The sequence below is a fragment of the Malania oleifera genome, chromosome 4, assembly GCF_029873635.1.
Source record: "Malania oleifera isolate guangnan ecotype guangnan chromosome 4, ASM2987363v1, whole genome shotgun sequence".
NCBI lineage: Eukaryota > Viridiplantae > Streptophyta > Magnoliopsida > Santalales > Ximeniaceae > Malania > Malania oleifera.
Genome location: NC_080420.1, coordinates 52,897,204 through 53,041,382, shown reverse-complemented (window position 1 = coordinate 53,041,382; position 144,179 = coordinate 52,897,204). Strand labels below are relative to the sequence as shown.

At 36.3% G+C, this 144,179-nt stretch overlaps 1 protein-coding gene across 2 annotated transcripts; it reads right to left on the bottom strand.

Moving 5' to 3' along the window:
- Positions 1–56,703: 56,703 nt before the first annotated feature.
- On the bottom strand, positions 56,704–106,613 carry LOC131152666 (putative clathrin assembly protein At2g01600). Of its 2 annotated transcripts, none has more exons than XM_058104454.1 (15): positions 106,250–106,613; positions 106,087–106,156; positions 105,864–105,961; positions 98,285–98,423; positions 98,037–98,164; positions 81,127–81,222; positions 80,937–80,987; positions 80,503–80,568; positions 80,346–80,411; positions 79,670–79,750; positions 79,469–79,549; positions 79,108–79,287; positions 78,903–78,978; positions 78,674–78,795; positions 56,704–57,414 (listed from the first exon to the last, which is right to left on the bottom strand). In XM_058104454.1, exons 1-15 carry the CDS (start codon positions 106,337–106,339, stop codon positions 57,058–57,060), a joined length of 1,701 nt encoding a protein of 566 aa, XP_057960437.1. In that variant the 5' UTR covers positions 106,340–106,613; the 3' UTR covers positions 56,704–57,057. The 2 variants fall into 2 exon arrangements, with proteins under 2 accessions (XP_057960437.1, XP_057960438.1); XM_058104455.1 differs by having other exon boundaries at positions 81,127–81,219.
- Positions 106,614–144,179: the final 37,566 nt, after the last annotated feature.

The following is a 144,179-nucleotide window of genomic DNA, read 5'->3' as shown; positions in this document are numbered from 1 at the left end:
AAATCGTCAACGGTTACCCCAAATCGTCGATGATTTGCCCTCATGGCTGTCATCTTGTATCTCTCTCTTGGTCCCTTGCTTCACGTTACTTTCCCCGGTACATACATTCCACTCAGAATATGAGTCACATCCCTAACAATCTCCACCTTGGCGAATATTCACCACCTAGGAGAAACCCGAAAGCAAAATCCCGTTGCTCATCTCGAGCCATTAGTGGGGACCCACTTCCTATCAAACACTTGGAGACTTAAACCAAGTCCAAGTCACGCATAAACTTGACTTTGGTAACAGGAACACCACCTAGCTGAACACCTAGCTTGTTGAACGACCCTCTAAAGCACAAAGCCACCTTGGCAGCTTTTGCCTCTGCCAAGAACTCTGATCCAGTTGTAATTAGCGCACCTCAAGACTGTGCTATAGACTTCCAACAATTAGGCCTTCCCACAACATACCCCGTTGCATGCCTCCTGTTATCCAAGTCCCATGTGTAGTCTTTATATGTGAACCTCACAATTGATTGATCCCTCTGTTGCCCACCGTAGTACCCAATTGCACTTGCATAGGAAACTTTTGACACGACCCAAATGTCACCATCCATCCTCAAGTACTGAGCGGTAGACTGTTTACTTAGATTCGCCAATGGTGTATCAGTGACTGGTTTAACATTAACCATGTTAAACCTCTCCAACACCTAATTCATAAAACTACCCTGAGATAACCACAATCTCTATGTAGTTTTGTCCACATAGCCACCCTAAGATAACACCAATCTCCCTACAGCTATGACCACAAAGTCACCTTGATATAATCCTAATCTCTTTATAACTTTATCCTTACAAATCTACAACCCAAGAATACTCTTGGTAGCACCCAACATCTTCATGTCAACTTCCTTTCTCAAAAGAGTCGTTGATTGATTTACCTCAATCAGAACCTTCCCAGCAATATGCATGCCACTCACATAAAACAACATTATGCTTACCCACTTGCAGCCTATCTCCCTCTCCCCCTTTAGGAGCTCCACCAACCCCCTGTTTGATTCTTACATGGTACCTCCATCTCCTCCACCATGGAACCTATCCACATATCTTTCTTTTGGTTGTGCATGGCCTCCTAAAAGGTTGTAGGATTCTTCGTGGTAGTCATGGTTGCATAAGACATCATATCATACCTGGGTGGTGGCCTAATAGTGCCTCTAAGCCTATTGTGATCCTATTGGTCTCTCAATCTTGAACCCCTTGCATTTTGACCAATGTCATCTTTACCCTGAGTCTGAAACTCCACCTACATCACAATCTCCATTTTGCTCTAGTTTATCTAGTGATACCACAAGTCTCTTAAGTTAGAACACCCTGCATTTCTGTCCTAAGTCTCCAACTCCACCTGCACAACATGCTCATTGGTGCTACTGTAGCTTTCTGGCACCCGTTTCTTTTCATCTACCTGAGTACGCTATCTTATTATTTTAACACCTAAAACAATGTCTCCACTAATTGCCACCTTGTTTGCCATTGGATCACCCAACTTGAACCCATATTTCTTATATACCATAAAGATGCACTGTTTGGACATCACACCAAGCCTAGATCCCACCTCACTAGAAATGTGCATGGTTGGACCTCCAAACTCTCTCGAACCAGAGAAGTCTACCGTATAGCTTGTCCAAGTCTCTCCTACAACTCTCCCATCTAGTGATACCTTTGACGATCGATTAATCGAGAAACATGTCATACTCGCTAACTTCACCAAGAATTCCTTTGCAAGCCTTGTATACACCATGCCCTGCTCCCAAAACTTCTTAAACACTAGCGTACTCAGTACCAATGTCTAACTTGAAAAACTCTTTCCTGGTCTGGTACTCCACCTCAACCACAAGTTACACCTGGAAAACATCTCCAACTCGTGCTGCATGAGATACCCCTAGACCTTTTATGATAACCTCATGAAGTACCCATGTCCAACTCGTGATGCTGCCCTCACCGGTCCCCAAACATCTAAATTAACGTAGTTGAGAATACCTTCCATTTTTTGTGTGGTTTTATTACACAAAACAACATTATCTGACTCAAAACTATCCGCCACAGCCCCACCTACATTTGTGTTACCCTGCAGTGTCTAAAGATTACCTGCTTTCCTTCATTCCTTCATCACCATCAATATCCCATCACACACCATCATTGTCCCACCTTTAAACTTGCAACTATACCTGTTACAATCCAAAGCACCCAATGATATCACGTTCTTCCATAGATCATATACATGTCTTACCCATACAACGTCTTTACCACACTATCATACATCTTAATCTTGATATTCACTATTCCAAAAACTTTGCAGACCACATTGTTTCCCATTAGAATGGAACCAGGACTCATTAATCTATAAATGGTGAACCATGCTTTGTTGGATGTCATGTGAAAAGAACATCTTGAGTCCAAGATCCAAGAACCCATGAGGCGTTCTGAACCTGATGCAATAGAAAGCATCTCACAATCACTACTCCCTAAGACCCCTTCCTCAACTACATTTACAGATTTTGAAGAATGTCTTGAGCTTTTGCCTTCCCCTTATCCCACTCTGGATATTCCAGTTTTATGTTCCCTAGTTTCCTACACTTAAAACAACGAATTCCCTTCCTCCTCTTGGACTGAGTTTTATTACCACTCGATCCACTCTAGGACTTGCCTCTCCCACGATCCTGATTATGCTTCACCAAGAACCCTTCACCATATGAACCCTTATCGTTGGCTATTCTCTAATGGAACCCCAGAAATGCACTCATGATGTCTTCCAACTCCATAGTTTCCTTCCCCCAAGTCAGCGTCATAACCAGATTCTTATATGTAGGTGACGTAGGTAGGGAATTCAGCAGCATCAACGCTTTTTCCTCGTCCTTGAACTTCTCATCGACTCGTCTTAGATCACTAATGATTTGATTAAATGTGTGGATGTGCTGATTCAAGTCCGAACCCTCTGCCATCTGGAGCCAATACAACTTTTTCTTAACATACAACTTGTTCGTCAATGACTTGGACATGTACCAGCGCTCTAGTTTCAGCCAAACCGCTGCCGACAAGTCCTCATCCATGACGTGATACAACATGTCATCGGTTAGACATAGCCTAATAATGGACACAATCTTTGCTTCTAGCTCCTTCCAACTTGCGCCGTCCATGCTTTTCGGCTTCTTTCCGTATGGATCCTTTACCATCCCTTGCTGCACTAGCAAGTGCTTCACCCTTCTCTGCCACAACCCAAAGTTGCCCATTCCATCGAACTTACCAACCTCAAACCTCGTAGAAGAAATACCAGCCATTGAGCACAAGTAGCTCTGATACCAATTGTAACGACCTCAAAATTATATCATTTTATATATATATATATATACATTCATACCTATGCAATGGAAACATAAGTCATACAACCACATATATTATACAATACCAAAACTCAAAATATTCAAAGCATTGTCATATTAAACAACTCCCTCCAGTATCACCTACCCCAAAAATACAAAACTCTGTCACAAACTCACACAACAATCAAGGTAACCAAGTAACCTCTCTATCCGCGAGCTTGATCTGCTCTCCTAGCTGGCTTACCTAAAAAATGGTAAAGTAATGGGGTGAGACGATGCTCAGTAAGTGGGAAATATGCTATTACTAGTGTGTCGCGACTAAGTTATATACATATACTTTAAATAACATATGAGCTGTAATAAAATGATATGTCTGTAAAGCACATCTTACATTTTTTCGCAGTTTAAAACATAACTGTATCATATGAATTTTTCTACTTTTCATACTACTAGTATCATAGTATATTTATCAAATACTGTAAAACTGTATACATATACATAACTGTGCTTTTATTCCTGGAACTCTGTGTGTCATGATTTGACCCCTCATGACAAGGTTGTGTGGCACGTAGGTGGGACTTAACCTGGTCAGCCCTCTAGGAAAGTCACTATAGTCTACTCTATCGCAGCCCAGCCAAACTGTATACTCTCCTAGGCGCGGGACTGGCTGCTACCTTGTCAAACTAGCCCCCTCAACCCAGCGAACTAGGGAGTTGCATACTCTCCGAGCACAGTTGACGATACCCACATACTATCTGAGATATGTGGTTGCACTCTATCTGTATTAGCAACGGTACTGTGCTCTGTATTATGTATTTGTATCTGTCTGTAATTTTTTCACAGGAATCTGATACTATATATTTACATATATACTCTCTTACTGTTTTCATCATGTTTCCAAAATAACCATAACACTATAATTCTGTACTGTAAATACTGTAATATCTGTAGCATCATGATGCTATAACTGTATAATCTGTCTGTATCTTCTATCTATATAATCTGTCTGTATACTCTGAGTGTTATGGCATTTAGGAAAAACATAACATTCTGTAAATATTATATATACTGATCTGAACAAACATCTGTATACTGTCATATATATATATATATATATATATATGTGTGTGTGTGTGTGTGTGTGTGTGTGTGTGTGTGTGTGTGTGTGTGTGTGTGTGTGTAATCATTTGAATAAAAACTGTATATGTAGACACATTCTGTCTGTATAAAATCCATAAATATCTAACTATATCTGTACAACTTGATATACTAATAAATTGTATAAAACGCCATATCAAATAATATCTACTCAGGCCACACATACTTTAAAAATTCGTATTTTGTATAATAAATGGTATACATGCATATATATATATATATATATATATATAAAATTTCTAATAACGTAAGTAAATCTCCTCATATAGCATATTTCCCTTACCTATTTTCTGAAAAGCCTTCACTGAACTCTGGTCTTACATCTACAGGGTTCTCCACTTAACACCCTAAAAATGACATCCCCTAGAACAAAACATCAGTATTTTCCTGCATACAACATTTCTTATAACTACAGGGAAAGCATATTCTAAATAAAATACCTTACCTTGAGTTTGGGATGAATTCCAAACTAACTCCACCAACGATCAGCTCCAGCAGACTTGTGGAGAACTTCGTCAGGAGCGTTGTGGTGGCCTCAGATCTTCAATCCGGCTAGCAATGGACCCAGAATCGAAGAGAGGAGGAGTGGGAGACGTTTTAGAGATAGAGAAAGGAAGTTTTTACACAAATTTTTTGTTGAAAAATCTGGGTTTCCACTATTTATAGCCCCGGATTCGTCGACGAGACACGTCATCTCGTCGGCGAGTCTTTAAAGAATTTCATCGACGAACTTCCTCCCTCGTCGACGAATTTCATATTACCCCAAAAACCTCTCTCGGTATTTTCTCATCGACGAAACCTGTCCTCGTTGACGAGCTCCTCTTATATCCTCGGGTTATTACACCAATTGTTGTTCACCACACCAATAATCACTCAGGTCTGATACCAATTATTGTTCTCAACAATCATCCTTTGGAAACCAATTATCAATGCCAAATATGCATAGTGGAAGACCTCACACAGACTTTCACGAAACAATCAATGGAACAAGCAAGCAAGCACTTGATGATGAACTATACAAATCTAGTAATCACTCAACAAAGAGAATCAATAAAAGCAACAATCAAAATACAAGAATTTACGTGGTTCAATAATTTTCCTACATCCACGAGAGTAGCTGTTGTTTTCACTAGAACAATGAATCTTACCAGCTCAATCCCCTCTAGGGTTACATAATATTGTTTATATATCAATCTAATGCATGCATAAGACCTATAGTTTATCTAATCACTTCTGTAGTGATCCACCCAAATGAAATTCCTCCAAAAAACTTTCAATATTTTGATCTCAGATTTAAAAATTTGTGACGTCTGTGAATGAAATCATCGACGGTTTAGGCTAAACATCGATGGCTTGAGACTGAAAAGAAACACCTCTGTAGCACTGCCTAAAACCATTGACAGTTTGCCCTCATGGCTGCCATCTTACATCTCTCTCTTGGTCCCTCGCTTCACGATGCTTTCCTCGGTACATGCGTTCCACTCCGAATATGTGCCACATCCCCAACATACCTAAACATAAAGCATTAATTATTGCAATTGACAAAACTCTCATGCCATAGCTTTCATACATGACCATGCTTCATGCTTGTTTGCTATGTCGTTCAATGATTGCACAACCTTTGTCATCTAATGACTCAAAACCTCTATCACTTGCTAATTGGGTGACCTATGTCTTTAGATACTAGGTGACCTTTGTGGCCCAATGACTGGGTGACCTTTATGTCATTGGGCATGTATGTTTTCATGGGATACACTCATGACCTTTTAGTTGGGCAAGGCCCTATCCCAATGTAATGTGTATGTATGATTATTTGAACTTTGCATTATATTTTTAGGGAATGCACAAAAATTCAAAAGTAGAGGCACATTAAAAACATTTGCTTACAATTGAGAAAAGAGTTCTAAAGTGGGACAAAGAAGAAGGTTAAGGTATAGTATTATTATTTGAAGGATCAAAGTATAGAAAAAGGAAACAAGCATCAGGTACATGACCATCACCCCATAAAAAACATTGGTAAATAAGATAAACATTGCTTGATAATCTAAGAGGATGAATAGGTATATTCAATACATAATTCCTATTCCTTTTAAATAATTATTACATTATTTTGAATAATTGACTACTAAATTTGAAAAGATTGGATTCTCTAATCTATCCTTAGAAAAGAACTTAAAATCTTTGGAAACTAAAAAATGACTAATTTTCAAAAATAAGTTGATGTTATGAGAGTGAAAATGATGACTTGAAGAAATAAATAGGTGGCTTGAAAAAATCTATGGTATGTTCATATAACATGCTACAAAACTCAATATTTTTGTGAAAATATTTAAGGTATAAACCCAATAGGATCGAGAAATACTATAAAAAACTATTTTTGCGATAGCTAGTCAAAATAATATCTCATTCATTACTTGCCATTATTGTAGTAGGAAAGCTAATAATCAATTCAATAATCTGCTAAGTTCAACAATCTTCTCCTAGCTATCTTATAATCAATTTGAAAAATGAAATTAGCTTGAGTATGTTATGGAGATGGCCTTCCAAAGCCTAATTTAGACTTTAATAAAGGAAAAGTTTGCAACAGTAGTTTGTGGAATTTCTTGTGCAAACCTATATATAAGGGAATTCTGTTGCTTTATTTTTTTTTACCCCATGTTTATTTGATTCCTAATTTAGAAAAAAAAAAAAAAAAAGCATTGATAGTGGAGTTTGTTGTTTGAATTACTTAACTATTCGACTGGTGTGAAAAGATTTACTTGATTACAATAACAAACACATTTATTGCATTTGAGATGAAGGAGAACCAACAGTGTCCAACTAGAATTTCTTCAAATAGATTATCCACTTATATTGAGTACATTAACATATTTCTTTTTTTAACTCAAGTTTTCCTTGGCTTACTATGTCTTATATGGCAGGATTTGTTTTATTGACTACTTTTACATTGTGAATAAAAATTCAATTTTATGCTGATTCATTGTTTTATACCATTCTCATTACCAAAGTAATTGGCCATATTAGATTTTAAGAAGGTAGGAAATTAATGGAAAACGCGTTTTCAGTCGAACTAGCCATCATTGGCATTTATCACACCTTCGATGTTTCTGGACACTCAATGCGTGTTGCATATGCATTATTTTCTTGGTTGGTTGCTCTACTCGAGGAGTTGAAAACCTTTTGTACATATTCAACCTTTTTTTCTTTTTTCTTTTTATGACTTGAAACTCGTACCTAAGTTCTGTTGAATGCTTCATATATAAACGACCTTTAGGTGTATTTTTCACTTTTTCTATAAAGCTCCTTTAATGCCACGAAGCACCTCAATAATTCTATTATTATTTAGTTTTCTTTAATATTTTTTAACCTTATTCTTTCAATTTGCTTCATCCTTGAGCACTTTCTTAAATTCAAGGCTGATCATAAGATGTTAATTATATCTTATGATTCTAAAGAATTTGAGTATGCTTCTTAATTATCTTTTCTTGACACCTTGTTTTTTATTTAAGATACATGGTCTCATTTTGTCCAAGACATAGGAATTGACAAAACAATAATAATAATAATAAATAGAAAGAGAGAAAAGTGATGAATAAATTTAAATAAATTAAGGGATATGAACCAAAAATAATAAAAATCTATAAAAAAAAAAACTAAAAAGGTAAAATAAATTTAAAGTAGAAAGTAGAATCAAGTCTAGAGGGGGGGGTGAATAGACTCTTTTGCGTATTATTTCTTTTCTCTACAAAATTTAAAACTTGAAAAGTGCAAGCAATTATATCACAATATAAGTAATATAAATCAAGCACAAGATATAAATGAAAGAGTATAGGGAAGAGAAACTTGACAAAAGATATTAACGTGGTTCAGCTCCTTGTCTACGTGCCTTTAGATACACCCAAGGATTCTCAATCCACTATCACGAACTCCTTCACCGGCTGAGAAGCTTTTACACCACAAGGGAACAAATCCCCTAATGCTCACCAAGAGCCTTTGTTGGCCTAATAAGGCTTAAGAATCTTATTTTAATGATAACAAATCAAAGAAACTTAATATATTTGGTTAAGTGATGATGTTTCAGGATTCAAGTGGTTTTAATGCAAGGTTTAAGATCTCAAGTGCCTGATGAAGTTCATTAAAAGTATGGACTCAAAGATAAAAGATCTAATGAAGCTTAAAGTGTATTGAAGAATGAAGACAAGATAGACTCAAAGAATGGAAGCAAAAAGCATGATGATTTAGTGTTTTAGAAAGTTAAGAATATTAAGAAGTCTTATGTAAGTACTTCACAAATCTCAATATAAATGTTTGAAACTCTTAGGAATCATTATGGACTTAGAGACCTGTTTTTGAAAACATCGAAAAATATTTTAAAGATTCAATTAAGTTTTCAAAGATTAAAGATTAAAGATTAAAGATTTAAAACCAAAGTTTTTGGAAATTGCTGAAAGTTGTAAGATCGGGTGACTGATAGTTTTTCATCAGTTCACTGACATTTTTATATTGAAAAATTTGAGCAAACAGAATAGAATTAGGCGACTGAAGTCTTAGGCTCAAGCGAGTGCCTCAGTACTGACTTTTGAAATTATTGAACTATAAAAGTTTAGGCAACTGACCATTTAGGATTAGGCAACTGACACTGCACTGACTTTCAAAATTTGTTGTTCTATAAAAGATCAAGCAACTGATCCCAATAGTCTCAGTCGACTAACCTTCGCAACTTTCAAATTAAAACAACGAGGGAAAGTTTCCAAATTGGATTGCTTGGTCCCCAAACCTTGTGAAAACTTTAGAAACACTCTAAGTAACTCGGGGAATACGAAACTTAACTTTTTTTCAATCTATAATTACATGGTAAACCTAAAGATAAAATATACCTACAAGCAGCAATCAATCTAAATTCTTTCTACTCTTCAAAGCTCTCATGCTCAAATATTTTCTGAAGTCTCGCTGTGTTTGTGCTGATATAACTCGCGGTTTATGATTGTTCTCTATTGAGATTTTCAAATCAAATCAGAACTCCGGTGATAATAATATAAGCTCAATTAAAAATATCGGGATTCGATTTAAAACATTGGGACTCAACTAAGAACATTGGGACTCAATTTAAAACACCGGGACTCAATCTGAAACATCGAAACTCATGGAAAACAAAACGAGACTCGGTAAACATGTCAGGACCCAACTGAAACCCCAAGACTCAAGGAAGACATAACAGGAATCAGTAAAAATACTAGGACTCGATAAAAAATAACCAGACTCAATCAAAAATATTGGGACTCAATAAAAAATCGAGACTCAAAAAATACTAGGATTCAAATAAAAATACTAGGACTCTGTTAAAAACATCGGGACTCGATTAAACACATCAGGATTCATATAAAAATACCAAGACTCGATTAAAAATACTGGACTCGATTTAAAACACCATGGCTCAATTAAAAATAACGGGACTCAATTTAAAACAACGAGACTTAATTTAGAAGATCGGGCTTTTCAAAAAGGGTCCTCTAATTTTTGGGATTCAAAGTCAACTTTAATTACACCGGGTCTTCTTAAAATGGTTTGTGTTCTGCATTGTTGATGTTCACTTGGGCGAGATTTCTTTATGTCCAGACGATAATCATCATGTGCCTCGCCTAAGTGATCTCCATCTATTTTCTTGGATGGTTCTCTTGGTAAAACTCTTAACACCCTATTCCAAAGGATTCACAAAGACTGCACTTACAAATTGGAGAGTTCTTTGGGCCAAAAAGTTGTAGTTAAAACTGCACTCAAGATTCAAAATCCTTGTCTTCAAATTGCCTCAACATGGTTACTTCCAATACTTATAATTAGAAAACATTTTTCATTTTGAACTCACTAGATTTTCTAATGCAAGAAAAAAGGAACACAATATTCATTAGTTTTAGTAAAAAAATGCTCACAAGTAAATCTAAATTCACCATTGACAATGACCATTCAGGACCATATCTCGATCTATTTTGTAAATTATATGAATTCGTTCCATTTCTCGCTCTAAATCCTGTCAAAGGATTGAGCCCCATGATTTTTAATTTCTAATACATACAAGAAGCTTCAAATAAAAATACACAAATCAAGTTTCAATGGGCCTTATTAGTATAAATTTGTACCTTCACCCATTGCTTCAAAAAAAAAAAAAATTTCAACAGCCCACGAGTAAAATTTTGAAATTTTGGGGTTATACTTGGAGTAATCAGATCAAATGAAAGCAAAGTCAAACAAATATTTTGATGCCATCACTTTTGTTGCTAGAATTTTGAAATGAATTGGCGGAAGCTTTACAGGACATTTGAAGAACAAAGTTTACGAAAGTGAGAAATAGTCTTTTGACTGGAAATGAACTGTAGTCATACCCTAAGCCTTAAACAGGAGAGAGATTTCAATACGTGCTCATGGGAATCATGGAAACTAGGCCATACCATAATTGCTGGCCGGGGAAAACTTGAATCTCATGGCATGCAAAAGTGAAAAAAAATTGAACCGCCAGGACAAAAGATGCAACCTTGTTTATGCTTTATTGGAACATAGATTTAAAGTTTAGCCAAAACCCTCTTTAGAAAGTTAATAACAAATTAATCATATGGCACTCTTTTAAGCTTTATTTTATGTCCTCTTTTAAGGCTTTCTTAGTTATTTTTTACTGGAGGGCACTACTTACTCTATGCACCAACAAAAGGCACTAGTCCATAATAACGTGAAGAAAGAAAAAGAGCTAGCACAAGAATCAAAGGCATTGTTTGGGTTATTTAAATCATCAATTTGATTTTTATAATAAATTCAATGGCCCATGGTCTCTTGAATGGGGAAAAACTATGTGTCCTACGACTTTAAATCCCTACATTAATTATGTGTCCGACTGCTGCCAATTCTAGGATGGAATATATATACACAAATTTAATATTTACCAAATCTCTAACATTACGAAGGAGATTCTAAAACTTACTCTAATTATTTTTTAATATTCATGTTGGAGTGTCAAGCTTGAAGGAATCCGGGCTGTCCATTCTATTGAAGATCCAGCGGCTGTTTTTACACTTTTGTTATGGGGGCATTGATGTAATTTGCTCCTTTTCTTCAGTTGTAAATTAAAAAGAGCAGGGGCGGGGGTTTAATTCCTATGGTTTTCAAAACAGATTTCAGCCGGCAGCTGAGACTTCTTGCTTGGAGAACCCGAGAGCCTTCACCTGTGCAAGAGAGCACGTGCGGCCCGAGTTCCTTCAACCGCACGAGAGAGTGAGGGGTTTTCTTCAAGAGCCGCGAAAGAGAGGGTTTCTTCATCAGGAGGAGTTCCTTATGGCCAGCACTGGTTCGCACCTGGGTAAGCTGAAATAGGGAGCACAAATCTAGGTCTTAGGAGGGTTTCTTTTAGGGAAATTAGGGAGGAGGATAGAAAAAAGCCTAGGATTCTTTGTAGGTGCGAAGAGGAGTTTTCTTGAGTCGTTTCTTGAGCTGATTTTCAGAGGCGATCGGTATCTCAAGAGAGGTAAATTTGTTACTTGTATTTATTTCCGCCATCTTTAATATAGAGTCTTTGAAGGTGAGTTCCTGCCGTGGATGTAGGCCAATTTTTGTGCCGAACCATGTAAATGCGTTCTTGTGGTTTGTGATTGTGCATGTTTATGTTTTGTTGAATTTATTGTGGCTTTACTAAATATTGGTTGGTGAATAAAGATGTTTCTTGATCAGACTTGGCACACACGCACATGTTGAAACAAGCAGGTTTTAATTTAGGTGTGGTTGTGGTTGTTGCTTAGATAAAATCAGATTCTTATTGCGGTTTGTTTATAATTGATTAAAATCTGAAAATTAGAATAAGCAATCAGGTTATTCACACAACAAGTGGTATCAGAGCCTGGCTATGTGATGGGGACCGCTAAGTTAGAAATAGAAAAATTCACCGAAAAAAATAACTTTTGTTTATGAAGGATTAAGATGCGTGCCATCTTGGTACAGCAGGGGCTTGAGGAGGCTCTTCTTGGAGAAAAGAAGGGGGCTCCCACTTCACAAAAGGGGAAACCAAGTTTACTCTCCATCAACAAAGTGAAACTTGAAATCCTCGAAAAGGCACATAGTGCCATTATCTTGTCCCTAGGAGACAAAGTGCTTATGGAAGTTGCCAATGAGGATACGACAGTTGGAGTTTGATCAAAACTAGAAAGTTTGTACATGAAAAAATATCTAGCAAATAGACTCCATAAGAAAAATAGACTCTATACCTTTAGAATGACCCCCGAAACATCTATTAATGAACATTTAGATGAATTTAATAAAATTCTTTTGAATCTTACTAATATTGATATTAGTATAGATGAAGAAGACTAGACAATTCTTTTTTTGAGTTCTCTTGATTCCACATATTAAAATCTTAAAGAAACTATGATGTATGGGAGAGAGAGGCTGACTTTAGAAGATGTGCAAGCAGTTTTGCACTCTAAGGAATTACACACTAAGTTTGAGTCTAAAATAGGGTCTAGGGAAGGGTTAAATATGAGAGGTAGGTCAGAAAAGAGGAACAAAAAAGGAAAAGACAAGAGGTCTAGATCAAAGTCTAAAAGTAAAACACTAAAGTGTTTTTCCTGTCACAAGGAAGGGCATTTTTAGAGGGACTGCCCTGAAAGGAAAAAGCTTGTCAATGCCACCACTTCTAAATCAAAAGGTAAGGCAGCTGTAGTTTTAGATGGGTAAGATAGCGCAGAAATGTTGAACGTCTCTCAGAAAGATTTGGGAAAATAATGGATATTAGATTCAGGATGTTCCTTCCACATGTGTCCATTAAAAAACTGGTTTGAGTTCTTTACATGCTTAGAAGGAGGTGATGTTGTCCTAGGAAACATTAAGTCATGTAAAATACAGGGTATTGGGACAATGAGGCTTCTAATGCATAATGGGATTGAAAGAGTGCTAAGAGATGTGAGGTACATACCTGAGCTGAAGAGAAACTTGATTTCTCTTGGTAGCTTAGATAAGACAGGGTACACGTTTAAGTCTGAAGCCTGAGAGTATGTAGAGGTTCACTGGTAGTGATGAAAGGGATGCTAAAGAATGGGCTGTACACCTTGGTAGGAAAGACAATGATTGGTGAGGCTTCACCTATCAATCACGGGGTAGAAAATCATATTTCCATGTGGCATAAGAGGCTAGGACATGTTAGCCAATAGGGCCTAAAGGAGCTAGAGAAACAGGGGCTGCTTGGGGATAGGAAACTTGAGGAATTGTCATTCTATGAGGAGTGTGTCTTGGGTAAGTCTATTAAAGTTAGCTTTAAGAAGTCCACTCACACCACAAAACAGACTCTTGATTACATACATTCAGACTTGTGGGGGCCTGCTACGGTTAGTTCTCATGGTGGTTCTAGGTATTTTCTGTTAATTATAGATGAATTTTCTAGGAAAATATAGGTTTATATTCTAAAACATAAAAGTGATATTTTTGAAAAGTTTAAAGAATGGAAAACCTTAGTTGAAACTCAAGTTGGTAGAAAAGTTAAAACACTAAGAATAGACAATGGATTAGAATACTTGTCAAATGAATTTTTTGAATTTTGTAAAGCTAAGGGCATTGCTAGACATAGGATTGTTGGGGATACTCCCCAACAGAATGGATTAACTGAAATGACAAATAGGACTATTCTGGAAAGGGTAAGATGCATGTTAGCCACTTCAAGTCTACCCAAGACCTTTTGGGCAGAGGCGGTGACCACTGCTGTATACCTTATTAATAGGTGTCCTTCCTCAACTCTAAATTTCAAAACCCCTCAAGAAATCTGGTTGGGTAAGCCAAGGTTTAAAAGTTTTTGGGTGCGTAGCCTATGCCCACATTAGAACTGATAAATTAGAGCCTAAGGCTATTAAATGCATACTTGTGGGATACCTAGAGGGGGTTAAAGGCTATAAGCTCTGGGTTATAGAACCTGGAAAATAAAAATGTATTATTAGCAGGGATGTAGTTTTTAATGAAAGTAAAATGGACGGAAAACCAAAAAATTCAGATGAAATTGTTAGGCACTCTGATTCTAGTGACCTACAGCTTGAGGTGGAGCAACTCTCCACTTCTCATAGCCATTTAGAAACAGATGCTGCAGATTTTGAGGAGCAAAACTCAGAACCAGAAACCTCTGAATTAAGTAAAACCTACCTTCTAGCATGGGATAGGGAGAGGAGGGTCATTAGACCTCCTCAAAGGTATGGGGAAGCTGATATGACAATTTTTGCTCTTTCTGTTGCTAAAACAGAAATTGAGGTGGAGCCTAAGACTTTTAGAAAGACCATGGATAGTAAAGAGGCTGAAAAATGGATTCTTGCAATGCAAGAAAAAATGGAGTCTCTAAATAAGAATAAGACATCGGTGATGGTACCTAGACCGGAAAAACAGAAACTCATAGGATCCAAGTGAATTTTTAAGAGGGGAGAGGGAATCCCTGGAGTTGAACCACCTAGGTATAAAGCTAGGTTAGTGGCTAAGGGATTTACACAAAGGGAAGGGGTAGATTATAATGAAATATTTTCCCCTGTTGTGATGCATAGTTCAATTAGAATTCTATTATCTTTTGTTGTTGTAAATGACTTGCATTTGGAACAACTTGATCTTAAAACTACTTTCTTACATGGTACTTTAGAAGAAACAATTTATATGCAACCTCCTGAGGGTTTTGATACAAGAATGAATAAAAATCATGTATGTTTATTAAAGAAATCTTTATATGGGCTGAAACAATCACCTAGACAATGGTATAAACGATTTGATTCTTACATGATTCAAAATGATTTCTGTAGAAGCAATTATGATGGCTGTGTTTATTATAAATCATATGATAAATGTTATATATATTTGCTATTATATGTTGATGACATGTTGGTTGCTTGTGGAGACTTGGATATGTTAAATCAAGTTAAGTGCATGCTTAAATCTAAATTTGAAATGAAATATTTAGGATCTGTTAAAAGAATACTTGGTATAAAAATAACTAGAGAAAGGAATAAAAAGTTTCTCTACTTGTCTCAAAAGTCTTATATTTCAGAGGTGTTAAAAAGATTTGGAATGAGTCATGTTAAATCTACTTCTGTTTCTATTACACAACATGTTAAATTGTCTAGAAAATAGTGTCCTGAAACTGAAAATGAGTCACTATTTATGAATAGAATACCTTATGCTAGTATGGTTGGTAGTGTAATGTATGCTATGGTATGTTCAAGACTTGATCTATCTTATGTTGTAAGTCAAGTGAGTAGATTTATGAGCAAACCTGGAAAATCGCATTGGCATGCTTTGAAACAAATTTTTCAATACTTGTTTGGAACAAAACAGTAAGGATTAATATTTGGAAAAAGGGATATGCATTATGAAATAAGGTTAAAAGGATATGTAGATTCTAATTATGTTGGAAATCTAGATACCAAGAAGTCTTTGTCTGGTATGGTCTTTTCTTTTTTAGGCAGTGCTATTAGTTGGTAATCACACATGCAGTCGGTGGTAGCCTTGTCTACCACAGAGGCTAAATATATTGCCATGACTGAAGCCTTTAAGGAGGCTATATGGATAAAAGGACTGTGTCTAGAGTTAGGAATATATAGTAGAACCGTTATAATTTATTGTGATAATCAAAGCACTCTTCATTTGGCTATGAATCATGTTTATCATCATAGGTCCAAGCATATAGATGTTAGGCTGCATTTTGTGAGGGATATTATTTCTAGTGGTGAAATAGAAGTAAAGAAAATTCCAACAAAGGATAATCCTTCTGATATGATGACTAAAACAGTACCTAAATCCAAGTTTGAACATTGTTCAAACTTGGTTAACCTTGGAAGTTGCTAGTGTTTGTTTTACAAGAATTGCCATAGGAGATGCTAAGGAGGTGCAAGGGTCACAAGCTTGCCAAGGTGGAGAATTGTTGGAGTGTCAAGCTTGAAGGAATCTGGGCCATCCATTATATTGGAGATCCAGCAACTATTTTTAAACTTTTGTTATGGGGAGGGGGGGCATTGATGTAATTTGCTCCTTTTCTTTAGTTGTAAATTAAAAACAGCAGGGGCGGGGGTTTAATTTCTCTGGTTTTTAGAACAGATTTCAACATTTAGCCGAGACTTCTTGCTTGGAGAACCCAAGAGCCTTCACCTGTGCGAGAGAGCACCTGCAGCCCGAGTTCCTTCAGCCACGCGGGAGAGTGAGGGGTTTTCTTCAGCAGCCGCAAGAGAGAGGGTTTCTTCAGCAGGTCTAGTTCCTTGCGGCCAGCGCTGGTTCGCACCTAGGTAAGCTGGAATAGGGAGCATAGATCTAGGTCTTGGGAGGGTTTCTTTTAGGGAAATTAGGGAGCAGGATAGGAAGAAACCTAGGATTCTTCGCAGGCACGAAGAGGGATTTTCTTGGGTCGTTTCTTGAGCTGATTTTCAAAGGAGATCGGTAAGCCAAGAGAGGTAAATTCGTGCATTTGTATTTATTTTCACCATCTTTAATATAGAGTCTTCGAAGGTGAGTTCCTATCATGGATGTAGGCCAATTTTTGGGCCGAACCACGTAAATGCGTTCTTGTGGTTTGTGATTGTGCATGCTGAATTTATTGTGACTTTTCTAAATATTGGTTGGTGAATAAAGATTTTTTTTTTTTTTTTATTAGGCTTGGCACACACGCACACATTGAAACAAGCAAGTTTTAGTTTAGGTGTGGTTGTGGTTGCTACTTAGATAAAATCATATTCTTATTGTGGTTTGTTTATAATTGATTAAAATATGAGAATTAGAATAAACAATCAGGTTATTCACACAAGAATTCAAAACGTGCCTATAAGTACTTTAATAATTAAATTAAAATGCTCTTCAATTCATATTTATTTTCTCGACAATTATTTTCAAAAAAATAAACATAAAATTTTAGAAAGTCTCATAGCACACCTAATGTATACCCACCATTAATATTTCTAGTTCTTTTCTTATATAGCTAGTGTGATGTCACACAAAATATTATAATTATTAAATCATCACACGTCTAGTTTCTAATTGATTTCTTTTTTAATTTTTATCTTGTGGTAATTTGTTGCCACTATACTTTAATATGTAGAGTCCATTTTTTTAGGATTAAATCATTGTGTACACAATCTTTAAGAGAAATTAAATTAAAATTTTCATATGAGTTTAAATAAAATAAAATAAAAATTCCTAAATTTTCTCAAAATCTTAAAAAAAAAAAAAAAAAGGAGTAAAAAGATGAAAAAAAATTTTCTCCATCACACACAATATGACTTTTTCCAAAACATTAAAAGGTTACTCTAAAATAAAATAATTATGTGAAATCAACATAATTAGTTTATCTTCGGTAAAATAAATTCTATTATGTTTTCTCTTAAATCACTATTTTAATCATATTTATTATTGTTAATTGATCAAAGATCAGGGCTACTCAAAAATTCCCTTTTGAAATGGAACTTCTTAGTTCTTAATCATGCTATCTTAAGAACAAAGGGAGCTTCCGACAATCCCAATGCCTCATTGCCCAATCTTCACTTTGTAACATTGTGTTAGCCTATTTGGGTATGAAATTAGATTGTGCTTTGTATAGATTTTTCAATAATAGATTTTTAAAGAAAGCCTTATTCCTTCTTCTGTATCTACCTTTTCAATATTCCTATTCTTCTTATTATCCCCACCTTTAATATATATAATTTGATTTAGAAATAATTATATCATGAATTTGTCAATAAATTTCTTAAACTCGGCACCAAGAAACAAAGAAACTAACAAAGAACATAAACCTAAAATCACAAAATGAAAATTTGAAAATTTTGTAAGTGTTGATGTACCAAACATGCAAAAACAGCTTCAAGAGAAGAAGAAGATTGATGAGTTTGCAATTGATTTGAAATTGCACCACCAAAAAACAAGAATTGAGGAAGAAGAAAAGACATGAAGATTGAGAAACCTCTCTTGGGTCAACAACAAAGAGAGATGCTCATAAGTTGAAATATAAACCTTACTTGGTGGAGAGACTCATTAAGTGACTACAATCGAGAATAGGGGTGGCAAAATGGGTTAGTGGGTCAGGTTTGGACGGATCGTAAATGGGTAGGGGTTAAACGGGTTTGAGTTGACACATTTATTAATGGGTGACTAACATATAAACCCAAATCTACCTGTTTAATAAACGGGCACCTGTTAAGAATCTATTTTAAAATATAATTTATTTATTTTTAATTTTTTAAAAACATTTCATATAAAGCGACATATATATTTAAAAAACGGAACACTTTTTTATTTTATTTATTAATATCTTAATAAAAAAACATAAAATGTAGAAAATAGTACATCTCTTTAAATATATTTTTTAAATGCAATATACATAGATAAATACATACATACATATATATATATATATATATATATATGACAAATTAAACAGACCACCCGGGAAATATCCAACCCAAACCCGCCTAACACGTTTATTAAACGAGTCAGGTTCGGGTTGACCTGTTTATAAACAGGTCATCTTCTGCTAAACTCGAGCATGATTTAAACGGACGGGTCGCAGGTCACCCGTGGGGTTCCAACCCGATTTATTTCAAGGTTTTAATAATAAAATTCATAAAATCCAATAAAAAATAATTGTTTACAAGGACTTTTGATTTGTCACAAAAATATCTATACAAAAACTACAATTTACGTTTGAACATTAAATACATGTTAACAGATTTTTTAATATTAAATACAAGTTGGTAGGCCAATTATTTACAAATCAAAATCTTTTAATACAAGAAAATGGACAAAAAAAAAATACTAAAAAGTAACCAATAATATTTTGCCACAGTTGAACATTTGTGATGCTTTTGAGTTGCCAAAAAAATCTTTATTGTAGTGAAACCAAATAATAAACATGCCTACTTGAAATATAAAAGCGATGCAAAATTCCCAGCAATAGCTAAATAAGTCCTGTGAGTGTGACGATACTATGCAAATGGAATTAGACACCATCAAAATCTAATCTCTCTTTATCGTAACTCTGTATAAATACAAATTTGCCTAAATCTTCGGCGAAAATTCGCAAACACTGAAAATATAAATTTTAATAATTGCAATTTCTGTTCTAAATACAAAACATATTTTGCGGCAACATTGAATCTAAAAACTTTCAAATTCAAAAAAAATTTGAGAAAAGAGTTGGAATCAATAACATAATCTAAAATTCTTTTACTTAAAATTTCTAATGCACGTATCGTTCGTGTAATTTTCTTTAAACGTTAAAAAAGGTTACCTATCATCTTACATTTGAAGGGCAAGGGCACGAACAGATGCACACCGCGCGCATCGAGTGATCACGCTTGCAAAGGGACCAAATGCTTTATCCCCCCTCTCACCCGCGTGGATGCAAAAACATCATCCACCAGAACTAATAGATGACAAATTTACTTTGCTTAAGCTTGTGCATGCATGTAATCATATTAGGGCCCCTCGTGCCCATGGTAGCACTAAAATTTAGGGCTTCAATGCTCCTTTTTTTTTCTTAAATATTTGGTAAAAAAAAAAAATGGATTTTTTTTAAGTTATATAATTTTTTCATATCTCTTCTAAGGTATGAAAGAAAATTTTGTATGTTCACGACTTTTTAAAAATTTTACGGACTTCAATTAGCATTTAATTTTTTGAGATATTTATACTTTTTTTTTAGACTAGTTTCTTTCTCAAATATAATGGGCGGTTTTTGCCTTTTTTTTTGCCCTTCGGACCCCCCCAATGCGCCACCAAACCCACGGGACGGTGGCCTTCCCCTTGGTTCGCCCTCCAGGTTAATCGGATTCTGTTGCGGCTTCAGACGCCAGTTAGGTGTTCGTCAAATCCGAGCCTAAGACCCATCTCGCCTTACCATCCACAGGATACAGGAACCTCTGCATCAACTGTTGGCTCCATGAGTGTATCAATCAGGACTCGAACACACGATCCCCCACTTTTTGCCTTTTTGACAACCTTCGAAGAGGTTCATAAAATTTTTGAAATTTTTGACAGCTTATAAAGAAAGTCCTGAAAGTTTTTAAATAAATAAAAAAAAAAAAACTGACATTTTTTTATCAACCTCAACAGATATTTTTCCCTTTAATTGGCTTAAAATTTTAGGAGAGATGGGCGTTTTTTGCCAAAGATAAGGAGATATTTTGCTCTTTAATTCGGAAAGATAATGAGAGATTGGCCTCAACTAGAAAACTCATATCTACATATCCATTTTTGTGCCAACGCCCAACTGTAACTTTCTGTTTTTGACAGCGTAAACGGCTCCAAAGAAGGACATCATGTTTGGTGAAGCACAGGACATGGGTCTTCTCTAGTTCGAATGTCGTAAGACTAGCTTATATTTTCCTATTATTACATAGCTTGTGCACATTGAGTGGGTAACTATTGTGTAAGTACTACTGTTGATTTTATTCTTTGAATATAGTAATGACTTGATGGAAAATGGGGAAGATTATGTCCTATTTTTCCATCTTTGTGCACCTTAAAAAAGGCAAGGTGTAGGCTTCATAGTCGGCCACTTAACATTGACAGCACATAAAGAAGAAAGCTAAGGGCTCAATAATCGCCTATGTGCCTAAGGTTGCCTGTGTACCAAATCATCGCCCAAGTTCAAAGCTTTCAGGAGATTGCCCAAAATCATGGTCATAAAAATAGCACAAGACTACTTGCAGTAAAGCATGGGATCAATTATGAGATACACTATTGGAAATGTGGCTCAAATTTGAGTGGAACGCATACACCGAGAAAGCATCATGAAGCAAAGAACAACAGAGGAGCTTGCAGGAAGAAACAATCGTTGAATTGGGCGACGATTTGCTCAACGGTTTCAGCATCGAGGCATAACCGTCAACGATTTCAGACAGTCTATATGGAATTCCTCCCGGCTTCAAACTGTCAATGGTTTGGCTTAAAGCGTCAACAGTTTCGTTTGACGCAAGTTACGATATTTGAATTTGGTGATCAACATATCGGGGGATTGGAAGATTTTTCTCCAGGGATTGCTACAAGGATGATTTAGATAGGTTCTAAGATTCTTGTATGCTTAGGGTTTGTAGTATATAATCATATTTTATAACCCTAGTTGTAAGTTTGACATTTTGTAATAGTGAAAAATTTAGTTGCTGCTCCCGTGGATCTAAGCATATTACCGAACCACATAAATCTATTGTCTTTAATTATTACTTTTGGTGACTCTCCTTGTGAGTGATTGCTTGTTTTCGTATAATCATCATTGAGTGCTTGCATTGCTTGAATCAGGATTCGTGAGTGTGTGTGTGTGTGTGCTTCTGTTACGTATTCGCACCAACAGCTGGTATCAGAACTATATTGGTTGCACTAGTTGTGATCTCTTCAGTGAAGTTTGATGTTAATAAGTTCGATGGAATGGGAAACTTCAGACTTTGGTATAGGAGGGTTAAGGACTTGGTCGTGCAGCAAGGTATAGTGAAGGCACTATACGGAAAGAAGCCAGAAGGCATGGATGACACGAGTTGGAAGGAGTCCATTATTTGGCATTGTCTGGCCAATGATGTGATGTATCACGTCATCGATGAGGAATCACCAGCAGCAGTTTGGCATAAACTAGAAAACCGGTACATGTCCAAGTCATTGACGAACAAGTTGCATCTTAAGAAAAAACTATATTGGCTTAAGATGACAGAGGGTTCGTACTTGACTTAGCACATCAACACATTCTATCAGATCATTAGTGATCTAAAGCGAGTTGATGTGAAGTTTGAGGAAGAGGAAAAAGCATCGATGCTGCTTAATTCCTAACCGATGTCTCCTACTTATGAGAATTTGGTTATAACTCTGACTTGGGGGAAAGAAACCCTAGAGTAGGAGGACATCACGAGTGCATTGTTAGGGTTCCATTAGAGGAATAAGGCCAGCAACGAGGGTTCACATGGTGAAGGGCTCATGGCGAAGGAGAATCAAGATCGTGGGAGGAGCAACTTTTGGGGTGGATCGAACAACCTAGGGCTCGATCCAAATCTAGGAAGAAGAAGGACGTGCAATATATTAAGTATGGGAAAAAGGGGCACATAAAATCCCAAGTGTTTAGAAAGGAAGAAGGGGATTGCCAAAATCAAAGAAGGTTTGTCAAACACAGGGAATGTAGAAGAAGAAGGGAACTTTGGGAGCGGTGACAGTGATATGCTTTCGGTATCATCTGGGTCGATTCACAAATTCTTAGATCTTGCACTTGGCGTGTTCTTGGTTCACTACATACAAATTTGTGAGTTCTAGTTATATTTTGATAGGGAATGATGCTGCAGGAAAAATTGTCAAAATGAGAAATATCATAATCAAGATGTATTATGGTGTGGTGACGACGTTATATGATGTGAGGCACATACTGAAGTTAAGGAAGAATATAGTTTCGTTAGGCACCATGGATTATAACAGGTTTAGTTATAAATCTGAAAGTGGGGCTATAAAGGTGAGCAAGGGCATTCTGACCATGATAGAGGGGAAGAGAGTGCCAGGAAATATATACACACTGCTGGGTACCACGGTTGTAGGTGGAGCTTTAGTCGTAGAGTCTGAGTTTAACAGTACCATTTTGTGGCATATGCGTTTAGGGTATATGGGTGCATGTGGAATGAAGGGACTTTATAATAGAAATCTTTTAAAAGGGGTCAAATCATGTAAGCTAGATTTCTGGAAGTATTGTGTACTTGGGAAGCAGAATAAGGTTCATTTCACGATAGCCACACAAACAACGAAAGGAATACTGGACTACATTCATTCAACCGCTTGGGGACCGGTGAGAGTGGCATCACGAGGGGGACAAGTGTACTTTGTGAGTTTCACTGATGATTACTCACAGAAGGTTTGGGTGTACTTCATGCGGCATATGTCGGAGATGTTAGCCAAGTTAAAACTATGGAAAGCTAAGGTGGAAAACCATACTAGAAGAAAGATTAAGTTCATGAGGACAGACAATGGAAATGAGTACACAAACTCGAGTTTCAGAGAGTTCTGCGAGCAACATGGCATAAGGAGGAATTTTGCAATACGTCGGACACCACAACAAAATGGTGTGCCAAACCCTAGTAGAAAGGGCTCGGTGTCTCAGATTGCATGCTGGGCTCGCTATGAATTTCTGGGTCGAGGCAGTTAGTATGACTTATTTCTTGGTAAAGAAATCACCAAGGGCATCACAAAATGGGACAGTTACAGAGGAGGTGTGGATAGGTAACGAGGTAGACTACTCCAGATTGATAGTATTTGGGTGTCTAGCCTATGTGCACATTCTTAGTGAGGAAAGATCAAAGCTTGAGAAAAAGTCTAGACGATGCACCTTTCTGGGATATTAGAAAAGAAAGGTCCAAGTTATAGGATCTAGTGACAAATAAGGTGGTGATCAGGAGAGACGTAGTTTTCGATGAGAAAGCCATGTTGCAGGGTACTCAAGAAAAATTAGAGAAATAGGTTCCAGAAAATTGCAGCTGCAATGAGCATGCGATCTAAGTAGAGTTGGAGACTTAGGCAAAAAATGCAAGGAGTTCTAGCTCGAGAGGTCAGCCGATAGTGCAGGTGGAGTTAGAAACCTAGGGTGGAGATGACAGTGTTCATAACACAGGGAGTTCTAGCTCGGATGGCTAGCAGTTGCATCGCAGTATAGATGTAGACAGACCCAAACGCATTGTCAAACCACCCCCAGGTACGATTTTGACAATCTGGTGTCTTATGCGCCTATCACTAGCAGTGGGGATCTTACAACCTTTTAAGAGGTCGTGCATAGTCAGGAGAAAGGTAGCTGGATGGGCACTATGGTGGAGGAGATGGAGTTGTTGCATAAGAACCAGATGTGGGACTTCGTGGAGCTTCCATCTAGGAAGCAGGTGATTGGATGCAAGTGGGTGTACAAGAAGAAAGAAGCAATTTCAGAAAGGGAAAGAGTAAAGTATAAGGCTCGCTTGGTAGCAAAGGGATACTCACAGTGGAAGGGAGTAAATTATCCCCTATGGTCGAGCACACTTCCATCAGGGTAGTGTTGGGACTGGTGGTGCAACATAACATGCATTTGGAGCAGATAGACGTAAAGAGGGCATCCCTCCATGGTGATCTGGAGGAGCTGATTTACATGACATGGCTAGAAGGGTTTGTACAACATAGATAGAAGCAGACTGTGAGGCAATGGTATAAACAGTTTGACGCCTATATGATCCATATTGGCTACAAGAGGTGTGCGTACGATTGTTGCGTTTATACGAAGAGTCTTAAGGATGGATTTCTTATATTTCTATTGTCGTATGCTGACGACATACTGATTGTTGTTAAAGATATGACAAAGGTAAATCAGTTGAAGACTATGTCAGGAAAAAAAGTGTTCGATATGAAAGACTTAGGTGCAGCCAAGAGGATTCTTGGTATGGAGATTCCTAGGGACAGAGCTGCAAGGAGACTATGGTTATCTCAAGGCGGTTATGTGGAGAAGGTGCTAAATAGGTTTAGCATGGCTAATGCTAAACCGGTGAACACACCATTGGCGAGTCATTTCTAGCTATCTACCAACCAGTGAACAAAGATGGACGATGAGGTTTGTGATATGTCGAAGGTCCCTCATGCTAGTGCAGTGGGGTCTTTGATGTATATCATGGTGTGTACAAGGTTGGACCTGGCACATGCTGTCAGCGTGGTAAGCAAGTTCTTTTTGAATCTATGTCGACGACATTGGGATGCATTCAAGTGGATTCTTAGGTACTTAAGGGGTACAACTTGATATGGCTTGATTTATTTGGGCCTAACGACATTGCAAGCATTTGTGGAAAACTATATGCATTTGTAATAGTCGATGATTACTCTAGATTTTCTTAAGTATTATTTTTGGCAAATAAAAGTGAAACTTCTAATGCTTTTATAAAATTTTGTGGCTAAATTTAAAATAAGAAAGAGCTATCTATTGTTAATATTAGAATTGATAGAGGACGAGAATTTTGATATAAAGAAATAGAAAATTTTTGTGATGAACATGGTTGCACGCACAACTTCTCTGCACCAAAAACTCCACAATAAAATTGAGTAGTTGAACGAAAAAATTGAACACTTCAAGATATGGCTAGAACAATGTTGAATGAAAAAAATCTTCCTAAATACTTTTGGGTTGTAGTAGTAAATACCGTGTGCTATGTAAGTAATCGTGTAGTCATAAGATCTAAAATTGGTAAAACACAAGAAGAAATTTAGAAGGGTCGAAAACCCAATATATCTCACTTCAAGGTTTTTGGATGCAAGTGTTATATTCTTAATGATAGAGATTATCTTGCAAAATTTGATCCAAAATTCAATGGAGGAATTTTTCTAGGATATGCTAAGAACAACAAAGTCTATAAAGTTTTCAATAAAAAACCCAAACAATTCAAGAATTAACTCATGTGGTTTTTAATGAGGCTAATCCTTTCATCCCAAAAACCACAGTACATATAAATGAGGATGATCAAGTAAATACTTTTAGAATCGAAAAAGAACTTGAGCAACTTAAAATAAACAATGAACAAAAGGAAAATTCCCAAAAGAATGTGACTGAACATCAAGAAACTGAGTCACAAATTCAAATGGAACTTCCGAAGCTAGATAATGAAGATCAAGAGCTTCCTAAAACATGGAAATTCATCAAAAATCATCCAACTGATCTCATCATAGGAAATCCATCTAGAGGAGTTAGTACTAGATCACATCTTAAGAGTGGATGCAACCAGATAGCATTTGTATCCCAAATTGAACCAAAGAATTTCTAAGAAGCTGAAAATAATGAAAGTTGGATCATGGCTATGCAAGAAGAACTTAATTAGTTTGAAAGGAGCAAAGTATGGGAACTAGTCCCAAGACCCAAGAATACTTCCATAATTGGTACAAAATGGGTATTTAAGAATAAGAATGATGAAGATGGTAATGTACTGAGAAATAAAGCAAGACTAGTTGCATAAGGGTACAATCAACAAGATGGTGTTGATTATGATGAAACCTAAGCCCCAGTAGGTAGACTAGAAGCTATTAGAATGCTGCTTGCCTTTGCTTGCTACAAAAATTTTAAGCTATTTCAAATGGATGTCAAAAGTACTTTTCTAAATGGATACATAACTGAAGAAATTTATGTTAAACAAACCCTCGGATTTGAGAGTCGTGTATATCCCGATTATGTATTCAAACTCTTAAAAGTACTTTATGAGTTAAAACAAGCATCTAGAGCATGGTATGATGAGTTAAGTAAATATCTCTTGGAAAATGGTTTTTCAAGGGGGCAGTTTGACACTACCTTGGTCTTAAAGCACAAAAAGGACAACATGTTAATAGTACAAATTTATGTAGATGATATCATTTTTGGTGCTACAAATGAAATAATGTGTAAGGAGTTTGCTAAGTTTGTGCAAGAGACTTTTCAAATGAGTATGATGGGTGAATTAACCTTCTTTCTTGGATTACAAATTAAACAAATAAAAAATGAGATTTTCATCAATCAAGCCAAGTACATAAAATAAATGCCCAAGAAATTTGGATTGGAAAACGGAAAGTCAAAATCAACTCTTATGAGCATAACAACCAAGCTTGACATAAATGAAAACGGTAAGAAGGTTGATCCAAAACTCTATAGAGGTATGATTGGTAGTTTACTATACTTAACATCTAGTAGGCCAGATATCATGTTTAGTGTATGTCTATGCGCTAGATTCCAATCATGCCCTAAAAAATCTCATTTGAGTGTTGTTAAGAGAATATTCAAATATCTCGCAAGAACTTGTAACTTAGGCCTATTTTACCCAAAAATGCACCATTTGATCTTGTATGCTACTCAGATACAAATTACAAAGGGTGCAAAACTGATAGGAAAAGTATTAGAGGCACAAGTCACTTTCTTGGGCTCTCCCTTGTTTTATGGTTTTGCAAAAAGCAAACTTCAGTAGCACTTTCAACCACCGAAGCTAAGTATGTAGTTTTCGATAGTTGCTGTGCTCAAGCCTTTTACATGAAACAGCAACTTGAGGATTTTAAAATTGTTGACCTTATAGGTCATATCCCATTTTGATTATGACAAATACTTTGGTATTTAATGTTTGATGAGTTTGTATGCAGGTTCAATTGGAAGTATCATATGGTGCACATAGAGTTGAAAGAAAATGAAGACCCAAAGTTTTTGTTGTAATTTATATTTCATTTTATTAGGGGTCTATAATAATTATTGCATTGCATGCATGATAGGACAGATAAGCTCAAAAGACCATAGACTGACTTTAGGTCCCAAATTATTGCATGAAAAAGCCACCTATAACTTAGAAGTAACAATTATGTTAACAGGGGTGTCTTTAAAAGAGAGTTAGGAATTAAATGCACAAATTTAGTATGTTCGGTCGACTGAACCCTAACACACAGAGACACTTCATTCGACCGAACCTCCCAAAGGTCAAAAGTTTGACCATTTGGTCAACCGTCCTTAAAATGAACATCATCATCGTGGTCAACCGAACTGGCACGTGGGGAAATCCCAACGCCCTGGTCGACTGAACTTGAAGTTGAAAAATGGCCTGGTCAACCAAAAATCCAAATTCGGTCAAGCAAACTTAGCCTAGTCAACCGAACCTCGGAGGTTCAAAAATTGGCTCATGTCTAGTCGACCAACACCTTAGTTCAAAAACACCTTGGTCGACCGAACTAAGCAATCTGGTCGACCGAACCTTAAAAATGGTCGATAGAACCTCTCGTGTTGCTCGAATTTTACCAAGGTTAAAACGTGGTTAATTTTTATTAACCATATTTAAACTTTCTTAAAAGTACCAAATATGTCCCAAATAGTTATAATTTTTGGGGTGTCTACATATACCCCCTCATTTGGTTTGATTAGCACCTAATTAGCAAATATCATTAGCAAATTCTCTCAGAAATTCAAAAACCCTATTTCTTATATTCAAGCTCTCCACTTCCATTCTTACTTGTCCTTATTGCAAAAATCATTTAGTAAGAGTGTTCTTGTGATTATCTTATAAAGCTTACACTCTCATTTACTTTGTTTGATTGGGATTTATTTTTATTTAAGAGCAAGTTTTGAGTTTTTCTTGGAGACTTTGTCAATAAGTCTTCCTTGGGAAAACTTTTTAGAGCTTGTATTGTACTTTGTTTATGAAATAATTTTTACAAACAAATTTTAAATATCTCTTGTGCTTATTTTTTAGAAAAATATATTTGAAATATTTGCTTGTGTGCTAAAGATCTTTGTTGCTGCATCTTGTGACTGATATTATTATCTTGACACAAAGATCCTAATATATACACTCTCACATTCTGATTGATATACTAGCATTATTTTTTAGAGTATATATTGAGGCGATATTGAGCTTATCATATCCTATCATACTGTAGTGTGTTGATTATATTAGTACAAACCTGCTCGTTTGAGAAGCATATATTTTGTACACAAACTGTATTGTGAATCTATTGTATTCTAGGCGTGGCCTAAAGGGGTGATAATGTAACGACCTGCTAATTTAATTTATATTTTTTTAATTATTTTTTTAATACATATATAAACATATACTAAAAATTAAATGACTCTGATACCTTTTAATCAAATAAAACCATCAACCTAAGCAGCAGGAAGTTGAATACATAAAAATATATTCCCCCATATACTACAATACAAGAGTGTCAGAGTAATCTTCAAATTGTACATACGAGCCTGATTTGTTCGCCTAGCGAGATCACCTAAAAAATATTAAATCACTGAGATGAAACAACGCTCAGTAAGATGAAATATGCTACTACTAGTGTGTGGCAAGTGAGTTACATGCTTGTAAAATTATGATTTAGAAATACCATAAATTACGGAATCTGAGAAAACCCATATACCTATTACAACATGAATCATACCTATGTTGCTTAACATAAACTGATTTTTCTGAATATTCTATTCATAATACTTCTAATATCTATAGGTATGTCTATTTTTTGTAAATCTGATCATATATATATATAATAATTGAGAAAATTCCCAGGATGGATAACTAAAATTCATGATTTAACCCCTCATGACAGGGTAGGCGAGACCTATCCTGGATTCCCGACCAGGGTAAGTCAACTAAACACCAATAGTCAGATCGGCCCCCTCAACCCTTATCTGAAGGGGAGCCTGTCCACAACATAGGCACGATCGACTTCTGAATACCACATACTATCTGAGTAATGTGGTTACACTCTGAACTGAATATTGCTATGGTACTGTGCTCTGCTGACTGAATCTGGTCCATCAGGATCTGATACTGTATAAGTAACTGATATTACTATAATATTATTTTACCATGATTTTGAAATAACCATATATATGAAAATCTGAATAACTAACTGAATATTTAGTTTCTGAATAACTGAATAGCTGTCTAAATATCTGAGTATTTGGGTGTTATGGTTCTGAAATCATGATATTCTGAAATTACTGAAATATATATATTTTTGAGTATACTGTATAATTTCTATTTGTATGTATACTGAAAATTCATCATTCTTTAACATGTAAATATCATGATATTTATGTGCTGTAAACATGGTATTTGTAAATTGAATAAATACTGTGCTATTCTGTTACTAATTCATGCCACACATATAAATATTAAAATTCTCAAGTTCTGAAAACTATATTTATGGTATGTATGATAATCTGGTAAAACATATAATTTATACTGAATTCATACTAAGATTTTCTAGCATAGCATATTCCCTTTACCTGATTCCTGCTAAAGTCCCTTACTGTGACTGGTCCTACACTCACAAGGTTCCCCACTCAACACCCTGAAAACAACATCTCCCAGAATAAAATATCATTATTTCTTCGACTATTACATTTTCTACAACTGTTGGAAAGCCAAATATTAAATAAAAGACCTTACCCTGAATTTGGGTTGGAATCCAAGTTGACCCCGCCAACGATCCACTCTGCCAGATTTGGAGAGAATCTTCCTAGGAGTGACGTGGTGGCTTCGGATCGTCAATCCAGCGAAGAATAGAGCCGAATTTCTAGAGAGAAGGGGAAAGGGATGAAAACCTAGAGAGAGAAGAGGGGTTTGCATGATTATTCTGATGAAAAACCATTTTTAAGAGTACTTATAGCCCCAGGTTTGTCAACAAGACATGTCACCTCGTCGACGAGTCCATAAAGAATTTCATCAATGAACCTGAACTTTTTATCAACGATTTCCAGACTGCCAAAAACCCCCCTCTCTGTATCTTCTCATCGACGAGACGTGACCTCGTTGACGAGATCCTCATGTACCCTCATCGATAAATCCCCTATGTTCGTCGACGAGGCCCTGATTAATTTCTTGGGTTATTATAGGTAATCTAGCCTGAAATTATTGTATAGGTTGAGGTCAGCCCCATTAATTGACTTGATTGTATCAGGTGCCGCTCCACACGTTAACTAAGTTGTAGTGGAATCCTTACGCTTGTGAGTCAAGGCAGGGACGTAGGCACATTTGTCGAACCTCGATAACATATCTGGTGTCCTACTTGACTTACTTTGCTTGCTTGATTAATTTTATTTATGCAATTTAATTTCAGCTACATTTATTGATTCATTTAATTATCTACTTTAGATTAACCCTAGGGTTGTGTAATACTGGTTCTGGATATCTGACCAAGGAGAGAAAAATTTTAAAATACCAATTCACCCCCCCCCCCCTTTTAGGATTACAGTGAAACAAACAATTGGTATTAGAGCCTAGTAGCTTAGACTTAACAGTTTTCTACAAAAGATCTAGATAACTCATAACACTGTAACCCCTTTCCTAGAAGGACCCTCTTCCACATGTCCTCCTGTTTTCAATGGTGTCAATTACACCTTCTGGAAACAAAGGATGTGTATTTACCTTCAGAACATTGACTGGAAGGTGTGGAGAGTTGTCTCTAAGGGAAACTATGTTCCCATGAAAACTAAAGGTGAAACTAGAGTTCCTAAAACTGAAAATGAATATACTGATGATGATATGAAAGCTCTTAGTATAAATGATACTGCCATGAATAATTTCTATTATGGTCTTAATGTTAATGAATTTAATAGATTTATGGCATACTCTTCTACTAAAGAAATATGGGATAAGTTTGAGGTCACCTATGAGGGTACTAGAGATGTGAAGGATAGTAGGATTGATATGTTGACTAGTGAGTATGAAGCGTTTAGGATGAATATTGGTGAGTCCATTCAGAGCAAGTACACTAAATTCACACACATTATTAATTCACTGCATGCATTAGGTAAGACATATCCTACGTATGAAATTATCAGAAAAATCCTTAGGGGTTTGCCTCCTGTTTGGGAAGCAAAGGCTACGGCCATATCTGAGGGTAGAGACCTTAAGGCTATGTCACTAGATGAACTGATAGGTTCACTTATCACCTATGAGTTAGCTATTAATGAGAGACTAAATGAGCACAATAGAATAAAGAAAGTGACTACCTTAAAAACGTCTACTAATACTTCAAATGAGTGCAGTGAACCTCAATATGGAGATGACATGGCTATGCTTACTAGGAAGTTTAGCAGGTTCTCTAAAAAGAACAGTAGGTCATATAGAAAGTTGAGAGATTCAGTATCTGAGAATGGAAAGTACAACAAAAGAAAAGAAAAATCAAATGTTCCCACGTGTTACAATTGTAACAAGGTCGGGCACATCAAACCTGACTGCCCCTTGCTGAAGAGGAGTCTACGAAAAAGAAGAAAGCCATGAAAGCAGGCACCTCATAGGATAAACAAAGTAGTAGTGATTCGGATTTAGACTGCAGTGATTCGGAGGTTGCTAACATGTGCTTTATGGCACACGGTGATGAGGTATTGTCTTCCTGCCCCTTATATTCATATTACTCTGATGATGATGATTGTGATTCTAATAGCATGCATACTTATAAAGAATTGTAATATGAATATATTCGCGTGTCAAAATTGCTAGATAAAATGACTAAGGAAAATGATTTTTTGAAAAAGAAATGTGAAAATTATTTAAAGTTTGTTGAAATGGGAAAATCAGTTCATCCTGCTTGGAAAGAAGAAAAGAATGTAAAAATGGCTGAACTTGAAAGAAAATTGAAGGATAGCTCCAAAATTATTTACAAATTCACTGAGGGCCAACGCAATTTTGAAAAACTCCTTGGGGCCCAAAGAAACTCTCTTAGAAAAGAAAGTCTCAGATTTAATGGTACTGAAAACGTGAGACGACCTGATCTTTACTTGGGACACTTTACTCGAAAATCAAACTCCCAAATTCCACCTAAAGATCCTCAATGTCGATTGATATGTTTTAAATGCAAAAAAAATGGTCACATTCAGTTTGACTGTCCATTTAGAAACAAGCATGTAAAAATTAAAAAGGTGTGGAGAGTCAAAGGTGAATCAAGAACTAATCCCTTTGGACCCAACAGAATTTGGGGACCAACATCAGTTACTTAGATATTCTTATAGGTGTTTCTAAGGTCATCCTCTTCCAAGGATAAATGGTATTTAGATAGCGGCTGCTCACGGCACATGACCGGCAACAAGGCTAAGTTTGCATCCATCACTCCCAAGGAAGGAGGATTCGTGACATTCGAGGACAATGCAAAAGGTGAAATCATCAGCGTAGGTAAGGTTGGTAAGGAACCTTCTCTCGTTATTGATAATGTTTTGCTTGTTGATGGCTTGAAACATAATTTGTTAAGTATTAGCCAATTGTGTGATAAAGGGTATAAAGTATCTTTTGAAAATGATAAATGCATTGTTAAGAGTAAATAAGATAATAAAGTACTTTTTACTGCTGAAGGATATGAAAATGTATACACCACGAGTTTTGATAATTTAGCTTCTAAACAAGTCACATGCTTTTCAGCTATAAATGAAGCTAGTTGGTTGTGGCATAGACGTTTAGGACATGCTAGTATGGATCTCTTATCAAAACTTGTGAAAAAGGATTTAGTTAATGGCTTACCAAAAACGCATTTTGTGAAAGATAAAATTTGTTGATCCTATGGGTCACACCCTTGTTTTGATTATGACAAATACTCGTGTATTTAATGTCTGTCTAGTTTATGTGTAGGTTTATCTTGGCAATATCATATGATGGCACTCGGAGACCCGAAGGAAAATAAAGACCCTAGTTGATCTTTATTGTTGTAATTCTTATTCATTTGGGTCTGTAATAGTAATATAGGAAAGGTCTGTAATAATCTGCATATCATGCATGTAGGACTATAAGTTCAAGACCTTAGAAAGACCTTAGGGAGGTCAACCAACGATAGATTTTTATGGTATCCTCAAAAGACCTTAGAAAGACCCTAGGTCCCAGCACTAGCACATAAGATGTCCCCAAAATTTCTTAACATATCAGGGAAATTAATTGAAGCAAAAATGAACATAAACGCCAAATCTGTTAGATGTTGGGTGACTGAACCCATGGTGTTCAAAATACCTCAAGCGACCAAACCGTGGATGGGTCGACATGTTGACTTGTGTTCGGCAAACTAAACCATATTGTACACATCTTTCTCAGTCAACTGAACCTATGTCAGGTTACTTTTCACCAACTTGGTGCCCGAACCTTAGCGTTCAAAATAGCCTCAGTCGATCAAAATTGTGAGTTCGGTCAACCGAATGTTGGACCGGGCACCGAACCGCGGTGTTTTTGAGGAATCGCCTCGGTCAACAAACCAAGCCCATTTTCAGGCACCTGAACCTCGAACAACACCTTTTTGCACTGTGTCTGTTTGGGCACGCGAACCTTGGGTCGGGCACCTGAAAACTCTCCAATTGTTTATTTTTTTACCGAGGTTAAAGTGGTTAAATGGGGTTATTTTCTTTAAACAGGTTTAAAAATTTTTTAATAATGCCCATTGAGTCCCCAGTGGTCGTAATTTTTCCTATGCCTATATATACAAGCTCATTTGCAAAATTAAGGGTGGATTTGCAAAATCATTAAGGCAAAATTCTCTCAAAATTTCCATAACCTATTCGGCTCATACTACTCTCATTCACTCTCATACACTTATTCCTTGATTATCCAAGTAGTGTGAGAGTTTCTAGATTGCTTGTCCTCCATTCTAAAAAGCCCACAACTCTCATTTGAAGTTTGTATTGTTTGATTTTTATCTTGAGAGTTAGGCTAGAGTTGTTCCCACTGATTTTAACAAATAAATCTTTTGTGGGAAAACTCAGTAGCTTGAGGGTCTTTGCATTGATATTGCAAGATTCCTTAAGCTTATATTTTGTGTGCAAAAAAAATATATATATTACAAGCTCTTTTTCAAACAAATCTTGTGCTTGTTACATTGAAGAAAATATTTTTGAGTTTGTTTGAATATTATTGCTAGCATCTTTGAAACACTGATCTGACATTGAGATTTGGTATACTTGGTTTTCAAAGAATAGCCTGTTTAAACACTCTAGTGCTTGCTTGAGAATAATCATTAGACTGAGTATTGATTACACACGTAGAGCACGGAGCTTATAGTTCTTACATGTTTGGTGTGCATTGATTAGTGTTTGTGCATATTGTAGTACATATTTTCTTAGTGTGAGAAGCATATTTCTGTGTACACAAAAATTGTATTTCACATTTGTTGTATTCCAAGCATGGGTTTGAAGAGGGATACTAACCATGTTGAATAGTTCCGGATTGACTTAGACCCAGTTAGGAAAGTTAGGTGCACCATCCTGGTAAGGTGTAGGTTGAGGTCAGTTCCATTAATTGACCTAGTTTTAAATGGTGCCGCTCCACCCGTTAAGTAAGCTTATAGTGTAATCCTTATGCAGGTGTGCCAAGGCAGAGACGTAGGCAATATTGGTCGAACCCCGATAACATATCGTGTGTTTGTTTATATTTCTGCAGTTTATATTCCTACACGTGTATGTTATAGTGTGAATGATGCGTATGAATTAAATTTTCGCATATTATATTTATCTTCATATTTGGGATTGCCTAGAAAGACCCTAGGTTGTGAAATACTACTAATATCTAGTTTAACCTTGGAATAAGTTTTAAAATTCCAATTCACCCCCCCCCCCCTCTTAGGAATACACCAATTCTAACAAAATTTGTGATGCCTAACAGAAGGGTAAGCAAAATAATGCAAGTTTTAAGAAAAAGAAATTCATATCCACCGCTTGACCACTTGAAATGCTACACATAGATTTATTTGGTCCTAATCAAGTTCAAAGTCTAGGTGGAAAATTGTATGCTTTTGTTATTGTGGATTATTTTCCAGGTTCACATGGGTACTATTTCTTTCTCATAAAGATGAATCATGTGAACAATTCACTAAATTATGTAGAAGAATTCAGAATGAAAAAGGCTATAAAATCACACACATAAAAAGTGATAGGGGAACTGAATTAAAAAATGATGACATAGAAAACTATTGTGACCTAGAGGGCATTTCACAAAATTTTTCTGCACCTAGGATCCCACAACAAAATGGTGTTGTAGGAAGGAAAGATAGATCCTTGCACGAAATGGGTAGGACTATGTTTAATGAACACAAATTATCCAAATATTTCTAAACCGAAGCAGTGAACACTGCTTGCTATGTAATGAACAGAGTATTAATCAGACCCTCACTTAATAAGACTCCATATGAATTGTGGAACAACCATAGACTTAACATTTCTTATTTTCATGTCTTTGGTTGTAAGTGCTTTATACTGAACACCTAGGGAAATTTGACTCTAAATATGATGAAGGTATTTTCCTAGGTTACTCACTTAACAGTAAAGTATATAGAGTTTTTAATAAAAGAACATTAACTATTATTAAATCTATTCATGTTGTGTTTGATGAATCTAATCTTTTTTCTAAAAGAGATGATGAAGATGATATTGATATTAGAAAGAGATTAGATAAGCTATCTATTGAAAATAATGTGGACAAAAATTCAGAAATCAATGATTATCAATTGAAGAAAATAAACTTGAAAGTGAGGTTCATGAACTACCTAGGGATTGGAAATTCATTAGGAACCATCCTTTAGATCAAATTATAGGTGAACCTTCACGTGGTGTAGCCATCCGATCTTCCTTAAGAAACCTAGTGAGTCATTTTGCAATTCTATCCCAAGAAGAACCCAAAAAAAAATTAAAGAAGTCATAAAGAATGAATCTTGGGTAATGTCTATGTAGGAAGAGCTTAACCAATTTAAAAGAAGCTAAGTGTGGACCCTAGTTCCTAGGCCCGATGATCATACCATTATTAGAACTAAATGGGTTTATAGAAATAAAAAGGATGAAAATGGGGTAGTTACTAGAAACAAAACTAGACTAGTTGCCCAATGATATAATCAGGAAGAAGGAATAGATTTTAAGGAAACTTATGCTCCCGTAGCTAGAATGGAAGTCATTCGTATGTTGCTTGCTTATGCTACTTTTAAGAACTTTAAATTGTACCAAATAGATGTTAAAAGTGCATTCTTAAATGGCTATATAAATGAAGAAGTATATGTAAAACAACTGCTAGGGTTTGAAAATCATAAATATTCTAATCATGTTTACCGGTTGTCCAATGTCTTGTATAGATTGAAACAAACTCCTAGAACTTGGTATGAGAGGTTTAGTGGTTTTCTTTTAGAAAATGGGTTTACTTGGGGCAAAATTGACACTACACTTTTCATCAAATCTAAAAATGATGATATGCTCCTTGTTCAAATATATGTTGATGATATTATTTTTGGAGCAACTAATGATAAATTGTGTAATGAGTTTTCCAAATGCATGCTAAGTGAATTTGAAATGAGCATGATGGGTGAAATTAGTTTCTTCGTAGGACTTCAAATTAAACAAGCTAAACATGGAACCTTTATATGCTAATCTAAATATGTTAGGGACTTGCTAAAGAAATTTAATATGGAAGATGACAAAATTTTGGGAACTCCTATGAGTTCTTCCACGAAACTTGATAAAGATGAGCAAAGCATCCCTGTTGATGTGAAATTATATCGTGGCATGATTGGTAGCCTCCAAAACCTTATCGCAAGTCAATCTAATATCATGTTTAGCATGTGTATATGTGCTAGATTTTAGGACACTCCCAAGGAGTATCATTTGTTAGCAATGAAAAGGATACTTAGGTATCTAGTTGGAACTGTTGAGTAAGGTTTATGGTACCCTAAGCATACAACATTTGAGATTGTTAGTTTTAATAATGCTAACTTTGTCGGTAGTAAGGTAGATAGAAAGAGTACTAGCGGCACTTGTCATTATTTAGGGCAATCTCTAGTTTCTTGGTTCTCCAAGAAATAGAACTCAGTTGTCTTATCCACAGCCGAAGTTGAATATATTGTGGCTAGAAGTTGTTGTGCTCAAATGCTTTACATGAAGCAACAACTCATGGATTTTAGATTGCACTACAATACGGTTCTAATTAAATGTGATGATACTAGTGCAATTAATATCTCTAAAAATCCTATCTCACATTCACGAACCAAACATATTGAGATTAGACACCATTTCATTCGTGATCATGTGCAGAAATAGGATGTGGCACTTGAGTTTGTGTGTACTAGTGAGCAGTTGGCTGATATTTTCACCAAACCTCTTCAGAAAGATAGGTTCATACATATTATACGTGAGCTAGGTCTAATGCATAGTAAAGAGGCCACATAAAAATAGATAGAGTGCACAAACTTAAAAGGAGCTACTTGTTCTAGAAATCTACGACTCTGAAAAGTTTATATCTATCTTTGCTTTATTCTTTGTGAGTTTGTTTGTGTGTTGCAATGCATGACTATCATATCTCTTGCATGTTGATAATTATATTTATGTTTTATGTTTTGATTCATACTGAGTTATTTGAGTTGTTAGTTGTGGACAAATAGAAAAAATGAACTCAATGAGGTCATTTCTATACATATATTTTTGGGAAATGCTTTATTTTCAAACAGCATGCTGCCAAAGTTTCTAATAATCCTCGCAAATCATATTTCATATTTAAATGCTTCCTACTCGATGCCTTTCCTATATACTTCAAATTTTTCATGAGCCTTTTTACTGTTGCCAAAAGGCGGAGAGGAGGCAAAATTGAGTACTTGGGAAGAAAATGTTTGAACCTTTAAAATCTTTACATTTCTCTTATGCATACTTTCAGGGAGAGCCTTTCTTGGCAGTACCCACTCTTGCATAAGGTATTTTTCATCATCAAAAAGGGAGAAATTGTTGACTTTATAGGTCATATCCCATTTTGATTATGACAAATACTTTGGTATTTAATGTTTAATGAGTTTGTGTGTAGGATCAATTGGAAGTATCATATGGTGCACATAGAGTTGAAAGAAAATGAAGACCCAAAGTTTTTTTTGTAATTTATATTTCATTTAATTAAGGGTCTGCAATATTTAAATATTAATGGTATGTAATAATTAATGCATTGCATGCATGATAGGATAGATAAGCTCAAAAGAGCATAGACTAACTTTAGGTCCCAAATTATTGCATGAAAAAACCACCTATAATTTAGGAGTAACAATTATGTTAACAGGGGTGTTTTTAAAAGCGAGTTAGGAATTAAATGCACAAAGTTAGTGTGTTCGGTCGACCAAACCCTAAGACACAGAGACACTTCAGTCGACAAAACCTCCCTAGGGTCAAAAATTTGACCATTTGGTCAATCGTCCTTAAAATGAACATCAACGCCCTAGTCGACCGAACTGGAACATGGGGAAATCCCAATACCCTAGTCGACCAAACTTGAAGTTGAAAAATGGTCTGGTCAACCAAACATCCAAATTTGGTCAACCAAACTTAGCCTGGTCGACTGAACCTCGGAGGTCAAAAATCGTCTCATGTCTAGTCAACCAACACCACAATTCAAAAACACCTTAGTCGACCGAACTAAGCAATCTGGTCAACCGATCCTTAAAAAGTGTTGACCAAACCTCTCGAGTTGCTCAAATTTTACCAAGGTTAAAACGTGATTAATTTTTATGAACCCTATTTAAACTTTCTCAAAAATACCAAATAGGTCCCGAACAGTTATAATTTTCGGGGAATCTATATATACCCCCTTATTTGGTTTGATTAGCACCTAATTAGCAAATATCATTAGCAAATTCTCTCTGAAATTCAAAAACCCTATTTCTTATATTCAAGCTCTCTACTTCCATTATTACTCATCCTTATTGTAAAAATCGTTTAGTAAGAGTGTTCTTGTAATTATCTTATAAAGCTTACACTCTCACTTACTCTGTTTGATTGAGATTTATTTTTATTTGAGAGCAAGCTTTGAGTTTTTCTTGGAGACTTTGTCAATAAGTCTTCCTTGGGAAAACTCTTTAGAGCTTGTGAGTTTTGCATTACCATTGCAATACTCAAGAGCTTGTATTGTACTTAATTTGTGAAATAATTTTTACAAACCGATTTCAAATATCTCTTGTGCTTATTTTTGAGAAAAATATTTTTGAGATATTTGTTTGTGTGGTGAAGATCTTTGTTGCTGCATTTTGTGATTGATGTTATTATCTTGACACAAAGATCCTAACACATGCACTCTCACATTCTGATTGCTATACTAGCATTATTTTTTAGAGTAGATATTGAGACTACATTGAACTTATCATATCCTATCATACTGTAGTGTGTTGATTATATTGGTACAAACCTGCTTGTTTGGGAAGCATATATTTTGTACACAAACTATATTATGAATCTATTGTATTCCAGGCGTGGCTTGAAGGGGTGATAATCTTGTCCAGAATGATTGCATAGGTTGAGGTCAACCCCGTTAATTAACCTGGTTGTATTAGGTGCCGCTCCACCCGTTAAGCGAGCCGTAGTGGAATCCTTGTGCTTGTGAGCCATGGTAGGGACTTAGGCACATTTTCCAAACCTCGATAACATATCTGGTGTCCTACTTGACTTACTGTGCTTGCTTCAGTAATTTTATTTACGCAATTTAATTTCAACTGCATTGATTGACTAATTTAATTATCTGCTTTAGATTGACCCTAGGGTTGTGTAATACTAGTGCTCGATATTTGACCTAGGAGAGAAAAATTTTAAAATACTAATTCACCCCCCCCCCTCTGGGATTATAGTAAAACCAAAAAATAATGGTCAATCATATTCTAATTCATTGTGATAATACTAGTACAATCAATATCTCCAAAAATCCATGTCTACATTCTCAAACAAAACACATTGAAATTGGACATCACTTTATTCGAGATCATTTCAAAAGGGGACATTGAACTAATTTTTGTTAACACCGAATGCCAACTGGGGGATATCTTGACAAAACCCCTAAACGAAGATAGATTTTTTAAAATGAGACACGAACTAGGTATGTATACTCTTCACGATGTCTGTTAAACTTGTGAGTAATTCATTGCTTAAAACTGTACACTCAAGGAATTAAGATGGTTTGGTTCAGCAGCAAACCGTTGACTATTTTAATTGAAATTGTCGATGGAATTTAACAAAAAGGTTGATTTTTTGGTTCTGTCCCAAATGGTCGATGGTTGTAGTCGGGAGGATGACTTAAAAATCACAGAAACCTATTCTTTTATGAAGCCCTAAAACCCTAACTCTCGAAATTTCATCTCTCCTTCATCCAGAACCCTCTAAATCGTCAATTTATCCTAAAAATATATTATTCCAATGGCTCCCAAGATGAAAAAAAAGGAAAGTAGCTCCTCACAGAGACCGAAAATGGAAAGGCCATCATATCGAAAGCACGTACAGAAATCTTCTGAGGAATGGGACAAAAGATTTATGTCTATGGAAGCTAACAACCGATTCAAAACTGATATATCCAAGAGGAATATTGTAAGTAGCAACACTATGCCTTTAAAATTTCTCAAGGAAAAATTTCCCATATTCATTGAAAAATTTAAGGCTATAGGTTGGGAATTTCTCATTACAAATGTTGAACCTATTTATCTCGAAGTAGTTAGGGAGTTCTATGCAAATTTTGTGCCATCCACTTCTTCTCGTTCAGCATATTCCACAGTTGGGGGAACAACTATAATCTTGGATGACACTATATTTGTTGCAATTTTGTCCTGTAGAAGATACCATGTAATGAGTCTTCCAAACAAGGCTTGGACCACTCATAGGGAATGGTTTAATCCCCATGAAGCACTCAAATTGGTAACGAGAAACCCACACATCCCAGAGTTAGCTAAACCTAAGGCGAAAAATCTTACTGTAGAATTTCGTGTGCTGCATCGTATGATCAGCTACAATATCTCGTCGAGACATGGAGTGCGGGACACAGTATCCTATAGAGATATTTTTGCAATGTTCTACTTATGGCACGATCATGGAATTGATTTGCCTACCATCATGGTCCAATAGATGGAGGATAATTTGAAAAGGAAAAATAGGTGTTTTCCGTTTGCTCGCTTGCTTACGAGCATCTTCTTACATTACGATGTGCTATTCGCTAGTACAACAACCAAAAATCCTACAAATGAGGATTTATTCCAAAGCCACCTTGCACTAGATGCATTTTGTTCTAGATGAAAGATCATTGATCTGGCTAAAGCATAACCAACCAGAAATGGCTCCAATTGACGAAGTAAAAGAATCTATGGAAGAGGAGGACACAAAAGCAGGCATGCTAGTATCCCTGATGAAGATATGGGTGCACCTAAGGCTAGCGGACCATCTAATGTATATATTAGGCAGCATCTTGATGGGATAGATGCACGCATCGGTTCATTGGAACAGGGGATTGATTCACGTTTCAGTTCTCTGGAATAGGGGATTGATGCATGCCTCAATTCACTAAAGCAGGGTTTTACTTCTCGCTCTAATAGTATAGGATCTAGTCTAAATAGTATATTCGAATTTTTTTAGGCGAGATGACTAGAACCTCTTTTTTTATGATGATCAAAGGGGGAGAAGTAAATTGGTTGTTTGTTGGTAATGGTATAGTAATATAAAAAATTGTTAGGTGTATAATTTTTGGTATTTTAGGTACAAATATGTCATAATGCTAATATAGAATGGGTAAGGGTGACCTACTCCTGCTTGATTCAACCCCCACAAGCAAGCATACACACTTAAGACACTTTAAATTAAGAATTCAATTAATCAACATAAACACAATAAATCATGCCATATTTCACATGTTCTAGAATTTTGAAAAGGTGTATGATGCTGCTCAGAAAAAAGTCCCAAGAGTTCTTTCACAAAGGTATTAAGTCAAAATGCGAAAGGATGCTATTTCAATATTTCAAGAATAAAAGTCCTATGATTAGCACAACAATATTCTCAGAATTGATTTAAAGCTAGCAAGTATCAATATTGTAATCTTTATGGCTCAAATATGCCGATTCAAACATAAAAGTTCATAATTTCAAGCATGTGCTTACACAAGGTTAAGCAAGGATTCAAATAATGTGAACTAATAGTGAAAACTACACATTCTGGGTGATTTTAGTCTACTCGGCTTCAAAGTTAGTCACATGTCTGAATTTTAAGCAAAATTCCTGAGAGTCAGTAGCAAGTTAGTCGACTGACCATCGGGGTTAGTCGCCCGACTCAAGTTAGTCTACTGACCGTCAGGGTTAGTTGACTGACCTGCTACGGGTTTGAACACCCACTATCAAGGAACCATTTGTTTATCATAGATGTGGTCTTCAAGCAAACCTGCAAAACAGAGTTAGGTGATTTGTTTTGGTACCCATTCTTTCTTGGGTCCTAGGAGGTTAGTTTTTTTTATGACCCATGCATACTTCCTTTTTTTTCCTCTGTTTCCTCTAGAAGGACAAGTGAAGCGAACAAGACCCTTTCTCTCACAATATAAACAAATTTTATTTAGATGTAAAGGGTTTGGTTTGGGTGCTGAGTTTTTACTTGGGAAAGAACTTCTTTTGACACAAAGATTTGCAAAGCCAATAGATTTAGATGAGGATAAACCATAACCTAAACCTTCCTTGTAAATCCTAATTCTTTGAGCTCCAAGTAGTTTGTCAAGATTTTCTTTCCCATTGGTAAACATATAAATGATATTACTTTGATGCTCAATTTCTTTTTCAAAGTCATGTTTTCTTTTAAACTCTCATCAATTTGTTTTTTCAAGTTTTCAATTTTCTATTAAAAAGGTTCATGATCTTTTTGAGAGCTTTTAACAAGTTCTTCATTTTTCATTCTTAAAGATGCATTTTCTTCTTTTAAAGTATAATAAAGACATATCTCCTTTTGTTTACATTTTGAGTGAGTTTCTTCAAGATGTTTATTTTTTCTTTTAATTGCTATTAACCCATCACATAGTTTTCTACAATTATCTTTCAATTCATCATAGGAAGGGAAATATTCATCATCGAAACTAACCTCATCTTGATCCTATGCCATGAAACAAAATTTTGCTACTTTCTCTTTATTTTCTCCATCGGTTGAAAGCTCGTAGAGTTCCTCCCATCTGGTTGCATTCATGGCTTTCTACTTCTTCTTGTCTCCTTGCTGATTATTAGCTTTGTTTTAAAATTTTGTACAATCAGCCATCGTGTGTCTGGTTTTCTTGCAATTATAGCACCTCATGCTAGATTCTCCCTTTTCTTTTAGCTTACAAGGCCTCTTGTTTTATAAAAATTTTATAAATCTTCTTGTAAGAAGAGTCACTTTATCGTCATTGTCACTATGTTCTTCTTCCACTATTTCTTTCTAAGTTGCTGATTTTAAGGTGATGCCCGGTGTATTTTTGGGCTTTTCTACTTCAAGTGTTGAATTTTTCTTTTTCATCTCATACGTTATGAGAGATCCGATCAGCTCATCAAGGGTGACCTTTGAGAGATCCTTTGCTTCTTCAATGGCTGTTGATTTTGCATGTCATGATTCCAGTAATGATCAAAGGATTTTCTGCACCTTATCTTCCATAGAATAATCCCTACCAAGTGCTTTTAAACCATTTTTTATTTGTGTAAACCAAGTAAACATAGAAGTGATTGATTCTCCTTCTTCCATTTTAAAATTTTCATATTCCATTACCTACATATAAATTTTAGATTTCTTAACTTGAGACGTACCTTCATACATTACCTGGAGCTTATCCCAAATTTTCTTTGAGGTGTCACACCCGCAAATCTTGTTGTACTCTTCATCACTCACAGCACAATGAAGAAAGTTCTTAGTCTTGAAATTTACTTGAACTAACCTCGATTCATTGTCTGTCAATTCCTCAATTTGTTTAGGTTCACCTTTTTCATCTTTGAATACATAATCTCCTTTTGTGATAACTCGCCACATTTTAAGATCGTGAGATTGGATGAAAATGGTCATTCAGTTTTTCCATGCTGGGTAGTTGCCCCTGCTGAATTTAGGTGGATGATCAATGGATCGTCCCTGGGTGAGTGGTGCCTCAAACGTATCTGCCATTTGATCTTTGCACTCTAGAAATTACTCCAAAGGTCAAATGACTAGCTCTAATTCCACTTGTCAGCCCAAGAGTGTGTCTAAAGGAGGGGTGAATAGACAACTTTTGCAAATAGTGTATTTTTCCACAAAACAATAAAGCTTGGCAAGATACAAGCGATTTTTATCACAATTAATTGCAAAGTAAATAACACAAGCAAATAAAGTAGATAAGAGAGAGAATAGCTTGACACCGAGATTTTAACGTGGTTCAGCACCCAGCCTACGTCCACGACTTGAAACCAACTCAAGGATTGCAAAAAACAATATTCGATCTCCTTTCAAGACAAAGAAGCCTCTACAACTTGGGAACAAATCCCTACTGCTTACCAAGAACTGATACAAGGAGTTCACCTAGAATCTCCTTCAATGTGGTTCACCAATAACCAATTTACAATCACAATAAATATAAAGATTGCAATGAATGCTACTTTTGAGCTGATAATATAATATCAATCCTCACACTACTCTTTTGTGCAAATGATAAGTAACAAGAATAAATTGAGCAAATGTGAATGCCTTGAATGAATGCAACTACCAACTTAATCGCAAATCAATGTTTAATAAATGCAAAAGCTTATATTTAGGGGCAAGGGGACAAGCTAGCCGTCGGACATTTAATGACATGTGACAAACAAAAAAATAGCTGTTTGAAGCTCATTCGTCCTCAATTTTCCCAATGTTAATCATCTACGAGTGCCATCGATTCGTCAACGAATTGCCCTCAATCATCAACGAGTCACCCCTTTTTTTCGACAAGTCACTTGGGTTGAAAAACATATTTAGCTACTATAAAATTCATTGACGACTCAAACATCATTTGTTGACGTGTCGGCCCCATTCATCGATGATTCACCCTTATTCGTCAACGATTGGCCTAGGCAGAATCTCAATTAGGCTGTTGGTCTAATTAGTTGACGAATACACCCTGTTAGTCGACTAATGCCCTATTTTTCATACTAATAAGCCTTTAAATGAGTCAACCCATGCTAGGACAAGTGTAAGTGAAATATATTGAGTCTAATGATAATTTAAATTGTCCTAATGAGGTTTCAATTGAATATAAGATGTCTTGTTTAAGAAAATACGTTTGAAAGTTCATTTTGACAGCTTATGCACTAGTATGAATCGGTATGCATATGAAAACTCATTTTGATGTTCTATACTACTATGCATGCATATTTGCTCAACTCTTTGCCAGTTATTCTTATCAACATCATAAGCACAAGAGTTATAGGAAGTTTTACCTCACGCACAACCCAATGTATACATATAAGACTTCACATAGGCTTCGGTTGGTTGTGCTTTGGGTATTCCTTGTGTAGGCTTTTCCTTATTACTTCATCAAGGTTCGTCTGATCCTTATGCTTCACTAATAGGTTGTTATCATCAAAACCTACTGGATTGGGATACCTTAGCCACTAAGGCTAAAACACACATCTCTTCTTTTGAAAGGGGATTTGAGGTATGATTTGAAGTGAAGGTATCTTCCACTTGATCTACAGAGGTTTATTCTTCAAACAGTTCAGTACCTAACCCTCTACTTCATTTATTTCCACTCATTTTGTGAATTTTGGCATATGAAATCATATTGATATTTTTTTAATGTTATGACAAATGCTTCATGATTTCTCTATTAATACATGTCAAAAATGCATGTTAGAAGTGGTAAGATATGTTTTTATCTTGATTGAATAGAAAAATGCATGTCAAATACCGAAATTGCATGATTATGTGCAAGTATACATTTAGATGGTCAACCAGCCCATGCAAGCGACCAAGTAACCCCCTTTTTATTTGAAAAAGTAGTTGTTGGCTATAGTCAATCAACCGGTCCCTGTAAGTGGTCAACTGTCAAATCTCGAAAGCGGCATTTTCTGCACTTTCCCTTGAGTTTTTTCTCTAGAATTTCAAGTATTTTGGACTCTCTACATTTGGTAAAACCAACTTTTTCATCAAAAACAAATGAATTATGTGATGTCTTCATAAAAGCTTCCATACATTTGCAAAGTTTTCAAAATATTTTGAAATCATACATCCATGATGCAGCGTTTGCGTGTTCTCCAATCTTTTTCAACAAATGTCAAGGCAGGTTTGTGGTTGTCCCTCCAAAAATCCACACTATTTTAATAGCTTTTGTGGTTTTCCTTCCAAAGAAACCAAAATATTTTTTTTTTATAAATTTTTAATTTTTAATGAACCATTCATGATATGGCTATTGAATGGACTAAAAAGTCTCTTTTTTAAAAAGGTAAATATGATTTTCCAAGTTGGATTTTATGGTTTTCTTCCCAAAGAAACCAAAATTATAAAAATTCAATAGTTTTCAATAAATTAACCCAAAAAGTGTTTTTAATATTGAATTAAAAATGCTTCTTGGGAACTTTAGATGGCTTAATTGCTCTTTTGAGAATATATAGGCAATCTAATTTGTAGAATCGGCCATACAAAACAACAGCACAAAATGTCTATTTCCATTTTCTTGCTTCTTCTCTAATTTTTTGTATGTTTGTATGTTCTTTTGAATAGACAATAAGTAGTAGGATCTTCACGAGGTTACGTCCTCCATATATATAGATCCTATGAAAGCTTTTTCAAAGGGGTTAAGGGTAGAAAGTTTTATAAAATGAATAAATGAAAGAATCGAAGGCTAGAGGATGATTGACCGCGTGCATCTTGATTTTTTAAAATGATTTGTCAAATATTTTTCTAAAATTCAACCATTTCTTTCATAAACTTTAGTTCAAAAATGGGAGATACACACACATAAAGTAAGCATGGTATCCGTTCATAGAATGGGTATTTTAGGGTGCTAATTCATTGAATTAAAAAAAAGATTTAAATTATTACTTTCCCTGTTCACAAATGTACTCTCAAACTTAATCTCTTTTCAAAAGGTGTTTTCCTTTATTTTGCCATTTAAAAAATTAAAATAAAGTAGTGACTCCATTTATAAAGTAAAAGAATAAGTTAGAGAGCTAATGGTTTAGCTGTCTATACTTATTTGATTTGTAAATGGTCATCAAAATGTTGGCTATCCCAATGGATCTTCAAAACCGGATATCCACAGAACCCATCTTGATTTCAATGGTATTACAAAGACGATGTGAAATAAAAATGATAAAGCATTCAAATAACTATCTTAGTATAGCTATAATGTGGCATTTTGGAAAGTGTGGTAGCTTGGAGGGGTGCCTTCTTGTATTATCATAAACTACAAGGGCAGAAGTGTTGGTTCTACAATGGCACCTATAGTGGGGGTGAATTGGATGATATAAAAAAACTAGTTCATCAACCCTAGAAATGAAATCTCTTTGAAAGATTTAATTTGACTGAGATCCCTTTTCTTTTTTCAAAAAATCAATGAACCTAAGAATTATAATGTGATAGAACTAAAATATTAAATGCAAACACACCATAACAATAAAAATACAACACAAGCTTTTATAATGGTTTGCTTGACTATGACCTACATTCACTCCTTAAACAAACTTGATTGAGATTTTTCATTATCTCAAATAAATAGAATACATTGAGTAAATCACAACTTAGTAGGACAACTTATCCTTACAATTTCTTGTCTCGCCAATTTCACTACAACCTTATACCTCTCTAAGTGACTTGCCCTTTTCTTCGAGTTACCTATCCTTTCAAAATCAAATAAAAATGAACAATGATTCTTAGGTGCTTTTCTAGATTTCCCAAAAAATATTCTTAAAAAGAAATTAGAAATACTAGATAGAATATTATAGTCTCAAATGATAAAAGATAAGATTTAAAATGAGTTCAGTGATATTAGAAAATACAAGTATCAAAAATTTTTTGAAACAACATCACGAATAGTCAGCTCAGAGTTCTTTCACTCACCTATGTTTTTTCTGACAATGTTCCATGCAAAATGAATCCTTTATATAGATTATGAAGCTCCACTTGTTCGGAAGTCAATTGCAATATTAAATGCCCAAACGGAAATTTTAAAGAAACCCTCAAAATATGATCATTAGAATTTTGTTTCTCAAAGGAATTTTTTTTTTTTTCCCAAGAAGAAACGAGTTCAAAGAATTCATGCTAGGTCAAAACACACTACCAGGCTGTAATCCATACTTAATTCCAAATGAAAAGTTTGATTAAGCAATGACAAATAAATCACATGATGACCAATTTAATAATTACTTATAAATAATCAAATATTCTTATGATGTTTTCAACAAAAAGAATTGATGTTTCAATTCAAATGATAATCTTTTAGCAAGTCTTAGTAGTTGTGCAGCTTATAATGTTTCTTATTGTTATGATATGGATCGTATAATGAAGATGCACAGCGGAATAATCAACAAGAAATAAATAACACAAACAATAAGCATAGCAACACAAAGATTTATGTGATTCGACAAAGCTTACATCCACGGCAGCAAAAGGCACACAAATTTCACTATGGAAATCACAATGTACGCAATACACTTCAATAATGATCACTCTTTATCTCAAAATATGCCCAGATGACATATATAGAATTTCGTCAGAGGTTTTCCCCTATTTGCCCAACCAACCAAAGTTCAAAAATCCAAAATTTCATAAAACTGCCGCAACCCAAGCGTCCCTCATCGATGAACATGGGGGCTTTGTCGACGAGACCAAGAAGAACCTTCGTCAACGAATATAGGGCACTCATCAACGATGTCAGAAGTCTGTAATATCCTGCTCTCGGTAATTATTCGTCGATGAGCTTCAGAGCCTTCGTCGACAAACCTCTATTGTTCCCTCGTCGACGAGCATAGGCCGTTCATTGACGAGTCCTGATGTGTTGCCCCCTTCATGTTTTTCCTCCTTCCTTCTTTGCTTATCAAAACAGAAGTATAAGAGCCACAAATAACTATCTCCACCTTGGCAACTATACACCCCTTAGAAAAATCTCAAAAACATAAATCGCTTCACCTTGAACTTAAAAATGCTTGGTTGGGTATGTCTCCCTTCTATCACTTGGAGACATGGAGTAAGTCCAAACAATGCTTGAACTTCTCTGAAGTAACCGATTTGGTCAGAATATCAGCTACATTATCAGATGTGTGAACTTTCTCCAATACCCGAAGCAATCAATTCACGAATCCTGTGGAACCTCACATCAATGTGCTTGGTCCTAGCATGGTACATCTGATTCTTCACCAAGTAAATGGCACTCTAACTATCACAATGCAGCACCACACCATCTTGTTGTAACCCAAACTTTCTAACTAAACCAGTAAGCCATAAAGCTTCCTTTGCAGCTTCGACAACTGCCATATATTCCGCCTCAGTTGTGGACAATGCAACCAAAGACTATACCATGGATCTCCAACATACCGGTCCTCCTACAAAGGTAAACACATATCCCATTGTAGACCTTCTGTCATCCATATCTCCACCATAATATGCATCAACAAACCCCATAACTGAAGGACAACCCTGTTGCTTGCCAAACATGATATCATATCTCGATGTACCCCGCAAGTATTTGAGTATCCATAGTACAACTTCCTAATGTTGCCTTCATGGATTAGAGAGGAACTTGCTCACCACGCTTACCGCATGTGCCAAATCTAGCCTCGTACATACCATGGTATACATTAAACTCCTCACGGAACTAGCATAGGGTACCTTTGACATGTCCCGAATTTTCTCATCCGAATTTGGGCAATCTGCAGTAGACAATTTGAAATGATTCGTTAGAGGTGTACACATCGGTCTTGCATCAGCCATACTAAACCTCTCCAATACCTTCTAAACATAACCGCCCTCAGATAACCATAATCTCCTTGCAGTTTTGTCACGGCAAATCTTCATCCCAAGTATTTTCTTGGCTGAACCAAGATCCTTCATGTCAAATTCCTTATGCAGCAAGTCCTTTAACTGATTCACCTCAGTTAAATCCTTTGCAGCTATCAACATGTCATCAACGTACAATAACAAGAAAATAAGAGAACCATCCTCAAGTTTATTCACATAAAAGCAGCAATCATAGTCACACCGTTTGTAGTCAATCTTCATCATGTACAAATGAAACCATTTATACTATTGCCTTGGAGATTGTTTCAGCCTATAAAGAGATTTCTTCAACCTGCAAACAAAATTTTCTTTTCCTAGTTCAATGAATCCCTCTGGCTGTACCATGTAGATATGTTCCTCCAACTTACCGTGAAGAAACATCGTCTTCACATCCATTTGTTCCAAATGAAGATCGTAATAAGCTACCAACCCCAACACAATTCTGATAGAAGTATGTCGGACCACTAGAGAAAAGTTCTCATCATAATATATCCCCTTTTTTTGTGAGTATCCAACCGTGCTTTGAATTTCTTTCCTTCCTTTTTTTGAAATTGCCTCCTTCTTCTTGTGCACCCATTTGCACCCAATCGGTTTCTTCCCATCTGTAAGTTCCACCAACTCCTAAATTTTGTTCTTATGCAGTGATTCCATTTCCTTAATCATTGCTCTCATCCACCTATCTTTCTTCTGACCTTGCACTGGCTCTTGAAGAAAAGTTGGATCGTTGCAACAAGTAAAGAAAGCATAAGATAGTAACTCATCAAAATCATACCTTGATGGAGGCCTGATAGTGCGTCCGAATCTCCGTATAGGAATATCGTCGACTTGCTGGTTTCCCGAGCTAGAGCTCCCTGCAACCACGGGACCATGATCATTTTCGTTGCCCTGAGCTTCCAACTCCACCTGGACAACATATTCATCATTGCCCCATCTTTTTGGCTCATATTTCTGTTCATCAAACTCTTGAGTACACTTCACCATAGCCTTCTCATCAAAGACTACATCTTTACTGATCACCACCTTGTTTGCCACTGGGTCCCAAAGTTTATACCCCTTCACACCCTCTGGATATCCCAAGAAGATGCAACAGCGAGACTTCAGGTCAAGCTTAGACCTCTCCTCACTAGACACATGGACATAGACTGGACACCCGAATACCTTCAATTCGGAGTAGTCTACTACATTTCCCGTCCAAACCTCTTCCGCCACTTTACCCACTAGTGATGCCCTTGGTGATCAGTTAACTAGAAAACAAGTCATACTAATTGCCTCGGCCCAAAAATTCTTCGGTAGTCCTGCATTCAACCTAAGACACTGAGCCCTATCAGCAAGAGTCCGGTTTATCCGTTCTGCCACACCATTTTGCTGAGGTGTCCGATGAACTGTAAAATGTCTTTTGATGCCTTGCTTTGCACAAAACTCCGTAAAACGAGAATCATCGTGCTCAGTCCCATTATCCGACTTTAAGTATTTGATTCTCCTCCCTGTCAGGTTTTACACTTCAGCCTTCCAAATCTTAAACTTGGCAAACATACTATATTTGTGACGCATGAAGTAAACCCAAACCTTCTGTGAGTAATCATCAATGAAACTCACATAGTACACATGTCCACCCGTTGATGTAACTCTTACTGGGCCCCAAACATCTGAATGTATATAGTCAAGAATTCTTTTCATCTTGTGAGTAGTTGAACTGATTTTTGCTCTGTTTTGTTTTCCAAGAACACAAAACCTACAAAATTCCAATTGACACATTTTCAAATCTTTTAACAGTTTTCTCTTGTGTAGTTCTTTCATGTCATGTTCTCTCATATGCCCAAGACGCATATACCACAAGAAGGACTCATCTAATTCAGCATCTGCAATTGCAACTCCACCTACAATGGTAGTTCCCAGCAATGTGTAAATATTCTCATCCACTTTCTATGCTTTCATCACAGTCAATTACCTTTCCATACCGTCAAGACTCCACCTTTGGACTTATAATTAAAACCATTACAATCCAAAGTGCCAAAAGATATTAAACTCTTTCTCAACTCAGGTATATGTCTTACATTACATAATGTTCTTACAGCACCATCAAACATTTTTATTTTTACATTTTCTATGCCAACGATCTTGTAAGAAGCATCATTACCCATAAGAACTGTTCCAGAATTTACTAACCTATAAGTGCTGAACCACTCTTTGTTTGGAGTCATGTGATAAGAACATGCCAAGTCAAGTATCTAAGAGTCCGTTAGATTATCTGACTCCACTGAAACTAATAGACCATCACCATCCACTGAATCCTCTTCTTGAACAACATTCACGGATTTAGAAATCCCCTCATGCTTATTAGCATTTCCTTTCTTCCAATCCGGACACTCCGGTTTCACATGTCCCTTTTTACCACATTTATAACACCAAATTTTCTTCTTCTTCTTGGATTGATTTTGGGATTTCTGATTAGACCCAATTTTAAACTTTCTTTTGCCTCGCTCATTACAACCCTTTACCACAAGTCCTTCCCCTTCATCACATATTTTCAACCTTTGATGAAAATTTAACAAAGAACTTATTACTTCTTTCAAATCAAGTGTTTCTTTTTCCCATGTAAGAGTGCTCACAAGATTTTCGTAAGTATAAGTTGACGGCAAAGAATTTAACAACATCAAAGTCTTATCATCCTCATCAAACTTCACATCAACTCTCATAAGATCACTTATGATTTGATTAAACGCATTGATGTGTTAATTTAGACTAGATCCTTCTACCATCTTACGTCAATATAAACGCTGCTTAAGAAAAAGTTTGTTATTGAGGGATTTAGACATGTACCGACTTTCTAACTTTCTCCATTTTGCCATTGGAGAATCCTCCTCCATCACCCGATAGAGAACTTCGTTGGCCAAACACAAGTGTATTGTCAACCCTGCCTTTGCTTTCAAATCTAACCATGTTGCCTCATCCATTCCTTCCGGTTGTGTATCAAGCAGAGCCTTAGTCATTCCTTGTTGCACAAGAATATCTTTCACTCTCCTCTTCCATAAACTGAAGTTTCCAGCTCCATCGAATTTGACAATGTCAAATCTTGTAGAAGATGATCCCAATGTCATAACAATAATCACTCTGATACCAATTTGTTGTGATATGGATCGTATAATGAAGATACACAGTGGAATAGTCAACAAGAAATAAATAACACAACCAATAAGTACAGCAACACAAAGATTTACGTGATTCGACAAAGCCTACATCCACGGAAGAAAAAGGCACACAAATTTCACTATGAAAATCCCAATGTACACAATACACTTCAATAATGATCACTCTCTATCTCAAAATATGCCCAGATGACATATATAGAGTTTCCTCAGAGGTTTCCCCCTGTTTTCCCAACCAACCAACGCTCAAAAATTCAAAATTTCAGAAAACTGCCGTAGCCAAAGCGCCCCTCGTCGATGAACACGGGGGCTTTGTCGACAAGACCAAGAAGAACCTTCGTCGATGAATACAAGGCTCTCGTCGATGATGCCAAAAGTCTGTAATATCCTGCTCTCGGTAATTATTTATCAATGAGCTTTAGAACCTTCGTTAACGAACCTCTGTTGTTCCCTCGTCGACGAGCATAGGCCCTTCGTCAACGAGTCCTACTGTGTTGCCCCCTTCATGTTTTTCCTCCTTCCTTCTTTACTTATCAAAACAGAAGTATAAGAGCCACAAATAACACTTATATATATATATATATATATATATATATATATATATATATATATATATCTTATCATGCTTCTTATAGATGTGTCTTATCATGCTTCTTATGAATTCATTTTACCATGCTTCTTACAAGTGCCTCTCATAGTGACTTATGAATACATCTTATATTGCTTCTTATGGATGCATCTCATGATTCTTCTTATAAATGTTTCTCATAATATTTCACATATAATACTTACGAAAATTCTAAGAATGCATGATTGAAACTTGTTTTGTCACATATCAAAATCTTTGTCCAACAAGAAGCCACATTCTTTCCCTTTGTCGAGTCAAGAAGTTCTTATTAAATCCATATTGCAATCATAATATGTATATTATATGTCTTATCTTTTAGCATATGCCTCGCCTTGCAAGGTTGTTCACCAAATTTAGGCATTACCTTGGTAGGGTTCCACCACCAAGGAAAAGAAGATGCATTGATGTGCATGGTTTGTTCTTGATTCCCTAAAACCTCATGGCACATGGGATTTCATAATATGCATATTTTCAACAAAGCACTACTAAGTCAGCAGGCTTGGCATTTTGTCACATCTGATAATTCACTAGATTATCACCTTCTCACAAAAAATATCATCAAGATCTAGATATATTCAAGCCTTATCTTGTCCTCTGCTTGCCAATGCTTTTTGAGGTTAAAAAACTATTAGTTGTGGATTGAATTCTATTAAATTGGACACAATAGGTCTTTTATTACTCATTATTCTTTCTCCAATTTTTCTTATTCCTAGGTTTTCTTTCTCAGCAAAAGTCATTCCGGTTGTTAGTATGTGAATTCTTCATTTCCCACTATAGGTTCATTAGTTTCATCACTAACATGTGACAATCTACCCTTATTTGCTTTACTTTCTCAGAAGATGTGGTAGATTATTGGCTTCAAGTTTACCTACCTATGACTTTATTAAATTAAGTTCATATATGGACACCTAGGGTGATTGTTGTTATAACACAAAAATACTATCAGTATTATTTTCCTACTCTCCTTCAAGCACGATTATCCTTCTTTATATCGTTAATGGACTAGACTCATCTCACCCATTGCTTCTTAATCAAATTATTTTTTTGGAAAATGCTTTTCCTGCGTTATTTCAATTTTAAGAGTCATTTTTAATGTACCTCCAAACTTGCAAGTCTTAAGTGATATCCACCCCAATTTTTAATCAAGATAAATTGCCCACATCCTCTTAATTGGTTTTTTTAACAAAAGGATTTATTTCATTTTGTTACTTAGGGATTATTTTCAATGTCACCCCTAATTTACACTTTAGATAAGTGTTTTAAATATTAGTGTTATAGTGACCCAACTTACCTAATAGGCTTGGAAGAACATGACCCCATTCTAAAAACAGAGTGGGATTTATGTTACACCACAAATGTCAAAAACCAATCAAATGTTTTTACACCCTTTTGTTGAATACATATGCCCAAAGTCAATTGCTTGCAAGCATAACAACCAGGTTAAAGTTCTACTAAGCTCAAATTTAACAATTTACTAATTTAACCTTTTATTTTTTATTTTAATTTTTTTTGACAATTGAAGATGGAAAAGTGAAAAAGCAAAACTAAAATTTAATGATTAAAATTAAAAAATATATATAACAATAAAAATGAGAAAATGTGCAAATCTGTGGAAGTGGATGGCTGAAGTCACTTAGGTTAACCAAATCCATTCAGTTTTACCAAATTTGTTTTATTTACAGCTTGTTTGATTCATGAAATAGTGATTTCTTGAAACGAAATGAAATATAGTAAAAATTTTAATTATGTATATAATAACTACTTGTCCCTTATTATTTCATTAATTATGTAATAAATTTCATTGAATATTTAATAAGAATGAATTCTCAGAGTGAAACGTAAGAATTGTTATTCTTTCTCTATTCCTCCTCATACATTCATAAAAAATTTCACATTATTATTATTTACTTTATACCATCAACATAATGTTTTATATAAAGTTGTAACTAATATTTTATAACTCATTTATTCCTCAAGAAAAAACAAACAAAAACCCAATTCATTTTTAATTATAGACAGCCACCTTGTCCTCGAATCAACAAGTCACCTTGATCAGAAATTAATAATATTGATGTTTAATCTACTTTCTCAAAATTAAGAGAAATATTGAAATTGACTCTAAACTCTAGAAAATAAAATGAACTTAAAACCTCTTATAAACCATTTTCTACTCCAATTTGGACGGGGAGACAACGTGATACTGAATATATATAAAATATTAGCAAAACTAGAACCATTAAAATGAAAAAGAAGAAACACAAGACTTTTACATTGATGCCAACTTTAAAATCTCTTCACACTTCCACACCCTGCCCCTTCTCCCAACCCAGGAAAAAACAAAAGGATAAAAGAAAAAAGCTGTGCAGTAATAGACTGAATTATAAAACAATATGAATCCCTCTTACCAGTTATCACATCTTTTGCTATCCAATCATATGAATCCACATATTTCACAGCCCAAACAAACAAGTGATTCACGATGAGAGCCATCTATCCTACAGACCAAATGCACAAATCCGCACAGCTTTGCTGACCTCCAAAAGCAACAAAATCAACTACCAACAATATGACAATCCCCGTATATGCCAACATGTCATCAGAGTAGGCCTGTACTTCCAAACGGATTATTAGTCTGAGAATGAGCTACACTGTTCACTGGAAATGCGCCAAAGCCCGAATCACCAAAAGGATTTGGAGCGCTGCCCATCATTAAATGATTCTGTTGCTGCTGCTGTGAGTAGGAAGGTTGGTATGGACCGAAGGGATTCACCTGTGGTTGAGCCATTGTTGCCATTTGGACTGCTGCAGGAGGAGAAATGCTGGTAGACAAAGCAAAAGGATCTTGAACTTCAAATGGGTTTGGGGCCGGGCTTCCATAAACAGGCTGCTGTGCAGCTCTATATGCTCCTTCATCATATAAACTGTTCAGAGTGAGCGAGTCCAATCCGCCAGCCTGACCATTTAGGAGCATAGGTAAGATACATGAGTTGCTCCTTTATTTGAAAAAGAATACACAAACGCAGTAACACAAAATGGTGCCAGGGCAGTTGAGCCATTCCAAGAGGGCAGATGCAATCACTTCTTCTCAATGTTTTGTACATCACACTTGTCAACACAACCATGACATCCAACACAAAGTTGTAATCCAAATCTACAATATCGATTTTTTTATAACATCAACAGCATATTGTGCTTTTGTCACCTAGAAATGTACGTGGGTATGGATGTGGGTGTGGGGGAAGGGGGAGGAGGGTGTGCGCACACGTGCACACACACTTGCACACGCAAAGGGGCATGGCCTTATATATGAATTTTGGGATGTTTCCAGGTCCCTATAACCATGTCAAAACAGAGTTTGCACACGTCACTGGTCTGAATTATAAACAAAGAGCTTAAATAATAAAGCACTAATATTGCGTTGACGTCCACATAACATGCGCCTATGCCAGAAAGTAATGCCAATGATTTCTATTGATATTCCAAGTCGGTAGAAAAACACCTTTTTTTCTGCTATGGGTAGGAAGAGGGATCACTTGATCAGTTAGGAGGGCCTGTTAATTTGGTTGTGGCAGTTCCGCTTAGAAAATAACACCCTATGGCATAAAGTCATTAAAAGCGAGTTTTGTTTTCTGAAAAATTTTTACGATACTCATGTTGGAAACCTGGAATTAGGTATATTCTCATGAGTGTCCAATATGATATTCGTTAAACAAAATTTTTTTTTTTGGAAATATATATGAGAGTGAGATTCATCCTTCTCTGTTGCTTTCACTCAGCTTTTCCATCTACTTAATTCCAGAATACAATGGTGTATTCGATTAAAGTTGAAAGGGATTTCATTTCCTGGAATTTGAACTTTAGCAGAAACCTTAATGATCGTGAGGCTGATGAGCTTTCTTTTCATCTTTGGTAATCTTGGGATTTTTTCTGTCCTCCACCTAGGGTTTCTAAAGTATAGACTACGGATGGTTCTGATGTCTTTACTTGCATATATTTCTTCCACAGTTTGATTTGTCATCTACTTCTTTTCCTCACAAATCGAATTTGGAGAGGCTATAGTTGGCTTTTACATAGTGGTGGAGCCACGATATTGATTAGTGGGGCAGTTGTCCAGACACAAATTACCAAACATTTTATATCTATAGTTTGTGGATCTGTCACACATATGCTTTAAAAGCCAACATCTTGCAATGGGATTGTATCATAGAACTTCCCATAGTTTGTTAATAGTCTTTTAACATAACATAAATTTTTTAAATATAGCAATTGGCCCAAGTCTTTCTCTTTTTTTTTCCTTTTTTTTTTTTTAACATAATGCAACCAGAAAATCAACAATTTTTAATAGTTATTGTTGTTTACTCACAATACTCTAAACTCAAAAAATTAGTCTGGTAGTTGGTTATATTTTTATAGAGTTTTGTTGTTTATTTATATTTTTATATCATTTTAAACCTCTATACAATCACCACATTCGAACATTAATAGTAGTATTCATCAATTTTTAATATATTTAATAGCATTTCGTAATGGTAAACAAATCATCGAAAAAATTATTGTGTTCCTTATGAAAGCTAAAAGAGTTGATAATAGCACCAAAGACAATATGTGAACCTTTATTGAGGTTTGTTAAAAAGATGTGGACCTCTCTTTAAGTTCAAAATGGTATTTTTTGACATTTACCCCCCATATTAGAAGACCTTTAGCGATGAATTGATATATTTGTCTTGTGGATAAATTTAACCCCCTAAATGGGAAGAGGAGAAACCCTAAATTCCCCAAAAAGGTTCAGATATCATAGATAAGTGTTTCAATGAAAATAGTGGCATCCACTAGTGCAAAGTTGACAGTCAAAAAATTCAAACGTTAAGTATACTGGCAAAAAGATGTACCAAGTATATTTGCTACTAGTATTCATTACTTCAAATACTTTCAAATTTTCTATTTCAATTCTGAAGGACAATTCATCAACTGACTTCTATTTTTATAAGAGATGGTTGACTAAAAGGGATATGAGTGTCAAGAAATTTAAAAAGTCAACTTAGGTCAGTATGAAGCAAGTGTAGATCCTCTTAAGCATAATATTCTCTAGAAGTCAATCCACTCATTGCCTTGTGTCACAGGCTAAGCTTGTTCAGGGCATCATGCTTACATGTGACCGCTTGTCTTGTATGCTAGGGATGGGTTTTCATCATGTAAATACTAGTTTAGGGTTATTTCTTCTAGTAGTTTCTTTGTACGCCAAATAAGGCAGTATGACTCCTCGGTCACTTTGATGTTTCCTAGTGTCAAGATGATATTTACATAAAAATCTCTTTAGGGGAGGGAGAGTGTTCATCAGTCTTGTAAAACTCACTAGCTATTGTTAACGTGTTTAGCCTACTTGCCTCCCTCGCTAAACACACAATGTCAACGGATGTGTTACTAATGAATTGTGTTGCTTCAATATTTACTGCTTGCTTGCCACTGCTTTCATGATTGCTTACTATTTTTGCTGTCATTTGATTGAATGCTAATGAAAGTGTTTCGTGGATAAATGTTGATAAACGATAAGCTAGCTAGTTAAGCAAGAATGCTTTAGCTAGCGCCGCACGGTCCTTTCACAAAGGTGTGAAAATAATTAACCCCTAACACCTGGTATTAGAGCTTCGTGTTGGGAATTCAGTTACCGTCGTAGTGGGATTGGGATATCTTTGGTAAGTGACCATGGCACCAACCAATGTTGAGAGAATCAGTGCGCTCGAAGCACATGCTGAGACCACAGCCAACACTACGGCTGCAGAGGTGGCCCAGATGAGGGAACTTGATAATGAAGTGATGGGATCACAAAAGCATCAAGCAAGTTTGTTAGGTGAGATGTCAAAGGACTTTCGCCATACAATGTAAACTTTGCAATCACGGATAGCCGATCTGGATGTAAAGATGGATCTGATGGTTCTTGCTATGGGAACTCCAACACTCCGAGAGTTAGCAAGAACAAGGTACCAAAACCTAGGACGTATAGGGGTGTCTGTGATGCCAAGGAGCCGGAGAACTTCTTGTTTGATGTTGAGTAGTACTTTCGTGGTGTGAGGATGGCCTCAGCACAGGTGAAGGAATGCGACCATATACTTGGTTGGTGACGCCGAACTGTGGTGGCGTACCAAGTACTGGGAAATTGAAAATGGAAGTTGTGTAGTGGATAATTGGGTAGACTTGAAAAGAGAGCTCAAGGCCCAATTCTTTCTTGAGAATGTTGAGTATAATGCTAGGAAGAAGTTGAGAGACCTCAAGCAGAGTGGGTCAATCAAGGAATGCGTGAAACAATTTTATGCTTTGATGTTGGATATCAAGGACATATCGGAGAAGGAAAAATTGTTCTATTTTCTAGAGGGAATGAAATCGCGAGCAAGAATTGAACTTCATAGACAAAGAGTTTAAGACTTGTCTACTACACAAGCTGCTGCAGAACGCTTGACTTACTACGCTAGTGATAATACCGCTTCGTCAAAAGGGTTTGGCGGAGAGGGAAACAGTGGAAAGTCTTTCAAGAAAAGCAAACCCAAGAGTGGGGGAGCCGACTACAAAGTGTAACGCCCCGACTTGGATCTGCCAGGGAGCACTGCGTCTCTCCTCCTCCACCTGAACCAGACAATAGGGGTGCGGGCCTTATCGGACTAATGACTGACCTCACAGAATAACATGCCATTTTCAGTGTGTTTTGTCCTCACTCACACACTTCCTGAGAAAACTTCCCAAAAGGTCACCCATCCCAAGATTATTTCAAGCCAAGCACGCTTAACCGTAGACTTCTTATGGGAAGGCTCTCGAAAACAAAGGTGCACCTTATTGATATGGGTAGTAACATCAAATCCTTTTTAAGTCTTTCTTCCACGGGGTATCACATTCTCCCCCATTTACAAAACGCAACGTCCTCGTCGCGAATTCATATTTCCAAACTCAGGCGATGTGAATCTCATCACACTTCTGGCTGGGTAATTGCTCTAATACCATTTGTAAGGCCACAACCTGAGTCTACCAGGGAGCACTACGTCTCTCCTCCTCCACCTAGACCAGACAACAAGGGACAGACCTTATCAAACTAATGACTGGCCTCACAGACCAACACATGTCCTTTTCAATGTGTTTTGTCCTTACTCACACACTTCCTGAGAAAACTTCCCAGAAGGTCACCCATCCCAAAATTACTCTAAGTCAAGCACGCTTAACTGTAGAATTCTTACGGGAAAGCTCTCGAAAAGAAATGTGCAACTTGTTGATATGGGTAGTAACATCAAATCTTTTTTAAGTCTTTCTTTCACCAAGTCAAAGAAGTTATGGACCTGGAACCCTACTACAAGCTCATAAACCTTTCATCTCAGGCCTTTTTCAAACTTTCTGGCCTTTCTCGCCTCGTTCGGGATCAGGAATGGAGCAAAACACGATAGTTCAACAAATTTAGCTACATATTCCCTGACAGTCATACACTTCCCAGAAGGTCACCCATCCCAAGATTACTCCAAGTCAAGCACGCTTAACCATAGAATTCTTATAGGAAGACTCCCGAAAAGAAAAGTGCACCTTGTTGATATGAGTAGTAACATCAAATCCTTTTTAAGCCTTTCTTTCACGGGGTATCACACAAAGCATCAACCTCAAAGGAAGCTTCGTCCTCTAAAGGAATCAACAAACCCAATGAAAAGGGGAAAATTTCATGCTACTTGTGTGGAGGCCCTCACAAAGTTATGGAGTGCCCACACAAGGGCTTACTCAATGCTTTACAAACTTTCACTTTGAGACAAGTGGTGGAGAGCGAGGGGAAGAGGATGAGATCCCGAGAATGGGTGCAATACGGCAAGTGAACGCATTGGAAAAGCAGGCGAAAGTACCGAAAGTTACACGAGCAAAAGGACTAATGTTTGTGGATTTGAGGATCAATGGAAAGAGTACCTACGCTATGGTAGTTACCAGGGCTACTCACAATTGATACAGGACGCATGAAAGTAGTTAATTCTGTAGCCCAACCTACTCTGGGAGTAGCCAAGCAAATGAATGTGAAGCTTGGACAGTGGGAAGGTCATGCGAATTTCACAGCGGTGTCATTGGATGACTTTCCAGTCATTTTGGGAATGGAGTTCCTAAGGGGAACGAAGGCAGTGCTAATCATGATTTTAATTCGCGATTACGGGTAGCGTAACGTAACGGTAACGGGTGTAACGGGAAGCGGGAGTAGCGGATGTTACATAACGGGAAGCGGGTGTAACGACTGTGAATTTTTTTGAAGCACGCACAACCTTGTGCATATGAGTGTACTTGCATGTTTTAAACTTTTAGCCCTTCTTAGAAAGAGTTTTAGTGTATTTTGGATCATTTAGTTCAAGTAACTAAGTTCTTTGGTAAGGGCAACAAATTTACATTTGTATTAAACCACCATTGATAGAAAAATTACGTGTGCGCGCGCATTTATACTTCTCATTGTTCTTATCTTTGATGAATTCTTATGTGTACTAAATTAATTAATAGAACAAAATACATTATACACTCAATTAATCTATTAGACACATAAGACATACAAATAATACAAATATAAAATAGCTAGAAAAGAAAGATGATTGAAGTTGAAAAATATAGAACATAAATATCACATTGCTAATATTATCAAAATAAAATATTTTCCTAACTAGTATTTTCAAACTGTTAATTAATGCATCTATTGTGAGTCTTTAAAGAAATAGTAAATTTTGTATCATTGTCATCCTCATTATAATCTTTTCCCCCTCTCGCCACATGGTATATTGAGAATGATTTATGAAAGAGAGGGAAAAAGTGAGAAGAAAAGTAAAAAATTAAATATTTTTTTTGGTGTAACAATCCTGTAGCAGTTACGTAACGGCCGTAGTGGCCTTTACCTAACGGTTGCAGTCCGTAACAGGCACTATGGCCATGATTTTTCCTCACGTCGGTTTCGTGGTGTGTAACAGTATCAACAACCCAAAAAACCATTACGTAACAGCGTTACGTAACGGTCGCAGCCTTTATTTAAAACCATGGTGCTGATGCCTTCGGCTGGTTCCCTGTGTCTAATGGGGGATCACTCGTGCATGGTGTAAGCTGTTCCAACAAAAGGAGATGATGGGAAGTCCCTTTCAGTCATGCAACTCAAGGAGGGATTGAGAAGGGGGGAGCAGACGCATCTAGCCATGGTGATGATAGATGACAAAGTAGGCCAAGAGTTGGTGCCTACGACCATCCAAGCGGTGTTGGATGAATACAAGGAGGTGATGCCGAATAAGCTGCCTCACGACTTGCCTCCACAACGGACTGTGGAGCATGTGATCGAGTTGTTGCCACGAGTGAAACCACCTGCTAAAGGGTCATGTCGAATGGCGCCTCCAGAGCTAGCAGAGTTGGGGAAATAGCTTAATGAGTTGGAAGCGAGATATGTTCGCCCTTCCAAAGCACCGTTGGGAGCATTAGTGTTGTTTTAGAGAAAACATAAAGAGCATCTATGGAAAGTTCAACAGGCTGAGGGGAAACAATTTGTATCTGGAGAAAGAGAAGTGCTTTTTCGCTCAATGGAGCAACAAATTACTTGGTCGTGGTTTAGCAGGGACGTATCCGGAGGGATATGGAGAAGGTAAGGATGATTCAAGAATGAAAGATCCCCATGACAATGAAGGAGTTGCGTTCCTTTCTTGGCCTTACTAGCTATTACAGGAAGTTCGTTATGGGGTATTAGCACAAAATGACTCCAATGACTGGACTACTGAAGCAAAGGTATTATTGGCCACACATGCATGATGATGTGGTTCATTATACCTGAACATGTCTCACTTGCCAACAAGAAAAGGGGGAGCGAAAGAAGAGTGTAGGGTTGCGGGAGCCCATATCAGTACCATCCAAACTGTGGGAAAGTGTCTCACTGGACTTCATCACCTTCCTGCCCAGAGTGGAAGATGTAGGGTCTATACTTGTAGTCGTAGACAGGTTTTCGTAGTATGGTACCTCCATGGCTGCACCAAAGTACTGTTTGGCAGTGGAGACGGCACAATTGTTCCTCGTGAATGTTGTGAAATATTGGGGTGTTCCTCAAAACATTGTTTGTGACCGAGACTTAATATTCATTGACAATTTCTTGATAGAATTTTTCAAGTTCCTCGATTCACATCTTGATATCTCTCCGAGTTCTCACTGACAGACAAACGGAATAGAGAGATTCGGAGAGCTAGAAGAGTACTTGCACCATTTCGTCAACGACAACCAGAAAAATAGGGTGCAGCTACTTGATGTGGCTCAGTTTTGTTTCAATGCCCAAAGGAGCTCAACAACCGACAAGAGCCCTTTTGAGCTTGTTACGGGCCAACTGTTGTTGTTACCTCACGCAGTGGGCGAGCCGTACAGTGGAAAGAGTCCCAGAGCGTACATCTTCACTAGAGAATGGAGACAGAATGCAGAGATTGCCCGAGCCTATCCGGAGAAAGCTTCTAAACAGATGAAGAAGTGGGCAAATCAGGGGAGAAGACCACAGCACTTCAACCAGATGAAAGTGCATCATGTGTTTCATGTCAGCTGCCTTAAGTCGTTCAATGTTGACACCGATGATCTGAGTGTCAGTCAAACTGAGCAGAGTTGAAGATAGTGCAACCTGGCAGACGTGAAGTTGAAGATATCCTTGCAAACAGAGAGTTCATATCCTCAAGGAAGAAGCGGCAAGAGTTCTTAGTGAAGTGGAAAGGCCTTGGTGATGAAGAAATCGGCTGGATTTATGCAGAAGAAATGCAACCGTTCGTGGATAGAGTTAAAGTGTACCTAGCACCAAAGTCTACGAGGACATCGATAGCATAAGTGGGAGAGTGTCACGAACTAAGCTTATTCAGGACAGTATGCTTGCCTGTGACCGCTTGTCTTGTGTACTTGGGATGGGTTTCCATCATGTAAATACTAGTGTAGGGTTATTTTCTGTTAGTAGTTCCTTTGTATGCCAAATAAGGCAGTATGACTCCTCGGTCACTTTGATGTTTCCTAGTGTCAAGATGATATTTACATAAAAACCTCTTTAGGGGAGGGTGAGTGTTCATTGGTCTTGTAAAACTCACTAGATATTGTCAACGTGTTTAGCCTAGTTGCCTCCCTCTCTAAGCACACAATGTCAACGGAGGTGCTGTTAATGAATTGCGTTGCTTCAATGTTTACTGCTTGCTTGCCATTGCTTTCATGATTTCTTACTATTTTCGCTGCCATTTGATTGAATGCTAATGAAAGTGTTTCGTAGATGAATGTTGGTAAACGATAGGGCTGACTAGTTAAGCAAGCAATAATATTGTAAATTACTGGTAAGCATCAACTAATATTATCTAGAATCCAGTCCACTCTTTACCTTATCAGTGCAATAATATTGTTAATTATTGGTATCTAGGTGTCATTATTGGCTTAGTATAACCGCGTCATTTCCTAAGTATTTCATTTACCAAGTTCATTTATGAGTCAAGTTACAAAGTTTTTTTAGTGTATTTTGGGTCTAGAAAAGTAAAATTATATGTAGCCAGGAAAGTCATTGTCTTGGGCACATTTAATGTGCAAGGCTGTCATGTACTTATATATATGTTAGTCCAGATAATGGAGTACAGAATTCTCCCTTCCATTTTCTTGTAAATTTTGATGTGTTCAGAATATCCTGAGAACTTAGAAGTGTGGCTTGAGGATTCATCCAGTGGCTCCTTCTATAGCCACCGTGGCAGCATTTCTGCGCTAGAGGATCTCTCACTTGTCACTACATCTCACCATAATTATCCTCTCTGCCAATTTCTAACTTGACAGATCCTAAAGGGCCTGTCCAACATGCATGCTGCATCAACCTGGTATCAAAGCAGTTCCTACCTTGGGTTTGTTTCTGTCCTTCCTGTTTGCTGTTTCATCTTGGATTGTTTTGTGTTCACATATTCCATTTTAGTATTTTTTTTTTCCGATAGCATATTCCATTCTAGTTATTCTTCTAGGGTTTTTAAACGAAGTCTATTGCTCTGGTTTCTCGGATTTGCACGCTCGTATTGTTTTCAAGCTTCAATCATTAATACAGCTGCCCATTGATATTTCAAAGATAATTTATTCTATATGTTAAGGAAACCTGCAACTGTTGCTACTAGAAGGAAAATCTATTGGTCATGTGGCAATAGCAATCTCTAAAGAAAAGGAAATTACAACTTGCGGAGTGCTTCAGATGAAAAATGAATTGCTGCAGATGACAAGATGCGCAACAGGAGGAAATAACCTTGCTAAAGTAGTGAAAAAAATCAAAGCTTGAAGTGGTGGAACACCCACAGCCATATCGCACAGTTTGGTCCAATAAAGGAAAGGAAGCATCCGTGACAACAGAGTGTATGATAAATTTTTCGATTCAAATCTCTTATACAGAATCCATTTGGAATGACCTCGATGGAAACATGCAATATTCTGCTTGGTCAACCATGGCAAAGTCACCAAAGTACCGTCAATGATGAGCATGACAATACATACTCTTTCTATGTCAAAAATGGTGATGACAAGAAGAGAAAACTAACTTTAAAGCCCATGAAAGATAATGAGGTGCCAAACAAGGAGGAGGATGAAATCCAGGCCATTACTTTTGATAAAGCAAACCAACATGCAACTCAAAATGAGATGGGCAGCATGGGCTTGATGAAATTACCAAGTGTTTCCTCAACAGAAAATCAAATTATAGCACATGAAGCTCATGGTACGTTTACTCCCCCTAAATATATGAATAGCCTTAAAACTAAAGCAAGTTGCGTCACTAATGCCGACCCCATTCCCTTGAATCTTTGCCACAATATAATAATACGTATACTGACAGTCAGCATAAAATTGATGAAGTCTTTGGTATCGAAGCTAAATCAAGAGTGAGAGAGCAAAAACAAGTTTGGGAGTTCAATAATGCTGGATATGTGCAGGAAGTTCAATGAGCTAAAGGGAAATCATCACACAGAAGCCAAAAAGAATATGCTGATCACCATTGATAGTTTGGAAAGGATAAAGTGAGAACTCAGGCTTTGAATTGCAGTCGCAAACATGCCTTCCTAATAGGGGAAACCACAACTAGAATTGGAAGAGGTGGAAAAAAAGGCAATCTAGGTGTTGGAAATTAAAGGAAAAAATGGCACTCATTTTCATTTCTGGTAATGTTTAAAGGGAAGCCTAATCAGTGGAACTCTTACATAGGCAAGCAGGAACTTAAGTGGAGTAATGCCCAGATGTGTGAACCATTAAAATGGCAACTTGCACAGCAGTGGGTTTCTTCTAATAAAGGGGGAATGATGCAGCACTGAACTTGTTAAGCATCAGCTAATATTCTCTAGAAGTCAGTGCACTCTGCCTTATTAGCTGCAATAATGCTTTTAATTATTGGTATCTAGGTGCCATTATTGGCCTAGTCAAATTGTGTCATTCCCTAAGTCCACATTCATTTACCAAGTTCATTAAAGAGTCAAGTTCCAAAAGTTCATTTATAAGGTCTTTTGAGTCTTTCAAAGTCAGACTAGTTGTAGCTAAGAATAGTTTCCTAGGCACATTTAGTTTGCAAGAATTTCATGTGCTTGCATATGTTAGTCCAGATAATGAAGGTACATAATTTTCCCTTTCAATCACTTACCAATCTGATTTGTTCCAAATTTCCAGAGATCTTGGAAGTGTGGGTTGAGGATTCACCTTGTAGCCCCTTCCAAAGACTCCACCATTGCCTTTCCATACAAGAGGATCTTTCTTTTGCCACCATTTCTGCCCTTAATTGTCCTAATTTGTCAGATTTCCAATATTCTAGTGTCTTTCCTAGACCCACACTACATCACAAGGGAAGGTCTATGCCATTTTAACAAACCTCAAGGTGGTCAGTGTATTTTGCACTAGCATTAACAGTGGAATCATAATAAATTAACAATATAATATCTCAAAACATAAAATTTATTAAATTTAACTCTTCAGATTTATTTGTCTTAAAATAATGTTGGTGAAAATAATTTTATGTCAATTCTTCATTAAAAAGGCTTGGTTGTTGGTTTTTTGTTGTTGTATGGCGTAAAAAAATATGATGAATGAATTAGTATATTGTGCTTCTAGATATTCAATTTTACACAAATTATTTATTTAAAAACAAAAAAGAAAACAAATCACAATGCACTATTGCACCCACTATTTTAAAAGTCCTAGCTCCCTTTTACTTGCTTGATAATCCTTAAAATAATTGTTGACCCTATGGGTCATGCCCGGTTTTAATAATGACAAATACTCTAATATTTGATAGCTTTTTCAAGTTTGTGTGCAGGTTTATATTATCAGATCATATGCTGGCACATGAGAAGACTTGAAGACTAAAGACCCTGAAGACTTATTATTGTAATTTATATTATTTGGGTCTGTAATAATTTATATTAATATTTGCATATCATTCATGTAGGATTTGTAAGCTCTCAAGATGTCATAGATTGACCATAGGGACCGAATGACTTTAGGGCACCCTTCGGTCGACCGACGCCAGGTTTTTGGACGTACTTAAAAAGACCCTAGGTTCCTATACATTGTGCACAAAGTCCCCATAATCACTTAACATATCAGAGGAATTAATTGAAATGAAAATGAACTTAATAGGCATAAAATGAGTGAGGTCGGGCGACCAAACCCCAGGTGAACAAATCACCTCGGGCGCCCGAACTGTTTAGAAGTCAACAGTTTGACCTTGGTTCAGGCTACCGAACTAGAATAAATGCATTGCCCTTGAGCGCCCAAACCACCTGAAAAGGACTTTTCACTAACTCAGGCTACCGAACGATTTAGTTCAAATTAAGCCCCGGGCGACCAAACATACGAGTTCGGGCTACCGAACATATGACCGAGCACCCAAACCTCGAACTTAACTCTCTAACTTTTGTTCAACCATCTGAATGACAATTCGGGCACCCGAACTATTTTATATGAATTTTCAAGAAGAGTCTATTCAGGCGACCGAACTTAAGTTCAATCACCCGAATTCCTTTGGGTTGATTAATATTTTTACCGAGGTTAAAGGGTTAAACAGGGTTAATTTTTGCTAAACTTTTTTAACAAATTTAAGAATATCTTATATGTCCCCCAACGGTCAAAATTTACCCATTCTCTATATATAGGGGTTCATTTGCAAAAATTAGTGGTGATTAGCAAATAGGATTAGCCAAAGACTCTCTCAAATTTCCTAAACCCTATTTGTTCATTCCAACCCCATAACACTCAAACACCTTCATTCCCTTGAGAAATTTTACTTTGTGAGTGTTTATTTATTGTTTAGTATTGCTCATACTCCCATTGCTTTACTCAGTTGATTGATATTAATTTTGGGGAGTTAAGCAAGGCTTTCCAACAGATTTCATTTAATAAATTTTGTGAGGGGAAAAGCCTAGTAGTTTAAGGATCTTTGCATTGTCATTGCAAAGATTCCTATAGCTTGATTTTGTTGTGCAAAATATTTTTTTTCAAGCTATAATATTTTTCAAACTACTCCTATGCTCATTACATTGAAGGAAAAAATTGAGTTAGTTTAAATATTTGTTTAGCATCTTTGAAACCCTGATTATTATTGAGATTTGATATATACTGTTTCAAAGAAATAGCTTGATTAGAACACTCTTGAATATATTAGCGATCATATCTTGTTGAGTGTAACTTGCACAAAAATACACATCACTGAGCTTACATTTACATACATTGTTGATGTGTATGTGATTGATTAAGTATAATACGCGTATTTTGGTACATATCTGCTTTACATGAAAGCACAATCACTGTACCAACTTGATTGAGAAAAATACTGTTATATTTCCAGGTGTGGGCTTGAAGAGAGAGACTAGCCCTATGAAATAGTCCCGGATTAGTTTAGACCCGGTTAGGAAAGCTAAGTGCGCCATCCTGTAAGACGTATTGGTTGAGGTCAGCCCCTTGAATTGACCTGGTTGTATTAGGTGTCGCTCCACCCGTTAAGTGAGTCATTAGTGGAATCCCCGGGCTCGCGAGCTAGAGGCGGGACGTAAGCACAGTTGGCCGAACCCCAATAACATATCGTGTGTGCATTGTTTACATTTCTGCAATTTATATTTCCGCACGTGTATGTTATAGTGTGAATATTGCGTATGATTTAAATTTCCATGTTATATTTATCTGCGCATATTTGAACCACATAGACAGACCCTAGGTTGTGAATGTACTATTGCTAAACTAGTTTAACCTAGGAGAAAAAGCTTTAAATTCCAATTCACCCCCCTTTTGGGAATACACCAAAGCTAACAATAATTAATAACAACAATCTGTTGCACATTAGGCATCCTCACAAATGTTTGCATGACGAATTTGAAAGTTGTGAGACTCAATTCTCATCTCTTTTTCATTGTTCTAATACTTGGTGGTTGTTGAACAGGTGGTTCGTTCATTCTACTACTCAATGATAATAAAACCAGTAGTTTTGCTTCTTTGGAGAGAACTAAGTATGTCCAAATTCCTTGAAAACAATCCTGCTTCCTTCTTTTAAAGGCTTTGGATGAAGGAAGCTACAAGATCGTAGATTGAAGAGGAATGCCTGCACTAATGGGCATTCACGCCATTGCTCTAGGATAGAATCGAGGCTATGCTTTGCTTTGGTCTCTTTTCAGGTTGCTTCAAAAGATTTGTCTTTTCAGACGTTCAATGAGATTGACTAACTTTGTTGGCTTGACGGTATGCAATATTTGCAATTTTCACTATTTTTGTTCTATTTGGTCCCTAGTAAGATAACTGAGTCCAAATTCCTTGAAAACTTTCCTACTCCCTCCTTTTGAAGGCTTTGGAAGTAGCAAGGAACCTACAAGACAACACTCGAAGAGGAAAGCTGGCACTAATGGGCATTTTTCTCCATGGCAATCACTCTAGCATAAAATCACGACTTTGCTCCACTTTGGGCTCTATTTGGGTTACTTCAAAAGATTTCCTATTAAATATTCAACGGGTCTGACTAGCTTTGGACATTTAATTGCACCATTTTTTGCAGATTGTCAGTGGCAAGGAGCTTGCCCAGAATAGCTTCCCAAGCAAAGAAGGCTAATTTAGCCAGTAGCTTGGTTTTTCAAATAGCCTGCTGAAGGAAGCAAGTACTGTACAGGCAGTCAATGAAATTAGCATGGGCAAAACAACTAATAAGGAACTAAGCCATCCATTTTTAAGAAGAATAAGAGACAATCCTCTTCTTCCACACACAATTTGAAGGATCATGGACAGAGCTCTTTTCCGGTCAACAGCTGCACTGATACCATTAGATTCCCAAATTTCTCTTTCCACTGTTATAGCTCTAGCTTAGGTAAAGGCCAACCAAGGGAATACCCTAATCCAAGACTATTTTTGTCCAAGGACAATACAACAGAATGTGATCAGCAGATTCAGCATTATTTTCCAAATAGCCTTCCAAAGGAAGCAAGTATTGTACATGTCAACGGAACAGCAAACAGCAAAGCAAAAGATTTCTTTCCTTACTTCAGCACCCAATTATTTCCTTATTTCTTAATTCATTATTTAGTACGGTTAGCATATATTTAGATTACATGTATGGGGCTTCACAGATTATAGTTTACATGTATAGGGCTAGAATCATGCTAGAACTTTTATTTACTTTCCATGTATAGCATTCTTGTAAAGTCTATATATAATATACAGAACTCAAGGCCGAACCATTCGGCCATTTACACAATACTTTGACATGATATCAGAGCCAGCCGACTGCTAAGTTTTTTTTCTTTCCCCTTCAAATTTTTTTGTCTTCTGGGTTTCAGAGGTGTCTCTCGTTTCTGTAGCTGTTGTGTTATTGTTTCTCTTCTGGAATTTTTTTGTTCTCTGTTCTTTCAGTACTTCTGCGGCTGAGTGGCTGTCGGCACAGCAGATTTTCTGGTTTGCCATTTATTTTAGTGCAGGCAACAGCTTTCTGTTGCTGTTTCTAGTGCTTCTCTGTCTCCGCACAGCAGGTTTCTGTCCTTGTGATTCTTGGCACAGCAGGTTTGTTGATTCAAGATTTATTTTTTAGTGCATGAAAGTTGGTCTTGGTTCTCTCTGTTGCTGTTTCTGGTGCTTCTCTGTCCATGTGATTCTCGACACAGCAAGTTTTTTTTGGTTCAAGATTTATTTTTTAGTGCAAGCAGGTTGTTCGTGATTTTCTTTGTACCTGCGTTGATTTATTTTTTGGGCTTCTAGATTTTCTGATGGTATTTTTCTTTCGACACAGTCTCTTTTTTTTTCCTGGGCTTCTTGATTTTCTCCTTTATTTGGCATGGACACCGCATCTGTGTGTGCCAAGTTTACAAGCAGCAATTATTCTATGTGGGCTTTTCAATTTGAACTTTTCCTGAAGGAAAAAGATCTTTAAGGTCATATTGATGGCATGGATTGTGCACCCAATCTTGATAAATCCAAGGAGTCGGCGACTTGTCCTTCATGGGCTGTGCTTGATGCTCGGATTATGTCTTGGCTTCTAAGCTCGGTTGAGCCATATTGTCCCCAACTCGCGACCTTATCGCACCGCTCAATCTATGTGGACTAATTTAAAAACAATATATCATCAAGAACGGTGCCCGTCGTTTTCAGTTAGAGCATGTGATTGCCATGTTTCAACATGACAATCATTCCATCCAAGATTATTATTCGGGGTTTCTAACTCTTTGGAACGAATATTATGATCCGGTTACTGCGGATGTTCCTGTTGCCTCTTTCTATTATTCAACGTCTTCACAAGACTAGTCGTCATGATCAGTTTCTTATGAAACTCCACCCTGAGTATAAATTTGTCTGTTCATCTCTGCTGAATCGCTCTCCTGTTCCTTCTCTTGATATTTGTTTTGGTGAGTTACTTTGTGAAGAACAACGGCTTAGTACTCAAGTTACTCTACACAATCTCATGGTAGTTTAGGGTCTGTGTCTGTGGCTTATGCTGGCCTGCACATTCTAGCACCTTGCAGTGTTTTTGCTGCAAAGAATTTGGGCATATTGCTGCTAATTGTTCCAAGAAACTCTGCTCTTTTTGCAAGGTCACATTATCAAAGACTGTCGTATCCACCCGCAGAATCGTCAGGCCCAGGCATTACAGACTTCTGTTATTGCACCCCCCACACTGACTTTTGCAGCCCCTAGCTCTTCTTCAAGTGACTCCTCTGTTCCTGCACCCTGCACCTCCTACAGCAAATTACTGCACACCTGAAATGGTGCAACGGATGCTAATTTCAGCATTATCAGCAATGGGGCTCCAAGGTAACAATTCTACTAAACTCTAGTATGTGGACTTAGGTGCCTCTAATCACATGAAAAATAATCCCACTCCCCTGTGTCATGTTCGGCCCTATGCTTGTCAATCTGCTATTCAGACTGCCAATGACAGTTCTTTGCCAATAGTTACTGTCGAAGATGCCTCTTCTAAGATCACTGATTTGTTTCTTGCTCCTCAGCTTTCCACAAATCTTATTTTTGTTGGTCAATTAGTTGATTACAATTGTGCTGTTAATTTTTCTGGTAATGGTTGCGTTGTGCAAGACCAAGTAACGGGGGAGCCGATCGCGAAGGGACCTAAAGTGGGGCGCTTGTTTCCACTACTTTTGTCTGTTCCAACACGTTCTCTAGTTTCTTCTATTAAGTCTTTTGCTTGTAATAATGTTTCAAATCTTAGTATGGTGTGGCATCGTCAATTAGGTCATCCCAATACTCAAATCTTATCTCATGTATTGAACTCTGGTTTACTTGGTAATAAAAAACGTTCTTCTTTATCTCTTGAGTGTGCCTCTTGCAAACTTGGTAAAAGCAAAACTCTTCCCTTCCCTTTGCATGCTAGTAGAGCTTCTCAGTGCTTTGATCTTATCCATAGTGATGTTTGGGGACCTTCCCCGGTTAGTTCACATGAAAAATTTAAATACTATGTGACTTTCATTGATGATCATAGTAAATTTACTTGGGTCTACTTTCTTCACTCCAAATCTAAGGTTTTTCGTACTTTTACTAAGTTTTTAACGTATGTTGACAATCAATTTTCTACTTCTATTAAGACTTTACGCATAGATTCTAGTGGTGAATATGTGTCTACTGAGTTTCGAGCATTTTTGGCTTCTAAAGGTATTATTCATCAACGTTCATATCCCGCTACACCCCAACAGAATGAAAGACCCAAGATCTCTCACATATTTTCTTGGTCTTGAGGTGAATCGTAGTCCCTCTAGAATTTCACTCAATCAACATAAATATACTAGTGACTTGGTGGCCACAACTGGCCTTCATAAGGGTACTTCTATTGATACTCCCATGGAATTAAATGTCAAACTTCGCAAAGAGGAGGGTGACTTACTTGCTGATCCCAGTTTATACCGGAAGTTGGTAGGTAGTCCTGTCTATCTCACCATTACTAGACCAGACATTTCTTTTGTTTTACAGCAAGTCAGCCAGTTTCTTCAGACTCCTCGTCATCTTCATTTGGCTGCTGTTCGTAGGATCATACGCTACGCTTAAGGCACTTCTACCCGTGGTTTATTCTTCCCTACAGGCAATTCTACTCGCCTTGCTACTTAAAGTGATGCTGATTGAGCTGGTTGTGCGGATACACGTCGCTCCATTACTGGTTGGTGTGTGTTCTTAGGTGATGCATTGATCTCTTGGAAGAGTAAGAAGCAAGACAGAGTCTCTAAGTCAACGACGGAATCTAAATACTAGGCAATGTCTTTTGCTTGTTCTAAAATTAATTGGCTTCAAGGTTTGCTTGCTGAGCTAGATTTTTCTGAGACCAATCCTACACCTCTATATGCCAATAATACGAGTGTTATCTAGATCATGGCCAATCCTGTCTATCATGAGCACACGAAGCATATTGAAGTCAATTGTCACTGTATCCGTGAAGCATTTGAAGCTCGTGTTATCACTCTTCCATATATTTCCACTGAATTACAAATTGCGGATATCTTCACCAAGGCTCTCACTTGTCATTGACATTACTTCCTAAGTAGCAAATTGATGCTTGTTGATCAACCCGCATCAACTTGAGGGGGCCTGTCAACGGAACAGCAAACAGCAAAGCAAAAGATTTCTTTCCTTACTTCAGCCCACAATTATTTTCTTATTTCTCAATTCATTATTTTGTACAATTAGCATATATTTAGTTTACATGTATAGGGCCTAACAGATTATAGTTTACATGTATACGGCTAGAATCATGCTAGAACTTATTTACTTTCCATGTATAGTATTCTTGTAAAGTCTATATATAATATACAGAACTCAAGGCCAAACCATTCGGCCATTCACACAATACTTTGACAGTACAAGCATTCAGAAATCAAAAAATGCTTCTAATTCCCCATCTTGGGCATTCGATTCAAGGAGGATATCCCATGACACACCGTTTTCCAATGAAACAAAACATGAACTCAATGAAGGTCCTTTATTATAAGCCAATGTCAAGAGACCTCGAAATTGGGACACCGTTGCCCACTTTGAAATGGATGAGTTGAAAAAAATCTCCCACCCCTCCCTCAGCCATTCCCATATCCCCAACACCATATGGCTCCATTTTCTAAGCGAGGCCCACCCATCACAACCGATGTCTTATTTAGCTACAATTACAGTGCAACAAAGATGTATGCTTTCAATCTTGATTAACCAAATCCAGTCACCAAAAAACATTTTTTGAATAAAAATAATAAATCAATCAATAAATTTCAGCCCTAAACCACACAACTGAATAGGTTCTTTGACACTCCCCACCCCCAATTTAATCAAACAGTGTTTAAATTCCTCAGCTATGTAATAAATAAATCAATAAGTTTCAGCCCCAAACCACACAATTGGACAACCCACCATTTAATCAAACGATATATAAATTCCTCAGCTATGTTATTCCAAACAAACTGTTTCTGACTGTCTTCGAGCCATTTAGCCAGCAAGCACAGGTATTTCCTAGAAAGAGGCACATGACATGAACTTGGAGATTTGGGAATACTCCTAAGAAAAGTTGAATCTTTTGCCCTTGGATAGGTAATGATGATTCCAACCAGCCATCCTTTTTCCAAACCATCCCATGGCCTCCCAAACGGTCCATTGGAAACACCCCAAATTCACAACCAATGACCTCCGCCCCTACCCCTATGAGAACGAGCTCTTTCAAACTAGAAACTGCTTTAAAGCAAAGGAGAATGCATCTATGATTAAGAATTTGTGTATCCTCAGCCCCATAAATGAGGATAGCATCATACATGAAAAAGGAGATGATAGATTCTCACCACCTTAAGACCGCTCAAGAACCCTGCTCCTATGGCTTTCGGGAGCATAAGGTTTAGAACCACCAATGCCAGGATGATGAGAAGGGACAACCATTGATAAAAATGAAGAAGGTTAGCGTGGAGATACATTGCTTAATCCATTTGTGCCAAAGTCTAATGAAACCCACTTTTCCAAGCTATAAAGCAGAAAATCCCAACATGATCAAAAACCGTTCTTGCACACACAACCCTACCTTCTTTAGATTGGTTGTCAACTATTTTTTAAGTGATGAGGACGGCATCCAAAATTAACCACCCTTCAATGAAGGCAAGTTGGAAGTCCCTAATAACCATCCCAAATCCCTTTTTTTTTTTTTTTTTTTTTTTTTTTGGTGTTGGCATTAAATTTTTACAGCATCAAATGTTGCTGCCAGCTGTATTTCACAACAGGCTGCCGTCAGCAGTATATTAAGATGACTGAAGTTGACCCCAAGGGTTTCATACGTCAGCCCAACGACTCTTCTACTTGAGATCTAGGTTTTGAATTGGATTCTGTTGAAAGTTATTTAGGATTTTCAATTGAAGCATTTCTTTTATTTGCAGTGATCATATCTATTTTATCTTCTTTATGGCCACCGGCGTATTATTATTATTTTATCATATTGTTTTTAACTATTGGTTAGTAGAGTATATTTTGTGTTTTTCAATGTGTAGGCTTCACTTTTTGCAACTCTTGGAGTATACAATTTTTTTTCCAAAAGTATTTTTGCATAAGTTTTTTTTTTTTTTTTTGGTCTAGCTTTGTTTGACAAGCCAAAATTGTATGCTTTAGATTTAAATTCATTGCCTTCCAATTTCAGCCACAAGTGATTCTTCTCCTCTCTTGTTATTTATTTTCTTATTATTATTATCAACAAAAATGTATGCTTCAGATTTTAAATGCATTGTTTGTTTGTGTGATTTGTACTGGTTGTAGGGTGTGATTTAGAAAATTGTCTATATGAAATTAGTTTGCATTTATATATATATATATATAAAATTCAAACTTGTACTTCTCCGGTGTAACACAAATCATCTTTGTACACACAGCCAGTCTTGAGACCAGATAAAGGAGCAGGGTTGTGTTAGGTAGCAGACCGCCAGCATAAAACTTTGTCAAACCTTATTATCATGAATTCTTACCAAATTCACTTAGGTCAAAGGAAAATACCTAATCAATGTAGAAGGGAGAGGGCTAAGAAGTTAGCACAAGAAGCTAAGATTAGTTTAGAAACTTGGAATATAAGGATACTTACGGGCAAAATTATGGAAATAGTGAAAATAATTAGAAGGAAAATTAACTTAATTTGCCTTCAAGGGACGAAATGGGTAAGGAGAAAGCTAGAAAAATTGAAAAATAAGAATTTAAACTTTGTAAACTAGAAAAGAGAAACATTAAAAAAAGGTGAAAATTACTGTAAACAAAGACCCAAAAGACATTTTCTTGCATCCCAATATTTGTGCCACTAAATAACAATGCCAATATATATGGAGGGCATCCAACACCATGAGAATTAAAAAATAATATAAAATTTAAACCATCACATTCATAACATAATTATAAACACAGAACCTTTTCTTATTTGCCACTAGCCGCAGGCACGCATGATGCACATGTTCCACGGCTTTTGACTGATAATTGTAATAAAATATTTTTTAAAAGAATAATAAATATATATATTATTTTAAGCAATTTAGGGGTGATTAGGGGGTATTTTTTTTTTTTGGAATATTTATGGGTGGTTATAGGATATTTTTAAAATATACATAGGGAGTTATAGGGAATTTTTTTTTTAAATTCTTATGCGTCGTTATGGGGACATTTTGGGGATGTTAAAAACCAGACTGAGAATAGGGAATCCCCTTTTCTAATAGTAGAGATTAAAAATGGATATAATGAAAAATAATATATTTATAAACAAAGGAAGGGCCTACCAATTGCCTGTCATTAGCTGAAGAAATGTTGCTGCTTGGGGTAGTGACAAGGGCAAGTTCCCACCCAGTAGGATCAAAATCTTTTGCTTGAACAGCACCAGAGTCGGATGAGGAAGCAACATCTTCAAATGTGAAAATTCAGATAATTTTTTAGTTAACAAACAAGATAAATGATTTTTCTTCTCTAAAATAAATATATAATAAAAAATAAAAAGATAAGAAAAGTTACCAGATGGAACTATTGCTAGAGCCAAAGCATTGCTTTCTTCAATTGCAGATACATCAGGTGCAGAAACACTTAAGCCCTGAGTCCACCATACAGGAAAAGGGGGTAAAAAAAAAACATATAAAGAAACATTGGAAAAAACAGAAGCTCTGTAATGAACATATATCAACATCCAGTAATACAACAGAATTAAAATTAAGAGATTTACCAGTAAGTCTCCAGTGCCCAGGTTGCTTGGTGGAGGAGCGGGAGGAGCAAATTCAGCACTAGACACAGGAACAGTGTCTGCAGGAGGTGGCAAAGGTTCATCCCTTGATATTTTAGCATCTTCAGAAGGAGAAGGAACTTCTTCTGTTTTGTAGGTCAATTGAAGCCTCTCTGGAAATTCCTGATTCATAATGACAACAGATGAATTCTGCAGCATGTTTCATCTAAAAAACAGGAGTTCAATAGCTATGGAAGAAACCACACTGATCAAAACAATAAGGGGGTTTATAACACTAAAAACAAATTAGTGCAACACAAGTTGAAAATTATCCCATGCAACAAGAATGATCAAATGAACTAACCAATGGCTCTCTTGGAACAGAAACCATCCGCGGTGCCTCTCTAATGTACTCTTCCATTGTTGCAAGAAAGGACTGTGGAGGCTGAGGACAGAAAGTACCAATTGAGTATCAAACTGTTATCAACTAAACAACTACAATGGCAAAAAATGAAAAATAAAATAAAATTTGTAAAACATTAAATCTCTGCTATAGCTTCATTACCTCTCTCAATATAGGGAACTGGAAATTCCTAGCAAGTTCCAATCCTTTACAGACTTCATAGAAATCAGAAAGACTCCCAGCCTCCAGTAAAAGAAAAAATTTCATTAGCACAAAATCATAAGCTAAATGTTTATTCCTATTCATAGCCTCAGACTCATCCAAGGTAGGCAGTTTCTACCCAATCTCACCAAATGCAGACACAACCTCATAAAAAGCAAGTCCGGAAAGCCAATTTATGGAAGAAAAAAATTTAAGGTAAACGCAACCCTGACCAAGCATTAGATCACTTAGGTGCAAATCCTGACCTGCCAGCCTGAACTCAACCCAATCAGTGTAAAGCTTTCAATCAAGTTATTTATTGTTTTTTGAAGAAAATAATAAAATAATTCTTCAAAGAATTTTTTAATGTATCATTTGATTCATTTTATAAAAATTACTATTTTTATTGGGCTTCTAGGTCCCAAACCAGGCTTATATTTTCCCTCTCCAATTACCTTGGGAATGCAAGTTCAGACATCCTAATCAGAGCCCCATTTGAACCAACTCAAAGCTGTCCAAACTCACCAATTTGCCTACGTCCATACAAATAAACTACCTAGAACTATATTGTATAGAAAGGCAATCAATAAGAAAAATTCAGCTCAAAAGAGTTGCGGCAGAAATATAACGCTGATACCTGCTGGCCAGCTCGTCTATAAATTTCAAGGGCTTTAATGGCTTCATGTCTAGGCATCTCAAAAAACTGCCATGAAACAAGAACATATATAAAAAACAAGGAATGAATGCTACATATCATTTTATATTATATTGTGTAAATAATCATAGAAATTCACCTTATCAACAAGATTAATAATTCCATCATTAATAGCACAATAAATTTTAAAGCTCTCTTTGAGTACCTGAAAAATGCATCAAATATCAAGGTTAGATACGGGTCATTCAATTTTCCAAATTGCCTTCAAACTCCCTCCATTTTGTGTTTTGTTTCAAGGGGTGTGTCTGCTTAAAAGCCTGCCCGCCCACACCCCCCCTGGCGGGCCCCAAAAAAAAACTCTTGTACCCTATTTTTCTTCTTTTTCCTTTTTTGTTGTCCACTTCATAGGCAAGTCACCAATTTGCTCATAATAATAGTTTTATTCAAAACATTTTTGAGAGATGCTAATGACTGAACTCAATTATGAAAATTTAAATATAATTATTTGTTACTATTTAAGAATGAAAGCACAAAAAAAAAAAAAGCCAAAACAAAACAAAAACCCAGACATACCAGAGCCAAGGCATACTGTATTAAATAATTACCAACTGCTGCTCCCTCTGGCTGTAAGATTAAACAGCAACAATTTGTTACTCAAATTAATACCACACAAAAATCAGAAATGAGGTTGTATCTAATATCTCAATCATAAAATATGTGTTGAGGTGAAGAGAAAAATTACAATAAATTTTACAAAACGTACCCGGCATCCAATGAGACGAAAAAGCAGCTGCTGCAAAGCAGGCAACTGCTCCAACAACCCTTCACTGTCCAGATCCCTGGTTCGGCTGTAACCCTGCTAATAAGGAAATAAAGATACAAGAATTGAAAAAGGTCATACATCCACATACACAAAATTTCAACCCACTTATTCAATGTGACTTAATAACAACATTGATATTGCACGCTTAATTGATAATTTCTTATCAGCAAGGATGTATAATCCTTTAAGAAATTTAAACCTAACAACTCAAGTAAATGAAATACGAGGAAAGAAAAAACAAAAAAAAAAAAAAAAAAACAACTTAATTTTCATCATCAGCACATTTACAATTACAATCATTATTATTTTTATTCTAAGAAGCTCCATTTCTTGATGTCACAAATAGTCTCTGCCCTTGGAGTCTTGTACAGTAACAAATGATTTCTCAATAAGAAATGAATATTTATGAACATTGAATAAAGAATACAAGAAGGAGAATAATGCTCCTGAAAAAGAGAAAAATAAACAACCACCCACCAATCTCTTGCAAATTAATCAAAGAAATACCCCTTAAAGCAACAGAGTCCAAAGTTTAAATGGTGCATGGAAAATAACACTACCCCAAAGTAGACGCTATTAGTTCCAAGGTTTCATTCTCATGATAACAAACTATTTTCGACTGATCTATTGGCATTAAGATAAATACCTTGCAGGTTAAACTCAAATGGAATAAATTGCATGTTGAAGCCTAAATATTTTTTGCTGTTAATCTATTATTTTGATTCAATCTTTGTAAGTGGTAACGCCATTATTGATTATCATTATTAGATGTTATTAGGTGATGCAGACCAAGAGGCCGCGCAATAGGTAATCCCTCATTGGAGGCTGATTCAGAAGAATTAGCTTAAGGAATTACCTGGCCTAAGCTCAATTGAATAGATTTAGGAGTAATAGTTACGACTATGTTCATGTGGGCTTTTTTTAATTTATGTGCCTTAGGGGTCTTCATTTAATTAGTAAGGCAGTTAATTGTAACGTTATTTATTTGAGTCTTTCTATATATATTAGTAGGTTGTACTGTTGCACAGAGGTTATAGTGAAGAAATAGAGATTGAACCTGGGTTCGGGTACCAAATGATGAAGCATCAAACACGAAGAAAGGTGAAAAAGGAGGAGGAAGAAGTTTTTTTGTTTTTTTTTTTTTTTTTTTTTTGGGCTGCTGAGGACTAACCTCCAGATTTCAAATTCCAACCCACTCATCTTCCTCTTTTAATTCTTTTCTTCCCTTTCCACTAATCTCCCATATTCTTCCCTTCCATAACCACTGAAAAGTCAAATAGTCAACCCAAAAAAAATCAACTGAAACTACCATCACAATCCCTTTAGTTCAACTAAAACCAGTCATTCTCTCACTGCTGCAAAATTTTAGTCAAAAAAGTTCTAAATTTCTCAACTTTCAAACTTCTCCTGTCCTTTTTCCCATACTCTTCATTCTCAAGTTTATCCTGACAGTTGTCTAAGAAAATTTAAAAATAAATCACCTGTAACTGTTGATCCTTTTTTGTTCATCTTCTCAAACCACCATCACTCAAAATCTGCAGGATCCTTGCAATCAAAGATCACTGATCAGCTGGAAGCTGAAGCCTTATTGGCTCCACCTCACTGATGTACCACCACGTGCCACCATAAATTCCACCTGCTGCTGCTCTTCGTGGTCGCTCATTTTGCCAGGGTTTTCAAGACATGCCACCAGCACCATCAAATCCCCTGTCCTCTATCTAACATAATACCGAAGATTGTTGCCAAAAGTCCCCAGAAAATAATGCACACACCTTCATGCACTCACTGCTGCTTGTGGCCTTGTGAACCAGACATAAGGCTTCAACTCTGCCTCTCCCTTGGTTATACAACCTTCAAACACTTTACACTAGAGCTTATTATAATGGTGGAGGACCACCAGTGACAAACTTTAGGTGTTTATATGGTAGCTAGGATTTTTATTTTAGTTTGGGAAAACTTCTGGTTGTTTTAGATATTTAATTAGTTTAGGGCTATTTTGTAAATTCTAAGTACCTTACGATTATTTTGTAATTTATTGTTTCATTGAGGTTTTATGTAAATATATGTTTTAGTTAGCAGTGGATATAAATGGTGAACTTACTTCTTTGAGCAGTTAACATTTCAATCTGTTCCACATCTAACTCTTCCTCTGTCTTCCTCCAACTCTTCCACATGATTGCAGTTTCTGTTCCCTCTCTCTCTCTCTCTCTCTCTCTCTCTCTCTTGTACAGTGTTCCCTCCCCTCTCCTCCTCCTCCTCCTCCCTTCTTCTTCTTCTTCTTCTTCTTCTTCTTCTTCTTCTTCTTCTTCTGTGTTCCATATCTAACTCTTCCACTGTCTTCCTCTAACTCTTCCACATGATTGCTGTTTCTGCTTCCCTCTCTCTCTCTCTCTCTCTCGCACAGCGTCCCCTCTCCTCCTCCCTTCCTTTTCTTCTTCTAACTCTTCCTCTGTCTTCCTGTTCTGATCCTATGTTTAGTCCTCCGCTGCCTGACAGCATTCTGTATTCACTCTTCTTCTCCTCCTCTGCTTCTCTTCTTTCTAATTCTCTCCCATAATTCTCTCTCTTGCTGATTTATGAATTTCCGTGGCTGTCCTACATTATGTAATTATAAAAATAAATAAACAAAAAAATTATCTTCCCCAGCAGCATATCTGCTTGTACCAGCCCCCATTTATCCTTCTTAATACCAACTAAGCCCTGGCCCACTTCCTTATTTGCAGGACCAATAAAAAATAAATAAATAAAAGAAGAAACACCATCCCATCTTCTTCCAATTCAGAATCAGGCGGTTATCTTTTCTTTCAATGTACCCAGACAATTCATAAAACCGAACCATACTGGCACATCTTCAAACCAGATCAGCTTACGAGTAAGCTGCTGCTTTCTGCCACATCAGCCAACTAGCCATGTCAGCATATGGCTCCGGACAAGACAGATCCCCCGAATCAACTTGCCTGACTGGGATCAGATACCAAATTCACTTTCATTCACCTTTTCCACTTTCCGTTTTGATAAATAAATAAATGAATGAAATTTCAATCTTCTTCCAGCAAATTAATCCACTCTTAAACTTTCATCCACTTCTTGATAAGAGCTCTTCTCTAATCTTAGCTCGATAAAAAACAACAAAAAAAAAACAAAGCACCCAAAAAACACATTATACATATATACACAGACAGCTGCAATAGGGTAAAAAAATACAGCAAGATGGGGACACATTATCAGAAAAAGGAATGTTTTTTGTCATGCTTTGGGCACAACTTCAAGCCTTTTCACACCCTTTTAAGTGTGAAGAAAATGTCGCAAAAATGAAATTGATGGAAGATGCCTTGTGAATGTTGTTCTAGAACTGTTGCCAACCATAAACACATTATACATATATACAGAGACGGCTGCAATGGGGTAAAAAAAACCCAGCAATATGGGGACACATTATCAGAAAAAAGAATGTTTTTTGTCATGCTTTGGGCACAACTTCAAGCGCCTTTTCACACCCTTTTAAGTGTGAAGAAAATGTTCGCAAAAATGAAATTGATGGAAGATGCCTTGTGAATGCTGTTCTAGAACTGTTGTCAACCATAAACACATTATACATATATTCAGAGACGGCTGCAATGGGGTAAAAAAAATCCAGCGATATGGGGACACAATATCAGAAAAAAGAATGTTTTTTGTCATGCTTTGGGCACAACTTCAAGCGCCTTTTCACACCCTTTCAAGTGTGAAGAAAATGTTTGCAAAAATGAAATTGATGGAAGATGCCTGGTGAATGTTGTTCTAGAACTGTTGTCAACCATAAATACATTATACATATATACAGAGACAGCTGCAATGGGGTAAAAAAAATCCAGCAATATGGGGACACATTATCAGAAAAAGGAAAGTTTTTTGTCATGCTTTGGGCACAACTTCAAGCCTTTTCACACCCTTTTAAATGTGAAGAAAATGTTCGCAAAAATGAAATTGATGAAAGATGCCTTGTGAATGTTGTTCTAGAACTTTTGTCAACCATATGCAGCTTATCCGGAAACCCACCCACAGCCTTATGAGCTATATTGGATTGGTACTAATTTAAATGTCTTGAAAGATGTTCGGCACCTGTCCCAATGGGTGACTAAATAATGTTCGATGTGATGCATGGAGCCTCTATAATGTGCACAAAGAAGCTATCAAAATCTATAGATAATGAAAAGTCAAACAATACTACCTATAATATAAAAAAAAAAGGTAGAATGCTCAATGCAAGAGAAGGGAGAGATAAGGATCAGACTTTTTCCCCCTTTCACTTAGGAATTAAAGAAACTTGGAACTATGCAAATTTATTAATTTTCCTATTCAAAATAAAGGACTAATCAAGGCTGCATCTAGAATCCATTGTCAACAAAAGCACTCAGACTATGGGAAATAGTATCCTCAAGGACTACAGCCAACCTCTTGGACAAGATCTTATGGACGCTAGTCACCAAGCTAATTGGCCTAAAGTTCCTAGACTCTAACTGCACAATCTCTTTTAGGCACAAGGGTGATAAAAGTAGAATTCATACTCGTTCCTACCACTCCATTCTAAAAAAAACTTAAAATATTTGAAAAGGTCTTTATTCAGAAACTCATAACAATCCTGAAAAAAATGCCATTGTGAACCCATCCAGCCCAATTTCCTCATTTCTATCCATCTAAAAACTGCACCTTTAATCTCCTCCTACTCAAAAGGTCTCTGATGGAGAATCACCAGTAAAAAAACTTTCCATGCTTGTAGCAATAGCTTTAGAAATTAGGATTTTTATTCGTCTGGAAAAATTCTGGTTACTTTGGAATTTTAATTTAGGGTTACTTGTGTATTTTAAGTACTTTGAGATCATTTTGTATTTATTTGTTTTAGTGGTAATGTTGGGTGTATTAAATAGTGTCTTGTATTGTATTGAACAGTTATTTTGAATTCAATATCTCAGTACTGGTTTCCCTCTTTTGTGCAGTCCTTTCTCCTTGTTCATTCTTCTCCCTCCTTTCTTCTTCTTTCTTCTTCTTTTGTTACTCTCTGTTCTGCTTCTAATTCTGCTCTGTTTCTGATCTTGCTTTTGTGTCTCCAATTCTCTATTCTGTACAGCAGTTACTCTCTTGTTCCCCCTCTTCTCTTCTTCTTTCTATTTCTCCCTTAATTCTCTCTATCTGCTTCTGATTTCCAGTACCTGACCTTCATCAGTCTCTCTAACCAATCCACTTGGTCGCTGATATAGGGCACCAGTCAAGACACCTAGTAACCACACCCCTATCATCCTCTAACTCAATAAAGTTCCTTCTCCTCCTACAACTCACCACCCTATAAAAAAGTCCCAAGTTATAAAATCTCCATCCTTATCCCAATTCATTATAGACTTCTGCCTCCAGCTCATCTCCTCTCTTAAAACAAGTTCATGCTCATTAGACAATCAAGCTCGTCTACCAGCTATATCATCTCCTCCACTTATCTATCACTCGCACGTAATTCCAGAAGTATACCTTTTTCCATGGACTGAACATCACCAAAAACTTCTGCATGCCAGAGTTTCAATTGATCGTTCAAAAGATTAAATCTTTTCATAAAACAAATCCCCTCCCAACCTCCACCATGCACTCACCCCAACAATCCCTAGTGTCACGAGCAAACTTGTTTACAGCCTTATGCTTGCTTGTGAGTGCTTATGCACATAGGGTGGGCAACCTGTGCATGTAAATACTAGTGTAAGATTTATTTCTTTAAGAAAGTGTAATGCCTAAGTGAAAGGAAGAGTATGACTACTCAGTCATAGTGACGTTTCCTCGTGCTAGAGTAGGAGCTGCATCAAAAGCTCTTCAGAGGAGATCCATGTTCATGAATCATTGTATAATTTGCTAGCTTCTATAAACATATTTAGCCTACCTGCATCCCTTGCTAAACACACAATGCTTACAGAGGTGTTATAAGATGAATTGGGTTGCATTATGGCTGACCACATCTCATTTTTACCTCATGTTTGCTTATAGTTTACCGCATATTTTGTATTCAATGCTTGTAAACATTTTGCTAATTGTTTCATGATTTGATTGCCTTCAGATTGTGATTTTGTGTGAACCAACAGTAAGAGAACGATACAACGCACTAATGCAAAGAAAGTTGATGTGTTAGAGGTGCAAAACAAGACTGTTGACCATGTGACCATAAAGGAGGCCCAACTTACAATTCGCATTGAAGTATCAATAGAATCCCAAAAACAATAAAAAGGCCTCATAGATGAATTATCGAAAGATTTCCGTAGTACGATGGAAGTTTTACAACGTCATGAGTGACCTTAATGCCAAGGTGAACCTTATGGTTCATGCTCTCTAGGATGCCAATTTTATTAGGATAGAATATAGGGGAGCAAGGGTACCAAAACTTCTTATTTGACATGGAACTTCTTATTTGACATGGAACAACACTTTTGTGCCTAGGCCTGACTCGGAGGAGGCAAAAGTATCCATGGCTACTGTGCACTCAAGTGGGGATGCCAAATTATGGAAAGTAAAAAAGTACAATGAGATTCAAAATGATCGGTGTAGAATTAATACTTAGGAAGGCTGGACAAGAGAGCCCAAGGCCCAATTCTTTCTTAAGAATGCTGAGTACAATGCTTCATGCAAATTGCAAGATCTTAAGCACACTGAGATGGTAAGAGAATATGTTAAACAATTATATTCATGTTGGATATTCACCTTGCTTGAAGGTTTAAAAAGCATATGCAAGAGCTCAACATCAACAAAAGAGAGTTTAAGACATGCCTACCACAATACGGAGTGCTTAATTATGTTGGAGAGAATTTCCCCACGCCTAAAGGGCAGCTCATCAAGTCAAAACTATGAAAAGTCTTTCAAGAAGGGCAAACACAAATATCAGGGAAGATGACACCAAAGCATCGTCTTCAAAAGAGTCATCCTCGCATCAAGCTTCCAACACATCAGGTGATCAAGGTAAGATTGTACGCTTCTCATCTTTGAGGCCTTCCCCTCATCGAATGTCCAATTACCATTACAACTCATCACTCAATGCCTTAAAGCTTTCATCGCATAGGTTCACAGGGACAAGAGGCGAATAAAGAGGAAACCCTAAGGATGGGTGCCTCTACAATGAGGTCTAGAGATCAAATTGTTACAAAGGACCAAGACCACAAAAAGGATGTCTATCTTTTTAATCAAAAATTCTATAAAATAATGTCATTTACGAATTAAGCAAGGATGTCTTCTTTCTAAATTCTGCCAAATCTTCTTTCTAAATGGCCATATTAAATGTGCCCACGAAGTTGGTAGAATTTATGGAAACAGGCTACATATGACCTTCTAGAGCACTATTCGAAGCACTAGTGCCAGAAGAAACATAATGTAAGCATGCAACAATGTGTTGATTATCAAATGAGTCAGCAGCTTTTTGCAAACACAAATGAAATAGGTGTTCCATGACTACATTGACAACCCAACTTCTCTATGGCATATGTTGACAACATTATTCTATGTAGTTCTACTCTATAAGAACATCAAGAGCCTCTACAAAAATGTGTTTGAAAGGCTAAAAGAGAATAGCCTATGTGTTATAAAAGAAATTCTATTTTGCTCAAATAAGTATCAAATTGCTCGGCCATGCGAACAAGGCCATGACAGATGGATATGGAGAAGGTGAGAGCTATTCAAAGTGAGAAGATTCCAACGACAGTCAAGTAACATGACTTCCTTTCTTGAACTAGCTAACTACTATGCCAAGTTTGTTAAGAAGACTGCCCCATTAGTTGAATGTCTCAAGAAGGGTCACAGATGGAACTTGACACAGAAGTAACAAGGAGCCTTTGACAATTTTAAGGAAGCCATGATGGAATACCTACTCTTTCAAATATCATGAATCCCTTCAAGGCATAGACAGATGCATCCAATTATGTGCTCAGTGTAGTCTTGTTACAAAAGGGAGATCAAATTACGTACAAGAGCCATAAGCTTTGTGAAGCTGAACAAAAGCACAAAGAGATGTTAGCAGCAAATCAGTGATTCACTTGAAGACGGATAACTCGACTATTAGCCATTTCTTTACCAAGCTCAAGTTATACCCTAAGCAAGCCCATTGGCAAGAGTTCCTAGCAAATATGATTTCTTCTTCAAGCAAAAAGCGAAGCAAATTAATGAGAACTTTGTCAAATATCAAGTTGTCCACCCGAAATGGTGTCAGATTGGCATTATTGAAGCAAAAGTTTTGCAACATGTGCAAAGTAACCTCGTCCCTTTGTTCCTTGTGCCAGTGACCTAAAAAAGCTATGAGCAAACCACCCATGATGGTGTCCAACTGGCTCTATTGAAGCACTATTGAAGCAGAAGTCTCCTCCTCCTCTTCCTCAGAATGGTGTCAGACTGACGCCATTGAAGCAAAAGTCTCCTCCATCAGAAACTTCCTTTCTTTCCTTTATTTTCTCCTAAAGACCCAAACCAACTCAAGGATTCTTGTTTCTTCAGCCCTAAAATCATGAAAAAGCAATAAAGATTTCATGGGTTGAGAAATCTTGTTTCTTCAATATTCTTGGACTTTGAATCTTGAATTTAGATTGAAGAATTCTTGCAATCCCTCGTTGCTTAAATATTCTTCAATTGATTTTCGTTAGCAGTATCAAATTTCTTGCGGCAGAGACAAGAATATAGCAGCCAAAGCCATAGAAAATCAAATCCTGGTTGACCCAAAACTTCATATTCATTTTCCAACCCAACCCCTATTTGGGTAGATTGAAGAATTCTTGCAATTCCTCGTTGCTTAAATATTCTTCTAATTGATTCTCGTTACCATCATAAATTTTCCTGCATCAAAGGGTTTGTTTCAAGCAGTAGTCTTCACCTTTTTAGTTTTAGCCACCTATGAGATCTTCTCCTCTTGTTATTTCTTTTCTTATTACTATTATTAAATTTTTTTTTCAATAGTTGGTTAGTTTTGGTAATTTTTGTGTCTAGGATTTGTAGGCTTAATATATATATATATATATATATATTGTGTTTTAGTGTTTTCATTTGCGAGTCTTGGAATATAATAAAATTTATGTTTTCATTTCTTCTTCTTTTTTTTTCAAAAAGTACTATTGCATGGATTTTAGTCTAGCTTGGATGCACACTCAAAGTTGTATGCTTTAAAAAAAAAAATTAACGCATTGTATTGTGTTAGTAGTTTCTACTAGTTGTAGAGTGTAACTTAGAAAACTGTCTTTGTGAAATAAGTTTGCTAAAAAAAAACACATACACAAATGTGTACTTCGCCTATGTAACACAAAGTCATTGTACACACAGCCAGTCTCAAACCCAAATAACGGCGTAGGGTTGTGTTAAGTAGCTGACAGCTAACATAAAACTTTATCAAATCTTTTTATCATGAATTCTTACCAAAATCACCTAGATTAAGGGAATACACTGGGTCAGTATAAACAGGGAGAGGGTTAATAAGTTAGTACAAGGAACTAAATTAAGATTAGCAACTTGGAATATAGGGACTCTTACGGGAAAAAGTATGAAAATAGTGGAAATAACGTTTAGAAGGAAAATTAATTTAGTTTGCCTTCAAGAGACAAAATGGGTAAGAGAGAAAGCCAAAGAAATTGAAAAATCAGGATTTAAACTTTGCCACACTAGCAAAGAGAAACATAAAAACGGGGTGGGTATTATTGTAGATAGAGACCTAAAATATAATGTAGTAGATGTTAAAAGAATAAGGGATAGGATCATTACAATCAAGTTACTTTTAAGCCTAGAGAGAGTGAACGTCATTAGTGCATAAACTCTCCAAATAGGCTTAGCAGAAAATCTGAAAAGACAGTTTTGGGAAGACATGGATAGCATTTTACAAGGGATCCAGATGTTTAAAAAGACATTCACAGGAGCTGATTTGAATGGTCACATTGGGAAGGATAATATAGGGTATCAGAGGATATACAGAGATCATGGATATGGAGATAAAAATGAGTCCGATGATACAATCTTAGAGTTTGCCATGTCTTACGATTTGGTTATATTGAATACTTGCTTTATAAAAAGAAAAGAACACTTAACAACTTTCAAGAGTGGGTACAATAAAAGCCAAATAGATATGTTTTTAACTAAGAATAGGGACCATCTATCTTCTTAGGATTTTAAAGTTATCCCAGGTGAAAGTTTGGCTACACAACATAGAGTCGTAGTATTAGATATACATATTAACGAATGAAAGAGGAGGAGTAGCATAACTCAACACAATAGGGCTAGATGGTGGAACTTAAATGGAGATAATATAACAAAATTCAAAGATAAAATGAACAAAAAGTGTGATTGGGCAATAGGAAATAAGGTCAATGCAAATACTGTTTGGAATAAAATGACAAATTCTATCGTAAGGATACCAAAAGAGGTTTTAGGTAAGTCCAAAGGAAGATACTTGGGTAGTAAAAAAGGTTGGTGGTGGGATCAAGAAGTCTAAAAATCCGTTAAGACAAAAAGAAATTGGTATAAGATATGGCAAAATTGTAGAAATAAAGAAAATTTTGAAAAATATAAAGAAGAAAAAATGCAAAAAAAAAGACTATCAATGAAGCTAAACATAGAGCTCATGATACTTTATACACTAAGCTAGATACAAAAGGAGAAAAAGACATATACACGTGCTAGAGCTAGAGAAAGAAAATGCAAAGATTTATGTCTTGTAAAATGTATAAAGGACGAGAATGATAATGTCTTAATTAGAGAAGAAAACATTAAAAAAAAAAAAAGGTGGCGGAGATTCTTTGATAAGTTGTTCAATGAAAATCAAAATGAAGGATTGAACTTGGAAGTGACAAATGAAGGGAAGATTAAAAATAGGAGATTTATTCATAAAATTAGAATCCTTGAAGTTAAGATGGCAATAAAAAAGATGAAAAGCAGGAAACCTATAGGACCAGATAAATACCAATTGAAGTTTGGAAATGTTTAGGGGAATTATTTGGTTAACTAACCTATCAATAATCATATAAAAACCAAGAAAAATCCAGAAGAATGGAAGAAAAGTACGTTGGTACCCCTGTATAAAAACAAAGGCGACATTCAAAACTGTAATAACTATCATGGAATTAAGATTATGAGTCATACAATGAAATTATGGGAAAGGGTAATTGAACATAGAATAAGATTAGAAACGAAGATTTCAGAAAATCAATTTAATTTTATGTCGGGGAGATCAACAATAGAAGCTATTTATCTTTTAAGAAGTTTTTTGGAAAAGTTTAGGGAAAAGAAGGAGGACTTGTATATGGTTTTTATTGATCTAGAGAAAGCTTATGATAAAGTACCTAGGGAGTGCTTTGATAGGTATTAGAAAAGAAAGGAGTTTGCAGTAGATATACAGAGGTCATTAAGGATATGTATGATAGAGTAGTGACTAGCGTCAGGACCATAGGAGGAGAGTCTAGAGAGTTCCCAATCTCAATAGGTGTTCATCAATGTTGTACTTTGAGTCCTTGTCTTTTTACTTTAGTTATTAATGAAATTACTAGGAATATTCAAGATGAAATCCCTTGGTGTATGCTATTTGGAGATGATATCGTGTTGATTGATGATAGTAGGAGCAGAGTAGAATCTAAGCTAGAACTTTGGAGAGACACATTAGAGTCTAAAGGGTTAGGATAAGTAGGAATAACACTAAATATATGAAATGTAATTTTAATAATGTAAGGAGTGGCAACTAAGAGAAGATTAAACTAGATAATCAAGAGATTAAGAGCACTAATAGATTTAGATATCTTGGATCTATTATGCAAGATGAGGGGAAAATTTAAGAAGATGTAGTACATAGAATTAAGACAGGTTGGGTAAAATAGAGGAGTGCGTCAGGTGTGATCGTAGAATACCCTTAAAATTAAAAGGAAAATTTTATAAGATGGCTATAACGCCAGCTATGCTTTATGGTTCAGAATGTTGGGCAACTAGAAAAAAATATACAAAGAATGAAAGTTGCTCAGATGCGTCTGCTAAGGAGGATGAGCGGTTTAGCATTAAAAGATAAAGTAAGAAATGAACATATACACAAAAATTTAGGCATAGCACCAATTAAAATAAGATAAGGGAGGGGCGACTTAGAAGGTTTAGGCATTTAAAATGCATGCCTAGTAGATCGTAGCGGGGTGAATTGGCAGAAAAGAATTCATGTAGCCGAACCCACCTAGTGGGACATAAGGTGCAAGGTGGTTAAGTATACTGAGACATGTTTCACCTACCAACAACTACAGGACTATTGAAGCCTCTTCAAGTACAAAAGGAACCATGGAAAAGTGTCTCACTTGACTTCATAATCAACCTACCCAAAGTTGGGGGCATTGGGTCTATATATGGGTGGGCAAGAAAAACTCAAAAATAAACTAAACCAGTTGAGCTGAAAAACAGTTAACCTTTTTTACATTGGTTTCGGTTCAGAATTTTCAATTGTTTTTGTTAACAATTCAGTTTTACTTCGGACCATTCAATAGCCGCAGTTAATTGAACAATATCTTATAAGTATATAAATATATTATTTCATATTTAATACTTTAAATAAAAAATTATTTGTCAACAATTTAAAGTTGGATTGATTACTTCTATGCTATTTTCCAAGAATTAGGACTTGGATTATGGATTCGTTTATGTTCAATTCATGGGTTGATGTTTTTAAGCATATGCTCGATACTAATTTAAAGTTAATAAATTTATGACTTCTTATTAATGCTTAAAATTTAACGATTGAATTTTAAAATTGATTTGTCACCTATAATAGAAGAAAAAATATTAATTGGGAGTGACTCTAAAATTTTAAATTGGAACAAATGGTTCAATACGGTTAAACTGATGGATCCTGGCCAAAAAACCTGTTAACCGAATTAACCATTTGAAATGGCTTGGTTTTGATCCACATTCTAGCGAACCAAAACTTCGATTTGGTGAGATAGATTTTTGAAGTATGACTTTTATACCAACAGTGCGATATTGCTCAGCTTGGCAAAAGAGAAAGAAAAATTGTTCTTCAAGCGTATTGTGAGGTATCGGTGATGCAGGACAGCACCATGGAATTATAGCCAAGAAAGAAATTAGGAGAAATAGAGGAGAGAAAGGAAGGGGAAGAACAAAAAAGAAAAAGAGGGGGAGAAGGGAATAATTAGGGGAAAAGAACAAAGATTCAATTCTTATTTCAAATTCGCACTTGCATGCAAAATATCAAGTCTAAAATCAAAACGACATGATACAAATGAAAATCTAATGGCAAAAACCTAAAATATCATGGCTGGAACCAATTTATAGCGAGTCTGGAACTTGCTGTAGATTGGCAATTTTTTCTCAAGTGCATTGCCCGCTCATGAGGTGCAACTCGCAAGTCAATAATGATTAAACTCTTGGCGAAGGTAGACCCGCAATTGGTGATTGGTGATTTCTGAGGTGGTGATCTAATAAGAAAAGCACATGAGAAGTTAGCAATTAAAGAGGGGTGTGGCTGGAAATGTTTAGTCAGCCAGTGGGATCACATGCCTGATTGGGCCTTTGGTGGTTACTTTTTCTATGGTGTGGACATGGTCTTAAATTTCCACGAAATTTTCAAAATTTCAGTCAAAATTTTCGGTTTCCGTCACCCTCGAAATCGAAATGGCAGTTGATTTCCGTCTTGCATAATTTTTGTCAAAATTTTAACGAATCATCCGAAATTTATCGAAATCTTAAAATTTTAGCAAAACTTGTCGAAATTTGAACTATGCAATGAAATTTCCCCGGAATGCAAATGAGAGATTTAGGAGTGAAGGAAAATTTCTCTCTTAATTTATTTTATTTATTTTTATCGAAACAAAAGATTATTACAAGTGCTTTTGAAATTTATGAAAAGTAAACTTACAACAACATTTTATTTAGCCATTCATGTCTAAATTATTATTATTTGTATAATAAATAATATTTTAAATGATTTATGAGTTTCATTTGTATTAACTGATTCACTAAAATGTTTAATGGACATTGTCTTACAAATATGCTTGATGCACATATTATATTACAACTTCTCCACCTCACACACAGCATAGATGTATTTACTTGCAATATTTGAATCCTAAAACTTACATTGTTATGTCTAGTACTCATTTCTAAAGCTTTATAAAAGAAATTCATGCCTAATACTTATTTCTATTATTTTTTCAAATTGAAATCAAAATTGACATCGAAATCGAAATTTTCGTACTTTTGGAGCTTCAAAATTTGAGTCAAAATCGAAATTTAAGGCCTTGGGTGTGGATAGGAAATGGATATCTTCCCGCAAGGTGGGTTCAAAATATGAGTGGTACAACTGTAATTATAACAGTAACTCGCATGTTCTTTTTCTTTTGTAATTTGGCCGGAAGGTTTAGAGTAGAGAGGATGACTGAAGGGGCTGAAATCTGGGATTGGGATTTAAATTTCTGGATGGTTTCAAGATTGAAGGGGAGGAGAGAGAGGGATGATATTGAAAAGAGATAACATTTATCAAAAAGAAAAAAGAGGAAGAGAATTAAGAAAATAAATTAGAAAGAAGAAAAGAAGAAGAGAAGAATCAAAGAGAGGCAGTGGGATAGAAAATTAGAACAGGGAAAGAACAGAAAATAGAGGCATAACAAGGAAAAGAAAGAAAGGGGAAGAAGAACAGTGAAACAGAAAAAGAACAGAGAGAAGATTAGAAGACTGCAGGGAGGGAGGAGTGGGGGAGAGAGAGAGAGAGAGAGAGAGAGTGAAGAAGAGTAGAGGAGGAGAATAAAAGCGAGGGAAAGAGAGGGGAAATGGGGGATTGGGAAAAAAAAATGATTGGGCTCTAATACCAAATGATGCAAGACAGTATCACGGAATTATAGCCAAGAGGGAATTAGGAGAAATAGAGGACAGAAAGGAAGGGGAAGAATAAGAAGGAAGAAGAGAGGAGGAGCATGAGAGTACAATTAATGGGAAGTACTCAATTCAAATTCATCAAAAAAAAAAAAAATACTCTTAAATGCTTTTCACACCCTGTTTATAAGAAAGCCTAAACTACAAGAACTACACACAAACCCCCAAAGATACATGAAATTACAAATGAACCCGAAAAACACATATATTTCAAACAAACCCCCAAATACACATAATCCTACTACTAAATATATTAAACACATAAACTAATTAACTAAAAACAACAATCCTTGATCCAATTCTTCTAACTTAATCTCCAACAAGGATCTGCCCATGGTTTTCGCTTCTTGTCCTACATAAATTGGGGTGTTCCCGAAGACATCATCAACAACCAAGAAATCAGATTCGGGGAATTTCCATCCAAAAATTTTCAGAATCATCAATTCGCAACTTGACATCTTCAAGCTATCACCTACACACTAATGGCCAAAATAGACTCAACAAGCTTCTAAGGGAGTATTTGCACCATTTTATCACTGCCAAAACAAGAAAAATTGGATGCAGCTACTCGACGTGGCTTGATTATGTTTCAATGCTCAAAAGAGCTCAACAACAAACAATATTCCTTCTAAGCTCACTATAGCCCATCAGACATTGTTACGTCACACAATGAATGAGTTGTATAGAAGAAAGAATTCACACATCTTCACCAAAAAATGGAGACATAATGGAGAGATTGCTCAAGCCTATCAGGAGAAAGTCACCAAGTAAATAAAAGATGGGCAGATAAAGGGAAAAGCTTGTTGCACCACAATGTGGGAGGGTTAGTGTTTGCTAAGAGCCATCCAAAACATATCAAGTTTGGTCACTACACACGTGAGATAGGAGAGTACTTTGCGAATGTGAAGGATGAGCCCCCATCTTGGGCGATGTTGAGAAGGAATCTTGATCCTCCAACTTGGATGAAGGTTGCACAAAGTGTTTTATGACAATTGCCTCAAGCATTCAACGCCAACACTAAAGATTCAACTTGAAGTTAGTCAACCAAAGAAACACTCAAGATTATGCTACCCAAAAAGTTGAAGAAAGCATTGCAGACAGTGCACATCATCAAGGCGAGTAGGGTACGAGTTAGCTTTTCACGTCAAAGTCTACAAGGACGTCAACCACATAAATAGGGGTGGAATGTCACAAGCTTGCTCAAGGCCGTATGCTTGCATTTAACAGCTTGTCTTGTGAAAATTGGGATGGTAACCATCATGTAGATGCTAAAGTAGGTCTTATTCTTTAAGTAGAGTGACGCTTTAACTATACAATGGAGACATCTACATGAAGTACTCTAAGGAACATGCAAATGTCACACAAGTTCGACAGCAATGACATGAATTAAGAGATACTGGAAGGGATGACAATATGCATTATTGCATTGCCATTATCCCATCAATTCATCTCGAGCACAAAATATCATCCTCTAACTTAACCCCCTCGCCATTGGGTAAAGGCTTGCCCTCACTGTACAGGATTTTGTGCTTGGCAACCCCCAAAAAATATAATTTTAACTGACCAAACCTACATTACCCTCACGCTAAGTGCCCATATCAGCTGCTAAATTTCGGAAACTCCCCTAAACCATCAAGATCTTAATGCAAACATTCAAGTGGATTTCTCATTAGTTTTCAAACCTTTTAGAAGAGTGGATTTCTCATCAGTTTTCAAACCTTAGAAGACCCATAATTCATCTCAGCCATCTTTATCAAATTCTAATGAATCAAATAATTGATAAATATATTCAATGAAATAACAGATATTAAGAGCAACAGAGGGGGAAAAAATTAAATAAATAAATTGAAAAAACCAGAAAGAGTATTTTTTATAAACACTACTTTAGTCCATTTCATAATATCCTTTCCCCCCATGATACTTATAGTCACCATCAGAAAGAATATAAGCACCACAGTACTACATACCTTATCCTGCCCCTGAGCAGGTCTTGGGAGACGTTCAGCTTCAATATCATACTTCAGAACTCTAAAGCATTCAAGGCGTTCCTCCAAAAAGAGTGCATAAGTACGTACCCAGCCAGAGCAATCCCAAGCTGAAAAAATTATAAAAATAGAATAAGCTGACTATTGATCATTCTCATTAAAGGAATCAACAAATAGCTTAGTGATGACCCAAAAAAATAAAATATGAATTTTGAGCATCAAAAAATAACCAATAGGGCTTGAATCATCCTTGAAATTGGAAAGTTGGAGAACGCGTCCTCTCTGTGAAAAATTAAGAAGTTCTTCCCTAAAAGTAGGGTCACCCTCTCTCAATGTTCTATGAACAACTATCAATGATTTTAATGCCACCTGTCAACAATGACAAGACCAAAAATAATATCATAAACAAAGTATAGAAACCAAAAAGGCAATAATGAAAATTTACTAGTCACTAATGACAATATATACAGATTTGTTTGGCATCATTTCTGTTTTTGTTTCTGTACAATAAAGAAACTAATTATAAAAAAACATTTTTTTACATTTCCGGTTTTCTAATTCCATGGATGGTTTTCAGCTGTTTGTAAAAAAATTAAAAACAGATTTTATGGTTTTGAGTTGTTTTGGCAACCTGTTGTCAAAATATTTTAGTATGCAGAATTAACTTTTTTGGATTAAATCATTCATTTTATCAATATTTTTAATTAAAATTTGAAAAAATGATCATATGAATTTAAACAAAAGTAATTTACAAAATACTTTTACTATATTTTAATTGTCATATATAATAAGATTGTTTGTGTAAAGTGAATTTTAAAATATAATAATTAAGTAAAATTATTACAATATTTTTATTTTTTATTATAGTACTTTTAAGAATTAACTTTTATTATAATATTTTTAACGTAAATTACTTTGTACTTTTATTATTTTAATCATATTTTGTAATTGTTATTTGATTCATAGAAAAAAAATGACCATTTGTTTAATTGAGTTTTTAATTTGTTTTAGTTCTAGAAACATTAACTAAACAAGTTGTTGGTTTTCGGTTTTTAGTTTCTATTTCTTATTTTTAGTTTTCATTTCTAGTTTCTATTTTCATAATTTTTGACAGAAATACCGAATGGCACCTACGCTATAGGGCAGTTACAAACTTGCTACTTAGTACTTACTACTGACAGTGCATAAGATTAAAATGCAAGTATGTAACTAAGTTCAAATTATGATGAACATAAGGCATATACTTAGTATTGATTGCTAGCATTTTTTTTATGCATCAGTTTGAGGCAAAAGAATTCTGCACTAGCGTGTAATAACTGTAACGGACGAGCAGCTGGATGTGTCTCATAGTCCTTTTTATTAGTTAGAAGGAAAAGGCAACCAATAGAGCAAAGAAAACTATATAGTAGACAGCGCACACACACAAAAAAAAAAGAACGGAACTTCACAATGTCATTACAAATGCTTTACAAAAATGGCTGCCCTTCCAATCTCTTATGAGGTCAGACAGCAATAATACCTGAAAATTTTCAAAAGAATAAACCCAGAAGGAAGTGAGGAAAGTTGCTCTATCCCATAATAGCCATAAGCAGGTTGAGCAACCTTTAAAAATCTTATCATTCCTCTCAATCCACAAGGTCCCAAGGATGGTGAAAACAGCCAAAATCCAAAGAGCTCTACCATTTCTATTCTTTACAAAAACCCCCTAAAGTTTACCAAAAAAAAAATTCTTGGATTTTATCACAAAAAATCCTCACCAAACAAGCATTTATCCATCATGGCATTGGAATTTGGAACATACCCAAAAAATGCCCAACATTGCATAAATCATTTACCACAAACATCTAAAAACCAGGCAATCAAGAAGTATTGACTCCCCATATCTTTTTTGCACAAAAAGCATTGATTCTTTAGGAGGCATTTAGTCGTGGCATCAAAGATATTCTCATGGAATGACATTCTTCGGAATCTCAGTCCTAAGAATGGGATGTTTGTCTAATAGGAAATTTTCTATTTGCTCATGACGTAAGATACCCAGGATTGTATATAGGACATCCATGTCCATGTTTGATTCAACATGAAAATTCAGGTAGACATTTCAAAAAGATGACACTATGCTTTTGACATGTGGATAAATAATATATGATGAGGCCTAATTATAGTTTCAACACAAAAACCAACTAAGAATATGTACATGATTAAATCCATGTACTAAAACTTTCAACAAGCATAAACTAAAAAAATTCAACACTTAAAAATTCAATTAACTGAAACAACTGGGGGATAATCTAGTTCCAAATTTTAACAATTATATTATATTATGATAATTTTAAAATAATAAAATTACTACCTTCATTTTTATTAATAATTTATTATTTTAAATATAATAATAGTGTGTAATAATACTATATTATCATAACTTTGCTTGTCTGACTAGCCAAAATAGTGAGGGCAATTTCATCCCAAAGTAGGATTCCTGTGGGAATGGGATTTTCGAAACTTACCATGGAAGAGGGTGAGAATAAGATGTCCATGTTTTGTGGGAATCCTTCATTCTCTGGAATGTTAAGATTCCCACCACATCAGATGTTGGTGCCCAAACAAACATGGGAATGAGATGCCATGGACAACAGACTCTCAAGAATGTTACGAGATTTCGTGCACCAAAGGCCCTATTAAAATTTGCCCCCACTTTTGTAAGTTGTCCAAGATTAAAATGCACTCCAACATGTCTTCTCAAAAATAAAAGCCATTTTTTAGGGATTTTATAAAGCACTTCCCTAAGGAAATTTTGTTGTCCTAACACCATATGCTTGGCCTAGAGGATCCTATAAAAACACTTAAAAATGCCATTCTTACCCTATGTTCACTCAAAAACACTAAATCGTACCGAAAAGCATCACGAACAAAAGAAAGGAACACAAAAATCACACCCTTCAAATTTTGAATATAATCATTTGATAAAGCCTCCTCATTCATGACAAAGTCAAAAAATGAAAGGAAATACCCTTTTCAAAGGATAAAAAGGTTTCAAATTTAGGTTTAGAGTCTTGAGACTTCGTATGTACAAAAATTTCAGTGTCAACATCAATTTCAATTTGGATTTTTAAAAAGGATGGAAATCAGTAGTACAACATGGCATCTTTTTATGAAACTTTTAAAAAACTGTATAACATAATAATATGGGACTTAGAATGAAAAATATTATAAATAAAATACATTAATGACAATTGTGTGGTGTATATGCACCGAATCCATCATTGTTTTAGAAGACTTAGGCGTCCTAAAATCCCTTCAAGCTAGGTCTAAAATACCAAATCCCAAAAAGGCCAACACATTGCGGATGGAGGCTTGTGTATTTGTATAAAATGCACACTTTTTGCACATTTTCAGTTGAGGCTTACACATTTTTGGTGTGAATCTAAAGTTAAATTTGGCTAGAAAATTTGAAAATGTTTTTACGAAAGCAACAATCATAATAAGATTTGATTTCTAAACTCTTGAATCTCAATCTTTCCAAAATAGTTGAGTGCTGCCTCTTGGATCTTGAAAAAAAATTAGAACATTGTAATGTTATAGCAATCTCTTGGCATGATTTACTTAGCCCCTATGTGGAACTTGGAAAACATTAGAAAAAGGAAAAGAAAATATGAAAGAATATACAATTTGGTTGACAAGGAAAATGAGAAAGAAAATAAAATATCTACATAATCAAAACAATATTTAATTTTACACATGATTAATATTTGATTTTTCTTAACTTTTATTTTTTAATCATATTAGAAATTTTGTTATTTTTAATAATATTTTACATTTTACTTAAAGAGAAAATACAATGGAAATTTGATTTCCTTTTTATTTTCATTTTCTCAAACAAAATTATTGTTCTAGCAAAAAAAATTATTGATCCTAACAAAGACTTAATGAATTCAAGTTAGAATTTTTTTAAATAGTCAACAAGTAGTTTCCAAATTATGTTTTTATATTTTATTTGTAGTTTCCAAAAGTTTTTTTTATTTTAAAATATAATCTCAAAAGGCTTTTGAGTTCTAGCTCAAAACCCTAAGAGACTCACAACTGAGGGTTAAGATGCCTAACTTACGCCTTCACCATTTAAAACATTAATGATACAACAATCATATAAAAAATATTCAATTAACATAAATGAAATTCATCGATCAATTAAAACATTGGTAGCGAGATGGGTTCAATCTCCTACACAGAAGAAGCAGTACAAGAATCTCCCTCTACAAGAGCCAAACAGTACTGTTTTCTTTAGTACAATAGTCAAATAGAACTTTACAAGAGTTCTCCACTAATGGTAATAACAAAAATGATCTAAAACCCAACCTAAATGAGGCTACACCTCAAATCAAAGCATAATTCTATGAACTTTACCCACCAAAAGCTAGTCTTTTCTCAAGATTTTTCAAAAACTATAATTATGCTTTCCAACAACTTGCAATCATGCATTGCCCTATGAGAATGTCACCCTAGCAAAGATTCATCAAAGTTGGTTTAAATGATACTAGTATATAATTCTAACACAAAAATCATTTAACCACAATGCGCAAGTAGTTGGGAGATACAATAAGAAACCATGGAATATACATGAAGAAAGTAGAACTAGAAGAAAGCATAAAACTAATCCAAAATACAACATTAAAACGTAAGCAATTAACATATACACATAGTTGTTTGAATCTTACAATTCACGATTCGATTCATATGATTCGTATCAATTCTAGACCAACTCAATTCGTATCTTACTAGAGAATCTAAAAATAACTAAATCATTGCCAAATCTATCAATTCACCTCGTGAATATGATGAATTGATCTAAATCAATCGATTCACACAATTCTAAGCCTATCATATCATGATAGATACAACCAGTTCAAATCCCGTTTCTTTTTCTTATTGCTTTTATTTTTAAACAATTACCTTCTCTTCCATATCCATGTCTTTTTTTGTGCTAAAAAAAAGGAGAAAATAGAACTTTAGGTCTTATATTGCCTTCACAAAGCCATTCTTCACTTTTGGAGGAGTATAGTTTTCTATCATTTAGAAGACAAGGCAAAACACTTTGCTAAGGTACTACTAATGTTCTGTTGTGTTGTTAAAATACAAAACTTTGTTTTTTTTACATAGTCTATTCAATTATTATCACTTTTTAAGCTAATTATTTTTATTTTTAATTTGAGAAACAATATGCATGAAATATTTTTTTAAATTATTGATAAACACCTAAATTTCAGTTTTTTATTGTTTTTTTCATGATATCTTTCCCTTAAACAGCACAAGTTCATTTTTTTATTAATACTTCTTGACTCATTCCCTTTTCATTTTCTAAGGAAAAGCATACACATGAAATATGATTTTTACGTTGGCAAATTTAAATGTATTATACTATTTTACTTCTTGTTCATATATCAATATATGCATATCATTTAGAATCAATTCTGGAAATTTGTACCGAATCTCACAATTTGATTCGATTCTTGATTCTCGATTCCCAAAATTGGAAGTTCAATTCACGATTTTACATACAACATAAAACTAGTATTTTTACAATTTTGATATTATATACTACATGCAAGGTATCACATTTAAATAATAGAAAATGTAATTTATTTTGTACAAATACAGTCAACATAAATTTTTCCATCAATGATACGTATGATTAACAAAAGAAGAGAATGTGAGACATGTTCAAGTCAAAGAACAAACGGTCGAAAAGGCCAAACAAAAGGTTGAATACTGAACTCCTTTTATGGATCTAAAATACACTAAGAAAGTGAAAGTGAAACTGAAACATATCAATAGCCTTCCCCTCGAAGAAGGAAGTTGAGCAACCTCAAAGATTCCATGACTCCTTTCTCTCCAAACATGCAACATAATCCCCCACAATCCGCATAATGACAGCACACTTGAATAGGTTCACATACATTAATCATTTACATCAAATAAAATGAAACTAAATCATTTAGATCAGAACAAAATGAAGTCACTAATGTTAAAGAGTAAAAAACTAGTCTCAAATGCCAAAAGCTTGTAAATACTTTCAGTAAAGAATATCAACAAGTCACACTATATTTTAGTGCATTTTGTGTTTTGATGGATCGTGTTCAGTGAGTTTCAAAAAAAAAAAACTAGTGGACTGCAACATCATCCTTGGGTTTCATGTTGGTTCTTGTCTTCTTGAAGCAACAAAAACATCACATATATTACAATAGAAATATGAAAATGTTCAAGACCACACCAGGAAAAGCAGGACAAATCCCCAAAACACAAATCTCTATGAAGCACCACAACAATCATTTATAATGGGCATGCTCTCAAGAAGATGCCTAGCTGCTAATAGAAAGATATAAAATTTTAAAAAAAAAGACACCAGAAAACTAAATGTGAGCCTAGTTCAACACCTTAAATGTAGCACCATGCAACACAGACTAACCAGCAAGTTAAACACAAGTATTTATCAACCTCAACCCCCGCCCCTCCCCCAAGGGTTCTGACTTTCCCTCCTCATAAAGCATAAATGCAAAAAGATGCAACATTCACACTTATCACAAAATTTGTCTCATAGGAAGCTTGTCCATCATCACACAATTTCAACCACAGCTATTATAAAAAATTAAAGATAATAACTAATCCAATTAACCCTAGCAATGCACAAAAAATACAGCTCTAATATCCTTTTCTTCATAAAAATATCCTTTTGGTCAATCTTCTCAGACAAAACCTAACAGAGCACCTCTCACACCTTCCAAGCCAAGTATTAATGCTAATTACGAAGAAATCAACCACCAGTATTTCTAACTTGCAGGATGAAAGAATGCAACACCAAGGCCACATGGGTTGGCTTCCCTTTAGACCCTTTTTTTAGACTTCTACTCATCCAAATCTCAAAAATAAGTAAATAAATAGCATATCGTTCATACAAATCATGGCACCTCCCACCTTCAACCTAAACAAGTGATTTTTATTCTTTCCACATTTTTCCATCTAATGATGCATAAAGAACATGATGCTCCATTTATCACCAATTAACTAATAAACCTTTACTTCTTCGCCATGTTAAATAAATGGCTCAAGCCAACTCTTACACCACAGAACTACCCAAAATCAATTTTCAAGTGTCAGTCGAAGTACCCTTTTGTATTGAAATCTTCAATACACACCAAGAGCATGTTTCACTCGCAATTTCTTCCACAATATTTCCGCCTGATTCCCCACAGAACCACAATAACAACCACAAAACTACAAGATAACAACAGCATTCACCATAAAAGACCCGCTTTGGTGATTCTTATGACATGGTAAGGCAACAAAAGGTGTTCTTTGAGTGAAGGAAACTGGAAGATTCATCGAAAAGATAAATAAGCAAGATTTTTTATAGAATATGGAAAATTCCAGTAGAGGGTATGAATAATTTCAACTCATATTATTTTCCCATTAGCTTAGATGCAAACATTGCATACTGAAGAAAATTAAGCAATGGAAAGAACAGGTAATTCTTCCTCGCAAAACCTGAAAGACATCTATACCACACCAACATAAACTGCATCATAACTATATTAATTCCCTCCCACATAGACCGCATCATGACTATATTAAATAAAAAATAATAATACTTTTAGATCAATTGACGATAGTTGTTTAATCAGTGGTTATAGACACATGTTAGTTGGATACGAATCCTGAAGGCAGTCGTCCGATTTAAGGTTCTTAAAAGAAGATTTAAACAGGGGAATCAAATATGCAATCAGGAAACGCAAAGGAATGTATAGGCAATGAAATCTATACCGTCCAATTATGCGTCTTTGCTAACCGCCGGGCAAGTGCATGAATACAATAAGCAACATCCGCTCGGGGTCGAATCGCAGATGTGGCGGTTAAGATTTCTACAAAATAAGTGACAAAATAAAAACAGAAGAAAAAATGGTACAAAAAAATTTTAGAAAAGTGAATTCCAAAAATAGAAAATCCGAAAAGAAAATTGGATCTGCGAATGGAGAAAACTACTAACTTCGGAGGTGTCTCTCCTTGGGAGGACACTCGACGTGATTCGTCGCCTTTACTATCGCAACGTCCAAATCCTAATAGCAAGAAGCAGTCAAATCGAAACTCAAATTGAGATTTCTGAAATCTCGCACGGAGGAGAGAGAGAGAGAGAGAGAGAGAGAGAGAACCTTGTAATCGCTATTGACGTGGGCGAGGCCGACTTTGGTGGTGTCTTTGAGAGCGCCATAGGCCTTTCTCCAACTCTGGAGCGTTGCCATGTGGCCCTTCTCCCTCTCTCAACTGCTTTGCCGCTGAAATCGCTCTCTCTCTCTCTCTCTGCAAATCCTTCTTTCGCTCGACCCTCTTCTTCCCTTATTTCTACAACTACTTACGTTTTCGGTGTCTCCCTCTTTCTCGCTGTGTCCGTGTGCCGGCTAGATTTTGGGAGAGAAAAAGTTGATCAACGCAACATCCGCGCAAGCATGGGTCGTTCCCGTTCTCTCTGGCTGCTAGAGGCTGTTCGCGCGATGGATCGGCCTTCATGTAATAACTAGAAATAAAAACGTTAAAATTTTAATATATATTAAAATATATAATATTATTAGACACCGTACTATGTAATTTGGTTATTAATAATTTTTAAAATTTAACAATTAAATTTAAATTATAAATTAAATTGTCAAAGGTGTAATTATTTGCTTGTTTGTTGATGATATGTTGACTTTGGGTAAAAGTATTGAAAATGCTAAGAAATTGTTGTAATCTAATTTTGATATGAAAGATATAGATTACTCAAATGTGATTTTGGGCATTAAAATAATTAGAAACAATGGTAAATTGATTCTCACTCAATCACACTATATTGAAAAAATATTGAAAAATTTTAATCATTATGACTGCAAACCTGTTAACACACCTTTTTATGCAAATTTGAAGTTATACCTTAACTCTGCTAGAGCAATAAATGAGTTAAAATATGTTAGAGTTATTGGATGTTTGATGTATGTTATGACTTCTACTAGACTTGATATAACATTTGTTGTAGGTAAACTTAGTAGGCATACTAGTAATCCTAGTGATATATATTGGCATGTTATATATAGAGTATTAAAGTATTTGAAAAATACTATGAATTATGGCATACATTGTGAAGGATATCCTACTATCTTAGAAGGATTCACAGATGGCAGTTGGATCACTGATCGTAATGATCATACATCAACCAGCGGGTGGATATTCACCCTTGGTAAAGGAGCTATCTCTTGGGGTTCAAAGAAGTAAAGTCTTATAACAGATTCCACTATGGCATCAGAATTTGTGGCTAGCTTCTTGTAGCAAATAGGCAGAATGGCTTAGGAATTTGCTATTAGAAATTCCAATTTGGCCAAAGTCTATGTCACCTATATCTTTGCATTGTGACAGTGAGGCAACTTTATCATGGGCATATAGTAATATATATAATGGTAAATCCAGACATATTGGCTTAAGATAAAGCTATGTGAGGTAGTTAATTACTGATCGTATAATCACCATAGATTTTGTGAGATCAAGTCAAAATTTGGTCGATCCATTAACAAAAGGACTTGCAAGAACATGATCTAGAAGACATCAAAGGGGATGGGACTTAAATCCATAACCCATAGTCACCAATGATGGAAACTCAACTCAACACTTGAAAATTTCAAGTTTTTTAGTTCAATGAGCAAAGTACATCATATATAGTGACTGAAAGCACTAAAATATTTTTGTGTATCACATAATCCATCCTAAAGAAAATAGTGTTTTGTACCTGTAATGTGAAAAGGTGAACGTTGAGCTTAACCTCTTAATAAGTTTATAACAGGTTCTGTGAGGTACTTTAGTTACAAGGGTACCTTGATAAACCTACCTATATGAGTGTTGGAAGTGGTGTTGAGTCCTATGAGAAATGGATTTATCTCTAGAGCGCTCATCAAACTAGGATATAGACGCAAGGCCAATCCACGCATCGGCTTTTGGTAACACCCAGAGATCTTATCATTTGTGTGTGATATGTATCTGGTTGATCAAAAGAGGATTGCTAGTTCAAAGTTCGTCTACTATGTAATCCTAATTAACTTTGATATGTATTCACTAAGTGAAGGTTCAAGTCCTAAAGACCCATTCATTTATGCATAAATTATTTTTTATCTAAATAAATTATTTTTCATCTATATTTTGAAAATGGTGGGAGAATGTTGAAATATTTTCTAAAATATATGATTTTATGGGTGGGTTTTCAAAGTCTTCCTTTGATGAATTTCCTAAAGCATTTAAAGTTATGTGGGTTTGTCCCACATTAGAAAAAGTGGAAAACAAAAGGTTATTAATAAATGATAAGGTGGAATAATCTCTTAAAATTTGTTAAGAGAAAGTGCTAGTGTGTACTCTAGTGCTCCTTTGCACTGTCCGCACACACGTGCGCGCGACATGTTCTGTAGGGCACTAGTAGCGCATTTAATTGGCGTATAAGCACTTAGCACTTTGCACGCTTACATCGTTGCGAGATCGTGACCGTTGATCATGATCGGATGGTTAAAAATTAATCTTATATTTTTCTTTAGATTAAGTCAAGCGACTGATGATAAATCATCAGGCAACTGGGGTGCTTCTGAGTTTGAAAATTTTCAAACAGAATAGGCTCAGTCGACTGGCCCTATCGAGTGCAGTCGACTAACCCCATTCTGAATTTGAAAATATTCAAACAGAATAGGCCCAGTCGACCGACCCTTTCGAGCATAGTCTACTGACGTGCGATAAACAACGCTGAATGGATGCAACCTTTCGCAACAAATGCAACCTTTCGAAAAAGGCATGATTTTGTCTATATAAAGATAAGTTAACTCCACGAAATAGATCAAGAAAATTCATCATTCTTTTATTCTATTTCTCTCTAATCCTTCCACAAATTACATCATTTTCAAATATGGATTCTATTTTCTGTAGAGATGGAATACCAAAAAATTTGTTCAGATAACTTTAAGGGTGTTATTGATCAATTTTCATTTGTGTATAATGCAAACTGATATCAGATCATAATCTGGGCTTCATAGTATCCTAGAAACGTATTTTCTGACTCAATACACAGCAATCTGGTAGGGGTAAATAACGTTTTAAGGAAAACGACATTATAATGTGCCTTGAAGCATTTGCAATACTGCAGCATTTTCCTCATCCTATTCTTACAAAAGGAGGGACAACAGCCATGCAAGGAGGAAACACAGTAGCTAAAGCTGTTATGTGCGCAGACCACTAAAGAAGAAACAAAAAAACAAAAAAAAAACACAGATGCTATGTTAAACACAATAGGCTATATTCAGCTAGTCCTCTCTCATCTCTCTCTCTTTCTCTCTCTCCTCTCCTTTGTTTAATTGTTTTTCTTTACTTTATTATTATTTCAATATTTTGTTTGAGTTTATTATTGGATTGAGAGTATTTTTATTTAAGTTATTATTATGTTGAGTTTATTTAATTGTTGAATGTTTTAATTAGATTAATGAAGTCTTCATTTTGAGTTCATTATTTGAATGCTTAAAAGGTTGGTTATTTGGCTCGTTTAATCTTGTTATTGTTTATTTGATTGGTTGAATGATTCATTGAAAGAATTATATTGGTTTTGTTAGTTTGGATAGTTGTTTAAGTTTAATTTGTGTTTTATGGGATGTTTTAAAACACAAGGAGACTAGGATTTGATTAAGTAACAAGGTTGCACATAAGGTGTTCAATAAAATGTCCGTTAGAGCATGAACACCATATTTGGCCATTTAATGTTAGAAATAGTGGATTAGATGATGTTGTTGGATGTAGTTTAGCTCCTTAAAGCAAGGATAACTGTAGTGACCCGGGAGAAATTATGGTATTTTAAATAATAACAGAGAGAGAGAAAATAGAAATGGAAACAGAAACAGAAAGAGGCAGCAGACTTCGTCAACGAACACGCACTTTGGGAGTAATAACTGAGGAATTTAATCAAGGACTCATCGACGAATACAGGGGATTCGTCGACGAGGATAATACAGGCTCTCCCTGTATTTGTCAATGAGGATAACACAGGCTCTCATCAACGAGAAAACACCGAGAGAATTTTTGGGTGACTCTGAATTTCGTCGACAAATTGGAGAGTTCGTCGACGAATTTCCTGTTGACCTCGTCAACGAGGTGACGTGGCTCGTCGACAAAGCTCAGTGTATAAATAGGGCCAACTTTCATTTTTGGTTGAAATCTAGCGCAAACATCTCTCTTTCTCTCTCCTCTACGCCCCTCCTACCTTCTTTCTAAGATATCGGGCCGATTTTTTGTCGTTCGACGATCTGAAGCCAACACGACACTCTTGGAAAAGTTCTCTACAAGTCTGCTGGAGCGAATCGTCGGTGGGGTTAAGTTGGAAACCATCCCAAATCCAGGGTAAGACTTTCTACTCAGTATTTGGTTTCTTGATAGTTGTAGGAAGTGTAATATGCGTAGAAATACTGAACTTTAGTTTTGGAAAATATCGTTTTCAGGGTGTTGAACGGGGAACCCCGCGGGCGCGGGGCTGTTTGTTTTAGGGGCTTTTTGGGACTTAGGTAAGGGGATAAACTAAGTTAGTAATTTTATGAAAAATATGTATATTGTTACAGCATTTGATTTCAGGAAAATGAATATATATATATATATATATATATATGATTTATATTTGGGAAATACCGCTGAAAATGATGGTATGTTAGATATATGAAAAACCTATTTCGTGTGGCATAAGTAGAAATTATAATGAAAATTTGTTTTCTAGGAATGTGTTAATGATATTGATTTTTATAAAGGAAAACCAGCGTATGGGCCGAGATTTTGATATATTTTTTGGCGTACGGGCCGAGCTATGTGTATGATTTGCCAGCGTATAAGCTGAGCTATGGATATATTTTGTCGGTGTACGGGTCGTGCTATGGATGTGATTTGCTAGCGTACGGGTTGAGCTATGTATATGATTTGTCAACGTACAGGACGAGCTATGGATGTGATTTTCTAGCGTACGGGCTGAGCTATGGATATGATTTGCCGGCGAACGGGCCGAGCTATGGTAACACACACTAGTGTTAGTTTATTTCCCTTACTGAGAGGTGTCACACCCCGAATTTCATAAACATTTCAGGAGCCCTTGATAGGAGAGTGGGTAAAGCTCCGCTGATCTAGTACTGTTGACCTGCCCTTCCAAAAGGGTAAGTGTTTTGATAGGGTCGGATGTATTTTGTGGGATGGCCCTAAGATATCTTCTGGGTTGTGTACTGTGTGTATATAAATACAGTGGTTGTAGTAACTCTGGTATTGTGATGTATGGTATAATGAGATGTATATGATTGTATGTTTCCTACTGCTTAGGCTTCCGTTATGTGTTTAGATGTATCCCTGGTATCCACGGGTCCAGGTGGATTATGATCTGCTGAGTTTTGTGATATTGATTTTACTATATTATGGAAAAAAATGTGGAAATTAAGCAGGTCGTCACAATAACCACTATTTATTCAATACGCATCCTCAATTTCTTATAATTTAGGGACAAAAATAGTTGTTGCAACACTGATATTTTGTAACAACCCGAAATTTTCACTATATATATTTTATAATTACCATAATAGCTTTGATATCATGACATACTATCGAAGTCAACCTGGACCCATAGGCACCAGAGATTTTCCTATTTATACATACATACTTCCTAAGCAGCGAAACCAAAATACACTTTATATATATACAATACCAGAGTTTCACTGTTTCTACATATACACATATATACCCCAAAAACCATCATGAGTCTGACCCGACTACTTACCCCGCAACTGGGTAGTTCCTATGAACTGCTATATCACGGAGCTTGCTCCTCTTGTCTGTTGGGATTTCATAAAGTATTTGTAATGATAGGATGAGACACCTCTTGTAACGACCCGAAAAATTTAATTAATAAAAATAATAGAAAAAGGGAAGAAAGAGAAATATTTTTTAAAAATGTCAGCAAAGAATCGTCGACAAACCAACTGGTCTCATCAACGAGCGTTCTATCTTGGCTCATTGACGAGGGCACATGTCTTGTCGACGAGGAATTACTGAAAAAGGGTTTTTACATGACTGAAATTCGTCGACAAGTTTGTTGTTTCATCGCCGAACTGTGTACTAGGACTCGTTGACAAGTCCACGTGTCTCGTCGACGAATCCCTGCCTATAAATAGCGAGTTCTTTCATTTCAGCATAAAATTTTCCGTTTGCATCCTCTCTTTCTCTCTCTTTCTAGAATTTCGGCCCTGCTACCTTCTCTCTTCAATTTCGGGCCAGATTTAGCTTGGTTCGACAATCGAAAGCTAGCACGAGACTCCTAGGAAGATTCTTTGCAATATAGGCAGAGCGGATTTTCGATTTGAGAAGTTTGGAAAACATCCCAAAACCATGGTAAGTGAAATAATTTAAGGTATTAGTATTATTTTGAGATATTTGGAGCTTAGGAAGTATTATAAGGGTATTTTATTAGGATTTAAGGAATTTGGAATTTTCGGATTATAGGGTCTTCTTTTGTTGACTTTAGGCCGAATCCCGAGGAGCAGGTGAGGGGAAATATTTTATAATAGTCTTTTTTAATAATTTTAAATGACTAATTTTGGGTATAATTTCTACACATTTAGGTATAATTTTTCTGAATAATGCTGGTATTAAAAATACTGTTTTAAAATATTTATATTATAATGGGCAAAATCGTGTGGTTGAAACCATTCTTCGTAAATAATTGTGTGCATTGTGGATTTGATGAACCATTGAGACTGCAAATATTGTTTGGCAGTAATTTCTATCTGGTTGAATTTACTAGTTGATTGCGGATACTGATGTTGTGTATACTGTGGTAGAACTGTGGATATGTTGAATGATTGGTTTGCTATGGACTTATGTTGTGGTTCATGTAAATTGCGATATAGCATTGGTAGTAGTATGAGGAGGTTGTTATATCGTACCTGGTATAACCATCATATAACATTGACAGTGGTATGAGGAGGTCATTATATGGGCGTTTATACTGGGAGGTAAACATTGACAGTGGTATGAGGAGGTTGTTTACCTATTTACCATGATTGGAGTGTTTGTTTGTAACCTATGTGGTTTGATTAGTCCTATGTGAACCAGTCCTGTGTGGACATATATGATGTGTGATTGGTTAGTCCTGTGTGGACCAGTCTTGTGTTGACATATATGATGTGTGATTAGTTTGTCTTGGGTGGCCCGTGTAATATGTGTGATTGGTTAGTCCTATGTGGACCAATCCTTTGTGGACAGGTATGTTGTAATTGATAGTCTTGTGTGGACGATTATATATTGTGTGGTTTTAGACCCTGCGTGGGTATGATTGATGACTGTATGAATTATCTTGTGTGGAACTTCGTGAAATATTTGGCAATGATTGTGTGTAATTCTAACTAAGTATTTTGGGTAAAGTAGATTACTCCACCCAAGGGCTTGCTGAGAAAGGCGAGTACTCTAGTAATTATTTGTGGATACCAGGGTAGAAGGAAGCCACTTGTATGGGCGGGTGACCTTCCCTATTCTCGGTGACTTTACCTGGATACATAATCCGAGAGCTTACTGAGGAAGGTGAGTGCCCTGGTGTTAGCACTAGAGTAGAGGGAATCTATTTGTATGGGTGGGTAGACTTCCCTATTCTTGGAAATTATCAGTAAAATATTTATAAATGTGGGCACGTGATTGGATGTTAAATACATTGACCATGGTGTGATTATGAGCATACTATTTTTGGCTACTAGTGGATTGTGAACAGTTATATGGATATTTTAATTATATATTAAACACTTCAGCCACACACTATTATAAATTATTTCTTCCTTACTGAGAGGTGTCTCACCTCGTCGATGATTTAAACTTTTTAGGTTATCCAGGTGATCGAGCTTAAATAGCTCCAGGGCGGGGTAGTTTTGTGAGTGGTACCCGAACGACTATGTTTTAGTTTTTATGTTTTATAAATTTTATTTAGGTTTTTGTAATATGAAGGATGTGGTTGTAATTATTATGGAACTGCATATGTAAATATAAAACTCTGGTATATTATGTTTGAGGTTATTCAAATTATTTTCGCTGCGTGAATGGTATTAGAGATGCGTGTTGGTCTCATAACACTTCGGGCCCTACGTGGCGGGTTCGGGCGTTACACCTCTCAGTAAGGAAAATAGACTAATATTAGTGTGCGACTGTAACGTCTCGAACCCCTCGCGAGCTCGGGGTGCTACTTTAGTGACATCTGTGTACCTAATACCATCTTATAATATAAAACATGCAGCGGAATAAGTAAAATATTCTCCATAGTCTATTACCAGAGTCTAACCATCAACATACAACAAAGTCTTTCCATTCTTATATTACATCTCAAACGAAAAAGTCAACTAACTCGGTCCTTATGATCACAATACAAGACTTGAGGCGTACAACATAAATATCTTACATCCGAGTTCTTGTAGACACTCACAAAAAGAAATTATACTAGTCTCCACCCCTTGGTTATGCTAAACTCAGTCTCTATGATTCCTTGAAAAAATGTTGTATACGGGGTGAGACACCTCTCAGTAAGGAAAATTAAGTTAATGACAGTGTGTGGTCAGCATATGTTTTAGTATATACAAAATCATACATTCTCTCTTTTACTGAAAATAGTATGCATACTCACTTCTCATTTCTTATAGTATAAAACAGTACTCAAAACAATTACATTATTTACATAAATATACTAATATGCATAAAAGGCTCCCCCTGGACTATACGCTATGTATAAACTCCCATGGTCAGGGTTGTGCTACTCGAAGGCTGGGGGATCAACCCAGACTAAGTCACTCCCTGCTAACTACATCTGTAGGCTTTTGCAACTCGCTTGCAGGTCCAATTACCTTACCACTTCCTGGTATGTACTTCCAGGGAAGGTAACACCTCTACCAGGGTCAATCGGCTAGGACCACCCAACACCACTCTCATAGTACAGTTTGGGCGCACATGGTCAAATGGTGAAACACTCTCTAACTACGGTACCGTGCTCATAATAACTGGGTCCTCAGGGTTCCTAGAGCATATCACGCAATTTAAGTAATTAAAACTGTACTTTAAACTCATCTAACATAAAATCTACCATTTTATAAACCTTGGCCTCTTGTTGTTTACTACAAACTTGAGCCTCGACCCTCTGTTACAACTCAGCTCTCAGCCACTAAATAAAACTTTGACCCTTGGCCGTCTGGTAAAACTCGGCCCTCCCAACCATCATATAAATCCCTACATTAATCAAATAGTTCCAGTATGTTTCACAAACAGTTCAGTATTACACAAACACTCCCATTTCTGGTATTTCCATATCTCTCAAAATAGTATTCACCCGCCACACAATTTTCCATATTTAAAACATAACCCATAGGCAAACCATAAGAACACCATATAAATGGCTTGTAGGATCAAACCGAACATTCCACCGTTCATTTCTACTCAAAATATCATATCATATATCCTAGGTTTGAAAACGGGACTTTTGAATGGTTGGTTTTAGAAACCTCAATTGAAAACATAAATATAACTACTCCATAAACATTTCCATCAGTTCAAAATTATGAAAAACGCTGCATTAACATAATCCACTTACCTGCATTCCAAACAGAAATTGAAACGGACCAAAAACCAAAAACCCTAGCTTTTTGAACCAATGAAACTACGAGATCCTATAAGCCAAACAATGAGAGAGTGATCCGGGAGCACGTGGGGGCTAGTAGGAACCTTTTGATAAAGAAATACTGAAATCCTCATAGAGCTCAAAAGAGGGGTTTTTGAGATTTCCAAGAAAAAAATGAGCTCACTTCTATTTATAGGTGGGCAACCCAGGAGAAAACTAGCGCCAGTTTCCCCTATTCCCACAAAAATGTCGGTGGTTTTGTGGTTAACTCACCCAATTAACCCAAAATCGTGGCCGATTTTCCTCCAGCCTAGAAAATCATCGCTAGTTTTGGCCCTGACTTCCCCAATTCCTTCTTTTTCTTTTATTTTCTTTTTATTTCTCCTTTTTACATTCATTTTCCTTTATTTTTCGGGTTCGGGTTCCTATAATGGCAATGTGAGTATTATCATACTATAAACATATACTTCAAATAATATAACTGTAATATATACATATCTTAAGTTGTAACTGATATCGTATGAAAATCTCTACTTTTAAACTATATCATAATGAATTTTCATTTCTTAAAAATCATCTATTAAATCTGTATTTTACTGAAATTATACCCTAGATGAAAATCTGTGCATCATGACTCCACCCCTCATTATCCGAGTTGTGTGACCCGTATGCTGGACTTAACGTTGGCTAGCCTACCAGGTTAAGTCAAACATAACATAACTATGCACGATTGCCCACCCAACCTGGCCTGCCCAGCCTACTACACAAATAACCTCTAGGGGTCAGTAAGATAGTGGGTATCCTACTACATAACTTACACTTCCGGGCTAATCGGCCATCGACCCACACTTCTTGAATCGTGTGGTTGCACTGTCGGCCATACCCAATCTAGTCCACTCAGCCTACTCATCGACAACCTCCATGGTCGGCACGCAGTGGGTATCCTACTACACCGATTTGATTAGCTAGCTATGGTACCATGCTCTTAACATATGTAACCATTTGGGTTCTGTTACTAGATAATGCATTTACATAATATATTTCTGTACGTTTTCATATTTCTGTAATAAATCGGGCTTTTACATATTTTTTGAATAAAAACTATCATTTCATAATTTTTGAATAAATCATCGTAATAAAACTAATTACGACATCTGCGTCGGCTGTCATATCTCGGCATCTTTGCCGACTATCATATCATAATATACTAGATATATCGTTAACATCTATACTATTTATGATCTTTTGAAAATTACTAAAAACCATATGTATTCTTTGAAATAATAACATTTCTAACATACTGATATTACATTAAATTTATACTCATGCCACACGAGTGAGTTCTACTCTGTATAATACTATAACATGCTATAAAATCTATTGTCTCTGTTCAACATCAGTATTCCCAAAAATACATTAATTCATTAATGAATTCCTAAAAATACCTGACTCAATCTATTCCCTTACTTGTTTCCTAATAAACCTACTAAAGCGCTAAATCTACGTCCCTGCGGCGTTCGAAACTCAAATCCCTAAAATTATATTTTTCCCAAATTAATCAGGTCAATCTCCAAAATATTTATCATTTAGTATTTCCTAGGTTCTATATATTCCAAATAAACCATAAAAACTAATATTTAACACCCTTACCTCAGTTTTGGAGTGGTTCCCCGGAACCTCAAACCGAAATTTTGCTCCGCCTGTATTGTAGAGAATCTTCCCAAGAACCTCATAGTGGTTCCTGATCGTCAATCTAGGCTTAAACGGAGCCGGAATCGAAGGAAATTGGAAGGAGGGTCATAGGGTTTGTGAGGGAGAGAGAGATAGAGAACATTTAGTTTAATTTAACAAATGAGCTCGTGGGTTTTCCTTATAGCCTGCACTGCCGAGAAAATCATTGCCAATTTTGTCCAACTCTCAGAAAACTGTTACCAATTTTCTATTTAATCGGCCCAAAATTGCCATTTACCTATTATCGTCCCGCGGTGAATTTCCCAAAACCATCGCTAGTTTTCCTATCCTCTCCAAAAAACTTTTGCTGGTTTTCTCCTCTCCCAGCCAAAAATAAAATCGTCGCCGGTTTTCTGTCCTCTCTAGAAAATTTGTCGTCAATTTTCTCCTTTCCTGACCAAAAATCCATTTTTCCCACTTTCTTTTATTATTATATTTTATAGGTCTCCACATTCTCCCCTCCTTTTAAAAATTTCGTTCTCGAAATTTACTAAGTATACATGTACCAACCTTTAAAGGGAAATTCGCTATACTTTTATTAATTACCCTCACTTATGGCAGAGGAATACTGTGGTTACATATACAGTTCTGGGAGATTACAATAATTAACCAAAATTCTCCCAAAACCCGCTATATCCTATAAACCAAAACACAATTTATACATTTATTACCCTACACCACATAAAAATAAAATCAAAACATTACTTACCTTACCTGTGCCATTCTTTTTTCTTGCTCTGACAAACACTGATCCCCACTGAACAAATATGGGTACTTCTGTCGTATCTCTTTCTCTAACTCCCACGAGGTCTCTTCTACTGTATGATTCCTCCATAATATCTTCACTAGAGAAATTTTCTTTGTGCGCAACTCTTGTTCCTTTCTATCTAGAATCAGCATTGGTATTTCTTCATATACTAAAGTATCTTGAAGTTCCAACTCTTCATAACTGATTACGTGGGAGGGATCTAAGACATATTTCCTCAACATAGAAACATGAAATATGTCATGAATCTTGGATAATGCTGGTGGTAAAGCTATTATATAGGCAACTAGACCCACTCTCTTAAATATTTCAAATGGGTTAATGTACCTAGGGCTTAACTTACCATTCCTCCCAAACCTCATAACTTTTCTTATTGGAGCTACTTTCAAGAACACATGGTTTCCTATCTCAAATTCCAAATTTCGGTGGCAAGTATCTGCATAGCTTTTCTGCCAACTCTATACTGTTCTAATTCTGTCTTTGATAAGTCGGACTTTATCATATGCATGCTGCACCTATTCCAGTCCCAATACTTGCCTTTCACCCACTTCATCCCTATATAATGGAGAATGACATCTCCTACCATATAATGCCTCGTAAGGTGCGATTCCAATGCTGGCTTGATTACAATTATTGTACACAAATTCAACCAGCGACATATATTGGGTCCAACTACCCTTGAAATCCAATACACATGTTCAAAGCATATCTTCTAATATTTGGATCGTCCTCTCCGTCTGTCCATCCATTTGAGGATGAAATGTCATACTGAATGATAGTTGAGACCCTAAAGCCTCCTGTAAACTTCTCCAAAATCGTGACATGAATCGTGGGTCTCGGATTGAAACTATGGATACTAGCACACCATGGGATCAAATTATCTCCTGAATATATAACCCTACCAGTCTGCTCATGGAATAATTGACTTTAATAAGGAGAAAATGAGCAGTCTTTGTCAGCCGGTCTGCAATCACCCAAATGATATTCTGCCCATATAATACCGGCGGTAACCTTGTAACAAAATCCATGGAGATATGATCCCACTTCCACTCAGGAATGTGGAGTGACTGCAACTATCCCGCCGATCTTTGGTACTCAGCCTTTACCTACTATCATGTCAAACATTACTTTACATACTCAACTATCTCCCTCTTCATACCGCTCCACCAACATGACTCCTGGAGGTCTCGATACATTTTAGTACCTCCTGGATGCACTATGTAAAGAGATCTGTGTGCCTTCTTTATAATAGTCCTCTTAATTTCAGCATTTGCGGGTATGCACAGCTTGGTACAGAACCTCAGAGCTCCATCATTTGAAATATTGAACTCCTCCCCCTATCCGTTATGTACTTTATTTATTAGCTCTACCAATTCTGTGTCATTTCTTTGAGCAACTTTGATCCTTTCCTGCAAGGTAGGCTGTAACACTAGGCTGGCAATAAATGTCTGGTGATCATCCTTTGCTAGCTCCACACCAAGCCTCTCTAAATCCATCTGAATCGGATACTGAATCTCCACTACTGACAATGCTGCTCCCACTGATTTTTGGCTCAAAGCATCAGCCACCATGTTTGCTTTCCCTAGGTGGTAGCTGATAGTACAATCATAATCTTTAATGAGTTCTAGCCATCTCCTTTGCCTCATATTCAATTCTTTTTGGGTGAAAAAATACTTCAAACTTTTATAGTCAGTGAAAATCTCACATCTCCCACCATATAAATAATGCTTCCAGATCTTTAGAGCATATACTATTGCAGGCAACTCTAAATCATGTACCGAGTAGTTCTTTTCATACTTTTTAAGCTGCTAAGAAGCGTAAGCAATAACCCCCCTATGTTGCATCAACACACATCTGAATCCCTTCAAAGATGCGTCATTGTATATAACAAATCCATCCTCTCCTAATGGAATAGATAAAACTGGAGCAGAAACAAGCCGTTGTTTCAACTCTTGGAAACTCTATTCATACTCATTGGTTCATTCAAACTTCACATTTTTCTCGTGAGTCGTGTTAATGGACCTATTAATCTGGAAAAGCCATCCAAAAGACGCCAGTAGTACCCTACCATACCTAGGAAGCTTTTGATCTCCTGAACATTCACCTGTCTCTCCTAATTCACCACTGCTTCTATTTTACTTGGATATATTGATATGCCATCCTCGGAGATCACATGCCCAAGGAAAGTGACTTGCCTCAGCCAGAATTCACATTTCTTGAACTTAGCGTATAACTTCTTTTCTCTCAGTACCTGAAATACTAATCTCAGGTGATCTTCATGCTCTTCAAAACTCTTCAAGTATACCAGTATATCATCAATAAATACCACAAGAAATTGGTTTAAGTACTGGTGGAACACCTGATTCATCAAATCCATAAACACTACAGGTGCATTAGTCAGACCAAATGGCATAACTAGAAATTCATAATGGTCATATCTGGTCTTGAATGCAGTCTTTAGAATATCCTCTACTTTAACTTTCACCTGATGATATCTCGATCGAAGATCAATCTTGGAGTAGACCTGGGTTCCCTGTAACTGATCAAATAAGTCATTAATTCTAGGATGAGGATACTTATTCTTGATTGTCACTTTATTTATCTCCCTATAATCAATGCACATCCTCATAGTCGCGTCTTTCTTCTTCATGAATAGGACTGGTGCTCCCCAAGGCGACACGCTAGGTCTAATAAACCCTTTATCTAACAGGTCCTATAACTGGTTCTTCAGCTCCTTTAACTCAGTTGGGGCCATCTTGTAGGGTGCCTTAGATATCGGTGTTGTTCTTGAAATAAATCCACATCAAATTCAATCTCTCGATTTGGTGGTAAACTAGGTAATTCCTCTAGAAAAACATTTGAAAATTCTATGACTACCGTAGTATCAACAAGTTTCAATTCCTCCTTTGGTATCTCTTTTATATAAGTTACATAACCCCCAAGCAACCATCCTGGAGTAGCCTCCTAGTTTGAATAGCTGATACAAACTATGGAGAGGCGCACACATATGATCCCACAAACATGAATTCTTGCTCACCTAGGGGTCTGAAGATCACTTCTTTTTTATGGCAATCAATGCTAGCGTAATTAGTTGCCAGCCAGTCCATACCCAATATCATATCGAATCCCTACATATCCAACACTACAAGATTAGCTGGTAGTATTTTCTCCTGGATGCCCACTGGATAGTTTTTAAGTATTCTTCCATATCTCACCACTGATCCAATTGGCGTGGCTACTAACAAATCAGTATCTAGCAACTATGTCTCAACTCCAGTCGATTTGACATACCCCAACGACACAAACGAATGGGTGGCACCTGAGTCAAATAAAATAACAGCTTTATATGATAAAGCAATAATCATACTATACATCATATGACAGTCCCGTGCTACATGACCCAATCCACCACATCTATAGCAGACATTCCTCCCTACTTGACACTCTATTCTATGTCTCTTTCCACATATAAGACAAACAGGATATGCCTGCTCGCCTTAAACCTCCCAGTCTCCTACCTCTGAGCTCTGCCGTATTTGTCTCCCCTCCAAGGGCTTTGGCTGGACCTTGCCTGGAATCCTGGAGGCATGGGCCTCTTCCTCTAACTCGATGTACCTACATCCATGTGACTGTTTTCCTATGCCACTATGGCTATGTCCACTAATTTGGAGAATTCCTACACCTTTAGGACTGCCACCTGTATATGTATGTCAAGCCTCAAACCCCTCTAAAAAATTCTTGCCTTTTTCACCTCATCTGGAACGATATAGGGAGCAAAATGTGACAACTCGATAAATTTTGTTGCATATTGTTGAACCGTCAGTTGCCCCTGTCTCAGATTCAAAAATTCTGCTATCTTAGCTTCTCTAATAGTAGGAGGAAAATAAAGATCAAAGAACATTTCCTTGAATCAGTTCCATGACATGACCACTGGTACAAGTCTCTATTCCTCAAGCTCTACAACTATCCACCATCTCTCAGCTACACTTGTTAGCTTATACGTGGCATATAAGACCCTTTGTTCATTGGTGCAATGAAACACTGTCAGTATCTTCTTGATCTCCTGCATCCAGTTTTCAGCCACTGCAGGATCAGCTCCTCCTGAAAACGCCAAAGGATTCATTTAGCGAACTTCTCTATAGTGCAACCCTGATCTGCTGCTAGTCCTCCTTACTCCCTTGAGCTCCATGTAATCTCAGAAATAACTTGCTAAGCTATACTACGTAGAACCGCATCTGAATCACCACCACCCGCACCAGATGGGCCTGCACCATCATCACCACTAGCATGAGCACTGTTACCTCCAAGGTCCATCCTGAAAAGAAAATAAACATAGTCTAAGGACCCTCTAACTAACAGATTTATCTAACTGAAATCTCATATCGTTAATTAACCTAACATCCTTATTCTCAATTTAAGATTTAGACCAGCAATTGAGAAACACAACCTGACAATAGTTTACTATGGTTTTCCTAAAATCATCACCCCGGGAAAGACACAGAAACCACTATGGAAATCCTGCTTTCTGATCATAGAAAAAAACCCTAAATACTCATCTTAATTTCCACAACATTGACTCACTAACTTCTTGATCCATTCATATACTCTGGCATTGTTTCCGCTACATACTAAAGTCTACAGAACCTAGCAACCTAGGCTTTGATACCAAACTTGTAATGACCTGAAATTTTTGCTATATATATATATATATATTAATTACCATAATAGCTTTGATATCATGACATATTATCGAAGTCAACCCGGACCCATAGGCACCGGGGGTTTACCTGTTTATACATACATACTTCCTAAGCAGCGGAACCAAAATACACATTATATATATACAGACAATACCAGAGTTTCACTATTTCTATATACCCCAAAAACCATCATGAGTTTGAATCGACTACTTACCCTGCAACTGGATAGTTCCTATGAACTCCTCTATCACGGAGCTTGCTCCACTCGTCTGTCGGGAATTCCTGAAGTATTTGTAATGTTAGGGTAAGACACCTCTTAGTAAAGGAAATAGACTAATATCAGTGTGAGGCAATGTGAGTATTATCATACTATAAACATATACTACAAATAATGTAACTGTAATATATACATATCTTAAGATGTAACTGATATCATATGAAAATCTCTACTTTTAAACATACTATATCATAATGAATTTTCATATCTTAAAAATCATCTGTTAAATTTGTATTTTACTAAAATTATACCCCGAATGTAAATCTATGTATCATGACTCCACCCCTCATGATCCGGGTTGTGCGGCCTGTAGGCTGGACTTAACACTGTCTGACCTATTAGGTTAAGTTAAACATAACATAACTATGCATGATTGCCTACCCAACCTGACCTACCCAGCCTACTACACCGACAACCTCTAGGGGTTAGTAACACAATGGGTATCCTACTACACCTCCTACACTTCTAGGCTAATTGGTCACTGACCTACACTTCTTGAATCGTGTGGTTGCACTGTTGGCTATACCCAATCTAGTCTGCCTAGCCTACTCACCAACAACCTCTAGGGTCGACAAGCAGTGGGTATCCTACTACACCAATCTGATTTGCTAGCTACGGTGCTGTGCTCTTAACGTACGTAACCATCCGGGTTCTATTACTAGATAATGCATTTCACATAATGTATTTCTATACGTAAATAACATTTTCATATTTCTGTAATAAATCTAGCTTTTATATATTTTCTAAAGAAAAGATGTCATTTCATAATTTTTAAATAAATCATCATAATAAAACTAATTACAGCATCTGTGCCGACTGTCATATCTCGGCATCTGCGCCGGCTATCATATCATAATTTATTGGATATATCGTTAACATCTATACTATTTATGATCTTTTGAAAATTACTGAAAACCATATGTATTCTTTGAAATAATAACATTTCTAACATACTGATATTACATTAAATTTATATTCATGCCACACGAGTGAGTTCAACTCTGTATAATACTATAACATGCTATAAAATCTATTTTCTCTGTTCACCATCGGTATTCCCAAAAATACATTAATTCATAAATAAATTCCTAAAAATACCTGACTTAATCTATTCCCTTACCTGTTTCCTGATAAACATGCTAAAGCGCTAAATCTACGCCCCTACGGCGTTCGAAACTCAAATCCCTGAAATTATATTTTTCCCAAATTAATTAGGTCAATCTCCAGAATATTTATCATTCAGTATTTCCTAGGTTCTATATATTCCAAATAAACTATAAAAACTAATATTTAACACCCTTAATTCAGTTTTGGAGTGGTTCCTCGGAATCCCAAATTGAAATTCCGTTCCCTGCGTTGTAGAGAATCTTCCCAGGAACCTCATGGTGGTTCCTAATCGTCAATCCGAGCTTAAACGGAGCCGAAATCGAAGGAAATTTGAGGGTGGGCCGTAGGGTTTGTGAGTGAGGGAGGGAGGGAGGGAGGGAGGGAGGGGGGGGGGAGAGAGAGAGAGAGAGAGAGAGAGAGAGAACATTTAGTTTAATTTAACAAATGAGCTCATAGGTTTTCCTTATAGCCTGCACTACCGAGAAAATCATCATCGGTTTTCTCCAACTCTCAGAAAACCGTCGCCAGTTTTCTATTTAACCAGCCTAAAATTACCATTTACCTGTTACCGTCCCACGGTGAATTTCCCAAAACCGTCACCTATTTTCCTATCCTCTCCAGAAAATTGTCGCCTATTTTCTCCTCTCCCAGCCAAAAATAAAACCGTCGCCGGTTTTCTGTCTTCTCTTGAAAACCGTCACCAGTTTTCTCCTTTCCTAAACGAAAATCCATTTTCCCACTTTATTTTATTATTATATTTTCTGGGTCTCTACATATTTTCCATCTCATTCAAAACAACAAAAATAACCATCTTCGGATCATGTCCAAAAATACCATTTCATTGTAAATTCCATTTTTGTTAGTTGTAATGTTTTAATTCTCTTTATTTTCAAGTAATAGTAAAATTTGGAATTCACATAGACTGTTTCCTGTGGAGGTGACTTAGAGACTTCCCTTAATTACTACTTGCTGACACTTTTATACTTGGGAGTTAATCTCTAAGGTTTTTTTAGAGTCAAGTCATTATTACAATTCAATTTTGGATTGATAAATAAATTATCATTTTAAATTTAATTAATATTATTATTTTTATCATAATGTCTTATAATAGTAATATGTTATAAATTGTTGGGGGCGTGCCTTATATTCAGAGCAAATCACATATACCGGAGAGAACTACATGAAGCGAGGGACAATTGCATGAGAAGAGGTTTCAAATAGTACACAAAAGGACCTTTGTTCAGCACAAAATCGTTGACGGTTAGGCTAAACTTTTGATGGTTTCCGTCAGCGCAAATTATGTAATTTGAATTTTGGGGCTTGTAGATTGGGCTTATTTGGAGGTTTTTCCTTCGGGAGATCGATACAAATGTAGTTTAGGTTTACTAGAACTCTTTTGTGTGCATATGATCGTTATATAAACAATATTTGTAACCCAAAAGGGTGAGCTTTGACATTGATCATAGTGAAACCCGAAGTGCTACTCCTGTGGACGTAGGCTATTGTCAAACCACGTAAATCTTGTGCATTCTAGTTGTGTTTTTTTATTCTTCTTATTATTGTTTGATTACTTCTTGAGTATATTTCATCATCGAATGATTGCATTAGTTGTTGTTGATTGTTTTGTGTTTGATTGTGTGCTTCCATTGTGCGTGTTCATGTTAAGCGAAATCAACAATAAGTAGTAGTAGAGCTATTGGTTCTACAACTGTTGAGGTCTCTTCGATTAAGTTTGATGTGAACAAGTTTGATGGAACTGGTAATTTCGGGTTGCGGCAACAAAGGGTGAAGGACTTGCTAGTGTAGTAAGGGATGGTGAAGGCGTTATACAGAAAGAAGTCAGACGATATAAACAACGCAAGTTGGAAGGAGCTTGAAGCAAAGGTGGTTTCCATGATCAGGTTATATCTAGTCGATGATGTGTTGTATCACGTAATGGATGAGGATTCACTAGCGGCGGTTTGGCTGAAACTAGAGCATTGATATATGTCCAAATCGATTTCGAGCAAGCTGTATCTTAAGAAAAAGCTTTATTGGCTTGAGATGGTAGAGGGTTCAGACTTGAATCAACACATCAACACATTTAATCAGATCATTAGTGATCAAGGGTGAGTTGATGTCAAGTTCGAGGAGGAGGAAAAAGCATTGATGTTGCTAAACTCCCTACCTACGTCACCTACATATGAGAATCTAATTACGATGCTGACTTGGGAAAAAGAAACCCTGGAGTTAGAGGACATCATGAGTACATTGATAGGGTTCCATAAAAGGAATAAGACCAGTGATGAGGGTTCACATGGTTAAGGGCTCGTGGTGAAAGGTAATCAGGATCATGGGAGAGGCAAATCTTGGAGTGGACTGAGTGGTAAAAACTCAGTCCAAGAGGAAGAAGGATGCTCGCTATTTTAAGTGCGAGAAACTAGGGCAGATAAAATCGGAATGTCCAGAGTAGGAGAAGGAAAAGGCAAAAGCTCAAGAGGGTTTGTCAAAATCCTTGCATGTAGTTGAAGAAGTGGACTCGAGGAGCAGTGATGGTGAGATGCTTACTGTCTCATTAGGTTTAGAACGCCTCATGGGTTCTTGGATCTTAGACTTGAGATGTTATTTTCACATGATGCCTAATAAAGCCTAGTTCACCACTTACAGATTGGTGAGTCCTGGTTCCGTTCTAATGAGAAACAGTGTGTTTTGCAAAGTTATCGGAATAGGGGATATCAGGATCAAGATGTATGACAGTGTGGTAAGGACGTTATGTGGGGTAAGGCATGTACCCGATCTACGGAAGAAAGTGATATCATTGGGTGTTTTGGATTGTGATGGGTATTGTTACAAGTTCAAAGGTGGGATGATGATGGTGTATTAATGGTGATGAAGGGATAGAGGATAGCAGAGAATCTTTATGCACCACAGGGTAACACAGTTGTAGGTGGAGCTACAACTAAGAGTTATGAGTTAGGAAATACTATTTTGTGTAATGTAACCACACACAAAATGGTGGGTATTCTTAACTACATTGGTATGGATGTTTGGGGACGGGTGAAGGTAGCATCACGGGTTGGACATGGGTATTTCTTGAGGTTATCATAAAAGGTATGAGGGTATTGGTAGGCTCGCCAAGGCTTAGGTCCTTAACTATCAAAATAATATTTATAACCTAACTAATCCCGAGTTCTGTAGAAAGTGGGGAAAGTCAGGTGTCGATCCTTAGGGACTTAGATGGAATTATTAACTACTTCCAAATTAGTTTATTATAACTTTGTGTAAAAAGAAAGTAAAAAAGAAGAGGTTTTGAAAAGGATTTTTCTAATAACTACTTAAAAGCATGTAAAATCTATATTAACTCTACTCCTACAAAGCAATGCTCAATTATGAATTTGACTTAGGATGTCATGTGCGTAAACTACGTCCAGTTAGTTATCCATATTAGGCTATATTGTTCAAGGAGACATTCAAGGGCATAGGGTAGCAATGGTGCACCAATCGTCCGAAGCATGATTAGGAACCAGAGTATACCTCATCACAACGATCACGAGAACCTCTATGGGAAAGCATAGCCCACTACGTATACTTGAATGAATCAGTAATAGTGCTATCCTATTTCTAAAGTTTCATCACAATCAAAGTAGTAAATCAAAGCAGTAAATCAAAGCATGTAAAGGAAAGCATTTAAATGAAAAGCAGATAAATGAAAGTAGTAAATAGAAAGAAACTGAGTGTCTGTCACTAACACCATAAAATACAATCAAACGATCCTCTAGTCTACACAAAAAGCACAAGAGCTTCGCTGGTTGTCTCAAGTCATCGAACACGTCTTGCACAGAACATAATAGGTATTGAAATCTACACTACTCCTAATCTAAATGACTCTTAATGACATCTTAAGTCTGTCACTAACCTAAAAGAGGCCAAAGAGGAACCTAGAGAACATGTTCGTAGTTATTACTTATACCCATTAGGGTTTACAAAGTTTGAAATTCAAATTAGGAAACTTTGTAGAAAATCTCGTGCGGCATATCATCATTGTCGACCAAGTTGCTTCCATGCTTCCCCTGATTGTGCCTTGGTTGAGATTCGTAGGAAATCAGGGATTCGAATCTTCAGTGTCTACGACTAAGTCGCAATTCATGGTCTTTCTGGTCGAGTTGATGGTCGAGACTTGTAGGATCTCAACTTTTAGGAAATCTCAGGAACTCGGCATAATCGCCCCTCAAGGTCTCTTGATTGACCACTTGGTCGATGCTCTTAGTATTTATTGGCTCAGTAGGCTTCAGCATCTCGCCTTAGTCACCCTCGAGGGTCACATGTTCGAACACTTGGTCTAGCCTTGCAGCATTTCAATCTCAATCTAAACCTTGGAATCTGTAGTGGATGACTTGGTTGCCCCTTGTGTTGCCAGTTGCACCACATGGTCGAGCCTAGTCTTCTTTTCCTTTTGATGCTTTGAGGCCCTTGGAAGTTGGTTAAACATCTGATTTAAGCTTTAAATATCCCAAATACTCCCTTGGCTTCTCGTAATGCCTAACTCCTTCGTTTTAACCTGTATTTCTTACAACACGAACAAACCTTGCATAACTCAAAACTATGTCACCAAAGGGTCACCTACAAGATAAAAGAGGATAAACAAAGGTAATTGAGGGCCTAAAATCATGTATTTTAGGGACTTATCACAACCCCCAACTTACACTTTGCTAGTCCTCGGGCAAAGCAAAAACTAAAAACATTAAGAAAACTAAGAAAATCCTATCTACCTCCTCTTTCACGGGAACACAGTTGCATTTACCATATGCAACAAGGTTTTAAACCCCTATGAAATTAGAATAGCTTTCCCAAGAGGAGGATGAATTGGATTAATTAAAATTTTAACCTCTTTTCAACTTCTTACTTATTTTAATGCAACAGCAAGAATGTAAATCAATCAGCTAATAATCACAACCAAATCACACCACAAAGTACTAAAAAATTAAAAAACAATCCAACCAACCAAACTATGAAAATCAATCAATCATTCAAGAATGTTAAGCTTTTTTGTTAGCAGCCCTGTAGTTGTTTGCAAACCCTACTTTGAATGAAATTTTTTATTGCGCTTCTCTTAATCAAGATTTCCGCAAATTAACCAACACACTCCCTTGTGGGTTTCCACAAATGGTTAATTAAAACGTACTTTCTAAAATCAAGACTCTTCTTTGAATATGAATTTTAAGCCCCGCAACTTACACTTAGCATACACAAGGATATATGGTGTAGAAAATAAAGAGAGTTAGAATGAGAAGAACACCGAGATTTACGAGATTCGGCTTATCCCCAGCCTACGTCCTCGCCTTTGGTCAATACCACCAAAGGATTCCACTAAGTGTGCTCCTTTCCGGGTGAAGCAAGCTTTTTACAAAATTCCCTCCTTTTCAGGAGGAGAAACCTCTCCAAGCGATCAACCCCCACTTGGTACAACGGTCCAAACAAGCTTTGAATTGTCAACAATACAATGAGAATGCTATAATAACTTGAGTACAAAGAAACTCTCAAAATAGAGCAGAGTTGTACAAGTTAGAGCACAGATTATACTTCAATCAAATAATAAAAAAGAAAGTATGAAACTCAAGTATAGAGATCACCAAAGGTTTGTTGATTGAGAAAACTTAGTGTAAGAACCATGGTTTGATGATTCAACAACAATTTCAAAACTTTTTCTCCCAGATGGAGTGTGAGCAATAGAGAACTTTGAGAGATTGTGAGCTTTAAGTGCAAGAGTGCTGAGTAATTGCTTAGATGTTTGAATTTGTGGGATTAAAGGAGTATTTATAGATATTTTAGGATTAGTTTCCTTGTTCCCCAAGTGACTTGGAGTGTCCTCCAAGTTTTTACAATGTTCACATTTGAAAAACAAAATTTTGAAATTTTCCCGTTGGAGTTTAAAAATTCAAAACCAGTGAAGTCAGTCGGCTGGACAGGCGACTGGGTAGTGTATTTTCACAGGGTCAGTCGGCTAGATAGGCGATTGACACCCTTGTATTTTCTAGAAATTAAATTAGGAAATAGTTGGTCAGCTGGCATGACATAATTCATTTTGGGTCAGTCGGCTAGGTACTATCAATCGGCTGGGTACTTTTAGTTTATTGAGTTAGTTAGTTGGACATTTAATTTTTATGTTGTTTCTCTGTCAGTCAGCTGACTGAATCAGAGTATTTTTGGTCAGTCGGCTGGGCAGACCTCTTACTGATTTTTCTTTTTTGGTTTTTCAAATTTAGTTTTGCTCACATATTTTGATTTTTCATAAAAACATTTTTGGGGTTTTAAAATAGGTCTCTAAGTCTATAAATATCCCCTAAAGAGCTTCATATTTTCTAAATTATATTTGATACAAAGTACTTACAAATGGCTTTTCTAAATATGACTTTTGAGTGCTGAAACTTCAAGTCTTTTGATGATCCTCTTGACTTCAAGTCCCTTTTGATCTTTAAGCTTTTTTATTTGTTTTTTAATGCTCAAATACTCGTTGAAGCTTTCACTTGATGTGGCTTTGATTTCTAGCTTGCTTCCATGACAAATGTAAGTGTTGAGTTATGTATACCTGAAATGAAGTCACTCAACAACACACATTAAACCATTTTCATTTGTTATCATCAAAACAGGATTGAAAAGTCTAGTTAGGCCAACAATCTCCCCCTTTTTTGATGATGACAAATAAGAAGCAAAGATGAGGATAAAACAAACTCCCCCTTACTATATGCATTCTTTAACATGTGCTCAAAGTCATAAATATCAATATGCTCATGATTATAATATGCCATATTCCTTAAATATTCCATGCATCATTCCATACATAATAGATACACATACATTATTCCATACATCATAGATGCTCCATACATCATACACACATTATCATAAGTACACACATTATCATAAATATTCCATATATAGATAATCATAATTCCATATTCCATACATGCCATAAAACTTTCCATCACACGCTCCATCTTTGCTTTTCACAACCTCTCCCCCTTTGGACATCAATCAAAAACAAGGGGAAATAAACAAGCAATGTGACAAATACATGCTGAAATACAAGCAAAAAGTTACAAATATTAGATTTTCAAGAAACACATAAGATTTTTAAGAAACACATAAGTTATCATCAGCTTCATCTTCTTCTTCTTCTCCTGATTCATCATCTTCAACTTCTTCAGAACCATGCTTTGCTTATGTGTTTTCCTCATCATCACCATCGCCATTTCGGGAGTCCTCTTCGCCCTTCCATCATTACTAGCAGGAGTGGAACTAATATTCATAGGATCAGAGCGACGAGAGGAACTGGCTAAGTGTAATGTCCCTCAATTTCTTAACATAAAATATCACATAATAAATAAAATGGTTAACCCGAACCCGTGGGTAGCGGGGACACCTGTCAAATACAGCGGAAAACCTAGCAGCAGTAAACATAAAATCTCAAACATCCAATCATAAAACATAATACCAGAGCATTCTATACATCCTCACATACATCCAAATATCTCTAGGGTCAAACACAAAATAACTCTGACGCTATTACAAAATCTTACCCTTCTCACAGGGTAATCTCACTAGCTCAACGGTGGCCCTGACCCGCCAATCTCTCAGGAGCTCCTGAAAAATTAATTAAGTTTGGGGGTGAGACACTTCTCAGTAAGGGAAAATAAACTAAATACAGCTGTGTGGCAACATGAATATTTAATGCATTTGTACGTATACAGTACATTTCAGAATTCTATAAACATAATCATATCGTACTGGGTAAACATATATTTTCACATCTGTTAGTAAATCATATCATATATAAAATCATCTGTTATAACTGTAGTACTGAAAACAAACTTAGGATGACTAGCTAGCTGGTGTCATGTATTACCCCCCATGATGGGTTGTGCAGCCCGAAGGCGGGACCTGACAATGGCTAGCCAACCACTGCCGAATCAAATATGTCTGTAAGTACGATGAGCCAGCCACACCCTGGTTCGGACTGCCAGGTGGACGTCCACACTCTACTGAAAGCCACATCAACTATCCATCTCCCATCCTCTCGTGGGACGGTAGCACTAATAAGGCCTCGTGCCAAAATGAACCCATAGCTACGGTACCGAGCTCCTGGTCTGAACTAAACTAACATCCTGGTTGTGAAAACATATAATACATGATCACACGTAACATCATTACGGCCTCGTGCCGAAAACATAGATACGGCCTCGCGCTGAAATCATACATATGGCCTCGCGCCAAAATCATAGTAAATATGGCCTCGCGCCAATAATATAAATACGGCCTCCTGCCGATAGCATAAATATGGCCTCGTGCTGATAACATAAATACATGGCCTCGCGCCAATAACATAAATACGGCCTCGTGCCGATAACATAAATATATGGCCTCGCGCCAAAATTGTTTCAGGTATATATATATTGAAAATACATCATTTATTACATAATCGTCAAAATCATCACAACATAACTCATACTTTCATAATACCTGAAATCATGCTTGGTTCGTAAAATCTTTCACATCATAATACATTTCACATAAAATAATATTCATGCCACACATATGCTGTTAAAAGTCATACTTCATATTCTAAAATCGTGAATTCCTTACATCTCATACATACATATACATTTTAATCATCATAGTAGTATTTTCCCAATCGTACATTTCATTTGTAATACACAATATAACATATGCTTTTCTGAAAATAAATTTACTCATAATTAATAATAATTTGTATGGAAAATTACTGTTTTAGTTTATTCCCTTACCTGCCTACTAAGAAATTCCTTAGGACCCAAAATTTCACGCCCTTGGCGCCCAAAATTTAATCCCTGCAATTTACATTTTCCCCAGATTAATTAATTTATTTCTCCAAAATAATACTCATCTAGCCTTCCCTAGGCTCCATATATCTCAAATTAATATATTTAACATCCCCACTTAATTTTCCAATTTTTGCCTGCGGGTCTCAAAATTAGACCCGCGGCGCTCACCTGGGCCCTAAATTCCAGAAATCCTACTTCAATCAGATGCTTAATATTTTAACATTTCTAAATTAATGCTAATTAATTAAAAATAAGCCCCTTAATAATCGCCGCACCCCAAATTTGGGGTTTTGGTCCGACACCCCCACGAGAATTCCGTCCCACTAGACTTGTAGAGAATCATCCCTAGATTCTCGTGGTGGTGTCCGTTCGTCAATTGGACTTATATTTTGCAAGAAATTAAAGAAAAGGGGAAAATGGCTTACCCCAGGGAATACGCTTACGCCGCTCCTACCACCGATCCGCTTCGGTAGAAATGATGGCAGCAGCGAATGGAGTCCAGTGGTATCTTCGGATTTTCGATCAGATGAAAATCCGTCACGAAATCGAGGAGAGAAGGAGAGAGAACGTGAGGAGAGAGAGAGATTGCGGGAGTTACAGAGAAGAAAAGAAAAGAAGAGAAAAGAAGAAGAAGAAGAAGAATAATAATAATAATAATAATAATAATAATAATAATAATAATAATATATACATAACTTGAATCTCCTGAAGCTTCAACAAGCTTCAGGAGGGTAAATATAATAATAATAATAATAATAATAATAATATTTAATTAATATTAATAATAATATATTTTATTAATAAAAATAAATAAATTTTAATTAATTAATTTTTTTTCTTTTTTTTTCTTTTAAATCCGATTAATTAATTAGTTAATTAATTAATTGATTAATTAATTATTATTATTTATTATTTATTATTATTTATTATTATTATTTTTATTTTTTTTTTTGAAAATCAATCCACTAATATTTTATATCTCTTTTTGGGGTTTTTACACTAAGTGTTTTTCAATGCGACCCAAAAGGTCATCAAGGGAGGAATAATTTGCTTGAAGAGCTGAGAAGTTGGTTTGAAGGGATTGGATTTCCCATTTGCATGTTTTGGCTGAAGCTTATGAATTGTTGGTAAAATGGATTAAACCATGCAAGAGGACCGGTAACAGGAGGAGGTGAATGTGCTTGACCTCCACTACCCTTAAGAATCCATCCATCATCATATTTTTCATACCCATTAATTTAAGAGTTGTGGAATTAAAAATATCGTAGTGGGTACATTTTACAAAGAGATTAGAGGATGAGGATATTTGAAATTTTGTTAAAAGCATATTTAGGATGCCTCCATAAGGAAGGGTAACTCGTCGTGCCTTTACATGTGATAACATCCATTTGAGTATAAGGCTCGGGAGGTGTGACGCCCCGATTTTCATACAATTTTTTTATAATAAATAAATTAATTAAATATTCACACGTCATCCATAAAATTCACAAATCGGCCACGTCAACAAGCCTACTACCATTCGTACGAACCGACTTGCATTGGGTACCGGGTAAAAAGTCATCTTATTTATAAAACCTAACAGTGGAAGACAGTGTATTTATATCATTCATAATACAATACCCAGAGTATCTACATACACACATATACATCATTATCATAAACTCAAAAACTACACAACACTAGGGGAATTACACCTCCCCTAGTCTAGAAACTCACCCTGTGTATCAGGGTCTCAGCTCCCAATGGTCACAGAGCACTATCGCCTGATCTATCCCTGTTCTCTAAAAAATTTAGATAATTTGGGTGAGACACATCTCACTAAGAAGGAATAAATTATTTACAGTGTGTGGCTATATGAGTTCAATTATAATACACTTAACTTTTCAAATCATCGTTTCATCTGGGGAAATACATTGATATACACATTCTCATACTCATATAGATATACAACACAAGCTTTTATAAGCTTTAAAATCATTTCTCAAATTCAATGATTTCCAACACATAATTATCAACGAAGTTCCTGAGAATAGGGAAGATTACCCGCCCATACAGGTAGCTTCCCTCTGTCCTAACACGTTATGTAGCCAGATACGGCCACATCTAATACCTATCAGGGCACTCACCTTATTCTGAAAGTCCTCAGGCGGAGAGTTTCACTTCGCTTCAATTATTTATGTCATTAACTCACACGGCTCCATTTCTTAATTTTATCATTCTCTATTTCTCAATTTCCATTCTTTCTTTCATTTCTCATTTTAGTCAATTTTATCATTCTTTCACTTTTCGTTTCCATTTTAATTTCCGACTCATGAGTATCTTTGGTATCAAATACCAACATCGTGTCTGTAACTCATGGCCACCCTGAGGATCTTTTTATCCATGCCATGCTTCCCCCCCATGGTCTAGGTTGTGTGGCCCGAAGGCTGGATCCGACGGTACCGTGCTCAATATCATAACCATCCAACAGGGTTTACTACCACATACCCACAATCATTATGCGGTATTGACATTTCATTAATCATATTCCAGTATATCATAATTCAGTTCAATATAAATATTCTCATCATTTTCTGTGCACATTTCATCATCTCGTAATAATATATATCATATTTCATGTATTTTCACATTTTTCCAAAATACTCATACCAGTAATTTGTACAAACTCATTTCTTATGCAAATAATTTTCACTCACAAATAAATGCTACATTTCTTTATTTTCCACTAATCATATCAATCATTCTCATTTCAATATTTTCTTAGAAAATACCCATCATTATGTTTCACATTTTTCAACACATGTCATGTGCCACATAATTTTCATCTAATATTCATAACATATTATTTTCACACTCCAAAATATCATAATTTAAAATCACTCAAATGCCACACAATTTATCTGATGTTTATATCGTAATAATTTCCAGACAAAATATCATAAGCACATTTTCAAATATTAATTTAAACAGTAATTCTAAAAATACTGCTATAATTTATTCTCCTTACCTGACTTATTGAGAGACTTGTTAACACCCAAATTCTATGCCCTTGGCGCCCGAAACTCAAATCCTGAAATTCACATTTTTCTCAAATTAATTAACTCATTTCCCCCAAAACAATACTCAACTAACCTTCCCTAAGCTCTATATACCTAAAATTAATATTTAAACTAACATTTAACAGCCCCACTTAATTTTATGAATTTTGCCTGCGGGTCCTAAAAGTACACCCGCGACGCTCACTTGGACCCTAAATTTCAGAAATCCTACTTCAACTCTAGATGCTCAACATTTTAGCATTGCTAAATTAATCCTAATTAATTAAAAATAAGCCCCTTAATAACCCCTGTACCCCAAATTTGGGGTTTTGCCCACGATGACCCCACGAGAATTACATCTTGCTAAACTTGTAAAGAATCATCCCTAGATTCTTGTGGTGGTGTCCATTCGTCGATTAGGCTTATAATTTGCAAGAAATTAAAGAAAAAAGGGAAATTGGCTTAGCCCAAGAGATACGTTTACGCAGCTCCTACCAATTCGCTCCGATAGAAATGACGGCAGCGGAGAATGGAATCCAATAGTATCTTCCGATTTTTGATCGGGAGAAAATTCGTCATGAAATCGAGGAGGGAGGGAGGGAGGATGAGAGGAGAGAGAAAGAGAGTCTGTTGCGTAGGCAGAAGAAAAGAAAAGAAAAGAAAAGAAGAGAAGAAGAAGAAGAAGATCCTGAAGCTTCTAAGAAGAGAACAAAATATATTTAATTAATAATAATAATATATTATATTAATAAAAATAAAAATGAATTATAATTATTATTATTTTTTCTTTTTTTCTTTTTAAATCCGATTAATTAAATTAATTAATTATTATTATTATTATTATTATTATTATTATTATTATTATTATTTTAGGAATCACTCCACTAATCTTTATATCCCTTTTTGGGGTTATTACATTCTCCCCTCCTTATAAAAATTTTGTTCTCGAAATTTAATCTTCATCACTTTTCATTCTTAAAGAGAAACACCCCAATTTTATTAATTACCCTCACTTATGGCGAAAGAACACCATGGTTACAAAGAGAGTTTTGGGAGATTACAACTTTTCCAAAATTCTCCCAAAGTCATTCATATTTCAAAACTAAAAACCCTATCTATCCTACGTTACACTATACAAATAAAAACTACACAATATTATTCTTTTTACTCTGACTGGTTCAGCTCTAAACTCCATTGAACAAGTGTGGATATATCTGGGGCATCTGATCCTCTAGTTCCCAGGAAGCCTCCTTAACGACATGATTGCGCCACAAAACTTTCACCAGTGGAATCTTCTTCGTGCGTAGCTCCTGTTCCTTCCAATCAAGAATCTGCACTGACATTTCCTCATAGGCCAAAGTATCACCCAACTCCAGTGCTTTATATCCGATCACATAAGAGGGGTCTGGGACATATTTCCTCAGCAAAGAAACATGGAATACGTCGTGAGTCCTAGATAGGACCGGTGGTAATGCCAAACGATAGGCAACTGGACCCACTCTCTCAAGAATTTCGAATGGTCCAATATACATAGGGCTCAGTTTACCTTTCCTCCCGAACCTCATAAATCCCTTCATCGGTGCCACCTTTAGGAATACGTGATCTCCTGCGTCAAAATCCAATTCTGGCCAACGAGTATCAGCATAACTTTTTTGTTGGCTCTGCGCTGTCCTGATCCTATATGTGATGAGTCTGACTTTATCCTGAGTCTGCTGTATCAACTTTGGCCCCAATACCTGTCTCTCTCCAACCTTATCCCAGTATAACAGGGATCGGCACCTCCTGCCATAAAGCACCTCATATGGTGCCATCCCAATGCTGGCTTGGTAGCTGTTGTCATATGCAAACTCAACCAGTGGCAGATACTACATCCAACGACCTCCAAAGTCCAGCACACATGCTCGAAGCATATCCTCCAGAATTTGTATCGTCCTCTCTGTTTGCCCATCTATCTAAGGATAAGAAGTTGTACTGAACAACAATTGAGAACCTATGGACCCTTGCAGACTCTTCCAAAAATGAGATGTGAAACGTGGGTCTCTGTTTGAAACTATGGACACTGGGACGCCATGGAGCCTAACTATCTTCTGGATATATAACTTAACCAATCTGTCTATGGAGTAGCTAACTCTGATCGGCAAAAAGTGGGCAGTCTTTGTCAGTCGATCCACCACTACCCAAATAACGTCTTGTCCATGCATCGCCGGCGGTAATCATGTGACAAAATCCATCGCTATATGCTCCCACTTTCAAACAGGAATGTGGAGTGGCTGCAATGATCCTGCTGGTCTCTGATGCTTAGCCTTCACCTGCTGGCACGTCAAAAACTGATCCACATACTGGGCTATCTCCCTCTTCATGTTACTCCACTAGAAGGACTCTCAAAGATCCCTATACATTTTAGTGCTACCTGGATGTACAATATACAGGGACCGATGTGCTTCCTTCAAAATAACCCTCTTAATCTTAGGGTCGGCAGGAACGTATTACTTAGTATGGAACCTCAAGGCTCCATCATCTGAAATGTTGAACTTTGGTTCCTAACCATCCTGTACCTTTCCCACAAGCTCTACTAGTTCTGCATCATTCCTCTAAGCTGCTTTAATCCTATCCTGTAAAGTCGATTGCAAAAATAAGTCAGCAATAAATGCCTGGTGATCACCCTCTACCAACTCCACACGGAGCCTCTCTAGATCCATTTGGATCAGATGCTAAATCTCCACTGCAGATATAGATGCATCCACTGATTTTCGACTCAAAGCATTAGCAACCACATTAGCCTTTCCCGGGTGGTAGCTGATAGTGCAATCGTAATCCTTTATTAGTTCCAGCCATCTCCTCTACCTTATATTCAATTCCTTCTACGTGAAGAAATACTTTAAGCTCTTATGGTCAGTAAATATCTCACACCTACCCCCATATAGATAGTGCCTCCAAATCTTCAACGCATAAACAACCGCCGCCAATTCCAGATCATGGGTAGGGTAGTTCTTCTCATATTCTTTCAACTATCATGAGGCATAGGCTATCACTCTTCTTCGCTGCATCAACACACATCCGAGCCCCTTATGGGATGCATTACTATAAATCACAAACCTTTCTTCTCTTGAAGGAATCGTCAACACAGGCGCAGTGATGAGTCGCTGCTTTAATTCCTGGAAGCTCTGTTCACATTCATCTGACCACTCAAACTTCACTCGCTTCCTGGTCAATTTGGTAAGTGGGCCTAACAATCTATAGAAGCCCTCAACAAACCTGCGGTAGTACCCGGCCAATCCCAGGAAACTCTTGATCTCGTTCACATTCTTTGGTCATACCCAGTCTACTGCCACCTCAATCTTACTTAGATCAATGGAAATACCACCCCTGGATATAACGTGTCTAAGGAAGGTAACCTATTCTAGCCAGAATTCGCACTTCTTGAGCTTCACGTATAACTTCTTTTCTCTCAGTACCTGAAGCACTATCCTCAGATGTTCCTCATGCTCCAATGGGCTCTTCGAATACACCACTATATCATCAATAAATACTACCACAAACTGATCCAAGTATTAGTGGAAGACCCTGTTCATCAGATCCATAAACACTGCAGGAGCATTCGTCAACCAAAATAGCATAACTAGAAATTCATAGTGACCATACCGTGTTCTGAATGCGGTCTTTGGAACATCTTCTGCCCTGACTTTCACCTGATGGTACCCGAAGTGTAAGTCTATTTTTGAAAAGATTTGTGTCCCCTATAACTGGTCAAACAAATCATCGATACGCGGGAGTGGGTATTTATTCTTGATAGTTACTTTGTTTATTTCTCGATAGTCGGTGCACAACCTCATCGAGCCATCCTTCTTCCTCACAAAAAAAATTAGTGCTCCCCAGGGCGACACACTGGGCCGAATAAACGCCTTATCTAATAGTTCCTGCAACTGCTCTTTTAATTCTTTCAGCTTTGCTGGCGCCATTCTATACGGCGCCTTCGAAATTGGCGCTATTCCTAGAACCAGATCAATAACGAACTCTACCTCACGATTAGAAGGTAGTCCCAGAAAATCCTCGGGGAATACATCAGGAAAATCCCTCACCACTGGGATCTGCTCCACCCTCAGCTCCCCTTCTGATACTGCCTTCACACAGGCTAAATATCCCTGAAAGCCTTCTGATAGCAACGTACATGCCTGAATATCAGATAGTAACTAAGTTGGGGTATGCACACGTGATCCCACGAATTTGTACTCCTGTCCCTTTGGAGGTCTGAATACTACCTCTTTCTGATGGCAATCAATGTTAGCATAGTGGGAAGCTAGCCAATCCATTCCCAAGATTACCTCAAACCCATGCATATATAAAACCATCAGATTAGCTTGCAAAGACCTCCCCCCACTGGACTGGAGGTCTAGTTTCTTGCCCTTGAGCAAGCACCAGAGAACGAAGCAATTGACATAAGAGATATAAGCACGAGATCTAGCTTGAGGGAGGATATTATATGTAATGATTTTTTATAGAATTTGAGCCTGAAGATTCAAATGCTTATATAATGAAGGACTATCAAAAGAAACGAGTGCGTGGTCTAATACCAAAGGAAGAAATTCTTTCGGAGTGAAGTCTTGTTTGAGAATCCAAGACGTGCCAAAAGTATGACATTCAAAATCGCCATTGGGAATTTTAAAAATTTTGGCAAGGGATTTGGGAGTGAGAGGGATAGATTTTCCTATTACATTAGGCGAAAGCCCATGCTCTTCTCTAACAAGATTGGCAAAGAAAATTTTGATAAGGATCGGGAAGTGTCCCTTAGCTTGAAAGAGTACAAAATTTTTCCATCATAAGGCTTCAAATGATGAAATGATATGCAAGAAATTAGAGGTGAAGAAGGAAGTTTCAAGAACTTTACCTAGAAGTGGTTCTGTCATGTTTAGATGATTACGATAGAAAGTTTTGGCATGTGGAGCTACAACCCATTGCTCAATGGTCGGATCGTCAGTGTGTTGAGATGAAGTGGAAGGTTTCTTACTTTTGATCCTCGACATTTTGAAGTTTCTAAATGGAAAACTGAAGGTGGTAGTGATGGATTTCGAAAATGGAAGATGAGATTTGGTGGTTTTTGGAGGAGAAGGGGCTGGGGAAAGGAAGAGGATGAAGGCAAGGAAGAGTAGAAACCCTAAGTTTGTTGGTTGACAACTCGAATGACTCATGTTTTTATAAACAAAGTTAGGGTTTTTCCGTCAGTCAGTCAGCTGACTTCAGGGTTAGTCAGTTGACTGCTCTCTGTTTCGAAAACTGCAGCTCAATCAGTCGGTTGGATCTTGGGTCAGTCGGCTGATTGAAATGGTTCTATTTATTTCTTTGTTCAGTAAGTCAATTGAGCCTATAATCAGTCGGCTTACTATGCACTCTTTCTTAATTCGACTTCTTATTTAATTTCTCTGTTGTGCAATAGGCCAAGCTCTCTTCTAATGTTTATAAATCTTCTAAAAGAGGTTTAGTGAAGATATCAGTCCATTGATCATTTGTATTAATAAATTCAAGAATTATGTCTTCTTTTTGAACATAATCTCTAAGAAAATGATGTCTTATGTCAATATGCTTGGTTCTTGAGTGTGAAATAGGATTTTTAGATATGTTTATCGCACTTGTATTGTCACACTTTATTGGTATTTTTTGATAATCTAGATTGAAGTCTTCTAATTGTTGTTTCATGTATAGTATTTGCGCACAACAACTCCCGGCCACTACATATTCAGCCTCGGTGGTTGATAAGGCCACGAAGTTTTGTTTTTTTGAGAACCAAGATACTAAGGATCGACTTAAGACGTGACATGTACCACTTGTACTCTTTCTATCAATTTTACATCCGACATAATCAGCATTGGAATAGCTTATCATTTCAAAGTCAGTGTCCTTTGGATACTATAAGCCTAGATCAAGTGTGCTTAGCAAGTACCTAAGTATTCGTTTAACTGCTTTTTGATGTGATTCCTTAGGTGCTGATTGAAACCTAGCATACATGCATACACTAAACATGATATCGGGTCTACTAGTGGTTAAATATAGTAAACTACCTATCATTCTATGATAATGTTTTGTGTCTACTTGTTTTCCCTTTTCATCTCTATCAAGGCTTGTTGAGGTACTCATAGGGGTTCCTATGGGTTTACTTTGTTCCATTTCAAAATTTTTAAGCATATCTTTAATATATTTAGTTTGATTAATGAATGTTCCATTTTTAGCTTGTTTAATTTGTAACCCTAGGAAATAATTTAACTCCCCCATCATACTCATTTCAAATTCTTTTTGCATACATGTGACAAAGTCTTTACATAGTTCTTCATTTGTAGCTCCGAATATAATATCATCCACATATATTTGAACAATTAGCATTTCTTTGTTTTTGGTTCTTATAAATAGAGTGCTATCTACCTTTCCTCTTGAAAAATCATTTTTGAGTAAAAAATTGCTTAGTCTTTCATACCAAGCTCTAGGAGCTTGTTTCAAACCATACAAAGCCTTTGTTAACTTGAATACATGATTGAGATTTTTTGTGTCTTCAAAACCTGGAGGTTGTTTAACATAAACTTCTTCATTTATATATCCATTTAAGAACGCACTTTTTACATCCATTTAATATAGTTTAAAATCCTTGTGAGCTGCATAGGCTAGGAGCATTCTAATTGCTTCCATTCTTGCTATGGGGGCAAAGGTTTCATCGTAGTCAATGCCTTCTTCTTGATTATAACCTTGTGCTACTAGCCTAACTTTATTTCTAACAACTACCCCATTTTCATCGTTCTTATTTCTAAGGACCCACTTGGTTCCTATGATTGAATGTTCTTTGGGTTTAGGTACTAGTTGCCATACTTGACTCCTTTCAAATTGATTTAGTTCTTCTTGCATTGCCATAATCCAAGAATCATCTTTTAAGGTTTCTTTAATATTCTTGGGTTCATCTTGAGATAAAAATGCATAATGGTTGCATATATTTTTCAATGATGTTCTAGTGGTTTCTCCTTTTGATGGTTCTCCAAGAATTTGATCTTTTGGGTGACTTTTAGCATATTTCCACTCTTTTGGTAGTTCTTGGTTTTCTATGGGGTTTTCATTTGAAATTTCATCATTGTTTTCTTCTTTCATTTCAAGATTTTCTTCTTTTTGTGGGATATCTTCTCTTTGATCATTCTTAATTTCTTTGACATAGTGATTTGATTCATCAAAAGTTATATATATGGATTCAACAATACTAAGAGTTCTTTTATTATAAACCCTATAAGCTTTACTATTTGTGGAATATCCTAAGAAGATACCTTCCTCAGATTTTGCATCAAATTTACCTAAATCATCTTTAGTATTGAGTATAAAGCATTTGCATCCAAATACATGGAAGTAGGATATGTTGGGTCTTCTACCTTTCCATAGTTCATAAGGTGTTTTATCTTGACTTGATCTAATAGACACCCTATTTATAATATAACAATCTATATTTATGGCTTCCGCCCAAAAGTACTTAAGTAAATTATTTTCATTTATCATGGTTCTTGCCATTTCTTGAAGAGTTCTATTTTTTCTTTCAACAACTCCATTTTGTTATGGAGTCCTAGGTTCTGAAAAGTTATGGTTTATTCCATGATCATCACAAAATTTATCAACATCTTTGTTTTTGAACTCTCTACCTTGATCACTCCTAAAGTTAGTTATATTATAACCCTTTTCATTTTGTAGTTTCTTGCATAGAGTGATTAGCATGTTACAAGCTTCATCTTTATTTGCTAAGAACAATACCCAAGTGTATCTTGAATAATCATCTAAAATCACAAAGGTATATTGTTTGCCTCCTAGGCTTTGGGTTCTAGTGGGACCAAATAAGTCTAGGTGCAAGAGTTCTAAGGGTTTATTAGTTGATATATACTTCTTCTTTTTAAAACTTATTTTGACTTATTTTCCTTTTTGGCATGCATCACAACTCTTGTCTTTTATAAATTT

Bases quoted from the DNA above. Each gene is read 5' to 3' on its own strand.
- LOC131152666 (XM_058104454.1), bottom strand. From the start codon at position 106,339: ATGGCAACGCTCCAGAGTTGGAGAAAGGCCTATGGCGCTCTCAAAGAC. The intron at 80,988-81,126 runs GTACGTTTTGTA...TTAATCTTACAG, and splicing joins TTCGTCTCATTGGATGCCGG to CCAGAGGGAGCAGCAGTTGG. The intron at 80,412-80,502 runs GTGAATTTCTAT...GTTTCATGGCAG, and splicing joins TTATTAATCTTGTTGATAAG to TTTTTTGAGATGCCTAGACA.